We start from the raw sequence: 144,179 nt of genomic DNA on the forward strand, positions 1-144,179 counted from the left end.
GGGCGCACACATCTACCCCCTCTCTCTCTCTCTCTCTCTCTCTCTCTCTCTCTCTCTCTCTCTCTGCGGGGGGGGATTTACATGGAGCCAGTCCCCCCTCCAAAAGGCTTTGTATTATAGGTTTCCCCCATGAAGGGAGACATTTTAAAATACAATACTTTGTGTTTCTTCAATAACTTGCTGGTGCAATGAAGATGGAAGTTTCAAGCACCAAGCTTGCACTTGAAAACACAACATCAATTCCCTCACAGTCTTAGACCCAAGACCTCACACACCTTCGAAGATGGTGAGAGCTAGCGAGGTATGAGAGTAGATCGAGAGGAAGAAGAAATATTCTTACGAGAAAGAAGTATTTCTCCTCACATAATCACTCTTAGTAGCTTAGCATAGCTTAGTAATTAGCATGGTAGAGGAGATGAGCATGCATTGGAGCTTGGCTCTTGGTTGGATTTGCATCACAAAGGCAAGAGTTGTTGGTGTAGGCCTCCCTTCTCACAAGCTTGGAGTAGATGATGAGCTTTCCATTAAAGCTTGAGAAGGAGATAGTCTTCTTACATGAGCTTGTGTGAGTGTGTGATAATGCCTTGCAAAAATCAGCCCCCTCTCTCTCTTGGTTGACCCCTCTTGCTATTTCCTCTTGCTGGCCCCTCATTGGCTCATGCCAATTAGCCAATAGGAAATTAGAAGCATAATTGCTAGCCTTGTGACATGTGTCCCCCTTTCCCCTTTTGTGAGAGCTTTAGGTGTTTAAATAATTCAATTAAACTCTCATTGGACCTCTTAGTCTTCTGGCCAATAGGGATCAGACAAGCCATTGGGCTGCTGAATGCTCACTAGACCCCTTGGTAGACTGTCCAATAGTCTTCTAGAGAGCTTAATTTGTATTGGTTCTTTTATGAAGTGTTTTTAAATAAATTAAACTAAATGTACTCTAGCCTAATTCTCATTGGTCCACCTCTATGGCCATCCAATAGGATTTGAATGCACCTTGGGGGCAACTGGGCTAGGAACCTGACATGTGTCCACTATGCCCTTTGTGTAAAGGGAAGCCTGGAGTGTGTGTGTGTGTGTGTGTGTTTCTCTCTCATCCCCTACAAAAATGGCTCGCCCCCTCCTTGATAGGGATGTGGGAAGGCTTTTGAGTCTTCCCACAAGCATCCAAATTTTCCTAAGGCTTGACCATTGAGCATTTCATTAAATTTTGGAACCTAAGCTTTTTGGAAGTCTTAATGGGCTAAACCCTAAAGTCTTTGAAACACCATTCATGCACATTGCTCTTTTGCAGATGGTCCCACTTTGGATACCTATTTTTCCTCCTTTGGATCCCTACTGAGATCGATCTACCAGCCTTACCAATATTTTAGCTTTTTCTCCCCTGGCACTTCTCCATATTAAATGATCAGTTTAACATGAGAAAATCATTTAGGAGAATTAGATATTAGTTATTATGACATTACCTCTCTCTTGAAATCATAGTTGTCCTCGATTATGAAGTAGAGAGGATAAAGCCTAGTCATTAGTCCGTTTGCTAGCAGGTAGAGGACCCCTATTTTACCCTACGACATCGTCCCAGAATAGATTGACTAGTCCATTATGTGCTTGAGAGCGTTAGCTATCGCAAGCATGTCTGCACATTAGTCTGTATCAATCTTCCATAGTAGAGTAACAAGCTCTACTTGGTGTTTGGGAGACGGTCTCCACAAACATGATCCTAAGCATGCATACTTCTTAACATTTGTGCACAATAAAGAAAATGAGAGTCTTATAAGACAAAAACTTTGTTCATTTTAACATTTTTACATTTGCTTACTCTAGGGAAGCATTGTAAGCATTGACAAGATTTCGGTTATCCTTTAATTGTATGCCTTGCATCCATCTAGCATCTTCAAAAGGATAGTTCTTAAACTTAATAAGATATCGTCGGATAATCTTACCGCCTCTACCTTGTCTTCATGGACTCGGGCGCTGCAGCACCTCTTCTTGGTCCTCGATCTCCAATGGGTCTTCAATAGTTGGTTCTTGAGGTGGCTCTCCTTTGTAAGGCTTTAGTAGGCTCACATGGAACGCATTGTGTATGAGCGAATGATTGGGCAACTTGAGTTGATAGGTCATCTCATTGATTGGTCAAAGAATCTGGAAGGGACCATAGTACCTTTTTGCTAACTTAGCATAGTACTTTTGGTGTCCCGTAGGATTCTTGCCCGTTGTGTGCCTTAATCGAGCCTTGGGAAATTTAAGCAAGACCCAATCATTTTGTTTAAAGGCTTGAGCTCTTATGTGCTTATTAGCAGCAGCCTTTTGCCTTTGCTGTGAGATAGAGATAGCATCCTTAATCTTTTACTGAGGTCTCGGCTACACTCATGTGCAGCGAAGATCTTCCCATGTACCTTAAGTGCTAGGGGACTTTTGGATCTTCCCTCAATTACCTGAAAAGGTGCTTTTCTGGTGGAGGTATGTAAGTGTTATTGTAGGCATACTCCACTAATGGTAAGTACTTCTCCCATTGGGACCTTTGATCTACTTCCGCTACATAGGCTTTTAGTAGATCAAGAATTGTTAGGTTAGCTATTTTACTTTGGCCATCCGTTTGCGGGTGATAGGCCGAAGAGAAGTCTAGCCTTGTCCCCAAAATTCTCAAAGAGACCCTTCCATAAATTAGTTGACATTTTAGGATCTCTATCCGACACTATGGACATTGGCAAGCCATGGTATTTGAATATTTGTGATATAAAGAGGGTTGCCATTTGATGGGCTTTGATAGTCTTTTTGACAGGTATGAAATGTGCTTGTTTGCTAAACCTGTCTACTATCGTCCATATTCCTGTATTCCCATGGATAGACTTGGGCAATCCAAAGATAAAATCCATGGATATGCTCTCCCATGGTGAATTAGGGATTGGCAAAGGTTGAAGCAATCGAGGTTGTTTCCCTCTATCAAACTTCGTCTTTTGGCATACCACACATTTTGAAACATACTCTTGTATGTTTGCTTTCATGCTAGGCCAATAGAAATATGTTTCTTTCCCTTTTAGGGTAGACTAAATCCCTCTATGCCCCGCATAAGGAGGAGCATGAGATTCATACATTACTTTCTCACGTAGTGAGTTAGTAACGCATAGTCTATTGCCATAGAGAAGATCTTGTAGGGTAAATGGTTCTTCTTTCTTCCCTAGTGCAAGGGCTGAAATCACATCTCTAAAATCGGGATCAATAGCGTACTCTATCATAGAAGATAAATAATTGTGAGTTGCTATGGAAATCGCATTTACTCTCAATCGTCTTGAGAGTGCATCGGTTACTTGATTATGCATGCCAGCAATGTGAGCAATATGAAAATGAAATTGCGAAAAGAAATTTTTCCACCTCATTTGTTTGTCGGAGAGCTTGGTTTGCGTCATGAAGTACTTAAGGCTTTGGTGATCTGTCCGCAGAATGAAAGGAATCCCCAATAAATAGTGCTTCCATGAGTCTAAGGCATGTAGAACTGTGAGGAGTTCCTTTTCATATATGCCTAGAGATTGCTCAATAGGGTCGAGCCTTCGACTTTCATAGGCTATGGCGTGCCCTTCTTGGAGCAAAATAGCTCCAAGAAAATCACCACAAGCGTCGCATTGGACCTCAAATGGCTTTAAGAGATCCGACAGCGTAAGCACAGGTTGAGAGATAAGCTTTTTGAAAGCATTGTTCTCCTTGGTGGACCATATATACCTAATGTTTTCTTTGTTAGGTCATGTAATGGTCCCACGATTTGTGAGAACTTTTCTATGAAGCATCTATAGTATGCACACATACCTATAAAGCTTCTTAGTTCATGTAGATTTCTTGGATTAAGCCATCCTTTTATTACCTCTAGCTTTGATGGATCCATTTGGATGCCATCTTGAGAGATAATGTGACCTAAATGTTGAATCTCTTGTAAGAAAAACTCACTTTTCTTTCAATTAATATAAAGTTTATTCTCTCGTAAAACTTGAAATATTACCTGGAGGTGTTGCTTGTGTTCGTCTACTGAATTAGAGTAGATGATTATATCATCAAAGAACACTCCAGTAAAGGTTCGGTAAGGCCTAAATAACATCTTTATCAAGCGGTTAAATGTGGCTGGTGCATTAGTCAAGCCAAAAGGCATGACAATGTACTCGTAAAGACCAAACGTAGTACGAAATGCGGTCTTTACAATGTCTTGATCAACTATCCTTATTTGATGGTAGCCACTTTTTAGGTCAATCCTACTAAAGTAGGTTGACCCTTGTAGCTTATCAAATAGGTCTCTACCCGTGAAACGGGAAATCTATTTTTGATAGTGATCCTATTTAGTGCTCTATAGTATTCACACATACAATATGTGCCGTCTTTCTTTTGCACTAATAACAGTGGTGAACAAAATGGAGATGAGCTAGGCCTAACCATACCCTTCTCAACTAACTCATGCACTTGCCGCATAATCTCCTCTTGTTGGGCTTGAAAAACTCTATAAGGAGGTTTATTAGGCGGTGAACTTCCTGGAAGAAGTTCATTCGCATGGTCATCATTGCCTCGTTTAGGAGGTAGTTCACAAGGGATGACGTCAATAAAAACATCTTGAAAACCCTTGAGAAATTTGGATAACTCTAACTCCTTGTGATTGTTTATATTTTCCTTTGCTAAAGCATTGGGTTCATTTTGAGAATCTTTAACAAAAATCATGTACACGGAAATAGAGCTCTTTATCGACTTATTAAAAGCTTGCTTATGTACAATGGGTATGGTGTTACCCAACTCCTTAGCGTCTATGTACATATCTTTTTTCCTGAACCTAAAGTAGATTTATCTTTCAGGGAATTTAACATTGACAGCCATGCGATCTAACCATGGTGCGCACCCCTAGGATTACATCCTCGTGCTTGAGAGGAGAGATAAAGAAGTCCTCCTTGTCCACATAGCTTTGGACATGGAGCCTCAATTTCCCAATTAAGGGAGTGACTGAGGCTTCTTGCCCCTTGAAGGCACCATCGGCAGGTAGGACATCTCTCATCTCATAGGCTTGGATGCCTAACTTGGTGGCCAACTTTGTGGATATAAAATTGTGAGTAGAACCAGGGTCAATGAGAATGAAAGCATCATGGTCTCTTACCTTTCCCCAAGCATGGCATAGAGGAGATCCTTTGTGGTGAGCATCCTCTTCTTGGATTTCAACCAAGGTAGCTCGAGGAGGCTCATTTCGTGTATTCTTGTGGGGACAAGCACAATAGGCATGCCCTTGCTCCCTGCACTTGAAATAGTGGTTATCTTTACGATAATGCTCTAGCTCTTCAGGAGAGAGTTTGTTTTTACCGTCACGGTCCTTGTTTTTTTGTGGGCTTAGGATTTCTCTTAGCCCCTTTTTGAAAATTGATTTGCGAAGCCACCATGGTATGGTGTATGACCTCAGTTATGGTGCATGGCCTTCGGAGTTGACATACTCCGAAATATCTTCAGTTAAACCCGCACAAAATTGTTATTTTTGCTCTCCAAAATCCATCTTTTTGAAGATAGTGTCTTTGAGATGTAAATCGCAAAACTTGTCTATATATTTGCAAATAGATTCGTAGGGAGAGAGCTTCAAGCTTTGCCATTCAGTGAGTACTTTGTCTTTGGCATCGGTAGGCAAAACCTGCTTCATGATGGAAGCTCTTAAAGCTTTCCATGTTCGTGGAGATTCACCATTTGCTCGTAGGCTAGACTACCATTGCCTGGTGGACTTTTGAAAATGCATAGTGTCATAATAACTAATATCTAATTCTCCTAAATGATTTTCTCATGTTAAACTGATCATTTAATATGGGGAAGTACTAGGGGAGAAAAAGCTAGATTATTAGTAAAGCTAGCAGACTGGTCACAGTAGGGGGCCCACAGTAGGGATCCAAAGGGGTACCATCTGCACAAGAGCAATGTGCAATGTGCAATGAATGGGCTCCAAAGACCTTAGGGTTCAGCCCATTAAGACTTCCAAAAGGTTAAGTTCCAAAATTTCAAAGTGTAAAGTCCAATGGTCAATTGTAAATGGAATTGGATGCTTTGTGTTTGTGCAAAAGGCCAATAAGCTAGAGGACAAAAGCAAAAATGTTTTGGGAAGATGACAAAGCTTAATAAGGACTAGACACACACACACACACACACACACACTATACACCTAAGCTTACCCTTTCCACAAAGTAAAGAGGACACATGTCAGGCATGCAAAGAAACCCCCAATTCTTGCCTGAATCCTATTGGATGGGCACAGAGGTGGACCAATGAGAAGTTAGCTAGTGTAAACTAAAATTTTATTTTTATAAATGCTCAAAAAATAACCAATAAGAAATAGTCTCCCTAAAAGACTATTGGACAGTCAAAAGGTCCAATGATAATTAAGCAATTCCTAAAATTGCTTAATTCCTATTGGCCAAAGGACTAAAAGGTCCAATAGCAAAGCAGATAATTAAATTAATTATTTGGCATTTACAAAATGGAAAAAAGGATGGATACTTGTCACAAGGCTCTTGACTGGGCCTCTCAAAGGCTATTGGCCAAATTATTTACGGGCCAATAGGAAGCCAGCAAGAGTAAAACTCATACTCAAATACTATTGGCTAGGCTTTTCAAGGGCCAATAGGAATGCAGCATGAGTAATTGGCAAGGGGGGTCAACCAAGAGAAGAGAGGGGGCTGTTTTGGAAGGGCATTATTCCACACACACTCACACAACTCATGTCTAGAGCAAGAAAATCATCTCCTTCTCCAAGCTTTAATGGAAAGCTCATCTTCTTCTCCAAGTTTGAGAATGGAGGCCTACACCAACAACTCTTGGATATGGAATGCAAATCCAACCAAGAGCTAAGCTTCAATGCCATGCTTCTCTCCTCTATTATCTAATTACTAAGCTAAGCAAAGCTACAAGAGTAATTAAGTGAGGAAATACTTCTTTCTCGTAAGAATACTCCTTCTTCCTCTAGATCTACTCTCATACCCCGCTAGCTCTCACCATCTTCGAAGGTGTGTGAGGTCTTGGGTCTCAGACCAACGAGTAACTGATGTTATGTGTTATCACATGTAAGTTTGGTGCATGAAGCTTCCATCTTCGTAGCACCGACGAGTTTTTACCAAGGAACACAAAGAGTTGTATTGTACAAAGTCTCTCTTAATGGGAGAAGTTATAATACAAATGCCTAATGGAGGGGGGACCGGTCCATGTAAATCCGGTCCTCAATAGTTGTCAATTGTTCTATTTCTCTCTCTCTCTTTCAAGTATTGTTATGCCAAACTAATTAGGTGTTATGCTAATGTTGTTATCTCCAACCAAGCACTCTTGTATGCTCATTAGGAATTTGCTCTTAATGAAATGCTCACTATGTTAAGTTATTTTCCGCTATTTACAAGCTTTATAGACCAGTAATTGTTACACATAGCTACATGGTGTAGCTTAGAGGACTCCGTGAAGCCCTCATCTCCAAACACCGCATCCAATTGTTGGATGAAGGCCAAGACTTTGTCTGTAGCACCAAAGGTGCCATCGTAGGTAACGAAAGAGATGTTCTTTCCTTACCTCTTTGAAATTTTTGAGCTTGGATGACCTCTCCCACGCGGCATAGGATTTCCTATGGCCTCTTCTTTTAGGTGGTTCAAGAGTTGCATTGTCACTTTCTTCAGAAGAGGAAGAGTATGAGGGTGACCTCTTTCTCACCTTTTTCTTCCCTTGTTCTTCCTTGTCTGTACCATCACTTTCTTCAGAAGAGGAAGAGGATGAAGAAGATGGAGAAGAGGGTGACCTCTTTCTTGTCTTTTTCTTCTCCTGTTTTCTCTCGTCCCTCTTTAAATTAAGGTGTGGAGAAGTGTGTGATGGTCTTCTCCATTTAGGGGCGTTGGAGAGCCACGGAGCCATCTTCGTCGAGGTGGCAAGAGACTCACTTCTTTCTCGTTCTTTTGGTGGGGGCTCTACCGTTGAAATTTGAGTTCTCCTTTGGGAAGGAGATGCGTTGTCAAGCAGTACAATTTTAAGCCCTTCGTACGACTCCTCTTCTTCTTCCCTTATCGGAGAGAGGCCTCTTTTGGAGTCTCACAAGGAGGCTTCCTAGGTACTCTGTCTTCTTGGTGGGGAGTTTGGAGAATCCCATAAGTACGTAGCTGCCGTTGCACTTCAACTTGGAGGGATGGATTGCCCATGGCTTGTTGAAGCCTGGTAACAAGGTAATTAACAAGCATAGGGGCTCATTAGTAGCCTGTTCATTAGCAAAATCAAAGTTATCAACATTAATTTCACTCTCTTTACAATTGTCAGCCATTCTAACAAATTTTTAGGTGTAAAATTTCTAAGTTTAATTTGGCACTTCAAGCCCTAGATTCTACTCCTCTTAACCCTTTCGAAAAGCACTCAAGCTCCTATACCCGTGGCTCAAATATCATTAATTGCAAAAAATACAAGAGAGGGTCTTTCACCACCAAAACAACACCGGCTCTTGTTAAGCTTTTAATAGCTCAATAGTGGTTAAGTCGTAGGCAAAAGCCCCGTAGGACTCCACTATTAAGACCATAGCTCTCGACGGTGACAGGCGCACTGCAAGGCTGAACAATCCCTATTCTACTTACTCAATTACAATTAATAATACCAACCATTTATAGTTAGCTTGAGCACCTCTCTTCTTGAGCAAGAAAAGAGAAACCAATAGCTCTCATACCAATGTAACATTTAATGGTCTAGTAACTTGTGTATAGCGGAAAATAAGTTAGACATAGTGAGCATTTCATTAAGAATAGATTCCTAATGAGCATAGCAAGAGTGCTTGGATGGAGAGAGCAACAAAAGCATAACACCTAGTTAGATAGGCATGAACAATACTTCAAAAAGAGAGAGAAATTAAGCTATTGTTGAGGACCAGATTTACATGGAGCCGGTCCGCCTCCAAACGGCTTTGTATTATAGGTTTCCCCCATGAAGGGAGACATTTTACAATACAATACTTTGTGTTCCTTCAATAACTTGTTGGTGCAATGAAGATGGAAGCTTCAAGCACCAAGCTTACACTTGAAAACACAACATCAATTCCCTCACTGTCTCAGACCCAAGACCTCACACACCTTTGAAGATGGTGAGAGCTAGCGGGGTATGAGAGTAGATCGAGAGGAAGAAGAAGTATTCTTACGAGAAAGAAGTATTTCTCCTCACATAATCACTCTTAATAGCTTAGTAATTAGCATGGTAGAGGAGATGAGCATGCATTGGAGCTTGGCTCTTGGTTGGATTTGCATCACAAAGCCAAGAGTTATTGGTGTAGGCCTCCCTTCTCACAAGCTTGGAGTAGATGATGAGCTTTCCATTAAAGCTTGAGAAGGAGATAGTCTTCTTTACTTCACACATGAGCTTGTGTGAGTGTGTGATAATGCCTTGCAAAAATCAGCCCCCTCTCTCTCTTGGTCGACCCCTCTTGCTATTTCCTCTTGCTGGTCCCTCATTGGCTCATGCCAAGCTTAGCCAGTAGGAAATTAGAAGCATAATTGCTAGCCTTGTGACATGTGTCCCCTTTGCCCTTTTGTGAGAGCTTTAGGTATTTAATTAATTCAATTAAACTCTCATTGGACCTCTTAGTTTGCTGGCCAATAGGAATCAGACAAGCCATTGGGGTGTTGAATGCTCATTGGACCCCTTAGTAGACTGTCCAATAGTCTTCTAGAGAGCTTAATTTCTATTGGTTCTTTTATCAAGTGTTTTTAAATGAATTAAACTAAATGTGCTCTAGCCTAATTCTCATCGGTCTACCTCTATGGCCATCCAATAGGATTTGAATGCACCTTGGGGGCAACTGGGCTAGGAACCTGACATGTGTCCACTATGCCCTTTGTGTAAAGGGAAGCCTTGAGTGTGTGTGTGTGTGTGTGTGTGTGTGTGTGTGTGTCTTTCTCTCTCATCCGCTACAAAAATGGCTCGCCCCCTCCTTGATAGGGATGTGGGAAGACTTTTGAGTCTTCCCACAAGCATCCACATTTCCCTAAGACTTGACCATTGAGCATTTCATTAAATTTTTGAACCTAAGCTTTTTGGAAGTCTTAATGGGCTAAACCCTAAGGTTTTTGAAGCACCATTCATGCACATTGCTCGTTTGCGTATGGTACCACTTTGGATCCCTATTTTCCCTGCTTTGGATCCCTACTGAGACCAGTCTACCAGTCTACCAGCCTTACCAATATTCTAGTTTTTTCTCCCCTGGTACTTTCCCATATTAAATGATCAGTTTAACACGAGAAAATCATTTAGGAGAATTAGATATTAGTTATTATGACATCATAAGAAGATTGGTACTCCATCATCAAACATAATAGAAGTAGGATTATTGCCAACGTTGTGGGGCCTTAGTATGTAGTAATTCATTATTTGTAGACACAAATGCCGCTATATATGAGCTGCTATGTATGAGTCTACTGGTTTGTTTAAAGCACTTAAAAGACAGATCTCTAGTAGAAAAAGGATAAAGTACAGGAAAACTGAAGCAATCCATCCAAATTGATACAAGGGTATTTTGGAACTCTTTAAGATTTCGGGGTATTTTGGGAATTTCCACAAAGTATTGGAGTATCTTGGTTGCACGTGATGTTGTATCGCAAATACACATAAGCATTTGTACATGTATATATAATGTGTCTGTGTGTGCCTCACACGTCCCTCTGAAGGAGAGGAGTCGGGAGCACAACGAAAGAGGAAGAGGAATACGCACACACACTCACACACACACCACCATAGCCACACACACAGGCTGGAGGGGGAGAGCCAACACACACTGTGTACCACCTTTCTTTCTTCTCTATCTTATGCACTAAGGCACAATACACATTATACTTAGTGTTAGTGGCTCACAAAAGTGTATAGCTATACACTTAGAGTTAGTAGCAGTTAGTGATGGGTGGTCGGCCACATGGCCATTAAACGTAACAATCTTCCGCTTGATGGCCAATGTGGGAGACCATAAAAATGTAAGAGAACCACTCTTCACCCAATACCCACCAACTCACGACAGTGCTGAATTTTATGGCTGGAGAGACTTTTAGTTAGTGCATCCGCTGTGTTCTCTGATGTAGGAATCTTCACTAAATCAAGGCTCTTGTTTGCCAGGCATTCACGACTGAAGTGATAACGCACATCAATGTGTTTCGTTCTGAAATGAAACACTAGATTGTTAGCCAAGGCAATAGCACTCTATTAGCAGCAAGCTAACACGGATACCATTTTTCGAAGTTGTCATTGCAAAACACTTATTATTTTGATAAATCCAAAATATTATAACTCCTATTTTCTCAAATAAACTCTGTAATTAATGAGCCGGGGCTACAAGCTTTCAAATTGTATCAACTAGTCATTACCCATCTTTGGTAGAACTCCCAAATTACTAGTTTTGACCACCAAAAACCTTGGCTAAGGTATAAAAGCCAATTTTTGTAAGTTATTATTAAGTTTTGGATCATGAAATACACAGCGTGAGCTAATGGCGCTCACTCCTCTCCTTCTTGTGCTTCCTACTCCCTCCCCGGTTGTCACATTGCTGTCGCGTTTGGTGCATTGCAACCGCAGGTAAGAGCTCTACGCATTGACGCAAGCAGTTTATGATATTTCGTAGTTTTTGGCATTGCTGATCCACGGCCTAATTTCATCATAACTAGGAATTTACACTTTCAAATAAAAAACTAAGCATATGCGGGGTATTGAGGAATCATTACTAAGCATTTAGATGCATTCTGGGTCGAAAACGACTACGTCAAAAATCCATTGTTGTAAATAATCACGATTTTGAAACTTGACCTAAATTGAGGTTTGAGACCATAAGCATGTTTGCTTAGGTCTTATAAACATGTCCTAAAAATTTCATTACGTTTGGATGTATTTTGATGCTGTAACGGATGTGAATTGTTTGCCGATGAGCGATTGGCTTTTGGTGATTTCAATCACTTGAGTGTAGCTTGAGTTAGATGTGAGTTGTTAGTTGTTTTCCAAGAGATTGACAACCTCTTGTAGCCTCTATGCACTAGTCAAGTCAACTTCTCAGTTTCTTGGCGCCGCTGTCGGGGATGGAAGAGACCTAAACTAGGGAAAAACGCGAGCGTCTTGTGAAGTTATCCTTTAACTTCCTCTAGGATCGCTTCGAATTCAAAACTTTCTTTTACAAACTGCATAGCCTAAGATTGTCGTCTTTTGCTGTGTAGAGGTAGCTTGGAAGTAATCGTACTTGCTGAGTGCCTTTAGGATTGTAGGATTGTAGAAATAGATTAGGATGTTGAGGATGATTGCTAGACAAAACAAGTCTTAAGATCAATGCTCAGAAAACCATAAAAGACAAGAAAATGAGTGTTTGTGGACACTTTCCACAACTCCATTGCATGAGAATCTAGGAGTAGGGTAAGTAGGATCCAAGGTGGATTTTAGAACAATGCTCTCTCTCAAAGAATCAAGTGTAAGTTGTTATTGAAAGTTACAGAATTTCAGGTCTACGGCTAGAAATAGCATGAAAAGACTTGAAACCACTCAATCTGACTGGAGAGTAAGCTTAAAAGTTGTCTGAACCAGTTGGTAAGCTAAAGGAAACTTCGAGGTAAAAATTTCAAGAGGTGGCCAAAACTCAGATTATTTACTTTTTCTTTACATTTTAGGCCAAATTAAGTTTTGACTTGATTCATAGGCTTCAAATAGCTCATGTAAAGACTGTTTTTGAAAAAATTGCAAAAAAGTGTTCATTTCAAGCCTGAAGTTAATAATCACGATTATTAACTTTCAGCTGAGATTTGACCAAGGTTCATACCCTTGAATCATTGCATGTGTACAAACAACTTTTGTAAAGGCACAAAAGATTTGGATCATCAAACTGGCCAAAAACTTGGTAAAAACTAAAGTTTGTAATGACTTTTTGAATCTTGGATGTAAATTAGGAAAAAATTTGTCCAAACTTGATAAAATTTGATTCGTAGGCTTATATTGATGTGATAAACACGTGTACATGCTCAGTTGACCAAAAAGATGCAAAAAGTCGTTAGTTGTAAATAACCGTGATTATTTACATCTACCCAATTTTTCAGCTTTTTTGACCAAGTCAGCATACCACTAGTTTTACCATGTTGTAATAAGCCCACAAACCAAATTTGGTAAGATTTGGATCAATGGATTGGAAGTTTTGACCAAATTTGCAAAGTTAGTCTGCGAACAGAAAATTGATGACGATTTGACCAAAAATTGTCCAAACTTGATGAAACTTGGCTAGTGACCTTAACTTAAGGTTCTTAACAAATCTGTGTCAAGCAAAAATATAGTTGGAGTAAATAATCACGATTATTTACATCTACTCCAAAACTTGGAAATTTTGCACATTTGAGTATACCACAAGGTCAAGCATATCAAGTAGACCCCACAAATCAATTTTGGTGAAAATTGGATCACAAAAGGGATTAAGCTAGATTCTTGAAATCAGAGTCTACGGACATAAAACAGTTGATAAACTTTTGTCCAAACTTGTTGAAACTTGTCCAGGGACTTTAACAGGTTGTATACTTTTCAAACCAATCCAAAAAGTGCAAAAACTAGCAAAAATAAATAATTGCGATTATTAACTACTGCTACCCAAGGACATCAGTTTTGACTTTTGAACTTGTAAAGTGTTAGACCAACATAATAGAAAGCCACCTGGAAATTTTGGGTTCAATTGGATCGGAATTGGTGCATGTTCACTCAGTTTCTAGGTTGCAGATTAAACCTTTGATTTTTTGCTAAAGTCGAATCTGAAAGTCAATTTGACTCCCATAGCTCAATTTGAAGTGATACACATAGACCAATCACGAGAGTTAGCAAAAACTCTACTGTCTTTATAGACGAATAGCTAACTTGATCAAATTTGCACAGGAATCAGGTTGTAGACAAGGAATCGGCAATTCAACAGAGGTTGCAATCAAGTCAAGTGGAAATTGACGACAAGTCAATACAAAGGTAAGTACTCTATCCAGGGCTTCATAGACGAATAGCTAACTTGATCAAATTTGCACAGGAATCAGGTTGTAGACGAGGAATCGGCAATTCAAAAGAGGTTGCAATCAAGTCAAGTGGAAATTGACGACAAGTCAATACAAAGGTAAGTACTCTATCCAGGGCTTCATAAGTCTATATGAACCTTAGATCTGGTCGTGTACTAGGAAATCAAGGCTTACTAGGAGAAACCTCCAGTAGAATATCCACCGAAGAAAGCGTGAGTCAAGGCAATTCCTTGCACACAATTCTTGAAGAAGTCTCAGACACTTTATCAGATTCAACATCTGAAATGTCTTCTTACTCGACTCACTCGAAAACCGGAACGACCATGCGTTATAAGTATATACTCTCTTTTTATAAGACTAACCGCCATGGAGCTGAGGTTTACCTGGATCTTAACGAGAAGTATGCTATTGGCATTGATGACCATGGTATTGAGTTCGAAGAAGAGATTAGGACAAACAAACAAGGAAAAATGTACATGGACAAAAACGGAACTCAGTATGTACAGGTCGAATACCCTGATGTGATAGACAAATGGGGGTTAGAAGTAAACACCATAATCCCAGATATGTTAGCAAAAGAAGGACCACCAACCCAAACAATTCTTTCTTACTTTATAAACAAGTGTACGTTGGTTTCTTGGAAGATGCCTTCCGTTTTTCAGCCAATTTCATGTTTCTCCTTACCCACTCTTTCACGTATGTAATGCTATTACTTTAAGGAAGAACTTGAATTATTCAACCTAAACTATAATGAAGGTCCACATGAGATTGGTCGGGTATCTGTTGCAGTATTGGGACTTGAATGCTTTCATCTGTAGGCCTACTACTAGGCCCGGCCTCATGGTCGTGTGACACTCTAGCCTTCTTGGGAACTTTGTCCTCCTCATGAGATTGAGATTTTGCTCGGGTCCTCTTTACAGCCATGACTTCTATCCTAGAAAAAAGGATGTCTATTTATTAGGTAAATCATCAAAACTGTGATTCTTACCATTTTATAATGTATTTCCATTTCTTAGCATAGTTGCTTAGACCCTGGAGTATTTTTTAGTTGTATATAGAAAATTCCTATTTTTCTTTTTTAATTTCATTTTTTAAACTCCTTATACCTTAGTTTAGCCTAAGGAACTTTCTGATTAACTTCTAAGAAATTTTTTACTTTACTTTTTTCTTTGAATTGTAGTAAAAAAAAAAGGTAAATTCTTAGTATTATATATTTTTGATCAATCATGTAGCTAAGATATTTTTATCTTAGATTCATGTTAGATTTTTGAGGTTTCCTTATTTATCTTATAAATTTATGAACTCTTTTTAGTAATTTTCTCCTCTTTATTAAGCCTAAAAAATGGCTTATTCTTGGCTCAATATCTTTACATATATAATTATCTCAACTTTCTATCAGTGATTTATATCTCCACTAATTTTCTTTAAAAAAAAGTTGACTACACTTACTATTTATCCCAATTAAATTTATGCCTGAAACAATGTTTTTGAACTATTATAATTACTTAAACTAGTCAAGTAATTTGTGATATAATTATATTGGCTTTCTAATTATATTTTTTAACTCCTATAATTACAATGTAATTATCTATGCTAATTAATGTTCATGGGCTAATTATCCTAGATTTCTAGTAATGTTTTCTACTCTGATAATCACCATGTAATTATTTAAGTTAATTAATTAATTTTTCCCTTTTATTTATAGAAGAATTCAGATAAATTAAGTTAATCAAATAGTTAAATTAATTTTCTATTCATGAGTTAATTATCTCAACTTTTTAATGATTTTTTTAACTCTAATAATTACCATGTAATTATCTAAGCGAATTAACTATTGTTTCTTATTTATTTATAGCTAAAATCAAACAATTTTAACTTAACTATATTTCTAAACTATTTTTCTATTCATGAACTAAGTTTTCCCAACTTGCTAATGATGTTTTCTAACTTTGATAATTAACATGTAATTATATAAGATAATTAACTAATTTATCCTTTTTATTTTTAGATTAAATCAGATATTTTTTACTTTATTAAATAGATAAATTACTTTTTTGTTCATGATCTAATTGTCCCAGCTTGGTAACGATGTTTTCTAACTTTGATAATCACCATATAGTTATTTAAGCTAAACTTATTTTTTGTTTTTATTTATAGATAAAATCAAAGAATTTAATCTTAATAAAATATATAAACTAATTTTCTATTCATGAGATAATTACCTTGTGTTTTAACATTTTTTTTGAGTTATGATTATTATCTTTTTATCTATTTAGCTAGTTTGATAAGTTTTCCATTAATTTTAAGATTAAAATAGCTAATTTTTAAATGATAAATTACAAAAATTAAATAAAAATTTATGACATCATGTTTCTAGCTTTTTACTAGTATAGTCAAGCTTTGACAATTACCTTGTGATTATCTAAGTTTAAATGATAGAGTTTCTCTTAATTAAGGTTGAAATTGATTAATTTTAGTCCTAATATGGTTTACTTATTAATTAGATTAATAATCCTAATCTTAATTTCAATAATTAGCAGTGCAGTAGTATTAAGAGAGTAATTTATAATGGAGAGAGGATTAATCTTCTTAATTAATTAGATAAATTAAGAAATTAAGTATAAATTAGTATACTTCTACTAATCAACAGGAGTTAATGCTAATTACCTTCGTTATAACATCAACTAGAGTTTTTGCTCTCTAGTGATTTTTGGGTAGAGTCTTTCTATGCAAGAGAGATGTGGATAAGTCTCTGAGTTTGTCAGTTTGAAGCATTAGGTTCTATTTATAGAATTTTATGGCACTCACAGACTCTCACACAGTGAAATTGGTAGTTACTTGCAACTCAAGCGGCCCCTCAGCCTCTAGAAGGGCCATCACTAACCCGCCAGAGATAGATTTAGCAACAATTTTTTTTAGCCTATTTACTGCTTAAACAATAAATATCTGAGAAATTATCTGGGAGGTTATAAAAAGTCTTCTGCTTCAATGATTACTAAAACCTTTCAATTATTTTATCAAATTAAAGTAGCTATGATGGTTTACAAAAAAAAGATCAATAAAAAAGAATAGTGTGTTGTTTTTTCGTTGTTGTACCGAGTCTCTCTCTCTCTCTCTCTCTCTCTCTCTCTCTCTCTCTCTCTCTCTCTCTCTCTCTCTCGTTCTCTGCATAACCAGCTCCTCGCCATGTCTGCAAGGCATCATCCACCCTAGCTCTGGCCCCCCAACACCTGGTATCAGAGCGAGGTGGGGATTCGAGAGTAAGTTCGAGAGGTTTGTTGAGGTCTTGGTTTATAGAGCCAAGGAGATTGAAGAAAAAGCTATAGCAGCTCAGTGTGTGGCAAAGAAGCCTCAAAGGGAGGCTCAATTGAAGACGACCCACAGCTTTAGAAGAGCAAGCTTTGATCAACGTCAAGAAGACGAGGCTCCATTGTGCTTTTCTAGAGCGAGTAAGCAAAAGGCTTCTGGATAGCCGGACGTCTGGAAATTCTAGTGATAAGGGCAAAAAGAAGATGCGTTGCCATTATTGTAAAGCTAATGATCACTTGATTAAGCAATGTCCTAAGTTGAAGGCCAAAGAGGCTAAGAAGAAAGAGGGTGGTTCCACTGCAAATGCTAGTTCCACTACAAATGTAGCCATTGTTGAGTCTTCTATGAAAGGAGACTATGACGTTGATGTTGATGCAGAATGGGCTTTTAGTGCAGAGTGCACTTACAATCCTGCTGTCCATGATGCATGCATGTCAGTTGCTGTAAATTCACATGTGTGGTATTTTGATAGTGGTGCTACAAAGCACATTACCTCACATCGTGAATTATTCACCTCTCTTGAGTCTGTCCCTCATGGGAATTCAGTCACTTGTGCCAACATTGCCTCTTATCCAGTTCAGGGGGTTCAAAATATTGTGCTTACTGCTTCAAATGGCAGTTCTTTCACACTTGTTGATGCACTTTATATACCTAGGATCAAGAAGAATCTTTTGTCTGTATCTACACTTGCTAGACTTGGACTTGTAGTCAAATTTGTGGATGACAAAAGTACAATTCATGATCTCAGTTTTGGTGATGAAATTGTTGCATCTAGCCTTTTGTGCCATGGGTTGTATAAGCTCACTTTGTAGGGACTTTGTATGACAAGTGTGTATTTTTTTTTGCAAATGCAGTTGCATATTCAAGGGTTGTTTCAGATGCAAAACTGTGGCATGCATGTTTTGGGCATCTGAATTTTGCCAGTTTGCTGCATTTGCAAAAATCTGATATGGTTGCTTCTTTGCCGCCTCTTGAAGCACCTGTCAATCATGTTTGTGAAGGTTGTATTTTGGGTAAGATGCAGCATTCGAAGTTTCCAAAGGATGGTTCAATTCGGGCCACATGCAGGTTGCAGCTTGTGCATAGTGATGTTTGTGGGCCCATGCAAACTCCGTCCTTGGGCAATTACCTGTACTTCATGACTTTCATTGATGATTACTCCAGGCATGCATGGGTATTTTCGCTTAAAGCGAAGTCCGAAGTTTTTAAGTGCTTCAAACAATTTCTGGCTATGGTTGAAAATGTCTCGAAATGTACTATGGGCACCCTCTGTTCCGATCGAGGGGGGGAGTATATGTCTCATGAATTTAATGCATTTCTGGCTAGTCGTGGGATAAAACACCAATGTACAGTGCCTTATACACCTCAGCAAAATGGTGTTGCTGAGAGGAAAAACAGGTCACTGACGGAAATGGCACGATGTATGGTCAAAAGTCAAGCTTTGCCGCATTATTTTTGGCTTGAGGCCATCATGTGTGCCACTTATGTACTTAACAGGTGTCCTACGAAAGCTTTGCAGTCTATTACTACATATGAAGCATGGCATGATAGAAAGCCTTCTATTGAGCACATGCGTGTTTTTGGTTGTTTGGCATATGCTTTGGTGCCGCAAGTGCAACGCAAAAAATTGGATGATAAGGTTGTCAAATGTATTTTTGTTGGTTATAGTGTTGAAAGCAAAGGTTACAGGTTGTATCATCCGCAAACAAAACGTATTCTGGTTTCTCGGGATGTAGTGTTTGTGGAAGATTCCGTTCAGCCCTTGCTGTCATGTACTAGAGACAGTAATGTAAGCTCACAAGACATTTATGACACTTTGTTGCCTCTTCTCAGTGTTGGAAGTTTGAATGTAAATTCCAATGAGGCAAATGTACATCCTATGGGGGTTTCCAAAAATGTTACAGATTAGCCTATTACTGATGCAGATGTACATGATGTACTTGATGAGGAAAGGGCTAAAAATGAGTAGGCTAGAGGTATGCCAAAATGGTTGGTGCATACATTGCGTGACAGTAAATTGGATGCACCTTTGTCTAGTCATACTCGTTGAAGCTCTAGCCATGCATCCTATGCATCAAATTGTTATGCTTTGGCCGTGTCAGCTTACATGATGTTGAGGAAAGCTCTACCTTTTGATGAAACACAGAATTTAGAAAATTGGATTGCTGCCATGCAATCAGAATATGATGCACTTATAGAAAATGACACATGGACTTTATGTGATTTGCCTCCTGGCAAAGAGGCCATTGGTACGAAGTGTGTTTACAAGTTGAAATGCAAGCCGGATGGTGAGATTGATCGCCATAAGGCACGACTTGTTGCAAAGGGTTATGCACAGCAAAAAGGCATAGATTATGAAGAGACTTTTGGCTCCCACTTTGTCGTATGACTATTGTGTGTTTTCTATGTACATTGGCAGCTCATTTTGGTTGGGATGTACATCAATTAGACCTTGTTACTGCTTTCTTGAATGGTGACATATTTGAGGAAGTTTATGTAGCGCAGCCTCACGGTTTTGTCAAGAAAGGACAAGAGGACAAAGTGTGCAGATGTAAGAAGGCCTTGTATGGGTTGAAGCAATCTCCTCGTGCTTGGTATGAGAAAGCTAACACTCTTTTGGTCAAACGAGGCTTTTGTAACAGTCCAACAGAAAGCACATTGTATGTCAAGCGTGAGGGTGATGTACTTCTCATTGTTGTTCTTTATGTGGATAATTTGCTGATCATTGGTCCCAATGAGGCACATATTGCTGAATTTAGGCTGATTTGAATGCTACTTTCAAGATGAATGATTTGGGGTTGTTGCATCATTAGTTGGGCATATAGTTTAAGCAGTGTGATGGTGGTATTTCCTTGTATCAAAAAAGTTACATAGAGACATCGCTATGTAAGTTTGGACTTGAGGATTGCAAACCTATTGCCACTCCCATGGAAACAGGTTTGAAATTGAGACTTCATGACACTGGTGATCCTGTTGATGTCACTCTTTACCAAACTATTGTTGGATGTCTCATTTATGCATGCAACACGAGGCCAGATATTCAGTTTGCAGTCTCACAGGTCAGTAGATTTATGCATAGCAGAGGGTCTAAGCATTGGCAGGCTGTCAAGAGGATTTTTCGCTACCTTAGTGGCACTTTATATCTTGGCTTGTTTTATCCCAAGGGGGGATCATTGCCACCAGACTTACATGCTTTTTCAGACTCAGACTGGGCTAGTTGTTTTGACATGCGAGTGTCCACAAGGTTTTTTTTTTCATGCTTGGCAGTTCATGTATATCATGGTTGAGCAAGAAGCAACCTACTGTGGCCACTTCTAGTTGTGAGGCTGAGTACAGGGCAGTCTTCACAGCTACGGCTGAGTGTGTATGGCTCAGACGCCTTATGGTTGATTTGGGTGTTGGAAAAACACTGCCAACACTATCTACACTGACAGTCAGAGCGCATTGGCAGTTGCGAGGAACCCAGTTTTTCATGCTCGCAGAAAGCACATTGAGGTGCATTACCACTATGTCAGGGAGAGGCTCTCAGCAAGAGAGATCAACTTGGCTTACGTGCCAACACAGGACAACCTTGCAGATCTTTTCACAAAGGCATTTTCTCGTGAGAAGCTCGAAGATTTCTGCAAAGGTTTGGGCTTACTCCCCTTTGTGGACTGATCATGTCCTCAGGGCATGGCACTTCCCTTTACTCATGTGCCAGCTCTCGTTTACCACATCATTCCAGGGGGGATTTGTTACCATATACATGTAGTAGTGATGTGTGTGAACACACTAGAACACTAAATAACAGACTCTCAGTTGTGTGCCTTGAGCGTCCTTTGTCTTCTCCAAGCTGTGTGTGTTTCTCTGCAACCCTAATTCCAACAGAAAGTGATGTCCTGTAGTTTTCAATTTTTCTTTATGTTTCCTTTATGACAGTCATTTATCAATAAAATGTACAGGTTATAGACACTGCCATGAAAATAAAGTGGTAAGACCACCCTTTTGTTGTTTGGTCGAGTTCTGGTATGTCTCACGTTGATAGTTGTTTGAGGGAAGTGCACACACACACCTATGTTATTTTCAAGGGGGGGACTTCTACTCATGGTTTCAGGTGAATGGACTCTGCCATGGTCTGTATCAAGTCCATAGTCAAAAGTTTGGGCTTGAGGGGGGGGGGGGGGGGGGGGTATGCAAGCCCGAGTTCAGTGGTGTTTGCCTGTGGGAACACCCTCATAATGCATGCAGCTAGAACACCGCTTTAGTGGAGTTTGCATTATACAAGTTTTTGCTTCATATACCTTGTAATATTTACAAAAAAAAGATCAATAAAAAAGAATAGCGTGTTGTTTTTTTTGCTGATGTATCGAGTCTCTCTCTTCTCTCTCTCTCTCTCTCTCTCTCTCTCTCTCTCTCTCTCGCTGCAAAACCAGTTCCTCGCCATGTCTGCAAGGCATTATCCACCATAGCTTTGGCCCCCCAACATTTCCCACATCAATGAAGGAATTCCACCAGATCATGACCACCTGATCCTCCAAGTGGGAGGAGAAAATCTCATGTCTAGCCATTTCATCATGCTTTTTCGCATTGAACAACGTCGGGATAGGCAAGCCCTCATGGACCTAATGTTGAAACCCATGAATTTACGATAGGACTGATAGAAATCTTTCTGCAAAGATGGGGACAATTCTCTCTCTCTCTCTCTCTCTCTCTCTCTCTCTCTCTCTCTTTTCAATTAAATACCTCTTTAATTGAATTTGTCAAAAATCACTTATTTTAACCTAAGAGCTTAAACTTTTACTTTGTTCAGGATCTCAATCAACACACGCTCTGATACCAAGTGAGAGGTTCCCCAACCCACTGACACCAAGGTCGAGATGGGGTCCTTGACAATTCTCTAGGTCTATTAAAAGTTAGAGTCTGTAAATAAGAAGGGTCCAAGGAATAGACCTTTGCCATTGACAATGGCTTGGGTCTATAGCCCTAGAAGAAGACTTAGTCCTGTCTAACAGTGAAAACGGGACAACATTCTAAAAATCTAAAACTCTTTTGGCCCTATAACTTCCACAAATGGGGCTAAGGTATCATCAACCAACGCTTTTTTCCCCCTGACAGATATGGGGGCACATCCACTGCTAGACTCAATCTTCCAATTGAAGAAGTTTTCTAAACGTTTTTAGTGCGCGCGAGGATGGATAGTTACATGACTAATCAGGTCTACACATCCATTATCAATAACCTGAGTCGATCCCCACTTACCACCCCTCACTCACACATGCTTCTTTGTTTTCTAATTACTACCACGCTCTTTTAACATTTAAAATAATAGTTCTTTTAGCTTCCCAACATAGTGATTTCTTCAAACCAGTATTGAAAATCAGCATTAAAAACAGTCTTTAGCAAACAGACATCTTTAGACTTAAGGCAAGGTACGGTCACTTATAATATTTCTTAACACCCCTAATTTGTACCCACTTATCTCAAGCATATATAAGTGTGAAAAACGGCACCCATTCCTTATCCATAATTCGGGGTGAAAATATCACCAAAGCTCGGGGTATCCATACACCAAACCAGTTGCCCATACAACCGGACGGCTCCCCCAGGATAAGAAACGATATCCAAACTTATGTAGAAACATCAAGACATGACGGGGTAGAGACTCATCATTCATGGGGATAACCGACTTATCCGTGGTGAAAAGCCATCATTTCTTATTAATATATACCAAGGAATCGGAGGTATCTTGAGACAGGCTATCTTAAGGATGATCAATCATATCTTCCCTAAATCAGCCAGCCTTAACCCAAATAATTTTTTTCTACTTTACAAACAAGTGTAAATTGGTTTCTTGTAAGATGCCTTCCGTTTTTTAGCCAATTTCATCTTTCCTAAATCCTTACCCACTCTTTTACGTACGCAATGTTATTACTTTAAAAAACAACTTGAATTATTCAACTTAAATTATAATGAAGACCCACTTGGGACTGGTCGGGTATCTGTTGCAATATTAAGGCTTGAATGCTTTCATTTGTAGGCCTACTACTACTGGGCCCGACCTCGTGGTCGAGTGAAGCTTTAGCCCTCTTGGGAACATTGTCCTCCTCATCAGATTGAGGGTTTGCTCGGGTCCTCTCTGGAACCATGACTTCTATCCTTACAAAAAGGATGTCTATTTATTAGCTAAATCGTCAAAACTCTGATTCTTACCATTCTATAACGTATTTTCATTTCTTAGCATAGTTGCTTAGATCCTCGAGTATTTTAGTTGTCTATAGAAGATTCCTGTTTTTTAATATTTTAAATATAGTTTTCATAACTTCTTATACCTTAGTTTAGCTTAAGAACTTTTTGATTAACTTCTGAGAATTTTGTCAATTTACTTTTTTCTTTAAATTGTAGTAAAAAAGGATAAATTCTTAGTATAAGATTTTTTTATCAATCATATAACGAAGATATTTTTATCTTAGAATCATTCTAGATTTTCGGAGTTCCCCTATTTATCTTATAAATTTATGAGCCCTTTTTAGTAATTTTCTCCTCTTTATTAAGCTTAAAAAGAGCTTATTCTTGGCTTGATATTTATTACATTCATTATCTCTTAAAGATAATTACCTCAACTTTTTAAGAGTGGCTTATATCTCCAATAATTTTCTTAAAATTTTTAAACTATACTTATTATTTATCCCATTTAAATTCACGTTAAAAACACACTTTTGAGCTATTATAATTACTTAAACTTGTTAAGTAATTTGTAGTATAATTATATTGGCTTAACTTTGATAATTATCATGTAATTATCTAAGATAATAATTAATTAATTTTTCTCTTTAATTTTAAACTAAAATAATAAAATTTATCTTGATTAGATAGCTTAACTAAATTTTTATTTATGAGCTAATTATCTTATCTTGCTAATGATGTTTCCTAACTCTTATAATTACCATGTAATTATATAAGATAATTAACTAATTTTTTCCTTTAATTTATAGCAAAAATCACACTTTTAGCTTAATTAAATAGGTAAGCTAATTTTCTATTCATGAGCTAACTATCTCAACTTTTTAATGATGTTTTCTAACTCTGATAATTATCATGTAATTATCTAAGGTAATTAACTAATTTTCCCTTTTAACCTTTCAAAAATCAGCCCCCGCCCCCCCTCTCTCTTGGTCGACCCCTCTTGCTATTTGCTCATGCTACAGTCTCATTGGACTTCCCTAGAGTTAGCCAATGATAATTAAGCAGTATAAGTGATAGCCTTCTGACATGTGTCCCCCTTCCCCTTTATGAGAGCTTTATGTAATTAATAAATGCAACTAAACTCTCATTGGATCCCTTTGCCTCCTGGCCAATAGGAATCAGGCAAGCCATTGGGCCGTTGAATGCTCATTGGATGCTCATTGGTCCCCTTGGGAGACTGTCCAATAGTCTTCTAGAGAGCTTAATTCTCATTGGTTCTTTTATTAAGTGTTTTTAAATTAATTAAACTAGATTTACTCTAGTCTAATTCTCATTGGTCCACCTCCAATGCCATCCAATAGGATTTGAGTACACCTTGTGGGCATCTGGGCTAGGGAGTTGACATGTGTCCCTCTTTCCCCTTGTGTACAAAGGGAGGTTGTGTGTGTGTGTGTGTGTGTGAGTTTCTCTCTCATCCCCTACTTGCAAGGCTCGCCCCCTCCTATGTAGGGATTGACGTGGACTTTTGGGACACACACTAAGCATCCGATTTTCCCAAAGTTTGACCTTTGGACACAACCTTTGAATTTTGGAACCTTAGCATTTTGGAAGTCCTAATGGGCTAAACCTTAGGGTCTTTTAAGCCCATTGTTGCACATAGCTCTTCTGCAGATGGCCCCACCTTTGGATCCCTATTTGCCCTCCTTTAGATCCCTATTGTGGCCGGTCTGCTAGCGTAACCAATATGCTAGCTTTTTCTCCCATGGCACTTCCCCATATTAAATGATCAGTTTAACATGAGAAAATCATTTAGGAGAATTAGATATTGATTATTATGACATTACCTCTCTCTTGAAATCATAGTCGTCCTCGACTATGGTGTAGAGAAGATAAAGCATATTCATGAGTCCTTTTCTTAGCGGGTAGAGGATCCCTATGTTACCCTACGACATCATTCCACAATGGATGACTAGTCCATTTGGCGATTGAGAGCCTGAGGCTGCCGCAAGCATGTCTGCACATTAGTCCTATCAATCTTCCATAGTAGAGTGACAAGCTCTACTTGGTGTTTGGGAGACATCGTCTCCGCAAACTTGATCTAAGCATGCATACTACTTCATTTTTGTGCACAATAAAGAAAAAAAGTGTCTTATAAGACAAAAAAAAATTGTTCATTTTTAACATTTTGTACATTTGCTTCCTCTTGGGAAGCATTGTAAGCATTGACAAGGTTTAGGTTATCCTTTAATTGTATGCCTTGCATACATCTAGCATCTTCAAAAGGATAATTCTTGAATTTAATAAGATATCGTCGGATAGTCTTACCGCCTCTTCATGTTGGAGAATGGACTCGGGCTGCAGCACCTCTTCTTGGTCCTCGATCTCCGATGAGTCTTCAGTAGTTGGTTCTTGAGGTGGCTCTCCTTTGTAAGGCTTTAATAGGCTCACATGGAAAGCATTGTGTATGAGTCAATGATTGGGAAACTTGAGTTGATAGGCCATCTCATTGATTGGCCTAAGAATCTGGAAGGGACCATAGTACCTTTTTGCTAGTTCAACATAGTACTTTTGGTGTCCCGTAGGATTTTTGCCCGTCATGTGCCTTAATCGAGCCTTGGGAAATTTTAATAAGCCTCAATCATTTTCTTTAAAGGCTTGGGCTCTTCTGTGCTTGTCAACAGCAGCCTTTTGCCTTTGTTGTGAGATAGAGATAGCATCCTTAATCTTTTGAAAAGATTCTTGTAGGTCTCGGTTATACTCATCTGCAGAGAAGATCTTCCCATGTACCTTAAGTAGCAAGGGACTTTTTGATCTTCCCTCAATTACCTCGAAAGGTGCTTTTCCTTTGTAAGTATGTACAGTGTTATTGTAAGCATACTCCACTAAGGGTAAGTACTTCTCCCATTGGGATCTTTGATCTACTTCCGTTACATAGGCTTTTAGTAGGTCGAGAATTGTTAGGTTAACTATTTCACTTTGGCCATCCGTTTGTGGATGATAGGCCAAAGAGAAGTTTAGCCTTGTCCCTAAATTCTCAAAGAGACCCTTCCAGAAATTATTGGTCATTCTAGGATCTCTATCCGACACTATGGACATTGGCAAGCCATGGTACTTGAAAATTTGTGAAATGAAGAGGGTTGCCATTTGATGGGCTTTGATAGTCTTTTTGACAGGTATAAAATGAGCTTGTTTACTGAACCTATCTACTATCGTCCATATCCCGTATTCCCATGGATAGACTTAGGCAATCCAAAGATAAAATCCATGGATATGCTCTCCCATGGTGAATTAGGGATTGGCAAGGGTTGAAGCATCGAGGTTGCTTCCCTCTATCAAATTTTGTCTTTTGGCATACCACACATTTAGAAACATACTCGCATGTTCACTTTCATGGTAGGCCAATAGAAATATGTTTCAATTCCTTTTAGGGTAGACTGAATCCCTCTATGCCCCGCATAAGGAGGAGAATGAGATTCATACATTACTTTCTCACGTAATGAGTTAGTAACGCATAGTCTATTGCCATAGAAAAGATAACCATATTGTAAAGTAAATGGTTCTTCTTTCTTCCCTAATGCAAGGGTTGAAATCACATCTCTAAAATCGGAATCAATAGCATACTCATCTATCATTGAAGGTAGATCATTGTGAGTTGCTATGGAAACTGCATTCACTCTCGGCCGTCTTGAGTGTGCATTAGCTACTTGATTATGCTTGCTAGCAATGTGAGCAATATGAAAATGAAATTGCGAAAGGAAATTTGCCCACCTCATTTGTTTGTCGGAGAGCTTGGTCCGCATCATGAAGTACTTAAGACTTTGGTGATCCGTTCGCAGAATGAAAGGAGTCCCCAATAAATAGTGCTTCAATGAGTCTAAGGCATGTAGAACTGCAAGGAGTTTTTTTTCGTATATGCCTAGAGCTTGCTCAGTAGGGTCAAGCCTTCGACTTTCATAGTCTATGGCGTGTGCTTGTTGAAGCAAAACAGCTCCAAGGCAATCACCACAAGCATCACATTGGACCGCAAATGGTTTTGAGAGATCCAATAATGTAAGCACAAGTTGAGAGATAAGCTTTTCGAAAGCATTGTTCTCCTTAGCAGACCATGTCTACCTAACGCTTTTCTTTGTTAGGTCATGTAATGGTCCCGCAATTTGTGAGAACTTTTCTATGAAGCGTCTATAGTATGCACACATACCTATAAAGCTTCTTAGTTCATGAAGATTCTTTGGTTTAGGCCATCCTTTTATTACCTCTAACTTTGATGGATCCATTTGGATGCCATCTTGAGAGATAATGTGACCTAAATACTGAATCTCTTGCAAGAAAAATTCACTTTTCTTTCGATTAACATAAAGTTTATTCTCTCTTAAAACTTGAAATATTACTTGGAGGTGTTGATTGTGTTCGTCTAATGAATTAGAGTAGTATGATATAGTTGCACTTCTTCAAACTGATTAAACATCCTACGAATGGCATGAACTTTTGTCCTTAAGCTTTCATTCTTGCATGCCCAAATGCCTAAAATCTGTTTAACAATGAGAAGTGCATCTCCTTTTACCATGAGACATTGTATACCTTGGCCAATGCACATCTTCAAACCATGAAGTAGTGTGTCGTATTCTGCTTCATTGTTGCTAGTTGAACCTGGTAGATTGACCTTGTCTTTCATGACCACCTCTCCACTTGGGTTGAGCAACACTAGCCCTCCCCCTGCTTTCCCTGTGGCTCGTCGAAAAGCTCCATCAAAGAACAAGGTAAAAGCATTAGGAATACTTTTAGGTGGTGGCAATGGTAGGATCTTTACTTTAGGCACCTTAATTTCCTTCTCATGTACCCTATAAGTGAGAATCTCTGCCAATTGTGCACGCACACTATCTTCTACCTTGAAAGAGTATTGGAACTCTTGCAACTCCATAATCCACTTTGAGATCCTAGTACTAAGATTCATTTGAGATGACACCCAAGGGAAAAAAAATTCTGCAGTGAGAATTACAAAAGGTTTTGGTAGCAGGTAGGATCTAAACTTTCTCATTGCAAACATGAGAAAAAGCATCATGAGTTCTGCTTCTGTGTAGCCTCTCTCCAAAGCATTCATGACCCTACTAGCAAAGTAGATGGGTCGCATCTTGGTACTGTGGGGATCTTGTTGTAATAAAACTGCACCAATTGTTTCCTTCCCAACACTAGAGCTAACAAAGAATGTGTACTCCCAACAAGGAGGCATGAGTGTTGGTAGCTCTGACAAAATGACTTTAATGTTACAAAAGTACTCTTCAAGCTCATCAGACCATGCAAATTCTACTTGTTGTGTCGACTTTTGCAAAGGATGAAGCAACTCCGAAGCTAAAAGAATAAAGCGTGACATATACTTCACCTTTTGAATGAATGAAATGACCTCTTTGAGATTCTTGGGTGATTGGAGCTCAATAAGAGCCTTTGCCTTTGAAGGATCCACCTCAATGCCTTTATAGGAAACCTTGTGACCAAGCAAGATCACTTCATCCTCACCTATGTGACACTTGTCGGGGTTGAGTTGACCTCCCATGTCGTAGAGCTTCTTTAAACCTTCTTCTACCCTTTGTAGATGCAATGATTTTGAGCTATAAATGCAAAAATCATCAATAAAAACCCTAATGGACTTTCCAAAGAATGCTTGAAACACCATGTTCATGAAGCGTTGGAAAGTTACAGGAGCATTTGTCAGGCCAAATGGCATGACTCTAAAAGCATAACAACCCCAAGGAGTGATGAAGGTTGTTTTCAATTGGTCCTCCAATGCAATCCCTATTTGAAAGTAACATGAGTAGCCTTCACACACAGTGTACTTCTCATGACCAGCTACCTCATTCAGTATCTCATCCTGAAATGGGAGGGGAAAGTGATCTCTTTTTGTTGCCTCATTGAGTGGACGGTAATCCACACACACCCTCCACTTGCCGTTTTTCTTAGGAGTGACAACAACTGGAGAGACCCACTCTAAATTCTCCACTGGATAAATGAAACCTGCTGCTAGAAGCTTTCTTACCTCCTTGAGTAAAGCCTGCTCCTTGATGACTCCTAGCCTTCGTAGCTTCTAAGCCTTAGGTGTGGCATCTGGCTTCAACTCAATTTTGTGTTGAACAGCATCTACTCCACGCACATCAGTGTAGTCTTTAGCAAAAAGCCTAGGACATTTCCTTAACACACCTTTGAGCTCCTCTCTTTCATCCTTTGTAAGTGTTGTAGATAACATACCTTCTAGCATTCTTTCATCTTCCACTTTTTGGCTCTCTCGGGAACCTACCTCTTCCAAACCTGGGCAAGAGGTCTCCTGGTTGTTTGGCTTAAACCTTACCCCCATGACTTCGATGGAAGACTCCTCTTCACTAATGCTGCCGCTACTTTCTCCTTCTGAAGTGCTATCGGTCCAACCTTCCTCCGTCTCACTTTGAGATGATTCTTCATGGAGCTCCTCTTGGCGTTGCTCCTTCATGTCAAAGACAACCTTCTTATGATTGTCATTCCTGCAAATTAGCTTTCCACTCTCCCAATCCTGCAAAGCTCGCATTTTCATTAGCCATGGTCTCCCTAGGATAAATGGGTAACCATTTCCTTTGGTAGACATGACATAGAAATCCACTGCCTTCTTAATGCCAAAGGCCTCCACAAAAACATTTTTACAAATGCCTACGCACCTAGCCTTGCTATTGTTTTCCATTTTCACTTTGATTTCAGGTGTCTCATGGATGTGCATGCCTAGTCTTTGCATGAGTCCCTGTGTCATGATGCAAATTTGTGCACCCCCATCCACTAGACCTTTCCTAACCAATCTTCCTTTGATGTAACAATCTAGCACAGGTGTAATATCCTCATTCATTTCAACATGTGCAATTTTTACAACAGGCACACTCTCTTTTACCTTTCTCCTAGTGCTAACTGCCTTTGTTAAATCCCTCCTAACTTGTGGGCATAATGCAAGAAACTGAAGCCATGAGATATCAGGACCCTTACCTCTCATGTCTTCCAACAAGATGTATGGAGCCATACCATGTCCAAGAGGGAAGTCTTGGAGGTTGATACGACATCGAGTCCTTTTGATTTCCTTGGTCTCCTTTGCCTTCTTTTCTCGTCCATGATCACTTTGTGATGTAACTCCTTCTTTCTCCTTACCTTTCCCTCGGCCACTCTTAATGCCATTTGCTTCCATGTCAACCTCTCTTGAATTTGTCACCTCTACCACATGCACATTTGGGTCTGGCAAAGGTGGAACTCCTTCCACTCCTTGTGAAGGTGGTCTTGCTCCATTTGGCCTTTGTAGAAGCCGTGGTTGCTGACTAGTTCCTTCACCTGCATTCATCACTGGGCAATTCAAGTTAGGTCTCCCTGGCTCCCCACGGGGCCAAGGATAATTATACATCCCATGTCCAGACTCACCGCAATTCCAACATTGCAAGACTCTCCTAGGTCGTGAATCTCGCTCTTCAGACTTCTTTGCTTGTCCCTTTGGACCTACAACTTGTGCAATGTGAATTGACAGGATGCTTAAAGATTCGTTTAACTTCTCAATCACTTTTGCCGTTACCTCACGAAGCTCCCTAGATGTTGATGCTTGTGACTTACCTTTGGGTCTAAGAGCTTCTATTGGAACCTCCCCCCTTAAGCACTTGAGTTTCCTATATTTCTCAGCAGCCCTAGTTTCAGCTGCATCAAAGGTAGCAGGTGCACCCGCCTCAACTTTTACCTTGAGGTCAGGAAAGAGTCCGGCTATGAACCTCTCCTTCTTTAGGAACTCTGCACCATCACCAGGGTTAGCAACATTTCTCACCCATACAGCCCAAAGACGTAGAAACTCTTGCTTGTACAAGTAGTAGTCATCTAAGTCTTTTTGCTTATGAGAAACAATGTCTTGCCATAGTTTTTGAGTGTTTTGGGGATCAAAGAAGTATTTCTTGAAACGATTCAAAACTTCTATGTAATTCCCCTTAACTTCCTCAGGCAAAGAGTCAAACCAAGTGCTAGCATCTTTCCTAAGGACCACCTCAAACATTTCTATACGTTCTTGATCAGTTACTATCCTCTTGATACGGCAAGACATCTTGAAATTCGCCAAAAATAATTATGCATCCTCTCCAGGCTCTCCAAAGAAAAGAGGATATCCAAAAATTTGGCGTTGGCTTTCCATTGAATTGATTCCAAAGTGACACACGTTTTTGTTTTTTTCAATAATATTTTCTAAATTGCAATCTATTCTACAACAAAATAAAAATATTCACATCAAATGACCTATGATAATCAATAAGAGGTAGGATGACAGGGTTTGGTGACGCGAGAATTTCTCCTACTCTTTGGGCACCAAACATGAACACCATACGTTGTTGAAAATAAATTTTTCTACTAATTGCAATGTTTACTCTAATGTGTGGAGTGAAATGGAAGGGGAAAACCTCTATTCCTTGGCCATTATCCATGGTCTATGCATGACCTAATTCTTAAAACAAAACAAAAATATAGGCGTCCAAACTAAGGTCGTACATAATAAGAGGCAAAATAAAAGGATTTACTGAAGCGTTTATCTCAGCCAACCTACGAGGGCCCAAAATTCTACGAATTACTCGTTGAAATTGTAACTTGGTACTAACAATTATGTGCACCTTTTGCCTTGCAATGGGAATAAAAGGATCATACAAATTCTCGTGATTCATGCAAGCTACTTGATTATGCTAAAGGTTGAGCCTACACAAAACATACACAAGCCGTCCTCAGTGGGGGCACCAAAATTGAGGCGGTCCGGGGCGGGCAACAAGAGAGGCGACCTCTAAACACATCAAGAGGGATGCAATGTTTTAATAGGCTACATTGAATACCCCAATGCAGCTATATGCAAAAATTAGCAAGAATGATGCTCCCAAGTCCCAATGCTAAGAAAGCGAAAATGGCAACGATGCCATATTCTTTAGCAATAGGCAGTCTTAAGTACCCCATGTTAGCCACCAGACTAAACATTGCATTTGTAGTAGAAGTGGTTAGCACATTTATGGCAAATCCTGGTAGGAAGCAGAAGCACATTATGAGATACTTTAAGGGTACAACAAGCAAGTGCTTACGCTTTGATAACAATGATGCATCCATAATGGGTTACATGGATGCGGTCTATGCAAGTTGTATGGATAGTCAAAGACCCATGTCTGGCTATGTATTCCTGTTTGCTAGAGCAATTGAGATCATGTCTCCAGGATTGCACTTCATCTTCCACCACAAAGGCATAGTATGTTGCAGTTTTTGGTGCTAGCAAGGAAGTTGTATGTTTAGCTCATCTAGTGGGAGAGCTTAGCATATATTAGACTCGAATGCTACGTTGTGATAGTCAAAGTGCTATTACGTTAGTGAAGAACCCTGTGTGTCACTCCAAGTCAAAACACAAAGAGGTCCGGTATCATGTGATATGGGACATACTGGCTAGCAAGCACATTGAGATAGTCAAGGTTCATATGGATGCCAACCCTGTAGATGCTCTCATGAAAAGCCTAGCCTAATAGTAGTTTGCACATTGCATTGAGATGATGGGTGTAGACTGAAGCCACTGGAATGCTTCACGATTGTGCAGGTTGTAGATACATAGGCCACTTGGACCATCTTGGCCTTCAAGTGGGAGATTGTTCACACCGCCATATTGGTCCACACCGCCATATCTTGGCCTTCAAGTGGGAGATTGTTCATCTTGGCCATATTGGTCCACACCGCCATCTTTTTCTAACCTTATTCTTTCAATACAAAAACATAATAAGGGGCAGTGAATGTATTATCCACAACAGCTCCACCCACACTATTGCGCTCCAATCCTGCACACACACTCTTGCACTTGCACTCACGATGCATCCACTTGCCTCACAAGTGGTACAAAGTATGGCGGTTCTCTCGGCTCCAACAACGGTGCTTGCACAAGCTTCATCTTGAACTAAGTCTTAAAGGTTTTGGCAGACATTGAGCTACAGAGTTTGGAGAGCAAATCTAAACTCTAGCTAGTGGGATTTTGATAAGGAGCTCAATTTCCAGACCCGATTACAGCTGAATGGAGTAGCGTTTTAATTTTAACGTTGAGAGTACTCTACAACAACAACAATGATACAAATTAAAGAAGTAACTATGCCAATTTTTGGTTGAGTACTGCTATAACAGGCTATAGAGTAATGCTACAATTTTTGGTTGAGTACTGATACAACAGGCTATAGAAGCAAAGCATTGAAATTTTGGAGCTATAAAGCGTTACAGAGAGAAATTTCCTAATGCTAACAGGATAGTGCAACACAAAATAAGCAGCATCGTTGGTAAATTTTTGGAGCGCTAGAGAGAGAGAGAGAGAGAGAGAGAGAGAGAGAGAGAGAGAGAGAGAGAGCAAATACATTACCACACATAGTGTGTCTGGGCTTCCCCAACATTGACTTCATCACTCCGGCTCCAGATAACCGACTTCTCCATTTTCGAGTAATGCTACAATTTTTGGTTGAGTACTGCTACAACAGGCTATAGAAGCAAAGCATTGAAATTTTGGAGCTATAAAGCGTTACAGAGAGAAATTTCCTAACGCTAACAGGATAGTGCAACACAAAATAAGCAGCATCATTGGTAAATTTTTGGAGCGCTAGAGAGAGAGAGAGAGAGAGAGAGAGAGAGAGAGAGAGAGAGAGAGAGAGAGAGAGAGAGCAAATACATTACCACACATAGTGTGTATGGGCTTCCCCAACATCGACTTCATCTCTCCGGCTCCAGATAACCGACTTCTCCATTTTCGACATCGACACACACAACGTGTGTGCACATCCAGCTTCAACATCGACTCCATCTCAGGTACTCTCGATTTTTGGCATCAACACTACTTGAGCTCGGTTTTTTGGCATCGACTCATCTGGATCTTGACTTTTGGCATCAACTTTCTTGGACATCTCTGCATCGCTTTCAGACATAGACAGAGATTGGATGTATGTTTTTTGTGGTTTATTGATGCATACACCTGTGGATTTTGCTTGAGTCGTTCTCACCACGAGCCAAAATTTTGCTCGAATAGTGGGACACAAAGAGCAGCTACTCTTTGTGCTAGCGGTCTCTCGAGAGACGCGATTACTTGAGCACATTGCTTGAAGGCGTAGATTCAAAATCGACACTACAGGTGAAGTTAGCATTGGAGATCCGACCGTAGATCACTTTTTGATCAAGGCATAGCGTTCTGCATCGACATTATAGGTGGAGTTTTACAGGTTTTACAGGCTTTCAGATACTCGTAGGTACAACGCCTTTCAGGCATACATGGCAATCATTTTGGCGACAATTTTCTTTGCAGATAGTCAACTCTACACCAAGCGATAAACCGAAGTTGAGTGATGTTACTAGTGCATTTCTCACTGAGGAGATTAGACGTCAATCTCTCGATAGTGATGGGCATGGAGACGCATATATGGTAAGTGGCCATAACCGCCATAGGCAAAGAGGTGGATGTATTTGCAGGTGCGGTCTTTCACAAGATTGTAAGGATCACCAGAATTGTAGCAAGGGTCGAGGCCATGATTTGAGAAATGTAGAATGCTATCATTGCGGTAAGAAAATCCATAGCTTTTTTCGAAAGAGGAGGAAGGTGAAGAAGAAGGAGAAGAGGGTGACCTCTTTCTTGCCCTTTTCTTCCTTCGTTTCCTCTCTTCCCTTTCGAAGTGATGAGGAGAAGGACTGTGGGTTGACCATTTCCTCTTGGAAGGAGTTGGCGACCATCTAGACTGCCATCTTTGTGGAGCCACATCTTCAGAGGAACTTAGGAACTCATTACTTTCTTGTTCTTTTGATTCCTGCTCTCGTATGGGAGAGAGTCTTCTTTTGGGGGTCTCATCAAGAGGCCTCCTAAGCTCTCTCTCCTCTTGGAGAGGAAGGGAAATCCCATAAGCACAAAGTTGTTGGGTTTTGGCTTGCAAAGCAGGGTTGCCCATAGCTTGCTGCAACCTAGTAACAAGATAATTGACAAACATGGGGGCATCATTATTAACACCTTCATGTGCAAAATCAAAGTTAGCAATGTTCATTCTACTCTCTTGGTTATTGTCTGCCATGCTAATCATACTTATGTATAGATTACTTTGTGCTTTGGTACCCTCAAAAACCTTAGTCGCTACTCTTCTTTACCTTGGAAAATCAGTTCTCAAGCGGCCATACCCGTGGTTTAGATACTGTTGATTGCAAAGACTTATGGAGAGGGTCTAACATTGCTCGGTTGATTATGGTTCCTGTGGAGCTTGCTCGTAGCTCAATAATGGTTAAACCAAAGGCAAGCCCTGAGAGGCTCCATTATTAAGACTATAGTTCCCAACTGTGTACCTCGAACTAAGTCCTTCTCAACTAAGATAATAGATCCTTGTCCCACTTACCCTATTGCAATGAAAAGGCCCAACCTTTCATGGACAGCTTAAGGAATTCTCTTCTTAAGCAAGAAAAGAGAAACCAATAGCTCTTATACCAATGTAATGGAAATGGCCTATAAACTTTGAGAATAGCGGAATTAGGAGAATTAAAGAGAGGATTTTTGTGATACTACTTTGAGAACATAGAGGGTGAACTTATTTAACAGTAGAAACTTAACCATAATACTTAATTAACTTGGCATGAACAGTACTTTTCCAAGAGAGAGAGTTTTAGAGAACATGACAACAGTTGAGGACCAGATTTATGTGGAGCCGGTCCACCCTCCAATAGGCTTTTGTATTATAGGTTCTCCCATCAAGAGAGAGACTAGGTACAATACAATCTTTGTGTTCCTTGTGACCTAGGTGATGCAATGAAAATCGAAAGCTTCATGCATCACGAGCATAACATAGACTTTGTAAAAAGCATTAACTATCCCCAACCTCAGTCTCAAGGCCTCAAACACCTTCAAAGGTGGAGAGAGCTAGCGGGGAATGAGGGTAGGGAAGAGGAAGAAGAAACATTCATAGGAGAAAGAAATAGTTCCTCACTTATCATCACTCTTCTTGCTAGCATACATAATAGCATAGTAATGAAGATGGAGAAGATGGCAAGCTTAAGCATTGAAGCATGGCTCCTAGTTGGATTTTCATTCCATAGCCAAGAGTGTTGGTGTAGGCTCTCAGCTTCTCTACTAGCTTGGAGAAGGAGATGGAGCTCTTGCACATTGCACTTCACACAATGAGTGTGGGGGGGGGGGGGGGGGGAGTATACCCCCCAAGCTAGCCCCTTTCTTGCTTTGCTCGACCCCCTCTTCTAGCACTTTTTAGCATTTGATTGGACCTCCTCAAGCTTGGCCAATCACGGGCTTAACGCATATCAAGCAACAAGGGTAGCCCTAGGGACAAGTGTCCCCATTTCCCCTTTGAGAGAGAGGACTTGATAAATGCATAGACAATTAATTAAATCGACTAAATTATCATTGGACCCCTTGGGAGGCTAACCAATAGGCTTTAGGTACACCATGAGGGCAACATGAAGAGGAGCTTGACAAGTGTCCTATTTGCCTTCTTGGTACCAAGCTTGCCTTGTGTGAGGGTGTGTGTGTTCTCTCTCTAGCCCCTAGGATGAGGGCTCGCCCCCCTTGAGTAGGGATCATGTCAAGCACCTTAGTCATGGAGCACCTTAGCGCTTTAGTCATTAAGCACCTCAAACACCTTAGTCACAGCAAGCACGACAAGCACCTCAAGCTTGGGCCGGGTTCCCACCTCAAGCACAACCTTAGCTTACCTAAGGTCAAAGGACTTTTAAAACTAACCTTTGGAGGTCTTCAATGAAGCTAACCCTAAGGTTTTTAAGCTCCATTGGCTAGCCTTGCTATTTGACAGACCATCTCTCATTTGGACCCCTTTTCTATTGGCCCCGTGTTCAGATGGATCTGTAAGCACATGTCTATATTCTAACCCTTGTTCCCGTTTATTCTCCCACATTAAATGATCAATTTAATGTGAGAAAATAATTTGGGTTGGTTAGATATTAGATTTTATGACAGTGTTTGTTACATTCCAAAAATTCTTAGCCATGGTTGAGAACCAATCTTCTAGAAAGCTCAAAGCTCTTCGAATTGACAATGGTGGAGAGTATGTTTCCACAGAGTTCAAGAATTTCTATAGCAAACGAGGGTTTCAATGATAGTTTACTACTTCGTACACACCTGCTTAGAATGGCATTGCTAAGCATATGAATCACATGATTCAAGAAAGAGTCACATCCATGTTATCTATGGCAAGTTTACCTCCTGAGTTAAGGGGAGAGGCTGTTATGATAGTTGCATACATCATAAATAGATTGCCTAGTACTCCGTTGAATTTCAAGATTTTGCAGGAGATGTAGACTGGCAAGAAGCCAACTTATGATAGATTACGTGTATTTGGGTGTGAGGAACTCTCACATGTGCCAAAAGAGCTTAGGCAAAAGCTAGATCCCAAATCACACAAGTGCATCTTCATTGATTATGGTGCAGATGGAGAGATGGGATATCTTCTTTGGCACTCAGAATCTAGAGAGGTTATTCGCAGCTCACAAGTGATATTCAATGAGTTTAAAATGCATAGACAACCTGTCAAAGAGGCCGAATATCAGAAAGTCAGATTTGAGGATGTAGCGTCCACAAATTTGGGAAAACCAACTCAATGAACTGGTGATGTTCCTACCACTAGCAGTGCGCCAGAGAGAGCAAAATCCAGTGGTCAGGCAACACTGAGGAGATTTATGCGTGCATCTTGTGCCCCTGAGTAGTTTCAAGCAGGATTGGACTATGTGTTAGTCACTGAATGCGATGAGCCCACTTGTTACAAAGAAGTCTACATAAAGCAGCCAGAAGGTTTTGAGATCAAGCCTGAGAAGCCAACAAGGATAGAACTGGTGTGTAGACTCAAGAAAGCTTTGTATGGACTAAAGCAGGGCTCAAGGTAGTGGTACATCAAGTTTGATAAGTACATTCAGTCCCAAGGTTATGTGAGGAGACAAGAGGATCACTGCTTGTACACAAAGAGGTTGAACGATGGTTCCCTCATCATTATCATCTTGTGTGTGGATGGTATGCTTATAGCCGAGAAGTCCAAAGATGAGAATGCACTTCTCAAGGATGCCTTAAGCAAGTAGTTTGCCATGAAAGATTTGGGTAATGCACATCATTTTTTTGGTATGCGTATCAAGAGACATCGTAAGCATGGAATACTTGAACTATCATAGCAAGAGTATATTCACAAGGTCTTGCAAAATTTTAACATGTAAGGGAGGAAAGCATTAAGTACCCCAATGGCTGCATATGTAAAACTTAGCAAGAATGATTGCCCTGAATCGGATGCTGAAAAGGTAGAGATGGAAAAGGTGCCATATTCTTCGGCAGTTGGCAGTCTCATGTTTGCCATGATTAGCATGCGACTAGATATATGCATTTGTAGTGGGAGTGGTCAACAAGTATATGGAAAATCCGGGCAGAAATCATTGGGAAGCAATGAAACATATCTTGAGATACATCAAGAGTTCAGCCAGCAAGTGCTTACGCTTTGGAAATAATGATGCATCCATAGTCAAATACATGATTCGGACAATGCAGGTTGTGTAGATACTAGGAGATCCACATCTGGCTACGTTTTCTTATTTGCTCGAGCAACAGTCTCTTAGAGATCATGTCTCCAAAATTTCACTTCGTCTTCCACCACTGAGGCTCAATTTGTTGTAGTTTCTAGTGCTAGCAAAAGGAATCTATATGGTTATCTCGTCTAGTGGGAGACCTTGGTATACACCAAACTCTTGTGTTACATTGTGATAGCCAAAGTGCGATTGCGTTAGCAAAGAACCCTGTGTTTCATTCCAAGTCGAAACACATCGAGGTCAAGTATCATGTGATATAGAGATATTTTGGCTAGCAAACACATTGAGTAAGTTCACACAGATGACAACCCTGCAGATGCTCTTACAAAGAGCTTAGCCACGAAGCAGGAGCGGTTAGCCACATTGCATTGAAACAATGGACATGGGGTGAAGCTTCATGATGATGCTTCACAATTGTATAGGTTTGTACTAACATAGGACACTTGGGCCACTATGGCCTTCAAGTGGGAGATTGTAAGGGTGCACGCCAAATTGGCTGGCGTCGCCCATCTTTGTCTAGCCTTATTCTTTTAATACCAAAACATAATAAGGGGTAGTAGATGGTTGATCCACATTAGCTCCACCCAAACTGAGCACTCACTCTCCTGCACTTGCACTCGCGACGCATCCGCTGGCTTCACATTACTAACCTATCACTAACTCTCTTATTCTTTGCATAATATAGAATAAGGAGCATGAGGATAACTCACTTTGAGCTCCACCCACTCTATGCTCTCCTGCTTTTTCCCCTTCCCACATGCACACTAGCATGAGCCACACCGCCTCACATAACTCGATGTTTCAATGACAGGAGAACAAGTAATATTGAGAGGATGCAGCAATAGGAGATAGGCCTATGAGGTTGAATTGAAAATTATTTTATCAAAATTCATCTCTTTTCAAGCTCTACAATTTTGTCAAAGAAACCAAAAGCTAACTCTAAGATTACAAAGGTTATTTAACGGAATTATCAGAGGTTGTCTGAAATTTCAGGAGCCTCTACTAATATTCCACATAATACTATGCTATGGAGCTTATTCTTGTCAATCTCATAACCAAATCCCTATGGATTCCACTCCTTTTCTCTACTATATACTTATATTATTATCATTCATTAATGCTTTGAAGAAGAGGAGAACAATGTAAGATGATCAAAGAAGCCTCTAAGTTGCTGGGTCATGGAGATCTAAGTGTAATGAAAATAGATAAATATGTATTTATTGGAGTTGACAGGCGGCAAAAGCTATGGACTATGCAAAAGGATTCAAGTTTATTGCCATACCACTGCAATAGCCGAAGCGCAAAGGGCCTGGAAAAAACACAAATAGCACAGATTTATTTGTTGTTGTATGTAGTTTTATGTATTTTGTAACATTTAAGGGCCTAAAATCTTTTGTGTAGCGGAATTTAGCATGAACATAGTGGGCATTTCATTAGAGTTGATTCCTAATGAGAATTACAAGAGTGCTTGGGTGGAGAGAGCAACAAAAAGCATAACACCTAGTTAGATAGCATCGACAATACTTTCAAAAGAGAGAGATATTAAGCTATTGACAACAGTTGAGGACCGGATTTGCATGGAGCCGGTCCCCCCTCCAAAAGGCTTTGTATTATGGTTTCTCCCATCAAGAGAGACATTGTACAATACAATTCTTTGTGTTCCTTCAAGACTAGCTAGTGCAATGAAGATGGAAGCTTCATACACCAAGCAAAACACTTAATCAAACACAACTTGAATTATCCCCGTTCTTAGACCCAAGACCTCACACACCTTCGAAGATGGTGAGAGCTAGCAGGGTATGAGAGTAGATTGAGAGGAAAAAGAAGTATCTTACGAGAAAGAAGTACATCTCCTCACATAATCACTCATATTAGCATAGCTTAGCTTAGTAATTAGCTTGGTAGAGAAGATGAGCATGCATTGAAGCTTGGCTCTTGGTTGGATTTGTATCCACATGCCAAGAGAGTGTTGATGTAGGCTTCTATCTCACAAGCTTGGAGTAGGTGATGAGCTCTCCATTAAAGCTTGGGAGGAGATAGAGTATTTTCCCTTCACACATGGTCAAGTGTGAGAGTGTGTGTGTCAATGCCAAGCAAAAATCAGCCCCCCCCCTCTCTTGGGCGAGCCCTAGCTGCTAAGTAAGTCTGGCTTTTGCCTCATTGGACCTCCCCAGGTCAAGCCAATAGGGATTAAGCAGCATAAGTGATAGCCTTCTGACATGTGTCCCCCTTTCCCCTTTTGTGAGAGCTTTAGGTAATTAAATAATTAAACTAAACTCTCATTGGACCCCTTTGCCTCCTGGCCAATAGGAATCAGGCAAGCCATGGGGCTCCTGAATGCTCATTGGACCCCTTGGGAGACTGCCCAATAGTCTTCTAGGACACTTAATTCTTATTGGTTTCTTTTATTAAATGTTTTTAAATTAATTAAACTAGATTTACTCTAGCTTAATTCTCATTGGTCCACTTCAAGGGTCTTCCAATAGGAATTGGGCACCCCTTGTGGGCATCTGGCCTAGGGAGCTGACATGTGTCCCTCATTCCCTTTGTGCAAAGGGAGCCTGTGTGTGTGTGTGTGGCTTGCTCTCTCATCCCCTAGCTTTGGGGCTCGCCCCCTCCCATGTAGGGATATGCAAAGACTTTTAGGGCACACACTAAGCATCCAATTTTTCCAAGGGTTGACCTTTGGACACAACCTTTGAATTTTGGAACCTTAGCATTTTGGAAGTCTTAATGGGCTGAACCTTAGGGTCTTTTTGGCCCATTGTTTCACATGGCTCTTTTGCAGATGGCCCCCCCTTTGGATCCCTATTTTCCCTCCTTTGGATCCCTACTGTGGCCGGTCTGCTAACTTAACCAATATTCTAGCTTTTTCTCCCTTGGCACTTCCCCACATTAAATGATCAGTTTAATATGAGAAAATCATTTAGGAGAATTAGATATTGATTATTATGACATTACCTCTCTCTTGAAATCATAGTCGTCCTCGACTATGGTGTAGAGAAGATAAAGCATACGCATGAGTCCTTTTCTTAGCGGGTAGAGGATCCCTATGTTACCCTATGACATCATTCCATAATGGATGACTAGTCCATTTGGCGCTTGAGAGCCTGAGGCTGCCGCAAGCATGTCTGCACATTAGTCCTATCAGTCTTCCATAGTAGAGTAACAAGCTCTACTTGGTGTTTGGGAGACGTCGTCTCCGCAAACTTGATCTAAGCATGCATACTACTTCATTTTTGTGCACAAATCAAGAAAAAGAGAGTCTTATAAGACAAAAAATTTTTGTTCATTTTTAACATTTTGTACATTTGCTTACTCTTGGGAAGCATTGTAAGCATTGACAAGGTTTAGGTTATCCTTTAATTGTATGCCTTGCATCCATCTAGCATCTTCAAAAGGATAATTCTTAAACTTAATAAGATATCTTCTGATAGTCTTACCGCCTCTTAATACCTTGTCTTCATGTCGGAGAATGGACTCGGGCTGCAGCACCTCCTCGTGGTCCTCGATCTCCGGTGGGTCTTCTATAGTTGGTTCTTGAGGTGGCTCTCCTTTGTAAGGCTTTAAGAGGCTCACATGAAAAGCATTGTGTATGAGCCAATGATTGGGCAACTTAAGTTGATAGGCCATCTCATTGATTGGCCTAAGAATCTGGAAGGGACCATAGTACCTTTTTGCTAGTTTAGCATAGTACTTTTGGTGGCCCGTAGGATTCTTGCCCGTAGTGTGCCTTAATCGAGCCTTAGGAAACTTTAACAAGACCCAATCGTTTTCTTTAAAGGCTTGGGCTCTTCTGTGCTTGTCAGCAGCAGCCTTTTGCCTTTGCTGTGAGACAGAGATAGCATCCTTAATCTTTTGGAAAGATTCTTGTAGGTCTCGGCTATACTCATCTGTAGCGAAGATCTTCCCATGTACCTTAAGTAGCAAGGGACTTTTTGACCTTCCCTCAATTACCTCGAAAGGTGCTTTTCCTGTAGAAGTATGTACAGTGTTATTGTAAGCATACTCTACTAAGGGTAAGTACTTCTCCCATTGGGATCTTTGATCTACTTCCGTTACATAGGCTTTTAGTAGATCGAGAATAGTTAGGTTAGCTATTTCACTTTGGCCATCAGTTTGTGGATGATAGGCCGAAGAGAAGTTTAGCCTTGTTCCTAAATTCTCAAAGAGACCCTTCCAGAAATTACTGGTCATTCTAGGATCTCAATCCGACACTATGGACATTGGCAAGCCATGGTACTTGAAAATTTGTGAAATGAAGAGGGTTGCCATTTGATGGGCTTTGATAGTCTTTTTGACAAGTATAAAATGAGCTTGTTTACTGAACCTGTCTACTATCGTCCATATTCCCGTATTCCCATGGATAGACTTAGGCAATCCAAAGATAAAATCCATGGATATGCTCTCCCACGGTGAATTAGGGATTGGCAAGGGTTGAAGCAATCCAAGTTGCTTCCCTCTATCAAATTTTGTCTTTTGACATACCACACATTTGGAAACATACTCATGTATGTTCACTTTCATGGTAGGCCAATAGAAATATGTTTCAATTCCCTTTAGGGTAGACTGAATCCCTCTATGCCCCGCATATGGGGGAGCATGAGATTCATACATTACTTTCTCACGTAGTGAGTTAGTAACGCATAGTCTATTGCCATAGAGAAGATAACCATCTTGTAAAGTAAATGGTTCTTCTTTCTTCCCTAATGCAAGGGCTGAAATCACATCTCTAAAATCGGGATCAATAGCATACTCATCTATCATTAAAGATAGATCATTGTGAGTTGCTATGGAAACCGCATTCACTCTCGGTCGTCTTGAGAGTGCATCGGCTACTTGATTATGCTTGCTAGCAATGTGAGCAATATGAAAATGAAATTGCAAAAGGAAATTTGCCCACCTCATTTGTTTGTCGGAGAGCTTGGTCTGCGTCATGAAGTACTTAAGACTTTGGTGATCCGTTCGCAGAATGAAAGGAGTCCCCAATAAATAGTGCTTCCATGAGTGTAAGGCATGTAGAACTGCAAGGAGTTCTTTTTCGTATATGCCCAGAGCTTGCTCAACAGGGTCGAGTCTTCGACTCTCATAGCCTATGGCGTGCCCTTCTTGGAGCAGAACAGCCCCAAGGCAATCACCACAAGCATCACATTGGACCTCAAATGGTTTTGAGAGATCCGGTAGTGTAAGCACAGGTTGAGAGATAAGCTTTTCTTTAAGCTTTTCGAAAGCATTGTTCTCCTTAGCAGACCACGTATACCTAACATTTCTTTTTGTTAGGTCATGGAATGGTCCCGTAATTTGTGAGAACTTTTCTATGAAGCGTCTATAGTATGCACACATACCTATAAAGCTTCTTAGTTCATGAAGATTCCTTGGTTTAGGCCATCCTTTTATTACCTCTAACTTGGATGGATCCATTTGGATTCCATCTTGAGAGATAATGTGACCTAAATATTGAATCTCTTGCAAGAAAAATTCACTTTTCTTTCGATTAACATAAAGTTTATTCTCTCTTAAAACTTGAAATATTACCTGGAGGTGTTGCTTGTGTTCCTCCAATGAATTAGAGTAGATGATAATATCATCAAAGAACACTCCAGTGAAGGTTCGATGAGGCCTGAACAGCTTCTCCATCAAGCGGTTAAATGTGGCTGGTGCATTAGTCAAGCCAAAAGGCATGACAATGTATTCGTAAAGACCAAATGTAGTACGAAATGCGGTCTTTACAATGTCTTGATCAACTATCCTTATTTGATGATAGCCACTTTTTAGGTCAATCCTACTGAAGTAGGTCGATCCTTGTAGCTTATCAAATAGGTCTTCTACCCGTGGAACGGGAAACCTATTCTTGATAGTGATCCTATTTAGTGCCCTATAGTCGACACACATACGATATGTGCCGTCTTTCTTTTGCACTAATAGCACAGGTGAGCAAAATGGAGATGAGCTAGGCCTAACCATGCCCTTCTCAATTAACTCATGCACTTGCCGCATAATCTCCTCTTGTTGAGCTTGAGAAACTCTATAAGGAGGTTTGTTAGGCGGTGAACTTCCTGGAAGAAGTTCAATTGCATGGTCGTCATTACCTCGTTTAGGAGGTAGCTCACAAGGGATGTCGTCAATAAAGACATCTTGAAACCCCTTGAGAAAATTGGATAACTCTAATTCCTTTTGGTTGCTTTTATTTTCTTTTGCTAAAGCATTAGGTTCATTTTGAGAATCTTTAACAAAAATCATGTACACGGAAATAGAGCTCTTTATTGACTTGTTGAAAGCTGGTGTATGTACAATGGGGATGGTGTTACCCATCTCCTTAGCATCTATATACATGTCTTTTTCCCTGAACTTAAAGGAGATTCTCCTTTCAGGAAATTTAACATGGGCAGCCAGGCGGTCAAACCATGGTGCCCCTAGGATTACATCCTCATGCTTGAGAGGAGAGATAAAGAAGTCCTCTTTGTCCACATAGCCTTGGACATGAAGCCTCAATTTCCCGATTAAGGGAGTGACTGAAGCTTCTTGCCCCTTGAAGGCACTGTCTGCGGGTAGGATATCTCCCATCTCGTAGGATTGTATGCCTAGCTTGGTGGCTAACTCCATAGATATGAAATTGTGAGTAGAACCAGGGTCAAAGAGAATAAAAGCATCATGTTCTCTTACCTTTCCCCAAGCATGGCATAGAGGAGATCCTTTGTGGTGAGTTTGGTGAATCTCCTCCTCTTGGATTTCAACCAAAGAAGCTCTAGGAGGATCTTGGCGGTTGTTCTTTTGGGGACAAGCGCGGTACGCATGCCCTTGTTCGCCGCACTTGAAACACCGGTTATCTTTACGATAACGCTCAAGCTCTTCAGGAGAGAGTTTATTCTTTCCTTTGTAAACTCCCTTCTCTTTAGCTTTGTTGGAATTGCCCTTAGGAGACTTTTGGACATTGTCCTTCCCCTTAGGCTCATTGGAACCCTTGTTTTCCGGGGGCTTATTATTTCTTTTACCCCCCGTTTGGAAATTGATTCGCGAGGCCACCATAGTATGGTGTATTACCGCCGATATGGTACGTGGCCTTTGGGAGTTGACATACTCCGCCATTTCTTTGGTTAAGCCCGCACAAAATTGTTGCTTTTGCTCTCCAAAATCCAACTTTTTGAAGACAGTGGCCTTGAGTTGTAGGTCCCAAAACTTGTCTACATATTTATGGATGGATTCATTGGGAGAGAGCTTTAAGCTTCACCATTCGGTGAGTACTTTGTCTTTGGCATCGGTGGCCAAAAACTGCTTCATAATGGAAGCTCTTAAAGTCTTCCATGTTCGTGGAGCTTCACCGTTGGCTCGTAGGCTAGACCACCATTGTCTGGCGGACTTTTGAAAGTGCATAGCTACATGGCGTAGCTTAGAGGACTCCGTGAAGCCCTCATCTCCAAACGCCGCATCGAATTGCTGGATAAAGGCCAAAACTTTGTCTGTAGCACCGAAGGTGCCATCATAGGTAAGGAAAGAGATGCTCTTCCCTCCCTCTTTGAATTTCTTCAGCTTGGACGACCTCTTCCATGCGGCATAGGATTTCCTATGGCCTCTTCTTTTTGATGATTCAAAAGTTGCACCATCACTTTCTTCAGAAGATGAAGAATTTGAAGAAGGTGGAGAAGAGGGTGACCTCTTTCTCGCCTTTTTCTTGTCTTGATCTTTGCCGTCTTCACGATAGCTTTCATAAGAGGAAGAGGATGAAGAAGATGGAGAAGAGGATGTCCTCTTTCTCGCCTTTTTCTTCTCTTGATTTTTATCATCCCTCTTTGAATTATGGCGTGGAGAAGAGTGTGATGGTCTTCTCCGCTTTGGTGGTGATGGAGAGCGTTTAGCCCGCCGTCTTCGTGGAGCCATCTCTGCCGAGGTGGCGGGAGACTCGCTTCTTTCTCGTTCCTTCGGTGGAGGCTCTTGAATTCTCCTTTGGGAAGGAGATGCATCATCCAGAAGTAAGTTCTTGAGCCCTTCATATGGATTCTCTTCTTCTTCCCGAATCGGAGAGAGACCTCTTTTGGTAGTCTCACAAGGAGGCTTCCTAGGTGTTCTCTCGTCATGGTGATGAGCTTGGAGAATCCCGTGAGCACGGAGCTGCCGTTGCACTTCACTTTGGAGAGATGGATTGCCCATGGCTTGTTGAAGCCTAGAAACAAGATAATTAACAAGCATTGAAGCATCATTAGTAGCTTGCTCATGAGCAAAATCAAAGTTATCAACATTAATTTCACTCTCTTTAATATTGTCAGCCATTCTAACAACTTTTTGGTGTAAACTTTTTAGGTGTACTTTGGCACTTCAAGCCCTAGTTGCTACTCCTCTTTACCCCTTTAGAAAAAGCACTCAAGCTACTGTACCCGCAGCTCGAATACCATTAATTGCAAGGAATAGAAGAGAGGGTCTTTCGACACCAAAAACAGCACCGGCTCCTGTCAAGATTCTAATAGCTCAATAGTGGTTAAGCCGTAGGCAAGCCCCGTAGGACTCCACTATTAAGACCATAGCTCTCGACGGTGATGCCCCGTTAACTGCACAAAGGCAGGCGCACTGCAAGGCTGAAAAATCCCTATTCTACTTACTCACAGGCAATTAATAATACCAACCATTTGTAGTTAGCTTGAGGACCTCCCTTCTTGAGCAAGAAAAGAGAAACCTTGAGCTCTGATACCAATGTAACATTTAAGGGCCTAAAATCTTTTGTGTAGCGGAATTTAGCATGAACATGGTGGGCATTTCATTAGAGTTGATTCCTAATGAGAATTACAAGAGTGCTTGGGTGGAGAGAGCAACAAAAAGCATAACACCTAGTTAGATAGCATCGACAATACTTTCAAAAGAGAGAGATATTAAGCTATTGACAACAGTTGAGGACCGGATTTGCATGGAGCCGGTCCCCCCTCCAAAAAGGCTTTGTATTATGGTTTCTCCCATCAAGAGAGACATTGTACAATACAATTCTTTGTGTTCCTTCAAGACTAGCTAGTGCAATGAAGATGGAAGCTTCATACACCAAGCAAAACACTTAATCAAACACAACTTGAATTATCCCCGTTCTTAGACCCAAGACCTCACACACCTTCGAAGATGGTGAGAGCTAGCAGGGTATGAGAGTAGATTGAGAGGAAAAAGAAGTATCTTACGAGAAAGAAGTACATCTCCTCACATAATCACTCATATTAGCATAGCTTAGCTTAGTAATTAGCTTGGTAGAGAAGATGAGCATGCATTGAAGCTTGGCTCTTGGTTGGATTTGCATCCACATGCCAAGAGAGTGTTGATGTAGGCTTCTATCTCACAAGCTTGGAGTAGGTGATGAGCTCTCCATTAAAGCTTGGGAGGAGATAGAGTATTTTCCCTTCACACATGGTCAAGTGTGAGAGTGTGTGTGTCAATGCCAAGCAAAAATCAGCCCCCCCCCTCTCTTGGGCGAGCCCTAGCTGCTAAGTAAGTCTGGCTTTTGCCTCATTGGACCTCCCCAGGTCAAGCCAATAGGGATTAAGCAGCATAAGTGATAGCCTTCTGACATGTGTCCCCCTTTCCCCTTTTGTGAGAGCTTTAGGTAATTAAATAATTAAACTAAACTCTCATTGGACCCCTTTGCCTCCTGGCCAATAGGAATCAGGCAAGCCATGGGGCTCCTGAATGCTCATTGGACCCCTTGGGAGACTGCCCAATAGTCTTCTAGGACACTTAATTCTTATTGGTTTCTTTTATTAAATGTTTTTAAATTAATTAAACTAGATTTACTCTAGCTTAATTCTCATTGGTCCACTTCAAGGGTCTTCCAATAGGAATTGGGCACCCCTTGTGGGCATCTGGCCTAGGGAGCTGACATGTGTCCCTCATTCCCTTTGTGCAAAGGGAGCCTGTGTGTGTGTGTGTGGCTTGCTCTCTCATCCCCTAGCTTTGGGGCTCGCCCCCTCCCATGTAGGGATATGCAAAGACTTTTAGGGCACACACTAAGCATCCAATTTTTCCAAGGGTTGACCTTTGGACACAACCTTTGAATTTTGGAACCTTAGCATTTTGGAAGTCTTAATGGGCTGAACCTTAGGGTCTTTTTGGCCCATTGTTTCACATGGCTCTTTTGCAGATGGCCCCCCCTTTGGATCCCTATTTTCCCTCCTTTGGATCCCTACTGTGGCCGGTCTGCTAACTTAACCAATATTCTAGCTTTTTCTCCCTTGGCACTTCCCCACATTAAATGATCAGTTTAATATGAGAAAATCATTTAGGAGAATTAGATATTGATTATTATGACATATTTTGTAGGCATGCCTCACTCTCCGTCTATTGCAATGGTAGTAGAGATGTTACACCAGCACCGCCATAGAGGAGAGAGGAGAGGAGAGAAGACGAACACACACATTGGGTGCAATCTCCCCTTGTGCAAGAGTGAGCATTTTTCTCTTGCACGTACTGATTTATAGATTTCTTGAATGCTCAAAATGAATACAAGCTGTTCGCCCAAACATAAAGTGAGCATAACTCATAACGAGCTCTTTAATAATACAATGTGAATAAACTTGAATCCTTTTGCATAGTCCACAGCTTTTGTCGCCTGTCAATTGCAGTGAATACATATTTATCTATTTCCCTCCTATTTCATTACCTTATGAAATTTGGACCTTAGTCTTGTGTCGTCTCATGTTAATAATCTTCTTCTTAATTTTGGTCAAATGCATGCTAGTTTGAATATGTATGTGGAAATGATGCTTGGTTATGCACATAAAAATGTAACCTATGTTGAGGCGACTTTGTGCTTAAAGCAAGCTAAAGCTAATTAAGGTTTCATCTCTCTGCATCCTAGTTGTTTCCATCTACCTATAGCCTCCTCATGGTCATCATCAAGCACTAATGGTTGTGGAAATTGACCAAGAGAGTCCCAACAAAGGGCTCCACTAGTACTCGAGTTGGTAGCATAAACAAAGACCATAGTAAAATCAACAAATACTATAGTAAAATCAAATGGAGGGGAGAAGGAAACATCCACCCATTGCTGCTATGGGTCCTTTTGAATGCTAGAAATGTAGCATATTAGAGCAAGACTCACAAATTCCGAAACCGCCTCCTTTTTTAGAGTGTTTAGTATAGAACAAAAGGCATTATGAGTTGACCTTCCAAGGTTAGAAAGAGGAGCCCCCGACCTTTAATTATTGTTGGCAAATGACATGGAAGGTTAGTTGAAGATCACATGACCGTTTCTTGAGTAGTGTACGCCTAATAAGATTTGAGAGGCCCTTGCACTTAAAAGACAAAACTTTGAGATTTGTTAGGTCCTTCGTTTCTGACTGTCCTTCAAGGGTTTTTTCCAAGGGTAGAAAGGCTTTACTACAATAAGAAGGCATTATGATGTCCATATATTTGGTAGGAAAGGAGAGTTTGGACTTTTGCTTCTAATCCTTCGAGTCAACTACTAAAAAGTCCTCCTTAGCTTCCTTGGGTTACTGAGACATACATCATCCTCATGTTTTTGAAGAGTCGGTAAGTGACTCCAAGTAATTTCCTTCGGAGGATGAAGTAGTAGACTCTTCAACTTTAGTTTGGTTGAGGGCCGTAGAGCGTGGAGGGGTGGGGTGGGGGGGTTGGATGGGTTCTTCTTTGTTCTCATTAGAGTACTTTGACTCCATATGTGCCTCCTAAGCTCCCATCGTAGTCAGGTCAAAAACTTCATCCAATAGGAGAACAAACTTGTTTGTTCGTCTAGGGGTATTGTTCCATCTATAGGGTTTAATTCCTACTTGAATTTCTTCTAGCAATGGAAGTCCATGCTTGAGAAGCTTGTTCTTCTTCTTGCTTCCTCCTCCTTTTGCTTTAGGGCCGAGCAGTCTCTAATTAGGTGCCCTTGTTTGAAGCAATGAAAACAAGCATTGAGAAGGTACCAATGCATGAGTTTTTTGGGAGTTACCCTTAGAGTCCTTCAAAAGTACAAACACTCTAAGATCTTTTTGCAAAGTAAACTTTTATTAACATATGAGGGTCTTATTTAGAACATGCTAAGAATTTTGCACAAATAAGAGCTGACAACTTTTATACACGGGTAATATTCTACTAGAAATATCAGCAAATCAATATGAACTAGGACCTTGGTAGGTATCTCCCCTATGGGGTCAAATCCTCTAAACCATTTACAAAAGGAAATGATTGTATCTTTCAAAAGCCACCACCCTTGATTTATTATGCAATGCACTTTGAGAATCTCCTAAAAAGAAAAGGTAATAATTACTAGGCATATACTTATGGTTTGTTTAGGGTTTCCAAAGGGGGTCTAGGGTCATGACACACACCATTGACAACTCTATCATGATGGAGCTTAAACCAACTATCTATCTAAGTTTGTCCTGTAACATTCGATCCTTCCTCAATTGCGTCAAAGTATTCATGCCGAATGTGAATTCATCCTTTAGCAAGAGAACCCTCTCGTATTGGTTTATTCACATTGATAGGGTTATCAATCATAGGTGGAACCACGGGGTGCAAGAGGTGTTGCAAGGTAGGGGTAAAGGCTTGCTAGCCCAATGCATTCTCATGATTAGGATATATGGTTCAAGCACCTTGTTTGTTTCCTAATGTTGAGATATCACGATGTTCGTGCTGTGCATGATCAAAGTTCCTCCTAATATATGACACTACCAAGTGTTGTAGATCTTCCATCGCAGTAAAGGAGAGAAGTTGCACTTGTTGTTGAACACAAGGAGTTGCTAGTTTGGGGGAAAGTCTTCTTGGACTAGTAATACAACTTGTAGCCCCCTATGATGACACTGGAAGAGGAGGTCCTTCTAGTGCCATTCCATTGGTGAGGGGATCTTGCAATGCCATGATGTCCCTATCCAAGGGTTAAAAGAGGTCCACTAGGCTAGAAGAAGAGCTCTACATGCCAACTTTCATCATTTTCCCTTTCAAAATACTCTATTTGAAAGCAATTTGAGCTATTAGCCGAGGTCTACATGTCAACTTTCATCATTTTCCCTTTTCAAACACTCGAAATTAGAGCTATTTTGCCTTTGTAAATTTCCGACTTGCATACATGCTTCCGCGTTTGTGTACAACGTCCAATGCTGGAGGATCTCGTGTTGGCGTTGGATCTCGTCTGCAGAGCAAGATCGGTGTTGCAGCCGACGTTCTTGCTTCCGCTTCTCTTGTTCCTTGCTCGGATCCATTGTTTGCTCCTGGTTTCTTCACATGACACCTTCTCAACCAACACCATCACCATCATCTTCAGCTCCGTTCCCTGCAGGTTTTCGTGCTTGATTGATTGCTGAATTTTAATTTGCAAAAACAATGAGGGGGGGTAGATTCCAACAGAAAACGAGTGAAGATGCAACCTTGCGCAATGCAGAGGCTCTCTTTGAGAGCCGCACCGTTGTGGAGATTCGTGAAGTTGAGGCAAACACACGGAAGGAGATTGAAGAGAAGAAAGAGGAGCTAAGGCAGCTTGTTGGTGCTAGCTACCGAGACCTAATTGAATCAGCTGACTCGATAGCAAACATGAAGAACTCCTGCCACAATGTAGCTCTCAATATTCAACATATGGAATCAGGGTTTGCATCCTTGAAGCACAGCTTGGCCATCCCACATCCACCTTCTACTCCTCACCAGATGGACATGGAGAAGAAGAAAAGAGAGAAGCTTTATGGGGTTGGTTGCCGAGTCAAGTATGTTGTTGATACACCAGAGAAGATATGGGGCTGCTTGGATGAGCACATGTATCTTGAAGGTGCTCAGCGATACTTTCGTGCGCGCAAGGTGCAAACGCTCCTCACTGAAAGTGAAGCCAAAGGTGAAAATTTGTCCCATTTTCCTCTCCTCTTACACCAGTGGTCACTTGTGGAGGCTCTTCGTGCACAAATTAGTCAGAGGAGCAGAGATCGCCTTTTGGACTCTGGTCTGGATGTTAAACAGTATGCTGTCGCTCTAGCAGCTGTGGCTGTTATCGATGAGCTAAACCCTACTCAGATTGTACCGTTTTTCTTTGAGACTAGAAGAGCATGGCTGAGAGGTCATCTAAGCACAGCCACGGCTGCTTGGAGCAGAATCAGGAATTTAAAGGAGGCTGTTAAAGATAGTTTTGAAGATGTTGATGAAATTGCTTCAATATTTTCCAAGGCAGCCAACACACTACAGATATCTTTGTGTCATGCTGGGCAGCTTTTTTTGGAGGTAAATGGAGACGCACCCCTTTTTTTCAGCACAGTGCTGAGCTCCCCTCCAGGCTCCCAGCTGTTTGGAGGTATTCCTAATCCTGAGGATGAGGTGAAGCTGTGGAAGCTTCACTGGGAGAAGCTTGAAAGCAGAACGAGTTCTTTGGCAGGGGAGTTCCTTTCAGCTAAATGTAGATCATGGATACATACTTGCCAGGTTGATCTTGTTGCCGAGGGTAGGTTGCTGATGGACTCTGTAGATAGTGGCAAGAATTTGGAGAGAATGGAACGCCTCATTAGAAGCGAATGCGATAGTAGAAAAGCCCTTGAAGGGAGTTTAGAATGGTTAGAAAGTGCTTTTGGTAAGCCCATTGACTCTCCTTGGGACTACGTGATTGCACTGCTGCTTAAGGAGCCGTTGAATTTGTGGAGCATTTTGTTTGAAACAATGTTTATGGAGAGGGCCAAGGGGATAGTTATTTCAAAATTGGCAGAAGTAGACGTTGACAAGAGGGTTGATGATATTTTGGCCTCCATCAATTCAGCAATGTCAAGTCAGCCACAAGCTGCTGGCAATGTGGTTTCTGGGCCCTTGGGTCTTGCATCCACAGATTTGATGTGGTACACTGGCATAGATGTGGGGAAAAGGATTGATGAGCCATCTGACTCGATGTCAGGATTGCAGGTCAGAGTGCAAGAGGAAGAAAGCCTTGGTCTCTCAAGCATCTATCTGGGTTCTGATGTATCCCAACTGAAAGAGGGAGTTAATAAGAATCTCAAACATGTACTGGAAGATTTTGTCAGCTTTTTACATACGCATCAAAACGCAAATAGATCAGAAGAACTTGGGCCATACTTGCAGGAGCACTGCTGTATATGGATGGCAAACATCATCAATAGACTACTTTCAAAAGTTTTGGGTATTTTAAGTGATAGTAGTAAAATAGTAGGAAAATTGGACAAGGCAATGGTCTTTACAAAGCACATAATAGGAAAGGACAAGTTGGGAAGCCTCAAGAGACAACTGGATGCTTTTGAGTCAGATAGCGATGGTCTTTCTCCTTTAGTGGAGAAGGCTCTTTTTTTGGGTCGCATTTTAATAGCATTCTCTAGTCGTTCATGGACACTTCCACATATCCTACACCCGTCAAAAGCATGGTGTAAGAAGGATGCAGCAGCGTCTGAAAATTCTCTTCCATGGCTTCCTTCCTCACAGCATAGAACTTTTTGGTTGGAGGTCAAGGATTTTTCGTCAGACAAGAAAAATCCAGGGCTAGGCAAGGCTGCTTCAAAAAAAGATGGCACGTCAGAATTTCTTAAGCTTGAGGTGGCTTTGAAATATGCCAGTCTAGTGGCTCACAGTATATGGGTTTCTTGGAGTGTTGATAGGCTGACCGCTGTGCTTGCAAGAGACTTGGTAAAAGATGATGATCTTGCATCATCTTCACCTCTCAAGGTATATTCACTCTGATTGTTACTCAAAAATGGACTCTGTAGTTGTTCTTGTTCACTAAAACTTTGTAAAATCATTGAAGGGCTGGGAGGAGACTGCCTTAACCCAACTTAATGAGAAAGGGGATGAAATTGAAGTGAAGCTACCACTACCTGCTATGCCATCGCCATATGTAATATCCTTTCTCTTCAAGAGCTGTCAGGAAGTTTATCGTGTGGGTGGGCATGCCCTAGACAAACATGTTCTTCATCTATTTGTCTCAAGATTGTTTGAGAAGGTGTGTACATATTCTTTTTGTTCTTGCTTTTGGAAGTGTTTTCTCTAGTCATGTGGACATGGACACTTCAAAATATGCAGGTCTTGCTTGTTTACGACAAATTTAGTAGAAGTCTCAAGGATTCTAGGAGCAGAGTTTCAGAAAAAGGCTTGTTGCAACTTCTTTTTGACCTGCGCTTTATTGGAGACGTGCTATCTGGAGGGGAACGTTCCTATCCTGACCAAGCAGTGTTTTCTGAAGAAGAGGCCCACCTCTCTTTTATACTTTCCAGCTCAAATTTTGCTGGAGTAAGAGAGATACTATTGCAGGGCAGTGGAACTGATCTACAAATAAAAAAATGGCGTGTTAGTCTGGAGGAGAGGCTTTCTAATCTTCTCGATCCAATAGACTGGGCTACGTACGTATCTCTCATTATTATGGGGTTTTCTGTTTGACGGTGAGGCTGCAACATCGTTATCCTGCTTGCAGGTACGAACCACCTCTATGGGAGAATGAGCAGCAGTCATATCAAAGATGTGCTGTCATTTTTGGTTTCTTGGTTCAGTTGAAACGTCTGTATAAGAACACTGCCCAGAGACCTCCATTGACAGCGGAGTCAAACACACTGAAAGTATCTTCTTCCATACCTCGGTTTACCTATCTCCCAATCAGGTTTGATTGTTGTTTCAGTAGTACTTAGGCTTTGTATATTATTCTCAGATCTGTATAAAATCTCATATACATGTCTATGCCATATGCATGTCAGAATATATGGAATTTACTTGGTGCATCATACTGTCAGGGAATTTGGGGTAAGATGGTAATTCAGTGAAACCCAGGTGAACTGTAAGTAAGCTCAGAATTGTCAGGACAAGTGAATCAAGAATGCTGCCTTCATCTCTATCAACCTCTTATGACAAGTTTTGCAATTCCAGTCTCAAGATCGATATCTGATCCAGGGTTGTCTTGTTGTGGAGCAGAGCATAAGGAATGGCTTGTGCTTGCTTGAAACTCTTTGAATACTATGTGGTTGATCCATGGACCACTGACTGCACATAGAGTGGTCGTAGATTTTATTGTTGTTGCCATACAAATACATTAGGTGTCTGTCATGGAATGAAAGTGTTTACTGCCGCAAATCCATCACGGGCTCTTTTTCGTTTTGACAATGAAAAAGAGGTTATTTTCGTAGAAGAGGGTGTTAAAGGTTCACCTTTCTTTTCTTTGTGGGAATTGTGAGCTATATACTGGGTATAAGAGACCTCTGGGGATGCTCAATGGGCCTGTCTCCCAGAGGAAGTACAAACTGGAGGAGTACAGTATGAGTGCTAGCTCTATATCATGGTGGCATATAGGAAGAATGCAGTATGAACCACCAAGGAGGTGCATAATACCAAGTAATATGTCCCTGATCCTGATTGAGGCTGAATAATACTGAAGACTGCGCACCGCTCTGCTGCCCTGGAGGAGCCTGCTGATGTATCCCACTGGCTGCGTAGAGTATGCAACATCTCTGGCCAGATAGCTGTCAAGGTGGTAGATGTCTGGGAAGGCTTGCACAGTGTGCCTTCCACATAATCCATAAGGTAATGTGGTTGAAACTGTGTTGTGTGGAATGTGGATGTAGATCAAACTGATGCACACTGCGTGGAAGCATATCAAGAGTGCCTGGTCTGTAACCTAAACAGCATGAAGTCCAGATCCGTTTGAGAACCCTCAAACAGTGTGTGTGACCTGGGAAATCGCAATAGCCATACAACGGCCCGTCTCAAAGTGATGACGTGGCATACCCAAGTGGAAGAGAAAATGGCCGAGTGGACGAGGGAAACTGAACCGACCAACTTAAAGAACTTTTGAGCTCCAGCCGAGGGGCCTAACCCAAAAAATCCCAAAGCTTGAAGTCTGAGGCTGATTTCCGTAAAACGCGTGGACATGTTGACGTAGTAGTTCGTACTACGGACAATGATGTGGAAGGATTATACGGATTTTTTGCGAGTTGTGCTGGCAGTTTCCAGCGCTAGATTTTGGAGCAGATGCTTTTGGGGTTTAGTGCTGTTGGGGGAAGAGCTTTTGGGGGATCCGATTTTAGGCATCTCTTGTACTGTTCATAATCGTCCCCGGGCCTCACTTTGCAGAGCATTTGGACGCAAAGCCTGAGAGCAGAGGATCCTCGGCCCTCGGGAGCTGTATTGTAGCGAGATAATAACAAAGAAATATTGGAAGGGGCGCCAGTTTTTGAAGCCAATGCGTCTGGACGCGGAATTCCGCCGTACCGTGTCGACTCTCTCTCTCTCTCTCTCTCTCTCTCTCTCTCTCCTGTAAAGTTCAGTGATTGTGCACTTTCTGTTCATTTGTCACTATTGACTTCTCACTTGGAATGTCCAAGCGTGTAACAATGGTATTAGAGCACTGAAAGATTATTCTTCTATGGAGGATCCGATCCCCTTTGCAGTGCACACGGGTTCTCGTGGAGAATCTGACATAGACAACACCTCTTGCGGGAACTGAAGAAATCAATGAAGATTTGGGTAAATTTTTGGCGGGGAAGTTTGCCAAAGCGGAGTACAAACATCATCTGCAGGTTGACACGTGTGTTAAAAGACTGATCAAGTATCTAGAGACTCGAAATTTGTGAAACACGTGAAGAATTAGCTGATTGATGAGCTCACTCGACACGGCGTGAGATCATAGACTCTCCTCTTACGTCAGGAAGAAAGCTGAAAGGACAGACAAGTGTAGAATAGCGGAAACTGTACTTGCAGAAAGAGTTGGAAAGAGCTCTTGAAAAGAAGATGAACCGGATTATGAAAGGCTTGAAGCACTCTCGGAAGAAGAGGAAATCGGCAGATTTTCCTGGTTATTTGGGCTGGAAGTCAACTTTTGAGGTGGCAAGCAGATCCAAGAAGCGAGCTCATTTTGAGGATGACCCCGATTTTCCTTCGTCTTCAGAGAGCTCTGACAATTCGCCGTCCTCTAGTGCTAGTGAGGATGAGAAAAGACAGAAGAAGCGGAGAAAAAGCAAGGAAAGCAGGCAAAACAGATTTCTGAAAAAGCCTAGAAGGCATGGGAGGCAATCTATCAATTCGGAGAAGGAGAGCTTGTCCTCTTTTGACAGTGAACAAACGAGCAAGAATGTGAGGATTCTAGGTGCTAATCCTAATTAAGTACTTAAACTCATGATTAAGACTTAAGAAACTTGAACTGTACTCGAGACAAGACTTAGAAGACTCTGTGTTTGATTGATTGAATGTGTGATACAAGGGCTTCTTATATAGGAGATGAAGAGATATAAATGAAAAGACACGTCTCTTGGTGAAGAGACACGACTTTAGACGTAAAGACACATCCTTTCGGCGAAGAGCTGCAACCATTGGGCGAAGAGTCGCACCCGTAGAGCGAAGGGGTGTGACCAGTCGTCGAAGGAGTGTGGCTTTTGGTGAAGAGACACGTCCTTTGGGCGAAGGGGTGTGACAATCCAAGCGCAGGGGTCCTCCTTGGCATGGCACTTCGCGTATCTGCAACTAGGAGTAGATGTATTGCTGTTAACATAGTCACAATCGTGACATTTCCTCCCACTTAAAATGAGAGCCTGTGTCAAAGAAATGAATTTTGATGTTGATAGAACTCTGGAAAAGCATTGAATCTTCGAAAATCTTCAATCTTTGAGTTATCGGAAACCTTTGTCTTGAACCTTTGCTTCTTACGAAACCTTTTTGCTTTGACTGCTAAATCCCATGTCATTGCATTATTCAAAGACTTTTTAGAGGAATCTGGCATAATCAGGTTGACTGCAACAAGAGGTTGATCTTCAATATCCTTCGTGTGATGTAAAATTTTTGGTTCAAAATCTTCCAGTAACTGCAAAATATTTGGGAAAGAGGAAATCTTCTCAAGGTACTCTTCAGATGGGGTAACTTCAACTTTAGTAATCACTGGAGAGGATTTTGTCTTGAGACTGTAATCATCTTCCAATAACGAATCCCAAAATTCTTCGGAATCATCTTCTGGAACTGTAACTTCACGACTTGTAACTGGCATATCGTCATCCAGTAATTGGCATATCGTCATCCAGTAAAGAATCAAAGAAAGCATAGTCGTCTTCAGACTCGGAATCTGCAACTATATCTTTATCTTCGTCTTCATCAATTGATTCAGGAGAAATTAATGAATTCAAAAATTCATTAATAATAATATCTGCATCTGCATCGGGGATCATATTCGTTTCATAATCCACTGTATCATGATGTTTGACTTGTACACGTGAGGCTTGAATCACTCTTTCCGCATGAGAAAGCCCGTGTAAAGTCAATTCACGTCCATCTTTGAACAAATTGATAGTATGTCCTCGAAAGCTAATTGCTGGATCATATTGGAATAACCAATGCTAACCAAGAATCATGTCGTAATAAGATAAAGGCATGACTTCAAAATCTAGTTGATCTGCATAAGTTTGAATCTCGAATTGCAACTGTTGAACTGTCTGATCACAAGTCAAAATTGATCCATCTACTATTTCCACATCATATAAGTGAGATGTCTTCTGAGTTGGTAAGCCAAGCTGTTGAACTATCTGAGTGTTGACGAAATTATATGAGCATCTGCTGTCCACCAAAATATTAATGGAGCGACCATTGAGTGTTCTAAGAAGGCTCAAAACTTGCTTTGAGAGAGGCTCCAAAACTGAAGAATTGCACTGAGCATGCTTCATAAGAATACTTGTATCTTCTGAAACACGAATCGTATTGACCACAAATTTTCCTTTATCCTTAGCAGAGTCTGGTTGTTCAAAAGTCGATGATGTTTCCGCATTGGAATTTCTTTTTGAATTAGACAGATTTGGTCTCTTTGGACATTGATACCCTCTATGGTCAGCACTGCAAATTGTACATAATCCTTCCTTCTTTGAAGTCGAAGATCCATTTGACGAAGAGCCTTGCTGAGTATTGGAATGACGATCTTGAGAAAAATCACGTCCTTTACCACGATCAAGTGAAGGAACATGTATAGAAGATTTGCTTTCAGATTGTCGATCTTGAGAATAGAACCTTGAAGTTGAACAAGGTTGCGTTGCTTGCTGTCTGAACTGAGACTGATGTTGCTGACTTTGGCTATAGCTGTTTCTGCGATCGCTCTGTGAAAAGCGAGCGCTGTTTGAAGATCCGTCACCAGGGAGAAAATTCCGTGTAGGGCGGCGATTATCACCAAGACGCTCCACGTAGGCAATTGTAGCATCCAAAGTGGTAGGGTTGTATTTGTGCACATCGTCCTTCAGGTTGGGTTCGAGTCCGTCGATAAAACTCTGAAATTTATCAGAGGGACTAAGGGTCTCTATCTCCAGAGTTAGCCTTTGGAACTCTGTGATGTACGCGGCCAAGGAACCTGTCTGGCTCAGGCGGCGAAGAGAGGACCGGGTATGAAAATCCGCATTGGCAGGTTCGAGTGCCTTGCGAATAGCACGCCGGAATTTATCCCAAGAAGGTGTGTGTTTACCATCAGCAACCCATCGTTGCTACCAAAGAAATGCTGTGTCTTTGAGCATAGAACTAGCAAGTGCAACTTTTTTACTTTCGACAAGGTCTGTGTTTGATAAGTAAACCTCCATTTTGAACAGCCAATGGTCCAGCACGCGCTTGTCGTGGCGACCATTGTACGGTTCCGGCAGTTTAACATCAAGCTTCTTCTTTTGTGCAGCATTAAAATTTTTATAAAGTAATTGAAGTTTGCGATTGTCTACCTCTTCAGTTGGATCTGGTTCGTTTGGTTCATCCACTGAAGCTTCGCAAGAAGGTGTCGAATGAGCATGTGTGGTCCGAGAAGCAACAAGTCGTCTTCGAGAAGTGTTTTCCGTGTGCATCTCATCCAAATGAGTGTGAAGTGATGCGAGGCTTATGGAAAGTGTGGCCATCTTCTCCTTAATAAGAGTAAGGGCATCGTCATATTGACTACCTCCGTCCTGAGAATTTGGCATGGTTACGTCTCAAAAGGAACTCAAACTGGTGCAAGAGCTGGGTCGGGAACAAATTCAGGGACGGAAGCACTTGCGGAAGCTCCGTTATAGGGAGAGGATTCGCCGGTACGGCTTCTTCGGGAACTTCGTCTATATATGAAAGATAAGGGACGGGCACCCCGAATGCATCGTCTACCATGGGTGCGATTCCCATGGCGTCCAAAGGACATGCAGGGAGCCAGCGTTGGTGAGAGAAATTTGCAGAATAACATGCGCCCATTTGTAATGCTGCTTGCTGGTCGTCATTATTTCTCGTAAGTGAATTTGGGGAAGGGTTAATGTATAAGGTAAGTTCACATGAGGGCTTTTAAAAATTTGGGGCTGGGCGGCCAAATTAAAATGAAGGTAGATGCTAAGATTAATACGCTTATGCTGCCTGCAAATGACGTAAAAGAGTCCAGCGAAAGTCTATTTGCAACGTAAAACAGCCAGCGCTTGCAAAGAGGTAACTCCAATGTGCGGAACTCTTGGGGAAGGGGTGCACCTTTTCAGCCCAGCGTTTTCAGCATGATCAACCCAACGTTCGAGAGTCTCAAGCATTTCAGATTTCAGCCTGACACTACCTGGGGAAAGGGTGCGCAAGGGGCATGTCGGGTGAAGGAAGGGGTGCAATCGCACATAAGGTGGTGGCCTTTCGCATGAAGGGTGCCGAAGGTGAAGAGGTGCCGTCCTTTCATACAAAGAGGTGTGATTGCAATCCCGAAGGGACACCACCCAATGAAGAGGTTGGGTACGTGGCACCTCCCCCACACCCACACCTCTGTCCTTTATGTATATAATTGGATCATAATAAATTTCAAATTACCTCATTCTTGTATGCACGTGTACCACCTTTCTTCAGCTCCCATACAACTCCGGGAAAGGGGGGGGGGGAAGAGGGTAGCGGTGAGGGTGAGAGGCTCACAACCTTCGGGTCCGGGGAAAAAATTTGCTTTGATACCACTGTGAGGGTTCTAGGTGCTAATCCTTAATTAAGTACTTAAAACTCATGATTAAGACTTAAGAAACTTGAATTGTACTCGAGACAAGACTTAGAAGACTCTGTGTTTGATTGATTGAATGTGTGATACAAGGGCTCCTTATATAGGAGACGAAGAGAGACAAATGAAAAGACACGTCTCTTGGTGAAGAGACACGACTTTAGACGTAAAGACACATTCTTTCAGCGAAGAGCTGCAACCATTGGGCGAAGAGTCGCACCCGTAGAGCGAAGGGGTGTGACCAGTCGTCGAAGGAGTATGGATTTTGGCGAAGAGACACGTCCTTTTGGCGAAGGGGTGTGACCATTCAAGCGCAGGGGTCCTCCTTGGCATGGCACTTCGCGTATCTGCAACTAGGAGTAGATGTATTGCTGTTAACATAGTCACAATCGTGACAAAGAAGACCAAGGAATTCAAGGAAATGGGTCAAGCCGTCAAGTTTGACACTTTTTCAGGCCACCAAGATACCCATCGAGCTCTTGAGTTTATACAACAATTTGACGTTGCCTTCTCAAGAGGTCAGTTCTCGAAACGCTCCAAGGTGCAAAGGGCGGCATCTTACTTGAAAGGCAATGCACAGACATGGTGGTCTATTTTGTTGTTAAGCAGAGAAGCACCTACGACGTGGGTAAAATTCAAGAGAATTTTCACGTCAACTTGGATTTGAGACAAATATGAAGAAGTTGTTATGACGGCTTGGCATCATGTGACGAACTGAAAAAGACATGTTGGATGACTACTGCCATAGGTTTTGGGATACTTATTTGCTAGTGTCCTTGTTTTGAAAGATTATTCAGGGACCATATTGAGCCGTTTTGCTATGGTTTGCCAAAAGAGATTCGATAGTATTGTCTGAAACAAGTCCAAGGGAGCTGGCATGAGAGGATAATGTCGCCTGTGGAAGAGGTTTAGAGTCATCCTTGGTCTTCTCACAATCAAAATGGTATTGTATCTCTATATGCTTGGTCCGGGCATGGAACACCGAGTTCCTCGCAATGGCTATACAGCTCTAGTTGTCAGAGTACATGATGGTCGTCTGCCGGGGAAATCCCATCTTCAAAAGTAGCCGTCGAAAACACATTGACTCACATGTAGCATTGCAAACAGCTCGGTACTTTCTCTCTATGGAAGGTAAGGCAAGTGTAGGTTGTTTCTTGCTACTCCATGAAATTGATCCTGAGTCAAAAGAAAAGGGGTAACTTGTAGTCGACCGTCATCTAATTGGATCTCCACCTCGATCGGAATCACTCCATCCTCGTAGAATGGTCTGTACCTCCAGCCGCATAGTCAATACCTGATGACTTGGTCGCCTTTAAATACTGCAGAGTTCGAAGAGCCTGCTCCAAATGTGACTTGGCAGGTTTTTGCATGAAAGGACTGAGAAGTCCCACCGGGAATTTGACATCAAAGCGGGTGTTGAGAACCCAAATAAGAGAACCAACTAGTTTCCAATACTTCTTAGCATCTGCCACATCTGGGAGGTCATACTGTGACAACTTCTGATTGGGTTCCATCGGTCCAGAATCAAGTTCTTGTTGGAATCAAGTTCTTTCTGCATGGCCAACTTTCACTTTGGTTATGAAAATGCCTCCTCAACTGTCTGAGGATCTTTGTCCTTATCATTGTAGACATCAAAGTATAGTTCACCTGTAACAAAGTCCCATCTACCTCAATAAATCGAAGTCGCCGAGATCATTGTGTAGTACCGGCTTCACGCCAATTAGGTGGAAAATCTGAAGTTGTTGAATTTTGCAAAGCCTCCAGTAGCCACTTTGGCAACTTGTCTGACTTGCTCCCCAGGGGAGGAGCTACGGACCACGGGTATATCCGGCTCCAACTTTGCACTTGTTGGAATCAAGTTCTTTCTGCATGGCCAACTTTCACTTTGGTTATGAAAATGCCTCCTCAACTGTCTGAGGATCTTTGTCCTTATCATTGTAGACATCAAAGTATAGTTCACCTGTAACAAAGTCCCATCTACCTCAATAAATCGAAGTCGCTGAGATCATTGTGTAGTACCGGCTTCACGCCAATCAGGTGGAAAATCTGAAGTTGTTGAATTTTGCAAAGCCTCCAGTAGCCACTTTGGCAACTTGTCTGACTTGCTCCCCAGGGGAGGAGCTACGGACCACGGGTATATCCGGCTCCAACTTTGCACTATGATGAGAACCACTGTCATCTGCATCATCTGGAATGGATGCATTCTCCTCCGAAGCCGTAGGGACAAGAGTAGGAGAAGAGGGTTCATCAAGAGGCAAAACAAAATCTGGGTCTCCAAGTATCGGCAAATCAGGGGTCGTTGTGGAAGACTTGGGAGCGGAATGCCCCCTCTGAAGGTAAAAAATCGTCGAAGACAACATCATGGCTGAGTACAACATCCTTCTTCTCTGGATCATAAAGTCGATAGCCCTCGGAAAGAGAGTTGTAGCCGACAAAAATCATTCTTCTGGACTTGGGGTCAAACTTCCCCCTTTGCTACTTTGATACATGGACATATGCATCGCTCCCAAAAATCCTAAAGGGGAGACATAGGGCTTCTTAAGAAGATAGGCTTCAAACAAGGTCTTCCAAGGAATTGAAGAGATTGGAGATCGAAGTGTCGTCGCAATTGCCTCTGTCCATAAAGACTTTGGCAAGTCTCGATGCTCAAGCATGGTCCATGCCATTTCTACCATTGTCCTATTCTTCTGCTCCACAACTCCATTCTCTGAAGGTGATTGTTACAGACTTTGGCAGCACGACACACGAGAGAATCACTTAAAATACTTCGTAACTTTAAAATTTGAGTCGACATGGCCCGGCGTAGTGCCGTGCCCAGAGGTATTGGCCCCGAAAATCTGGCACCCCTTTCGGTATTTATTTTTATATTAAAGCTTGAGCAAAGTACAACACGCGGGGGACCTCTGCTCTCAGACCCCAAGGGTCTATTTATTCTTACAAGGGATGCTCCAAAAGTAGAGACCCAAAAGCAATTCAACTCAAAAACAGTCAATCCCAAAAGCATCTGGCCTAAAAACTGCCAAAAAGCAGCCAGCGCAATTGGCAGAAATCCATATAGCAGCCACATCAGCATGTCAATGCATGATGTGAAAATCCGTACTGCTGCCACGTGGTGTCACGTGACACATCCAACCCTATGTGTCCGTGGACAAGCTACAACATGATCAGGGTTCAGTCCGTCCAGTCAGTCTAGATTAGAAGTGATCTGGCACTATTGTGAGTCTATTCGTAGACCGTGCATGCCCAATCACTTAGTGTAGATGCATATCCTCTGGTTGCACACAACATGATCATAAGCATTCCCATTAGAATCCATCAGATTCCATCAGGGGAATTTTCTAGTGCATTTAACATATTTTACCTATTTTTGGCATTTTTCACTTATTAATTTAAGTGACTTTCCAACAAAAGTAGGTAGGGCAATTTTGCTAAGTTTGTATATAAGCAAACCAAAGTTAGCACTAATGGCAGAAGAGGCAACAGGAGCCAAGCTCAGCAGGCAACTTCTCACAAGAACCTTGGTGGACTTTCTCCTACAAGCAGTAGATTCCCTTACCTAGCGTTTTTACACAGCATTCCTAACCTTGCGTTTTTGCATCAGATCTGCATCGCCAACAATACCCAACACCTAGCGTTTTTGCAAGGACCACAACTGCTAGCGTTTTTGATCATCAGATTCCCTGGTGTTTTTGGTTTTCAGCAGCAGATAAAGACCGGCAATTTTCACCTAAAGTGTGGTAGATTCAGCCCGGTAAAGACCTCAGTTTTCAGCCATGAAGAACCTCAGTTTTCAGCCCTAAACCTGCAGATTTTCAGCGTCAAAGACCATCAGAAAACAGTCCCAAATTCAGCGTTTTACGACTAGCTGCAGATTTCAGCCCATAGCGTTTTTGGACAGCAATAGAAAGATTGCAGATTTCAGCCCTTAGGACGTCGTCGTCATCACCGTCGTCATCGTCGACATAGCCTAGACTTGCACCAGTCTCATGCATACCATTTATACCAGATTGTGCAATCATAAGTAGACCACTCTCGCCGACGAGAGTGGGGCCTTCGGAGGAGGGTTTTACAACGCCTCTGGTGTCGTATCTCTCTTCTCTCTCTATCTCTCAGTCTCATACACTTGCACGTACAGTGTCCATTCGCTTTGTTTATGATTATAGCATTCTCTCATTAAGAACAGAAGGCTCTACCTGAAACCGGCGTGTACTTCCAAAAAGGGCGGTAGACCTTAGACCTAAACCTTATTTGCTTTCACCCATGTAATTTGTTGCCCACTTTACTTGTACTTTCAAGACACAACAAAGGGGAAAGGGATACAGGCTGCTAGAATGCACCTGTATGAGAAGACCGACACCAGATTGGCCCTTAACTTAGGCGCCCCTTTCGGTATTTCTTTATTGTTTAAAAGAGGGAATAAACGTTGTGGTTCCCTACAAGCTGCCCCCCACAAGCTTGGCTGAATTTCAACTATCCCGGCCCGATTTCGGGAGCATAACTGTACTAGGACCCTTCACAGTCAGTATTCCCACGCATTGAATGACTTTCCCGACGCATACGGGCACTTTGCAAAACCTGGTGAGAATCTGCAGCACGCTGAATTCTCTATTTTCAGCCCCGAAAATGCGCCAGATCACCTGCACAACGGTCTTGTGCCCCCTCGCGTCCCTGAACCTATTGGGGGTATTAGGGACCGTTTAGGGCCAAAACCCTAAACCTGCAAAAATACACAGCAGGCTGTAATTTACTGTTTCGGGCTCCGTTTCACGTGCCGGTCGCATCCGTAGCAAGTCCTCGAGCTCCCGCACCTGTAGGGCTACTTGCCCTTTGAATCGGACGAGATTTCTCGCGTGAAACCTCTCCGAATTCACCTGTACCTGCGGGGGATTAGTCGCTAGCTAATCCAGTACCTGTGCAAGAGGCTCTTGCCTCGGCAATCGCGCATGAACCCACACAACTGTACATTGGTCAATTGAAAAGCCCACTAGAGGGGCATAACATACTGCCATAGGGAAGAGAGAGGGCAATGCGTAGCGTTCAGGGCATCACTCCTGGCACCGCACTGTACGTAGGAGGGAAAGGAAGCACTCCATAGCTCTTAACCTGTGATGACAGGAATTTGCAAAATGAGCCTCCCCGCTATAAATTCAGCGCCACTTCTTGTTGCACGAGGAAAGTGCACAGAAATGTGCCACTTGGCACATTTATAAGCTATTTCCCGTTTCGGGGTTGCCGCCTAAAATTCTCCCGACCGGTTGCCCGATTGACTTCACTGCAGAGTAATAAAATGTTCCCCTTGTCATTCTGGAGGTCATGACGCGAACACATTTTCAGGTCCCAAAATAGCAGTTCCCTAAATTTTAGGAGATGCTGCCATTGTATCTTTCGAGGTCATCTGACCCCCTTTGTACACTGCAGCCACACCCAGAATTGAAATGTAGCCTCTGTAGCAAAGGATTCAACTTTGGTAGTCAATGACCTCACTTTGGTTAACCATAGTCCTTGTCCAACCTTACTGCTCTCTTGCCCTCAGGCCTGGACTCCCTCTGGACAATTCCACAAAAAGTGAAATTAAATAAATAATAAGAAAGAAATCAACAAAAAGGATAGATAGTAGTCACACGCTGGTGACATACCCCCCTCTTGAAATCTCAAACGTCCTCGTTTGCATCTATGTCGTACATGCTCACAGTCAACACTGATGTATTCAACACCTGTCGACATATGTACGACACATACATGCTCATTGTCAACCGTGGTGTATTCAACACCTCGTCGACACATGTATTGCCTGCGTGTGAACCCTGTCCCAATGTCATAGTGGTAGCTTCTCACTCTGCCATTGCTTTGAGTCACTAACTTTCCAATGACAAAATGGTAGGCACACATTTTGCCACTGTCTTACAGTACACGTTGGGCCCAGTAACACTTTCGAGCATACCCAAACCGATAGTTTAAGAATGCTGTTACATGTACCCTTTAATAGAAGCAATTACTGTATCCTTGACAAACTGACAAGAAATACTCACTTCTATAACACTAACCAAACTTTTGGACATTCCATAAGAGCAATTGCCAAACTGACAATCTGTACAACTCTAACATTCATGTAACAGGTATTTCGTTTGAGCTCACTTTAAATACCATGTACATCATTTTTATGTACATTGTCACACTGACAATCTATGTAGCTTTGAGACTCAAGGGATCAAGGTAGGTTGCAAATTGAAGGCTTCAAGGTAAAGTGATAACACAGTTGGTGACTCTGCAAGTTCACCTTTCTGGCCCTTGCAAGATTCTACTCTCATAGGCTACTACCCTGCCGTCTTGCATTAGCACTGCACCAATGCTACTACCACAGGCGTCACATTGGACCACAAATGACTTCCTAAGATCTGGCAACACAATGACTGGATCTGAAGTCATGTTTTCCATTAAGAGATTAAAAGCTGAAATCTCTTTGTGTGTCCATCTGACGGTGACTGCCTTCTTTTGAGGAGCATGCAAAGGTGAAGCAATCTCATCGAAATTTCGGATAAACCTTCTGTAATAGGAGCATAGTCCCAAGAAACTTCGGACATCGTGCACCGTCTTCAAATCTGGCCATGACTTGATCGCTTCAACTTTTGCAGGATCCATTCTGACACCATCCTTTGAGACAATGTGTCCCAGAAAGTGAATCTCTTCCAGAAAAAATTCACTTTTCTTTGCATTGGTGAGCAACCTATGACTGCGTAGCTCTTTGAACACAATGGCCAAGTGATGCCTATGCTCCTCTTCATTCTTTGAGTAGACTATCATGTCATCAAAGAATGTACCAACAAACTGCTGGTGTGGATGGAAAATTCTGTCCATCATCCTATTGAACGTAGCAGGAGCATTTGTGAGACCAAAGGGCATCATTAAAAATTCGTAAAGGCCAAACGTCGTTCTAAAAGCAGTCTTGTGCACATCCTCTGATCTAATGCGGATCTGATGGTACCCACTCTTTAGATCTATCTTGCTAAACATAGCTGCTCCTAATTTGTCCAGAATATCATCAATTCTAGGTATAGGGAACCTATTCTTGTTCAGTGCACGGTAGTAGATGCACTTACGCCATGAGCCATCCTTTTTCTGCACCAACAACACTGGAGAACAGAATGGAGATGAACTGGGCTAATTCAGCCCCTTTTCTAACAGCTCCTGTACTTGGCCCATTATCTCTTTCTGCTAAGCCGCACTAGCCCTGTACGGAGGCTTATTTGGTGGGCTACTGCCTGGCACCAAATCTATCGCATGGTCCTCGGGTCTCTCTGGCGGTAATTGAGACGGTAATGAATCGGAAAAACAGTCACTATACTGTTGTAAAAACATTGACCTTTCTTTATCTAGCACAGATAAATTTGATTCATCACAATCTGACACTTCACGTACAAAAACCAAGTACTCAGAAAGATGCTTTTTCATTACAGAAGTAATAGCAGAAGCTGATACAGTGGGAATAGACTCCCCTTCAAGCTTTACATCCAGAATGTGAGTCTTTTCCTTGCTCTGTACAGTGATCTTTTTGTTGTAGGCATCCATGATTGTACACGAAACAACCAAGGAATACCTAACAACACATCACATCCGTCCAGTGGCATGATGTAAAATTCTTCAGCATCTACATAGGACTGGATATGTAGACGCAACTTTCCAATGATGGGAGTCACAGCCTCTGTATGGCCAGGACATGCCAAACCTGCCTCTGCTGTATACCCCATCTCTTCAGGTCTGATTCCCAACTTTGAAGCCAATTCTGGGGAAATAAAGTTGGCTTTGGCACCTGGATCAAAGAAGATAAGCACTGTTTGATCCCTGACCTTTCCCCATGCTCTGCAAAGCTCACTTGCATCTGAATTTGGCTTGTCGCCCACCATATGTGGCACTAGACCAGCCATGGGCTTCTTTCCTTTCTTGTCCTCCTTGTCTTCAAAATGAGTTGGCCTTTTCTTTGTAGGACAATTGTAAGCAATGTTGCCAGGCTGCTCACAGATGAAGCATTTGTTCTCTGACCTCAGGACCTTCTTTTGCTCTTCCGACTTGTGAGGAAAACGTCTTTTCCATTTCTTCGCTGGTCCCTTTTCTGATTCAGACGTAGTTTTGTCTTTCCCTGCGTTGGCTGGCTCCTTAGTCACTTAGGAACCTCCTTGGGAACATACTTCTTTGCTAAATTTTTCTTGGCTGATCCTTCCTTGACGCCAGTATTGAATTCACAATCTTCTCCCTTGAGCAAACCATTGCCAGTGTTTGCTACCTCGATGAGCTACGTCAAAGTAGTGACTTTGGTCTTCGTGCAGTACTCTCTCAATCCTTTGGGTAGGCCACAACAGTATTTTTCAATCTGTTCTGTCAATGGCACAAACCTATAGGAAGTTACTGGAAGTAGAGCTTTCCAAAACTTCCGATTGAAGTCATCGAGATTCTTGCAAGTGGCAGCATTAAGCTGGTGCCATTTTGTCATGACATCTGCTTCAAAGTCATCAGATAACCATGCTGCTGCAAAAATCTGCTTGAAGTAAATCCATGTGGACGGAGCTTGCCCTTGCAACAATAAAGTTGTCCACCATTGTCCCGCATTCCTTGTCAAGAAAGTGGCTGCCTTGCGGACCTTTGAAGCCTCTGTAAAGTTTCCCCCTGCATAGGCCTTGTCAAACTGCTGGAGGAATGAGAGAGCCTTCTTCCTGTCATCAAATCCTGTAAAGGTCGTGAATGTCACACCTTTGCCACCTTCTTTCTACGGAGTTGGCCTCTCCAGCGGCGTTAAGTTGTCATATGGAAGTGACTGAAACATGGGAACACTGTTAGGGTTCATTTGTGTTCCCTGACCGCAATTAAGTTGAACTGGAAATGCCATATTTGGCTGCTGATTTGTAATTCCAGCCATACCAAAATTTGCCTATGGCATCCCAAATTGGCCCTGAGTGCTTTGAAACCCTAGTAGCATGCCCGTGACACCATACATGGGGTTGGGCATCATTGTTTGAGTACCCCCGAACACTGTTCCTGGCGTGTAAAACTGATTTCAAGGTGCATGACCAGCCATGCTCTGGAATACCGATCCACCTCCAAAATAGCCAGGGTGTACTGAAGGTGGTGGGAAGACTTGTTGCATAGCCTGTAGGTTGCTTCCCTGCCCATTAGAACCAGCTATAGGCTGCTGAAAAGTGGCTGGCTGAACTGGTACAGCTTGAAAGATTGGCATCTCAGCCACCTGTTCTTGCGCCTTAGGCGCAGGTTGTGGAGACTGCATGTTCTCCGTCAAGTGTATAGGTGTTTCCATTGACTCTGCAGTATGAATCACCTGTGCTCGAGCCTTAACAGGCTTTTGAATATGATCCAGTGACCCAACTTGCTGAGAGGGAAGAGAAGGTTGCAGAAAGGTTAAAAATCTCGGGTTTTGCATTACTTGTGTGAACATAGCCACAATAGTAGCCAACTGGGTCTTGAATATATCATCATCCGTCTGTGGTGGTCTTGAAGACTCACCCACTTCATGTGTCTGTTGACCCTGTGAAGAGGAAACCTCTTCAGTCACATCATCTGGTCTATTAGCCATAATTGTAATTTTCTATGTCTGGTCTATGATCCCCTGTGTCTTCAAGCCCAAACTGACCAAGGCTCACTTCTATGGGAAAAAGTGATTTAATCCCGGGGATGGAACCATGAAACCAGCCTGTACTTTCAAAAAGGGCGGTAGACCTTAGACTTAAACCTTATTTGCTTTCACCCATTTAATTTGTCGCCCACTTTACCTATACTTTCAAGACACAACAAAGGGGAAAGGGATACAAGCTGCTAGAATGCACCTGTATGAGAAGACCGACACCAGATTGGCCCCTAACTTAGGCGCCCCTTTCGGTATTTCTTTATTGTTTAAAAGAGGGAATAAACGCTGTGGTTCCCTACAAGCTACCCCGCACAAGCTTGGCTGAATTTCAACTATTCCGGCCCGATTTCGGGAGCATAACTGTACTAGGACCCTTCACAGTCAGTATTCCCACGCATTGAATGACTTTCCCGACGCATATGGGCACTTTGCAAAACCTGGCAAGAATCTGCAGCACGCTGAATTCTCTGTTTTCAGCCCCGAAAATGCGCCAGATCACCTGCATAGCGGTCCCCTCGCGTCCCTGAACTTCCTGGGGGTATTAGGGACCGTTTAGGGCCAAAACCCTAAACCTGCAAAAATACACAGCAGGCTGTAATTTACTGTTTCGGGCTCCGTTTCGCGTGCCGATCGCATCCGTAGCAAGTCCTCGAGCTCCCGCACCTGTAGGGCTACTTGCCCTTTGAAACGGATGAGATTTCTGGCGTGAAACCTCTCTGAATTCACCTGTACTTGCGGGGGATTAGCCGTTAGCTAATCCAGTACCTGTGCAAGAGGCTCTTGCCTCGGCAATCGCGCATGAATCCACACAACTGTACATTGGTCAATTGAAAAGCCCACTAGAGGGGCATAACATACTGCCATAGGGAAGAGAGAGGGCAATGCGTAGCGTGCAGGGCATCACTCCTGGCACCGCATTGTACATAGGAGGGAAAGGAAGCACTCCATAGCTCTTAACCTGTGACAGGAACTTGCAAAATGAGCCTCCCAGCTATAAATTCAACGCCACTTCTTGTTGCATGAGGAAAGTGCACAGAAATGTGCCACTTGGCACATTTATAAGCTATTTCCCGTTTCGGGGTTGCCGCCTAAAATTCTCCCGACCGGTTGCCCGGTTGACTTCACTGCAGAGTAATAAAATGTTCCTCTTGTCATTCCGGAGATAATGACGCGAACACATTTTCAGGTCCCAAAATAGTAGTTCCCTAAATTTTAGGAGATGCTGCCATTGTATCTTTCTAGGTCATCTGACCCCCTTTGTACACTGCAGCCACACCCAGAATTGAAATGTAGCCTCTGTAGCAAAGGATTCCACTATGGCTAGTTAATGACCCCACTTTGGCTAACCATAGTTCTTGTCAAACCTTAGTGCTCTCTTGCCCTCAGGCCTGGACTCCCTCTGGACAATTCCACACTAGCTATGCAATGCAGGGTAGTTAGATTTCCCGAGGGGTGTTTCCAAAAAGTGAAAGTAAATAAATAATAAGAAAGAAATCAACAAAAAGGATAGATAGTAGTCACACGCTGGTGACACTACCTTCCATAAGAACAAAAGGAGTCTTCAGCACAGTTCAGAGCACTTATCTTGAGCAAAGCGCAAACATTCATCCCGCTGCACCTAACATTGGTATCAGAGCTTTGGCAGTGTTCTGTATCACGCAAAGAAAGAACCACAAGAACGACATAATTTTTTTTTGCTTGTTGAGGTCGCACGAACCCAAGTTCACTTGGGCGTGTTGATTCCTAATCATGTTTTTGAAGAGTGACAGGAAACCCAAGAAAGAAGGGCTTGTCCAGCCTCTCCTTGTGCCTCTTTTCACTCATTGAGAGCGGACTGTGTACTTAGCGACCGGCCAATTGATGTGAGGTGGGAAAAAGCAACCTTGGTGTGAGCGCAAGGCCGCCAAGGGGTGCGCCCGCAGAAAGGAGTAGAACTCGGGTGAAGAGAAGATCCTTTTCAAACACAGTTTGCAAGCGAAAGGAAACCTCAAGACCCTCAAGAACCCAAGTTCCTCGTGAACTTAAGAACCCAAGACCCCAAGAACCACAAGAACCCACGACTTCGGTGGATGGTCATCACTCGAAGCGGAATGGATACTTCGCTTGGAGGTGATGAGCATGAGAGAGGCGAAGAAGAATTTTCCCCACCAGGAGGTTTTTCCGACCCTCCCCCTTTCCCATCTATGACAAGGATTGCACTAACTCCTATGAAGGAGTTACCGCAGTTGTTTATGGACAGGAAGTTCGACTACGAAGAAAGAAGGGCAGCCATAGATCGTGACTACGAAGAAAGAAGGGCAGCCATAGATCGTGAATTCAATGCAAGAATGGAAGCCATAGAGGGTCAGTATGACTTGGAAGAAAAAGAAAGTGAAGCCAAATTTAATTGAGAGAACAAAGCATGACAAGCAGAATTTGATCGCGAGAACAAAGCCCTCAAAGAAAAGAGCGACCAACACATGCAAGAGTTCTTGCGACTCTATTCTCAAGTTCAGGCACAGATGCAATAGATTTGGGGAAAAGGAGACTCTCTCAGTCTCTTCTTCTCCCAAGCATGATACACAGGATTTGCATGATGATAAGCATGATGATTTGAATGACAATGATAAGCATGATGATTTGAATGATAATGATTTGCATGATCAAGATGTGATTTCTCACGAGCATGATGATTTACATGATCAAGATGTGATTTCTCACAAGCATGATGAGTTGCATGAAGATGAAGTGATTGTTCACAAGGATGATGTGTTAGTTGATGCTTTTTCTAGCGAAGCTAACATCGTTACAGATTCGATCAATCACGAAGAATCGAATCACGAAGAATCGATCTTGGCTTTCGAGTCAAGGTCCAGAGATCCCCCACAAGAAGATTCGATAGATCCCGAAGAACCGATCTTGGCTCTCGAGCCTAGGTCCAAAGAACCCTCATAGGAAGTATTATGTGTTCGCATGATTGATACGCACGCATTGTACAAGTGTTTCATTCGTGATCGTTTCTTGTATTTTAGTCAGCGTCTTTATTATTAGGCATGACATATTGTACGGTGAGCACGTTTCACTCATGAATGATCACCGCTGTATGAGGATTTTTCATGAAAAGCTGAAAAGTATGCATTCAAGGAAGTCATATTCCATGTCTCTTCCTTGGCATGACACATTTGTAGAAAGAGCACATGAAAGTATGAGCACCAAGCATGGGCATTTCCGTTGTGAATTGCCACAGTCGATTGCTTTAGATCAAAAGAGAAAGATTCGATCTCATTGTTTGCGTGTGTGTGGTGAACGGTTTAGCACTCCGTATCTTTGTTCATCTACATTGCATGCACAGTCTTTGAGGAAGACAAGTTTTTTTCCACTCACTTGACATGGAATGGGTATGTTCATGTTTTTGTGTTGGAAGTGGTTTCAGGAATTTTCAGCCGTGGAGATTCTTGAAGAAGAAAGAAGCAGGACTCTAGACGAAGTTGACGCATCGAAGGAGCCACATAAGACTTTGTGTCGTTTTCGGCGCGGCCCAAAGAAGCAAGCATTGCAGACCTTTATGAAGTTCAAGTACCGCACGACCCACACATCAGAGTGGGCCGGCGAAGAGTCCCTTCCAAGATTCCGGATGCTATTGGCGATCTCCCTTGACGCCATACAGTTCTGTACCAGTACCTCACTTTAAAAAGGAGGGGATGCCACGTGACACATCCAACCCTATGTGTCCGTGGACAAGCTACAACATGATCAGGGTTCAGTCAATCCAGTCAGTCTAGATTAGAAGTGATCTGGCACTTTTGTGAGTCTATTCGTAGACTGTGCATGCCCAATCACTTAGTGTAGATGCATATCCTCTGGTTGCACACAACATGATCATAAATTTTTCGGTGCATTTAGCCTATTTTATCTATTTTTGGCATTTTTCACTTATTAATTTGAGTGACTTTCCAACAAAAGTAGGTAGGGCAATTTTGCTAAGTTTGTATATAAGCAAACCAAAGTTAGCACTAAATGGCAGAAGAGGCAACAGGAGCCAAGCTCAGCAGGCAACTTCTCACAAGAACCTTGGTTGACTTTCCCCTCCAAGCAGTAGATTCCCTCACCTAGCGTTTTTACACAGCATCCCCAGCCTGGCGTCTTTGCATCAGATCTGCATCGCCAACAGTACCCAACACCTAGCGTTTTCGCAAGGACCACAACTGCTGGCGTTTTTTATCATCAGATTCCCTGGCGCTTTTGGTTTTCAGCAGCAGATAAAGACCGGCAATTTTCACCTAAAGTGTGGCAGATTCAGCCCGGTAAAGACCTCAGTTTTCTCAGCCCTAAACCTGCAGATTTTCAGCCCCAAAATCAGCGTTTTACGACTAGCCGCAGATTTCAGCCCATAACGTTTTTGTACAGCAGTAGAAAGATTGCAGATTTCAGCCCTTAGGACGTCGTCGTCATCACCGTCGTCATCGTCGACATAGCCTAGACTTGCATCAGTCTCATGCATACCATTTGTACCAAATAATCATAAGTAGACGACTCTCACCGACGAGAGTGGGGCCTTCGGAGGAGGGTTTTACAACGTCTCTGGTGTCGTATCTCTCTTCTCTCTCTATCTCTCAGTCTCATACACTTGCACGCATAGTGTCCATTCACTTTGTTTATGATCATAGCATTCTCTCATTAAGAACGGAAGGCTCTACCTTTCATAAGAACAAAAGGAGCCTTGAGCACAGTTCGGAGCACTCATCTTGAGCAAAGCGCAAACATTCATTCCGCTGCACCTAACACATGGCACATGCTAGCACGAATCGCGGGTTTGCCGTTCAGCCTGTCACGTCATCTGTCCGTACATCTGTTCGTACAACTGTCCACATAGTCCTGCTATGTCATCAATTTGTGACATACCCCCCTCTTGAAAGAATTGTAATCGCCCTCGATTACGCTTGCAAAATCAAACATAAGCCATAAACCAGTTCAATAGACAGTGACTCTAAGTACCGACGCACTAGACGACACAAATCCAACACTTGTACAAAGACGACAGTCACATCACATTCACATCACATTCACATCATACACATAGAATCCATTCTGATCTAGAACCACGATTCTTGGCAATGTATTTAGCAATCGCATCTAGATCCGCACTGGACCTCACTGATGTCCGATTAACTAATTCTATATTGTGATTATGTCCATAGATTTCTCGAGACCGAAATGCTGCACTCATTTCGTCAATCATTCCATTTGCACTCAAATACGGTAATGTGCGAGTAATCATTTCCAGGAATTTCAATCCATCAATTAGACACTGAGTTTATACTGAACAGAGTGTTTCAATCATTCAATTCTAGTCATCTTTTCAATGTGTGGCCATCTCATTCCTCGGGAACTCTTGATGCGCTCACACAGTTCCATTCAATTATTCATCATGATTTAAAATTCATGATTCTTATTGTTATCAGGTTCATTCTGGAGTTGTCATTGCTTCGAATTTGTCATCATTTCAATCTCGATTTTCACCTGTTATCTGTTTACAAATAGCAGGATCTTTCATAAAATATTATTTTCATATATAAATCAGAATCATCTTTTGAAATTCCTATTTCAAAGTTCGTCATTCACACACTTAGTTTATACTGAACACAGGGTTTCAATCATTCAGTCTAGTCATCTCATCCATCCAGAAGTCTTGATGCACCGAGATCCCTATGTAGCCATCTCATCCCGAAGGAATGCTTGATGCGCTCACCACAGTATCTAGTCATCTCATTCATATGGGAATCTTGATGTACCAAAATCTTATTTCATCATTCATCATTCTTGATGCATCAACATTCAAATTTTAAAACAAAATTCATCATTTTTATCTTGAATTGACGGATTCATTCCTGAGCTGTCGTTGCTTCCGATTGCTTTTAGATGCAAATTCCTTGCCATGTCATTTTTGATTTCACTTGCAAAACAGGCAAAATTTCAAGCAAATGGTGCACCTCGTTGCAAAAGAGTCGATGTCCGGTTCCATGCTCTCAAATGCTTTCATATGCATGTTCCCTGCTCCTAGTAGTTATCTACACACAAATAACGAGAGCTTCCAAAAACATTAATTCCACGCATACTAAAATTTTCTGCAAAAACCCTAATTTTCTAAAGTTGTTGGATATGTTTGTGTCAATGCGTAGAGCTTGTTGAGGAGATCAACACAAGAGTTGTGGCTATGTTCTCCTCCTCCATCCACTTTGCATCGAGGGTCAAAAAGTACTCTAAATTATCCAGTGGACCTAGCTTACTTTCCTTTTCTTTTCTTATGCCCTGTGACCTGTTGGTAGCCCTACTAGCCTCCTTGTCCTTGGCACCTCCATATGAATCTCTGGAATTCTCTAATCTATCAGCTGATTCCCTTTACTTTCTTTCCTTGTGCCCTGGGTCCTGTGGGTAGCCTCGTTGGCCTCCCTTGTCCGTTGGCACGTCAACCTCAATCGTTGGAAAGCTGAGACACACTATCATCTAATCCCCTTTCTTTTTCAGAATCCTCTGATGAACTTGCATCCGGTTCCCTTAGTTCGTCGGAACCCTCGGATGCGCTACCATCTGATTCCATTACTGCCCCGAAACCATGTGATGAGCTATCATCCAGTTCTCCTTATTTATTCTCTGCATTGGAAGACTCTTGCCCTATTGAGGTGGATATTGGTCTGTCCGTAGGATAAGTCAATGAGCCGGCATGCATTCCAAATCCTTGCTTAGCATGTCCCATTAGTCTTTGAATAGAGTTAAATTTCTGTCTCTATTATTCTACTTTTAGCGCGGTTAAAATCAAAGGTCACGTAGGACGACTATTTCATCTCGCTCGCTCTGTGATTGTCACAAGACGGTACCACGTGCCAATAGAAAAGAACATATTGAACAGACTTTTAGCACTTCAATAACAACTGAACTGAGAGAGAGAGAGAGAGAGAGAGAGAGAGAGAGAGAGAGAGAGAGAGAGAGAGAGAGAGAGAGACGACACGCGACACAGAGTGGCGGAATTCCACGCCAGAGAGTATTGGCCCCAAACCTTGGCGCCCCTTTCGGTATTTCTTTATATTGCATCAACACAGTACAAGCCTGTACTTCAGACTCTGCACCTTCTTCAGGAAGCATGCCAAAGAAAGAGCCCTAACCTCATATTTAAAGGCCCTTGGCCTGAAAAGCAGTTACATTGAAAAGCTTCTTACTCAAAAGCAACTGGTCCAAAAAGCGCCAAAATCTGCCTGCGCGATTTGCGGAAATCCGTATAACTGCCACGTCAGCAGTGTCAGCGCGTTTTGCGGAAATCTGCCACGTTAGCACTGTCAGTATGAAACGCAAAAATCTGTATAGTTTTGCCACGTCAACCATCGGCGGAAAATCCGGCCTGTGTATTGGTGGTCTTGCTTTATTTTAATTCCTTTGTCACTGGGGCCCCATCAGACGGGGTCCCCATAAGTTGGTAGGACTTCTTCTTGTGTTACTTGTTCTTCTTAGGGTTTAGGCTCCGCGGCCGTGATCTGAAGGTTGGCTCTGCTCTTTATTGACTTGAGACGTCAGCAGTTTGTGACATCCCCCCTTCTTGAAAGAGAGTAATTGTACGCGATTACAACATATCTGGAAACAACTAAAGTTAGCTTAAAAAAATTTCCGAGGAACAATCAGTTTGCTTTTTTTTTTTTTGTTAAGGAATTGGCTTCTCCTATCGACTCTTTTGATCAAGGAGTTGGCTTCTCCTTTCGGCTCTTTTGATCAAGTAGTTGGCTTCTCCTTTCGTCCAGTTGGAAACTCTTGATATGGTGGCGTAGTAAAATTACCCATCACACCTAGATCGCATTGATCTTCCACGGGTGTCTTGATGCATTAAAATTACATAACCTGTTGCTAAATTGGCTTTATCTGACAGAAAAAGAATTCTAAATGAATTATTGGATTTATAAGTGAGAGGGTTTTCTCGCTTGGAACATCAAGGAAAAATAATTCTAAATGATTTATTGAAGTGAGAGGGCTTTTCTCACTGGAGACATCCGAGTACAGAGTATTCCTAGTGCGTCATTCAAAGTAATGACGGGAGCACTGAGAACGGGAATATCTGTAAGGCCACCAGGAACGGGTACTTCTGATGCGTCACATCGGATGGGTGAAAGGGAGCATCGGAAAGAAGTATCCGACCATCCGGGAACGGACATCTCTGATGCGTCATAGGATGGGTGACATAGAGCATCGTGAAGGAGATTGTACCGTAAGTTCGGTAGGAAAGGACTAGGTGATGGGTATTCCTGATGCGTCACAAGGTGGGTGACGGGTGCATCGGAAAGCGAATATCCATAGTCGGGAGGAAATTCCGAACTGTGTTACAATTGTGGACAAGGAAAACGCAAGCACTTGAATGAAGATGGGTTCAAAGGAAACTTTGAGGAAAAACAGATGCTTTTTGAGAAAGCGGGATTGCCTTTCGGGAAAGCAAATGCTTTCTCGCGAGGAAGTCTATGTCATCATTGGAACTGTGCATGTGATTGCATCCAAGGACGCCTGGGAAGTGCTGTGAAAGCATTGTTTTTAACTTATAAGGTTTTATTGAGTTTTTGGGCAGGTTCAGACTATTTTTAAAATACGCCGGTCGTCCACTTAATAAGTGGGCAGCCATCTGATAAATAAGGCAACAGATCAGCCAGCGTTTTCTCTCTCTCTTTTTTTGGCAGACCGGAATTTTTTTTTAAAAAAAATTGAAAAAAAAAAAAAACCGGCCGCGATCTCTACGCGAGCAGCTATACATGCCCGTGGCTAGGAACTATAAAAGCATCACATGCCCTCACTCATAGAGAGGATCAGTTTTTACAAGAAAGAGATGCTGCTGCAAAGTTCACCCGCAAAGAAGACGTTTGCCAGTGATGCCCATGGGTGTTCCAAGTGTACCCGATGTCGCCAAGACACAGTGCGCGAGTTCCCTCGCGAAGAAGTGCCTACGAAGCGTGTTTCCATCGCGACAAGCTGCTTTTCTCTGTTTTCAGCCCAGAAACGTCGTAGACGGGGCTGATTTACGAGAAGGAACCCAAGAACACACCTCTTTTGTGTGTAGGATTGGAAGAGAGGAATTTTCTATGGAGAGATCTCTTCCAGGGAATTGCTTTTCGAGAACGGAGTTGCGTTTCGAGCGTCGAGACTTTGAAGGTAACGATTTTCATGTTATGAACTCTGAGTATTTGTTTGCAGGTGTACTTCCTCATATGAGGGAGTAGGAGCAGAGGAAAGCATGAGCCTTTGCAAGAGAAAAGCGCTCTGAGGAACTAGAGCCAGATCAGCCCAAGGGTTTCGTACCCGAGTTTGGGAAGTAGATCCACAGATCGGAGAGAGGTAGTCTCTCAAGTTGTGATCCGGAAGTTGGGATTCCCAAGTAAGGACTTCGTGTCCGGGAAAGCAGAGTTGTTCTGCGGGAAGAGGACTCTGGAAAGAGAGTTGGAAAAGAGTTGCAGGGATGCCATGCCCTGAGTCTGGAAGGTGAGATCCAGAGGCGAGAACCTTGATTCTCGAGGAATTGGAATAAGGAACGAAAGTTCCTTGGAATAGGGTTTTGCCCTAGGAATCGGAAGCTGAGGCTTTCGGGAACCATCAAGTCTTATTCTAGAACGAACGTGGTAATACGTTCGGTTCAAGTGCTTGTATAGACTTCTCCCCAGTAATAAAGATACTATTACGGGGGGGGACTTGCCCATCTTGTGGTCCCCAGTACTGTGTCGATCTTCTCACTCTCTATCTCTCTCTCTATTTATTTCTCTCTATATCCTCTGGCTTCAGTAATAAGTGATAAATCCTATTTATCCGAATGTATTTTATATTGTTATGCGCTCCCGTTTGTGACATAACCAGGCAATCTCAACCAGTTAGGAATATTTAGTAGTTGGCACATCACAATGCAACACAATTGCTTACATATGCATGTTACAAGACACAACAAACAGCGCCGTTGAGCACTCCCCCGAGACAAATGGTCTACGGTATGAAGCTACTCAACGACTACCTCGTCACACCCCCCCCCCCCCCACGCAAATAACCTAAAAAGGTCCCGGCCATGAGCTCAGAGGATTGTACAACCAAACGCTCCCCAGACCGCAGTCTGCGTCGCTTGGAGGTTCAAGCATACAACCAAACGCCCCCCAGGCATCGACCTACGTCGTTCGGAGGTTTTCTAGCATACAACGGAACGCTCCCCAGACATTGGCCTACGTCGTTTCGAGGTTTTCAAACATACAACGAAACGTTTCCCAGGCATTGGCCTGCATCGTTCCGAGGTTCAAACAATACCAAAACAATATTTCTCACTTCTCCACCTGGGAGTAAAATCACCAATCATTGAAACCAGTATTTAAAACCAAAGTCAAACAATTCAAATCGGCACCAAGACGGGCTTAAAACAGATAGCATCCATTTCAATTTCAATTTTAAACAATACTTTCTCAAATAACAAAAGTATTTAACTAGAAAACAACTAGAGAGGTCATTTAGGGCTTTGTTCGGGCAACCGAACTTGGAGGACAACTGGCTTGCCTTTTTGCATCACGGTGATGGTTCGGTTCCGAACCTAGAGAGTTACATCAATCTTGTCGTGCCAGGGTATGCCCAAGAGAACGTCGCAATTGCCCAACTTCATAATGTGGAAATCGGCTTTTCCATGATAATCTTGTATAGTCACACTGGAAGAGCACCAATGAGCGGTACCACTTTTTGAGTTTGCCCCGTGGCTAGCTCAGCTTCAATTTCTCCACCCTCTGCATCATAATCAAAGTGCATGTGCTTCAAGAATTCTGGATGGATGAAGTTCTCCATAGCTCCGGGGTCAAAGAAAATAAGGGCTTTAAAGCCTTGACTTTTCCATAAGCTCTGCATAATTCATTAAAACTCTCGAGGTGTATACCATAAATATCGGGTACTAGTCCAATAGCAGGTCTAGCCCTCTTGACCGGAGATGGCCCCGTGGATCTGTTTGACGTGGCAGCAAAAGGTTGCATTAAGGATGTTGAGGCTCGCTCAGGACATGTATTGAATGTATGCCCTGTTTGGAAACATTCGAAGCATCGGTTTTCTTGTAACAAGGCGTCTCGTTGACGATGTGTCAGACGAGGCCGTTGAGGTTGGTTTTCACGGGATTCTCGAGAATTTGTTTGTTATTGCCGTGAGTTCTGGTTATGGCCGGAGGTTCTTCTGTGGTAAACTCCAACTTTCCCTTCATGAGCTTGTAGCCGACGCATGGTCCATAAGCTCTTGCATGTTAGAGACTTGCTTGGAGAGAGAATATTCTTGCAATGGTGGTGGTAGTCCAACGGTGTAGCGCTCGCATTGGTCCTCCAAGGAAATGAACTTAAAGAAGGACACCAGAAGGTACACGTTGAGTTATAGTCATCCATGGTTTTGGTGGCAAGCATTTTCAAGTTGCCCCACTCTGCCAAAATCCGGACTTCAAACATCGAAGTCATGTAACTACGTGCAAAAACTGTCTTGAAAGCTTGCCAGGTCCCTAGAACATGCGGTTGTGTCGCGATTGAACTCCACCATTGCATAGCATTATCTTTAAGAAATCCCGCTGCTCCAGAAATCTTGGATTCTTCTATATAGTTCCCCAAAGCATAGATGTTGTCGAATTGCTGTAGGAACTGCAATGCTTTCTTGCGATCTTTCACCCCGGAAAAAGTGAAAAATTTGACTATCGTGCTGCCATCTTTGAAATCTTTGGGTTGGTTAGGCGTATATCCAGGGTATGGATAATAAGGGTATCCATATGGGCTCCAACCATTGTAGCCTGGTGGCGGTGGTGGTGGTGGAGGTGGGGGCAAAGGCGGTTGCACTGGATCAAGGTCAGATGGCTGCACCATATTCCTGAAAACTCCCCCGATCGGAACAAATGGTTGTGAAGGTTGCCGGTTGGAAGCTCTCGTACTCTCTGATGCCAGAGGAGGAGGTACCACCTGGGGCATCAGAGAGGGTAATATGTAGTTCAAAAATTGTTGAAAACTTTGCAACATTGGAAGATTCTATTGAGGATACCGCGAAAGAATGTCGTGAAGCTCGTTGAGCAGAAACTACAAATATTCTGCTGAATTCTTTATGGCTTATGCCCTGTAAGACAGAGCGAGAAGACGGGAGCGCGCCTGATGCGATATCAGGTAAGGGTGGCAGTGGCTAATAAGTCCGGGGTCGGGTCCCAAAGATACTTCAAGTAAAATTCCAATAGCTCTGTCTCCTCTTTTGTAGGACCGGTATGCTTTCAGAAAAGCACACGCTTGATGCTCTTGCTTGACTCTACACCCTAGATTTATGACCCGGTTGCGACGCTTAGTGCGGGTGGCTCAAATGGCGCCAAAGACACGGGACCTAGAGTTCACTGGCACACAATTATTATGCCTTGAGAGCAGGGAGGTTTGGGCATTATTGATCGAGAAATGCACATTGGCGCATCCCTTGTCAAGCTCATAGTCCAAGGTTTGTTTCCTGGTGCTGCGCCTTGAAAGCAATTTCAGTACCATGCCTTATCTCGTGTCGTTCCTCATTTTGTGTCTCTGGATAGTGATGGCTCTTGGCGCACAACAATCCGTTTTATTTTTATAGATGCTCCCTGAATGTTTCGTATGTCACCTTTCATGCCTTGCTTGTCTAGGATCTGCGTCCTGCAACAATTCAATAGAGACCGCGATGCTTGGAGGAGCTAGAGAGGAAGCCCTTGATTTTAACACTTACGTTACGGTCTAGAAGGGTCGACAACTTGGCCAAAGAATTCACATTGATTGGGCTAGTTGGAGCGTGGTCCAAAAGCATCTCTAAATAGTTGGTCTAAGCCTCCTTGCTAGTTTCGGATTTCATTCGCAGTATGTATGCGATTTGGAGTGGGGTTGTTACACGTATGATAGAGATTGATACTGCTTTACTTGTCGACTAGTCTGCCAACACACTACCTTGCCTTCCCCTGAGGGATGGTAGGTATTCTTTGCTCCCTCCAGCCGGCCGATTGTCGCTTGTTATGGGACTCTTTTTTTCAACATTGTGGAGACTGGTCATCATGGACATTAATTGTGGCCGGTCTTTCATGGTGTGGTACCACCTGATCACCGTCTAAACGTTCACTAGCGGCCTATTCTATTAGTGGCTTCTCTTGGCAAAGCACCCTTGTGTTGATCCGGTTTTCCTCACAAAGGAGGCAGCTCTCTTGAGATTATGTTTCGGATGGAGTCCCCTTGGCAGAGTTGGTCTGGGATCCTAGTGAGTGGTAGTGGCTTTGGGTATGCGACAAGGGTTCCACTGTGAAGGAAAGGCCATCCTTTGCAAAGTCCCCCTCTCCCATGACACTGTTTAACTGATGTGGCCCGTGGGAGCAAAAACAGAAGACTTTGGACTCAACTTGCTATTTGATCAATAAGACTTTGCTAAGCATCTGGTCTGACAGTAAGGTCATCAGTAGTAGGTAGTTGCTTATGCCATCAAAAAAGAATGTTGAGGGAGGCTTTGAAATCATTCTGGTAGATGTGGTGCTGGGCATCTTGGGAACAATCAAACAAAAGCATGGTTGCACATAAAGAAAGGTAGTGCAGAAGTAATCAACTGCTTATGCCATGCCCTTGACTCTGTAAAGTTCAGGAAAGTGCCAAAACTTCCTCGTACAGCTTAGTCAGGGATGCTGCACCTCTAAAGAGAGATCTTTCTGATTGTTTGTATGTATACGGAGCTCAAGCATTAAGGATGATTTTGTGATGATGATTAATCTGATCATGGAAGTAGTTACTTTATTTTTTGATTCTGTCTGTGTAGCTTTATATTGTAGATTCTTAAGGTGCTTGTTTTTCTTTGAATGCAGTACTCCATCTTTAACGAAGAAAATGGCTTTTGATGAAGGCGGGTCAAAACTGAGGAGCATGATTTCTAGTGATCATGCTTCCAAATTAGCATTAGAAGATGACTCGGGCGGATCAATGATTGGTGCTAGGCCATTACTGAAATCTCTCTTTAATCAGGTAGTTGAACTGTTCATGTGGTTAGTATTGGCTGTGAAAGGGTCTGCGCTTAATTTTGCTTTAACTGGTGTAATGCAGGTCGGCAGCAGGTTTGGAGAAGGAACCCTCAAATTGGGCTCCATGCTGACTGAGAGCCAAGTAAGCCGTCTCAAAGACCGGTCAGCTGCTGCAATCTCGACGTTTGGAGACATTTTACCTTCACAAGCGGCAGGTTTATTCTCATCATTCACTGCTGGAACGTCGAAATCAGAAGCTTATTATTAGACACTTCAGCTATGCTTATGGAGCATAAGCAGAACCTCGGGACATATTTCAATGATCCAGTGAGATTTTGTGTGCCCGCCTTGCAATGGCTGCAATGCCAAATCTAGACTGGCCATTGCCAAGGTCCATGAATGTGTCATGCGAAGAAGAGTACGTATGGTTGTTGTGAGTAAAGCACATGAAGGCAAGAGGGTTTCTTAGGAGTGCAGAGTTTCGCTCAGGGGAAGGTGTTTACTGGGGAGGGGCAATCGCCATGACGTATTGGTGTGAGAGCTTGAGGGACCACCATATACTTTTTCTGAAGGGAACAACTCTTGGTCTAGTGCGGATATGTGTACATATGCTGAATAAGTTGAGGTAAGCCTTGATAAGAAACACATCCATAGCAGTGATCCTCCCATTCACATCTCAGCTTCATATTCAAAGAATGTTGTAAATTTCTACTCGGCACATTGTAGCTACTTTTATGAGCTGTGTGGACAATCTTATCACAAAGGAGGCATTCAACCTTTGTAGAATATGATTTTGGAATGTCCATTCTATTTATGGAGACGAAGACACAGCGTGTCTTTTTATATCTATATACAGATGTATTTTTTGCTAACATGTACATCACATTACTGAGTACTTTCATTCAATTTTTTTCTGTCTACATCATCCGTCCATCCCTTCGACGCGGAGCTAGGAATGTTGTCCATTAATTAGGTCTGCCACTTGTGCTTGCTACACTTGTGTGCTTTGATTTTCTCCACTCTCAAACAATTTTCTTCAGTTTTTTGGGCCCATCTAAGGAAGGATTTTGTGTTTGGTTAAAATGTTTTACCTGATCCAAAGTGATGATAAGTTTTTGTGAGTTCTTTCTCAGCTCAAAATAATGATTAATGTTACAATGTCTCTCTAAAAGAAAGCATGATGGGATTTTCTTTTTGGGAACTCCCTCCGCTTCATTCACCATCTCATTTGCATAATTTGCTCGGTTGATTTTATTTCATATGCACTTTAGGACAAGTTCTCTTAAAATCCTACAAATAAGTTGTCATTTCTCACGAGATCCCCTCGTGTGTGCGTGCGCGTGCCAGAGAGAGAGAGAGAGAGAGAGAGAGAGAGAGAGAGATCATGTGACCAAAAAGGAGTGTACAAAGGTGTCTCCTCTCACAGAAAGGAATGGAAGAATGGTTGATACAATTAGGGCGAGGGGACTAGAAGGTTAGCAGGGTTGGAGGATACATGAGGTTTGACTGAGCAACTTAAGGAAGGGACGAAGGAGGGGAGCTAAGGGGGGTGGGTGGTGTTGGGTGCGGCGCTCGTGGGCCTAGGAGTCCAAAACTCCTAGATGATGGCCCGTCCACCACTGTAGACCACCCACGTACTCTTTGCATGAGCCTTGGCCACCTTCTTGAGCTCTTCTCCTTTGTTTTTGAGCTATGAGAGGGTAAGCTCTTCCGCAATCCATACCTTGGTATTGTTGAGGAGGCAAATGCGACCTTTTCAGGAGGGAGAGAGATTTTATTACTTCGTTAGCATAACATCACCATTAAAAACGTAATGCCGTGTAACCGCCTCTGCTAAATCTGCCAGCGTCGCGTCTCTTGGAATGCACTAGTCATGGGATATGCACAATCGGAGCATGCCAGAAAGCTCTAGGGGTCCGAGTGTGGACTCTTGGAATGCAATGATTGCAAGATTTGTCCTACAGGAGAGAGCTCTAGTATGTTTTCAGCAGATGCGAAGCGAGGGCCTCTCTCCAGATGCAATCACCTACACATGCATCTTGAAGGCATGTGGCTCTACGCAAGATGCTGATACGGGTACAATGAACAATTATATTATTAGTTAGATGCTCTTGAAAAAAGATGTCATGCTTAGCACAGTCTTGGTCGAAATGCATGCGAAGCAAGCCCCTCTCTCTAGATGCAATCACCTACGCATGCATCTTGAAGGCATTGGCTAACTTAAGAAACTGATATGGGCACAAAAATTCACAATTATAATGTTAGTCAGAGGCTGTTGAAAAAAGATGCGTGCTTGGCACTGTCTTGGTCGATATTTATGCCAAATGTGGTGCGCTTGAGAAAGCACAAAAAGTGCTTAAAGAGATTCCTGTCCGGAATGTTGCCTCTTGGAATGCACTTGCGCACAACAAGAGCAGGGCAAGAAAGCTCTCGGCTGTTTTCAACAGATGCAAAGCAAGTGTATCTCTCCAAATTCAACCACCTATACTTTCGTCTTGAAGGCTATGCTTACATCTTGAAGGCATGTGGCTCTACGCAAGTGTTTGTGGACTCTTGGAATGCATTGCTTGGAAGATTTGCCCCACAGGGGCAAGGCGAGAAAGCTCTAGTTTTCAGCAGATGCGAATCGAGGACATGCAATAACCTATGCATGCATCTTGAAGGCATGTGGCTCTACGCAAGATGCTGATATGGGCACAATTATATTGTTAGTCAAAGGCTGTCAGCGTCGCGTAAACAGCCTCTGCTAAAGTCGTAGCTGCAATCCTAGTCCACGCAGAACTTTCACAATTCTAGCAGGACACCAACATCTGCCTCAGCAGCTCTCTCTATATCCTCATGTCAGGATCACTTGGAACCACGTCTCTTGGAATGCTCTGGTCGCAAGATACACACAACAGGAGCATGGCCAGAAAGCTCTAGGCTGTTTTCAGCTGCCTATCCGGAGTGTGGACTCTTGGAATGCGATGGTTGTAGGATTTTCCCCAGAGGAGAAAACGCTAGTCTGTTTGTCAGCAGATGAGAAACGAGGGCCTCTCTCCAGATGCAATCACCAATGCATGCATCTTGAAGGCATGTGGCTCTACGTAAGATGCTGATATGGGCACAAAAATTCACAATTATATTGTTAGTTAAATGCTGTTAAAAAAAGATGTCCTGGTTGACACTGTCTTCGTCAAAATGTATGTGAAGCGAGGGTCTCTCTCGAGTATGCATGCATCTTGAAGGCATGTGGCTCTTTGCAAGAGGTTGATATCGACACAAAAATTCACAATTATATTGTTAGTCAGAGGTTGTTGAAAAAAGATGTCGTGCTTGGCACTGTCTTGGTCGATATGTATGTCAAATGTGGTGCGCTTGAGAAAGCACAAAAAGTGCTTTTGAGGAGCTTCGTGCTCGGAATGTCGCCTCTTGGAATGCACTAATTGCAAGATGTTGATAAGATCTCTATTTGTGATTGTGGATGGTACGGAGCAAATTCAGGGCCAACTTTGGGGGCCTCGGGGACGGAAGCCCTCGAGACTTTTTTTTCGCCGGAATATATTGGTCGGACGGCAACCGGAGGACAATCAAAAAACATCCGTCCGATGGCAGGTGGCCGGTGGTCCCCAGTCTTTGGCAGGTAGGCCGGTGGTCGGATTTCAACGGTCAGTAGTCGAGAGTCCTACTTGGACTTGGCTATCTAAGGGTGGCTACATATGGGCCTTTAGAGGCGCCCTTACATCTATATAAGGAGGTCTTATTTTCAGCACTACACACTAGAGGTGTGTACACTTGATGCACACACGTACATCCTTGTTGAAGGATTGTTAGCCCCTTATATTTTCTACTTACTCTAGTTGTCTAAATTGTCATCTAAGCTCTACCTTGATATTGGGGTATAAAGCCCAATGTGGTCGCTCAGGTAAGTGGGCGGGCCGCTAGGTATGTACACATATTCTTTTGTAAAAACCTAATAAAAACTCACTATGCTCTACACATTACAGTAGAGCGAGTTCACCATATCGTCATGCTCTTCTTCTCGCAGTCTCTCTCGCGTCGCACTTCCGCTCGTACTCCTTCAACTGGTATCAGAGCTCAGATCGAGGCTCGGGGCAGCACTGCAGGAGGCTAGAGTCACCAGCTCAGATTGGAGTGAAATTCGACAGGCGAAGACACGGCCCCAAATCTCGTGGGAGAGCGTCAAAGGGCTTGGTGTTGTCAGAATTTCATTCTGAGATCATCTCGGCCACCGTTCGGCTTCGACAAAGGTCTGCGCAGGCCATTTTCGACTACGTGGTCTCAACGGGTGCAGATCCGACTCTGCAAATTTGGGGTTTTCGGCCTACGACTGCAGGTGCTGAGGATATCGACACTCCCAGAGTGTTGATTTGTGGCTGTCTACACATCGAAGGACGGCTCACAGTTCTTGGAGGCGTGTCACATACGACACGGACGCATCTACACATAGACTGTAGGCGACATCCACTAGTTCATCAGGTAGCTTGTGTTTGCTGCTTGATATTCCAGATTTCATACTGACATTGCAGGTACTTCCACATGGGATGTATTGTAAGAGATGATGTATGTCTGTTGAGGGTTTGCTGGCTGTGAGTCACGCAGCAAACAACCGCCGCAGCGGTTACAGCATATAGTGGGAAATTTGTGGATGTATGACTTTGTGGGAAGTCTATGTACTGTCAGATTTACTGCAGCCTTTGTTGAGGGTCGAGTGAGGTTTTATTGAGCTGGGGGATTCTTGAATGTTGAGATCCTTTCGGTGATACAAGTCTTGGAGCGATCCCTCGAGCACCCTTAGATAGGCAGCTAGGATGTATTGACTGTGAGTTAGACAATTGGGATTGCATCTTTGCTTTACTGCCGTTGAGGCATCGTCGCAGTCTATGCTTACAGGACAATGACAGGACAGTCATAGACAGTACAGGTGCAGGACAGGTTTACCCACAACTTACAGTGTTAGAGAGACAGTCTCCAAACAAGGAGTGGTTTACCTCTTATGTGACCACTAAAGATCATGTTCGGCTAGGCAATGGGCAGACATGTGAGATCTTAGGTGTTGGAGATGTTCAATTGAAGTTTCAGAATGGCTCTTCTTTCACGCTGAAGAATGTGAGACATGTTCCTGCAATTACAAAGAGCTTGATCAGCACAGGTTTACTTGATGATGCTGGCTACGTCACCACTTTTGGACAGAACATGTGGAAGATATCCAAGGGTTCTATGACAGTAGCACATGGAGTAAAGTCTGGAGGACTTTACATGATTTATGTATCAAATGTCTCTAAAAATGTAATCAATGTAACCGAGCAGCCGAACATTTCTTTGTGGCATAGCCGGTTAGGACATATGTCCAAGAAGGGAATGGAAATCTTGTCTCGTTCTGGTTATTTGCCTGGCTTTTCATTTAATGATTTTGAATTCTGTGAACATTGTCTGTATGGTAAGCAAACACAACAGCCACATAAGCATAGAAGCAGTAGAAGAGATACACAGTTGGCACTTGTTCATAGTGATTTGTGTGGACCTATGCCTAACCTATCTCTAGGGGGAGCTTCTTACTTTATGACATTTATAGATGATTACTCGAGGAAAGTATGGGTTTACTTTCTCAAGCACAAGGATGAAGCGTTTAGTGTTTTCAAAACGTTTGTGACACTTGTGGAGAATCAGAGAGGCAAGAAGCTTAAATGCTTACGCACTGACAATGGTGGAGAGTATGTTTCAAAGGCCTTTCAGGTTGTTTTGTGAGTCAAAAGGTATAAAACGTGAACTTACTGCTCCTTACAATCCTCCTCAAAATGGTGTTGCTGAGAGGATGAATAGGACCATACAAGAGAAGGTCAGAAGTATGTTGTCTAATGCACAACTGCCAAATGGGTTTTGGGCTGAAGCTGTATCAACAGCTGTTCATCTTGTAAATAGATCTCCTAGCAAGGTTTTGCAGAAGGATTCAGTGCCAGAGATGGTATGGTCAGGCAAAATGCCCTCATACAGGCATCTCAGAGTCTTTGGCTGTGAGGCATATACTCACGTTCCAAAGGAATTTAGGAACAAACTTGAACCAAAGAGTAGAAAGTGCATCTTTCTAGGCTATGGTAATTCTGGTGAGATGGGGTACAGACTTTGGGATCCCGAATCCAGAAAGGTTGTCCGCAGCAATGATGTTCACTTTAATGAATCCAAATATCATTCTAAACCAGAGAGGGCTCCTGATAGGTTTGTTCCATCTATGAACTATGTTATGTTGACTGATTGCAATGAGCCTTCATGTTACAAGGAAGCAGTGCAAATGAAGGACTCCGGGAATTGGCAATTGGCCATGCAGTCAGAGATGACAGCTCTGCATAAAAACAAGACATGGAAGCTAGTTAAATTACCACAGGGCAAAAAGGCTCTACCTTGTAAATGGGTTTACAGGTATAAAATCACCGCTCATGATAGTCAGCCAAAGTACAAAGCAAGACTTGTTGCCAAGGGCTTTAAGCAAGAACAAGGCATTGACTTTGATGAAGTCTTCTCTCCGGTGGTCAAGATGACTACATTGAGATGCTTTCTTGCATTGGTTGCTATATTAGATTTGGTGTTGCACCAAATGGATATCAAGACAGCGTTCTTGCATGGTGATTTAGATGTGGAAATTTACATGCAGCAGCCAGAAGGGTTTGTTGAGAAAGGCAAGGAATATTGGGTATGCCAGTTGTTAAAGAGTCTTTATGGCTTAAAACAATCACCGAGGGCATGGTACCATAAATTCCACAAGTTTATGCTTTCTCAAGGCTACAAACGTAGTGAGTTCAATCACTATCTATATACAAAGAAGGCTAAGGATGGTAGTTGGCTGATCCTTATTTTGTATGTGGATGACATGTTGATTGCTGGCAAGCACTTGGAAGAAATTTCAGCTTTGAAGTCAAAGATGGCAAAATCGTTTGACATGAAAGACATGGGTGAGGTAAGTCATATCCTTGGTATGCGCATTGAGAGAGACAGATCAAAGAAGTTGATTTGGTTATCTCAAACAGAGTATATTGACAAGGTTTTGCAACGTTTCAATATGGAGAAGGGATGGCACTGAGTGTTCCATTGCCACCATATGTGAAACTTAGCAAACAAGATTGTCCTGTGTCTGAGGAAGAACAGGCTGAAATGGATAAGATTCCATATGCGTGTGCAGTGGGTAGTTTGATGTATGCAATGATTGCTACTTGCCCAGACATTGCATTGCAGTGGGAGTAGTAAGTCGATACATGTCAAACCCAGGCAAGAAACATTGGGAGGCAGTGAAAGGAATATTGAGATACCTGAAAGCTACAAAGAGTATGCGTATATGCTATGGGTGTCAGGAGCTAAGTGTAAAGGGTTTTACAGACTCAGATTATGCAGGTGACTTAGACAACCGAAGGTCTACGTCAGGGTATGTCTTTACATTGGCTGGTAAGCAGTATCATGGCGTTCTAGATTACAAGATTGTGTTACTCAGTCTACTACAGAGGCTGAATATGTTGCAGCATCAGAGGCATGCAAAGAATCAATTTGGCTTAATCGACTAGTAACAGATTTGGGAATCAAAGAAGAGATGCCTGTGTTATGTTGTGATAGTCAAAGTGCTATACAATTGGCTCGCAATCCAGTTTATCACTCAAAGACAAAGCATGTGGATGTGAAGTATCATTTCATCAGGGAAATGCTCGAGGATAAGCAACTTCAGCTTGTCAAAGTTCACACCACAGAAAATCCTGCTGATCTACTTACAAAAGGACTTCCCTCAGAGAGCTTTGCGCATTTTCGCAAGAAGTTAGGTGTAGGGTAGTACATCACTTCTCTACATCTCTTGTATATTAGCTTGTATAGTAGCTTCTCTCACACTTAAAGTACCACATTGGACTTTAAGTGGGAGGTTGTTGGGGTATAAAGCCCAATGCGGTCGCCCAGGTAAGTGGGCGGGCCGCCAGGTATGTACACATATTCTTTTGTAAAAACCTAATAAGAACTCACTATGCTCTACACATTATAGTAGAGCGAGTTCACCATATCGTCGTGCTCTTCTTCTCGCACTCTCTCTCGCGTCGCACTTCCGCTCGTACTCCTTCACTTGAAAGCACTTGGGTGGATGACTCCATCACTTTGTATAGTGTGCTAATCTAAAGTTTTTGATTTGCCACTAATCTACTTTGTATTGTATCTTTCTGTACTCTCCTTGCTACTAGATCCTTATTGTACTTCACATTTCCTACATTATGCAAGCCGTTGATATGGGTGAGAGCAAATACCTGGTCCGACGCTCTTGGTGAAGGATGTCATGTTTGGCAGTGCTTTGCTTGATAGGTCATCCTTGATAGTGCTTTGGTTGATATGTATTAATGAGTGATTCTTATGCAGCTGTTGCTGACATGTCAAAGACGACACAAAAATTTGAATGCAAGAGGATCAAGAATGGTGCTTGAAAGCAGCTAGGACATAGTTGCTTCATAGCTGCTTGGTTGATGCAAGTGGAAGGCCTGAATGATTTGTTAATGAAGATATCAAGTATCTGCAAGGCAAACATATCTAGCTCTGCAGGATATCATATGCGCCTACTGTGCTCATATATGTCTCCTACCACTGCACAACAACCTCCCAACTCTTCCATAATACGAGAGCTTTGGTGATGCAACTTCAGCCTTCGCCCTCGCCACCCCGTCTCTAGTATGTACTGACCACGCTCAAAATGGTCCTCTACCACTGTAAAAGAGCCGTCTCGGCTCTTCCATACCAAAGCTTGGTAACACAGCTTCAACCTTTGCAATGTCCACTATGCCTCCACTATCATGTTTTTTTCAAGCAGTGCGGCCATACTGAAGATTGAATGTGACCTGCGTGCATCGGCGATAGACATTCAATCACGCGATGAGTAAGCAGTTAATGAATGCGCTGAAAATTGCATGCTCCCGTGGAATGGCATATTATGATAATTTGGGGAGGACTATGCATACTCTCCCATGCAAGGAAACTTGCATGTTTGATCATGAACATTGAGCTTGACAAAACTCTAACCCTCTTTGTGGTTTTTTGCGAGGTACATCTCTGAAACATGATGATCGATTTTCGAAACACACTATCAAGTAGAAAAATTTAGCACGCTTTGATGAAACTCTCTCTCTCTCTCTCTCTCTCTCTCTCTCTCTCTCTCTATTCTCCTTCATTTTCTCTTGACAAACAATGGAACAACAAACAATTAATAACGTTGACATCTTGTATGATCACGAACATTGAGCTTGACAAAACTCTAACCCTCGTCGCTTTTTGCGAGGTACATCTCTGAAACATGACGATTGGTATCCCAAACACACTCTTAAGGTAATAAAATCTTGCACGCTTTGATGAAAACCGTCTCTCTGTCTCTCTCTCTCTCTCTCTCTCTCTCTCTCTCTCTCTCTCTCTCCCCTTCATTTTGATGTCTCTCCTCCCACTTAATAAATATCTTAGAGATAATTAATAGCATCAAATAATACAACTTGTCGATTTTCTCATTTGAGAAGTGTTGAAATGACATAACAATTTCCAATACTTTGCTCAATCTCAATTCTATGTGAATACGGCTAATGAATCACTCTAGTTAAAGTCTTCTAGAGGCTAAGCTTGGCTTAGGAGACAAATCAAAATGAGGTATCTCCTTGTCATACCAAAAAGGAAAAATGTAAATGGAATGTAAAATGGTTGGGATCAATAGTATGGTATAATGTAGAAGAGAGATAGAGCTCTATAACTAGTGGCATTTAGAAATGTAGACTATAGGCATCCGGTATACAAGTATGATATGAATAACCTAACTAGATCCATTCGGTGCCATCATGAGGGTGTAGAATGGTGTGGGTCATTCATGATCATGTTCAGTTGTATTAAAAATTTACTGTTAAACACCTACTATCCAAATCCTTTTTCTATCTACTTTAGCTTTATGAGTTTGTAAGGATCATTATATTAGTAATACATGAAAAAATTTACAACACACCAGAGGGCCCACAAGGGGAGGTGCTTATCCCTTCCAAAATATTAGCCATGTAACATCATCTGGCAAGGGCCACGTACCATTGGGCAAGAGGCTCGCGTAAGCATTACCATGGCCACCTAATTGATGCACCACATGTATTGGGAACAACGGAGCTATTAGACATAGACCTATTAGGGTATGGAAAAGGAACCTTCTATCCTACACACATGTTGCAATGAGTATTGTAAGTTTAACTGCATATATCAAGGATATTAATAGATCCAAAACTTGAAAAAAAGACCATCCACTAGAGTGAAGGCCCAGCCAAATGTCATCCCTTGCTCTTTGTGAGATCCTTGTAAAAGGTCATGCACGAGTGAATCTTTCTTTACATATTATCAACCTTCTTCCAACAAATATGAGGTTCAACTTTTTCCTAGCAAAGCCTTATAAAACAACATTCATTTTACTCCATAGCCCAGACTCTTCCTGAGCAATAACTTTGCAAGGGCTAGGCTCAGAGGGTGCCGCACCGTTTTCGACTTGGAGAGGTGCGTTCGAAAGCTCTACATGTAACAAAAATTTTAACGTGGCGGACACAGAATGGCAACAAAACGTGAACTGCTTGTATCAAAAATTGGGGTGGAAAGCGAACCACAGAGGGGCGAGAAGATGGCCGTTGTGTCACATAGGTTTGAACTCTTCATCTGCCAACGGCCAAGATGCAATTAGCGCACTAATGAACTTATCCAGGATTCCAGGGGCTAGTTGAGTCCCCCTTCTGGGCCCTTTACCCTAAGCATTTGTCACTTTTTTCTTCTCGCAAATTCATCGAATGCCAAGAATCTACTAACATAATATGGTGGAGGGAGTCTACCTTTACACGTGTCACGTTCTGCAAGATGAAGGCTATAAGCCAAAAGTGGGGGAGGGAAAAAGAGAGAGAGAGAGCTCAGAGGGGAAGCGAAGAAGAGAGAGAGAGGCCGCCTTCGGCGGCTGGCCGTACTCGTTTTGCTTAAAGGATGCCCCAAAAGCTTAAGTAGCAAAAATACCATCTAGGTGTGTGTGTGTGTGTGTGTGTGTGTGTGTGTGTGTGTGTGCATGTGCGTGTGCGTGTGTGTGAGTGTGTGTGTGTGAGAGAGAGAGAGAGAGAAGAATGTTGTAGAAGATAAAGATGCCAACCCTCTCTTTTACACCACTTCTCTTTGTGGATTGGATGCACCTATACTCTTGGATTTGAAGGGATAAAGGCACCAAACTTCTCTTTAACACCCCTCTCTTGTGATTACTTGGTGAGCGAAAGCCTCTTTTGCAGTATCTCAACGCAAAAGCCACCACATGGCATTAGATGTAAATATAAAAAAGTAAAGCATCGCTGCCATGAAAAGCTCTAAAAAAAACTCAACCATGAAAAGCTACCAAGTGAATAAAATCAAAAAGCACTCTGCGTGATCTTCTGTTTCGTAGATCATCAAGCTAGAGGGTACTTCGGATGCTTGCCAACGTGATGAGCACTCTCAAAGATCAGTTATTTTGTGTGATCAACCCATGGTAGAGGTCTGTTCTAGTGCTATTGAAACAGAAGATATCAGATTTCAATCGATGATCAGTTGGCCTGATCTGGAGTCGAATCACGAAACTCATTGCCTTCACATGCCCGTTCATCACATTTTTCTACTGATGCTATTAGTTTGTTCGATGTAGATGGTAGGAGGGCGAAGAAATGGAACGAGTAAACGTCAAAGTGGACATGAGGGCATAAAAGCTTAGGATCGATCGCACCGAAGCTTATGATGGTTATCCTCAAGTAATTAAGCCAGCGGCTTTAGTGCAACTAGCTGCTTCCGCTTTTAACAGAGTGTGTGAGGGGATTAGTGGCAGACAACTCAATGTCGAGGGAAAGGCATTGGGGAATATTGCCACTAGTGCAAGTCATGGTCTATTGAGCCGTCGGCTTCAGTCGCACTCCTCGTCCAGCTCTATTGATAGCCTATCTGAAAATTTGATGAGGCAAGCAATTCAAAACGATTTGCAGACAAACTGAAACATCTCTCATGACCAATTCAACGCAGAATATGATGTCCGCGGTAGTTGGTTAATGTGTAGCTCCAAGGAGATGCAGTAGCATTGCAGTGGTAGAGCATGGCGTCAAGACGAGGGTGACCAAGAGGTGTTGCGCGACCACCAAAGACCCAGCAACATGAGCAGGAGTCACGTGAGTAACTGCTGCAGAAGTTGACAAGGGCAGTTGATTGAGTTGTAGAAGGGGAGCATTGACTTTTAGAGGTAACAAAGAATTGATTGGAGGATCCCCGATGAGCACTTCATCAATTGTTGATAAGGGAGAAGCGAGAAAAATAAATGGCAAGCATTGGCAGGGAAAATTAGTGTGCAGCTGCAGAGGTTGACGAACTGCACAACCATATTGGGGATGGTGAGCAAAGAAGGGGGTTTGAAAGAGTGCCATCTTTAGAGGATCCACGATGTGCAGGTAATAGAGGAGGGTAGCGTAAAAGCAGTATCCGGCACATGAACGGTATGGCAAAGGCATAGATAACGAAGGAGATCGATGATTGAGGTGCTTAGTCATCCAAGAGAGAGGGGTCCATCAAGAGCAAAAATCCCATTTTGACAAAGGGGCAGGGACCTCACAACTTCCTATGCATAAAAATCTCAAAGTTATGGGAATTCTAAAAGAGCACATGAGACAAATGTCAGACTCTCACTAAGCTTAACCACATGGTGTGCTTGAATGCTATTGGTTGGGCTAAAGAGGGGTCCAATGAGATTCTACTTCCATCTAACAAATATCTAGATATTTTCAAGCTCTTTCTCTCTAAGGGGTAAGGAGGACACTTGTCAAAAGACTACCCATATACTGCATGTGATTGGCTAAGGGGAGAGGGGTCCAATGAGCTTGTAGCAAGTAGAATTTTCACCCAAAGCAAGGAAGGGGGGTGCTAGGGGGATATACTCCACACACACACTCATTTGCAAGGCTATTCTCACTTGGTAAAAGTTGAGGAACACCACCTCCTTCTCCAAGCTTGTGAGAGTGAAAGCCTACACCTACACTCTTGGCTATGGAATGCAAATCCAACCAAGAGCTATGCTTCAATGTTTAAGCTTGCCATCTTCTTCATCTTCATTACTATGCAATAGCCTATTATATATGCTAGCAAGAAGAGTAATGATAAGTGAGGAACTATTTATTTCTCCTATGGAATGTTTCTTCTTCCTCTTCCCTATCCTCATTCCCCGCTAGCTCTCTCCACCTTCGAAGGTGTTTGAGGCCTTGGGACTGAGGCTTGGGATAGTTAATGCTTTCTTCAAGTTTATGTTATGCTTGTGATGCATGAAGCTTTCCATCTTCATTGCATCACCTAGGTTACAAGGAACACAAAGATTGTATTGTACCAAGTCTCTCTTGATGGGAGAAACTATAATACAAATGCCTATTGGAGGGGGGACCGGCTCCATATGAATCCAGTCCTCAACTATTGTCATGTTCTCTAAACTCTCTCTCTTGCAAAAGTAATGTTCATGCCAAGTTAACTAGGTACCATGTTTATGTTGCTACCATCAATTAAGTTCACCCACTATGCTCACAAAGTAATCTCTCAAAAGTGCTTCACCTAATTTCCTAATTCCGCTATTCTTAAAGTTCATAGGCCATTTCCATTACATTGGTATCAGAGCATTAGGTTTCTCTTTTCTTGCTTAAGAAGAGAGGTCCTTAAGTAGCCTATTAATGGTTGATTTTGTTAATGATATTAGGGTAAGTGGGACTGGGATATATTATCAGTTTTGTTGAGCCCACTATGTGGGATATGGTGCACACCTCAAGAGCTTTGGTCTTAATAATGGAGTCTTTTTAGACTTGCCTACGGCTTTACCATTATTGAGCCATAAGAAGTCTGAAAGGAGCTATCCCTCGGCAACTCCGCTATGTTAGACTCACTCCACTACTCTCTATAATTAACCAATTCGAGCCGTGGGTGTAGATACTTAAGTGCCTATTCTCAAAGGCTAAGAGGAGTAGCAACTAAGGTTTTGAATTGCCAAAGCATATACTAAGTAAACACATAAGATCAATTAACATGGCTGACAATAACTAAGAGAGTAGAATGAACATTGATAACTTTGATTTTGCACATGAAGGTGCTAATGATGATGCCCCCATGTTTGTTAATTATCTTGTAATGAGGGCTTCACGGAGTCCTCCAAGCTACACCATGTAGCTATGCACTTCCAAAAATCGGCTCATCAATGGTGGGCTAGCCTTTGTGGCAACGGCAAAGCCCCAAAGACATGGAAAACTCTACGAGTTTCCATCATGAAGCAATTCCTTGCAAGTGATGCAAAGGACAAAGTGCTTACCAAATGGTGAAGTTTAAAGCTTCTCTCGCATGAGTCTATCCACAAATATGTGGACAAGTTTGGGATTTACATCTCAAGACTACTATCTTTCAAAGATATACTTTGCCGTGCAAAAGAAACAATTTTGTGTGAGACTACCCAAAGAGATGGCCGAGTATGTCAACTCTCAATGGCCTAGTTCTATCACCAAAGACCAAACCATGGTTGCTCCGCTATTCTCAAAGTTCATAGGCCATTTCCATTACAAAGTGTGACTGGCAGGGCCGGGCATCCAAGTTTTCAGTCGGTGTGCAGCAAGTGCTTAGCTATAATAAGCTAGGCTCACATGTCCATTAACACACGCATGTAGGTGGAGTGGTAGCGCATTGGCCTCGTGAGGTTGAGGTGCAGGGTTTAAAGCTCTGCGTCCATTCAACGTTCAACCTTTTAGTCAACCCTTGCTGGCCGGTTGCAGTTGACGGGCAACCGGCTTGGACGGCCTTGCCACGAAGGCATGCAAGCCGATATGTAACCAACGCCCTACTCCGACCTGCTATTGATGCCCTTCTACAATTCAACTTGACAACCATCTTTTGGTTGCCACACAACCCTGTTCTCAAGCCTTGCAACAACAGTCCCCCTAAAAGTATAAATCTTAGAGTGACCAACCTTTGCGCTTTTTTCCCCATGTTTCAGAAGCACAGCCGCCAAGGTTTATCTCTTTTAAGATATATGACTAATAAAAAAAATCCTAGCGTTGGAAAGTTACCCGAATCATCGGGTCCACCCGTCCATAGAATGATACCGTCGGGGTATCATTCTCCCACTTTCCACACCACACTCACCCTTCTTTTCTTATTTAATTACTACCACACTGTTTAAACATACATGTTCCTTTACTTTATTTATGATACTGGTTCGTTAAAAACAGCCCTTCAAACAGTATTACAAACAATAGTCAAACAAGAAGTCGTCCAATTTTAAACCAACAACCCTTGGATTAAGTTCACTCAAGAGTCTCTACTGGCACTATTATGTTTGATCGGTGTATACATTATTCATAAAAACCCTTGTCCTCATGAGCGTCCCATACCGCTCGACAAGTACTCGTTGTGCTAATCTGGACGTACTCCCGTCACAGCAACAACGGTGCCAATCTGGGCGTCATCCTCACGCCACGGCAAAACAAAACTGCAGTATCCATCTGGGCTAATCTGGGTGTACTCCCACCACAGCATCAGCGGTGCCATCCTGAGCGTCATCTCACGCCTCGGCAACTGCCACATAATACCAGCACTAATAAGTAGAGAGACTTGAGAGAAACCATACCGAAGGTTTTGGACAAACATTCTTTCCTATAGCAACCAGTTTAACCAGACAATCTTTCCTACTTGTCAACATATGAAGAGTTTCTTGGGGTTAAGCCCCGTGGTTTCGGTCCGTGTTTTCTTTTAATAAGGTAAATAATATATTCCTATGGTCTCGCATATGCAATGATGCATAACTTGAAACTGCAATACTAACCTGTACCATAGCTCCGATTGGTCCAATTGGTGGAGACATAGCATTTTCCGCAGGGATTCCATCGTTACTTGTACCAGCTTCATGATCATTAGCGCCTTGGGTTCGAGCACGCTTATTAGTCCACTAGATTTTTTGCTCTCTTAGTGGTTTGTGGACGCCTTCTCTCTAAGAGAAGTGGCACCACTTCGTGAGCACTATAGAGGCAATCTCTATATCTAAAGTGTGAGCATGGATGCTCTATTTATAGCAGAAAAGAAAACGTCCAACTTTTTTTTTCAAAAAATTTTTTTAAATTTTTTTTTCATATATATATATATATATATCCCAAAAATCATATCCGCGTTTTTGGTACCCTTGTGGTACCCATGTGCTTGACCACTTTGTCATTATCATCAAAAGATAAGGCCACACAAGCCCCCCCTCATTAAGATTAGTCAAGAGTAGCCTCTCCTTTTTCATGTGACAGTGTGTCCCACTTTGTCCCCTCCTATGTGATCCATGTGCCTTCATTTGTCATCCCTGTGTATTCTTTTGTCTTTATAATTATTTTATTTATTTCTTTAATGATAATTTACTTTACATTTTTAAGTTAAATTTTACAGTCTTATATTAACTTTACAGTAGTAAAAAAAAATTCTACAATCAATAAATAAGTCTTGTAATAAGTTAGTTAGTGATTCATATAGCTAAACATGTCAGTATTTTGTAGCGTAAATTTTAATTTCTAGGTTTTCTCAACCTACGATTCATAATTTGAACTCGAATATCTTAAATAAGGAGTGATGGTTCAAAAAAATACAAATACGTAATAGAACTTGTGTGCAATTTGAAAGTAGAGACCTTACAGAAGTTTCTCAAGCAACTTCCTCGTTAAGTGATTAGGTTCTCTTTTTGACTCAAGCATCTTACCCCCCATGCATAGGAAGCTTCTCAAGCAACTTCCTCATTAAATGTGACAAGTACCTTAAGTACCTTAGTCATCAAGCATGACAAGCACCTTAGTTGGGGTTCCCACCTCAAGCACAACCTTAGCTTGCTTAAGTTTAGGTCAGGTTCCCACATCAAGCACAGCCCTAGCTTGCTTAAGTTTAGGTTGAGCTCCCACCTCAAGCACAACCCTAGCTTGCTTAAGGTTCCCACCTCAAGCACAGCCCTAGCTTGCTTAAGTTTAGGTCGGGTTCCCACCTCAAGCTCAGCCCTAGCTTGCTTAAGGTCAAAGGACTTTTAACACTAACCATTGGAGGTCTTTAATGAAGCTAACCCTAAGGTCTTTTGAGCTTCATTAGTTGCACATTTCTCTTTGATAGACCATCTCCTTTTGGACCTCTATTGAGATGCAACCATCTCTCCTATTGGTCCCGTGTTGAGACGGGTCTAGAAGCACATGTCTCTATTCTAACTCTTGTTCCCGTTTATTCTCCCACATTAAATGATCAGTTTAATATGCGAAAATCATTTTGTAAAGTTAGATATTATATTTTATGACACACTCACCTACAGCACGGCTAGCAGGCCGATATTTATCTAGAGCCTTGGAGCAGCATGTTAAAGGGCGCATAGAACTGACGAGAGGCAGTAGAGAGAAGGCAGCGTTATTTTCTTAGGAAGATTATTACTTAGCGAGCCAAAGGCTCTTTTTGCCTCTATTTGGCTGTAGAATCCACCACATGGCATATCAGAGCTTCAAATATAAATTAAATTTAATAAAAAAGGCCACGAAAAGCGACACTGGTTGGCAAGCAAACAAAAGCAATGTCACAGGTTCGTAGAGGTGCCAGTTCGAAGGTTCACAAAGGCAAAAATTTGCAAGTTTGTAAATGTGCATCAATTCGGAGATGAAGATTTGCAAAGTTAGTAGGTCAATATTCTTCAGGTAAGTCTCTGGCCATTCTTTAAGAGAGAGATGGAAACCGTTTTTGTCGATCAGCAGAGAGCAGGGGCACATGTAATGAAAGGGCACGAGGCCTACTCAGAAAAGGCCATTGCCATGCTAACTCGCCTTTCCCTTTTTTTTTGAATCCGGCTATGGCAACACTGTGCGTGGGGAGGAGAGCATATCGCGAGCCCTCGTTTGCTGCCTTGTCTCTCATGCGTGCCTTGCTCTCGACATTTTTGGATGGATGTGTGTGTGTGTGTGTGTGTGTGTGTGTATGTGTGTGTGTGTGTGTGTGTGTGTGTGTGTGTGTGTGTTTGTGTTTAGTATCGGCTATCCACTTGCGAGGTTCTCTATTGCAGTAGGCTCTGAGGATGTCTTCAATTATTTGATTAACTCTTTCAGTTTGGCCATCAGTTTGAGGATGATAAGCAGTACTAAAACATAACTGGGTTCCAATAGCTTGAAACAATGATACCCAAAACTTTGAAGTAAACTTGGCATCACGATCACTAACAATCCTCTTGGGTAAACCATGAATTCTGAAAACCTCCTTCACAAGCAGACGAGCAATATCTGAAGCTGTAAAGGTTGTCTTGACTGGGATTAAGTGAGCCACTTTAGTAAGCAAGTCGACTATGACCATGATTGAATCATATCCAGCTTGGACAGAAGGAAACCCGGTGATAAAGTCCATGCTGATACATTCCCATCATTTGGGGAATATCTAAAGGATGTAATTTACCTGGCATCTTTAGTCTCTCTGCCATAATCCTTTGACAAGACAAACACTGCTTGACATAGTGAAGGACATCACCCTTCATATCTTGCCAATAGTAACTTCTGCGAATTGCATTGATGGTTTTGGCATAACCTGGATGTCCTGAAGTTGGGCCATCATGTGCTTCATATAGGATAGCATTCCTTAGGGTAGAATCCTTAGGTATGCATAGTCGATTCCTGTAGTAAATTTTCCCATCTTCTAAGGAATAATGTAGAGGTTTAGGCTGATTTGATGATACCCTCTCTTCACGTAGATACTAGCAAGCATCTAGTAATCTGTATCTCTGACAGCAGCATCCAAGACCTTGTCTAGAATAGGGTTGTTAGCCATGGAAATTGCCCCCAGAAAAGCTTTATGGCTTAGGGAATCTGCCACAACATTATCCTTACCCGGTCTAAATTTAATATCAAAATCATATTCGTGCATGAGCTCTATGCATCTCCTCTGTCTCATATTAAGGTTAGGTTGGGTAAAAATCCACTTAAGACTCTTGTGATCTGTTACCAATTGGAATTTGCGTCCCAATAGATAATGTCTCTATAGCTTGAGAGCATGAATAACTACTAGCAATTCTAAATCATGTGTAGCGTAATTCACTTCATGAATCCTAAGCTTCCAAGAAGTATAAGCTACAGGCCTTCCTTCTTGAGTAAGGACTCCTCCTAATGCAAGGTTACTAGCATCTGTGATCACCTCAAATTCTTGGGTGAAATCTGGAAGTTTTAAGAGAGGTTCTGAAGCAAGATACTCCTTCAGCTGTTTGAAGCAAGATTCATGTTTTTCTTCCCAAAGTATCGTAGCTCCTTTCTTTAGCAAGTCAGTTAGTGGTGCAGCTTTAAGAGCATAGTCCTTTACAAAGATCCTGTACCAGCCTGTGATACCTAAGAACCCTCTGACTTTGGTTTGTGAAGTGGGTTGAGGCCATTCCACAATATCTTTGACTTTGTCAGGGTCAACAGAGACTCCTTCAGGTGAAATGATAAACCCTAAGTAACAGACCTTAGGGGTAAAGAAGGTACATTTGCTTTTCTTTGCATACAGCTTATTTCGGCATAAAAGCTCTAACAATTTCCTAACATGTCCTTCATGCTCTTCCTCTGATTTGGAATAAATTAAGATATCGTCAAAGAATACTAGGACAAAATCATCCAAGAATTCTCTAACGATATCGTGCATCAGACGATTGAAAGTTGCAGGAGCATTCGTAAGTCCGAAAGCCATCACTGTAAATTCGTAATGACCATAACGAGTGTTGAAAGCTGTTTTGGAGATATCAGCCTCTTGGATTCGAATTTGATGATAGCCAGATCGAAGATCGATCTTTGTGAATATTTTGGCTCCATGTAATTTGTCCAACCTCTCATCAATACGAGGAATTGGATATTTATTCTTGATGGTAACCTGATTTAAGCCCCTATAATCTATGCAAAGTCGAAGAGAGCCATCCTTTTTCTTTTGGAAGAGAACAGGTGCGGTGCACCCCATGGAGATGTACTAGGTCGGATAAAACCTTGCTCAATCAACTGTTTGAGCTGCTCCTTGAGTTCTATAGCCACTGGAAGTGACATCTTGTACGGCGCTCTTGAGACTGGTTCACTACCTGGAAAAATTTTGATTTCATGGTCTACCTCCCTAGGTGGTGGTAGTTCACAAAATTCAAGAGGGAAAACATCCGAAAATTCTTCTAGCCACATTGGTTCAAGGTTGGAAGAAGATTTTTCTACTTTGTTTAGCTTAACTACAAAAATTTGTTGACCCTTGCATAACCCTTTCAAAAGACGATTAGCTTTGACCAAGTAAGCTTTTGGTCGTCCATTCTGGCCTTGAATAGTGACTTCTTGACCTAGGTTGTCCACAAAAGTAACACTTCCTTGGGCACAATGGATATTGGCATTATGACTGGCTAACCAATCCATTCCAAGAATTTCGTCATAGATTCCTATGGGTAAGGTTCGAAAAGTAGCAGAAGTAGAGTATTCTCCCAACTTGAAATCTATTTTGCCCACAGTGTACTGAGATAACACCTCCTTTTCATTGGCTAATTCAACTCTCATCTTTCTTGTAGGATGTTGATTAAGTCCTAACCTCCTTAAACATTTAGGTGACAAGAAAGAATGAGTACTACCACAATCAATAAGAAGCTCAAATTTTTCACCTTGGTGATTTGCAGGTGTTTGAATGACAGCATATTGTTGTCTTGCTCTTGGATTATCAATTGCAACATGTAGAGTTGCTCTTTCCTCTTGTTCTTCTCCCAATGTTGGTTCTCCTATGATAGCATTGACTCTGGCAGCCATTCCGCGCCCTCGACCTCGTCCTCCATTTCTTCCTCCACGATTTATTATTTGTCCTCGTCCTCTAGCTCGATTAGGTGTATTTGTTGCGGAGACTCGCCTAGGACGTACATTCTTGAAATGTCCTAGCTCATTGCATTCATAGCATCTAAGATCTGCATTTTGAGCTCCATTTGCTGAAGCTGCAACTATTGGATGAGTTTGGTGAACTGGGTAAACTTGCCTTTGGTTCCACATCATAGGCCGTCCTCTCCTTCCAACATTCCTTAAATTTCCATTTCCAACCCTTTGAGAGTTTGACATCTCTTTAGCTAAGGGTTTAGCTCTTAAAAGAGCATCTTGCAAATTTACAGGCCTCATGGCTTCTAGACGAGTATTTAAAGGAGAATTTAGCCCTTGGCAGAAATGGGCTACTTGTTGATCTGCGGTCATTGGCGGAGCATAGCGCCTAAGAGTTACAAATTTGGAGTAGTATTCTTCCACTGTAAGATGAAACTGACGTAAGTTAAAGAATTCATTCATCTTAAGGGATTCGTGTGCATGTGGAAGATAACGTCCTTTGACAGCATACTTAATGTCTTCCCAAGTTTGAGTGTTTTGAGCTACTTGATTATCTTTGCAGTGTTGTTTCCACCAAAGCTTGGCATCCCCCGTGAGACGAAACATAGCCAACATAGCCTGGTTATCGGGAGTAGTACCAGCAGCAGCAAAATAATCCTCCATCTCTTCGAGCCACACTTCAGCATCGCGCTCAACTAGGGCTCCTTCCCCTTTGAAAGAGGGAAGTTTAGCTTGCTTGAGAAGTAGCTTTTTCTCTTGAAGAGATGTGTACACCGCACTCTGTGCAATATAGATTAAGTGAAACTTTATTGGATACTCTAACTTTAATCCACTTTAAGGCAAGACTTGATCAGACAATAATACAAACGAAAGATAATATTAATCCAAACTTTATTTATATACACATTATTTACTACCAAGGTTGGTAGTCTTTAGATACAAGGATTGTAATGTCTCTATATTTTGAGTTTACTGACTACAAAAGGATAGGCTAAAGGATCAAAATAATAAGTTTCTTTTGACCCTTGAAAGCTACGAGATACACATATGGGTCGAATCCTACCACCATGGATAACTTTTGTAACTTGGTTATAGACCCATTGAGTCTGAGATATCTTTTCTCCTCCCAAGGTAATGGTAGCATCCGGATTCTTAGTACCAATGAAAAGATAAACTTCGATGACTTTTAACTCCTCTGCCCATTGAAGTTTCTTGAGATTGGTATCCATGCACCATATCTTGTCAGCATCGATGGTATAGATTCCTCCAGATGGACTCCAGTTGATGCCCCATTCTCTATGCACCCTTGGAATAGGTGGTGCAAACACCCTATCCAAAATCATCATCACCCTTTTTCGAAACTGATAATTTGGTGATTGGCATGCATTTTCAAACATGATGGTGAACACCTGGAATTTCTGGTAGGCTGAATGAACATTTTTCTGTACCAGGAAAGTTCAGTCTTCAATACCATATAAAAACTTAAAACAATTTTTCTAGGTTCTTCTATTATTTCAAACATTCGCATCCTTCAATATCCAAACATCAATCTAAAAATCTCCCCAAGCTTTAACCTAGGCTCTGATACCAGTGTGAGGTCCCTGCCCCTTGTCGAGAGGAGCGGAGTACCTTTGATAGGTCTCCAATCCTGAGAAGGGAAAACCAACGGACATTGCCTTAGCTACTACGTAGCCACGAGTATGAACTGTTAGTGAAGGATTGGTCCTATTTCGCTATGGCGGAGCGTGACCACCACAACCCTATCTAAAAACTATCTATAATCAATTATACCTAAAAGTATAAATCTTAGAGTGACCAACCTTTGCGCTTTTTTCCCCATGTTTCAGAAGCACAGCCGCCAAGGTTTATCTCTTTTAAGATTTATGACTAATAAAAAAAATCCTAACGTTGGAAAGTTACCCGAATCATCAGGTCCACCCGTCCATAGAATGATACCATCGGGGTATTATTCTCCCAATTTCCACACCACACTCACCCTTCTTTTGTTATTTAATTACTACCACACTGTTTAAACATACATGTTCCTTTACTTTATTTATGATACTGGTTCGTTAAAAACAGCCCTTCAAACAGTATTACAAACAATAGTCAAACAAGAAGTCGTCCAATTTTAAACCAACAACCCTTGGATTAAGTTCACTCAAGAATCTCTACTGGCACTATTACGTCCGATCGGTGTATACATTATTCATAAAAACCCTTGTCCTCATGAGCATCCCATACCGCTCGACAAGTACTCGTTGTGCTAATCTGGACGTACTCCCGTCACAGCAACAACGGTGCCAATCTGGGCGTCATCCTCACGCCACGGCAGAGCAAAACTGCAGTATCCAACTGGGCTAATCTGGGTGTACTCCCACCACAGCATCAGCGGTGCCATCCTGGGCGTCATCTCACGCCTCGGCAACTGCCACATAATACCAGCGCTAATAAGTAGAGAGACTTGAGAGAAACCATACCGAAGGTTTTGGACAAACATTCTTTCCTATAGCAACCAGTTTAACCAGACAATCTTTCCTACTTGTCAACATATGACGAGTTTCTTGGGGTTAAGCCCCATGGTTTCGGTCCGTGTTTTCTTTTCATATGGTCTCGCATATGCAATGATGCATAACTTGAAACTGCAATACTAACCTGTACCATAGCTTTGATTGGTCCGATTGGTGGAGACATAGCATTTTCTGCAGGGATTCCATCGTTACTTGTACCAGCTTCATGATCATTAGCACCTTGGGTTCGAGCACGCTTATTAGTCCACTAGAGTTTTTGCTCTCTTAGTGGTTTGTGGACGCCTTCTCTCTAAGAGAAGTGGCACCACTTCGTGAGCACTATAGAGGCAATCTCTATATCTAAGGTGTGAGCATGGATGCTCTATTTATAGCAGAAAAGAAAACGTCCAACTTTTTTTACCAAAATTTTTTTTTAATTTTTTTTTCAAAAAAAATATATATATATATATATATATATTCCCCAAAAATCATACCCGCGTTTTTGGTACCCTTGTGGTACCCATGAGCTTGACCACTTTGTCATTATCATCAAAAGATAAGGCCACACAAGCCCCCCCTCATTAAGATTAGTCAAGAGTAGCCTCTCCTTTTTCATGTGACAGTGTGTCCCACTTTGTCCCCTCCTATGTGATCCATGTACCTTCATTTGTCATCCCTGTGTATTCTTTTGTCTTTATAATTATTTTATTTATTTCCTTAATGATAATTTACTTTACATTTTTAAGTTAAACTTTACAGTCTTATATTAACTTTACAGTAGTAAAAGAAAATTCTACAATCAGTAAATAAGTTTTGTAATAAGTTAGTTAGTGATTCATATAGCTAAACATGTCAGAATTTTGTAGCGTAAATTTTAATTTCTAGGTTTTCTCAACCTACGATTCATAATTTGAACTCGAATATCTTAAATAAGGAGTGATGGTTCAAAAAAATACAAATGCGTAATAGAACTTGTGTGCAATTTGAAAGTAGAGACCGAACTCAACACGTGCGCGACCTTACATAGGGAAAGCAGCAGGAAAATGTATTGTTTGGCCAATGCAAGTTGACAACATGGAGTTCTCTTTCCAAGGTCAGATTTAAGCATCAGCCGGTCCCACAAATAGATTGGAAAGGCTCCTAGACTTCTTGAGGACAGACCTACGTATGATAGCATGCTACTGCACGGCTGATGAGTTGCATGACTGAGGAGAAGCCCTGCTTGGTCTACAAGGAGAGGACACACTGCAAATAGGAAACTAGCTACAACATAAGGTAGGAGAAAGAGTTGACGGCCGAGCAGAGAGTTATAGTGCAATTTTAATGAGGAAAAATGTTTCGAAAAGCACCCATAACTCTTTATGTAGTGAATCTTCGATATAGAATATAAAATTAGATCTACTTCTCTTTAAGTTTAATCAATATGCCACATCTCTTGTATTTGTCTTAATGTGTGTTTTGTGTCTGGCAGGGAGGACATATATTCACAACACTAAATGTTTCAATTGCACAAGTGCAACTCCAGCTCGACAACACTACAAGGTTTTCTATCTGTATCCGACACCCCATGATATGCGTTTGCTTGGCGCAACACATAAACGCTACGGGGCAAGGCACGGCTTCCATTTCTTATAATTTTTGGAGAGACCACATTGCTAGCTCTCCACCATACTTTTGTATGGCACCTTTGCATGACGTGCACTGTATACTTTATAGTTTCAGTCTGTGACGTTTCATTGTAAGATGATATGTTTAACTATTCACATTGCTTTTTTGTAGCTTTACTCAAACATTGTCCTCTGGATTGCACAATTGGATGACATTTGTACACTATTACCAAGTCGGTAGTGTAGTTTAATTTTTATAGTCTGTTTATGCTTTCTATATCTTTGAGTAAACCTTCCTTAAGTTTAGTTTAGCCATATGTTTTCCTCACTTATGTTGCATGCTCAATTTCGATCATCGTATCTATATATCAAATAGACATGCATTTTTCTCACAATTTGGTAATTCAACCTATAATTGAAATAAAGAAAAACTGAGTACGCTTGATTGAGAATAAGATGGGTGTCTCAAAGATGGTTCCACGGTTTAGAGACTAAATGGTCGATATTACTAGGTTGAATGGTACAATCTGCAAAAAACTACCGAAGTAGGTTAAGTTGCAACCCTTTGCTCGATTCAATTACCCTCTTTAGTAGCCCTTTGTCATACATGGAGCACTATGGGACACAACTTGCTTCTTCCCAATGCTCATCAAGTCCCAAGTTGAGCTATTATTGGTGCCTATCAATTGGTTCTACTCATTTTCTCGAGTTACCACAACAAAACCCAAGCCGATAGCAATCACAACAGCTAACCAAGTAACCAGCTGTGCTCCAAAATCTATTAGATTATGTACGGCAAAGGCCCACCAAGCAAGACTAGTTGTGGTATACCCACACTTGCATTTGAAGGTGGTACTTGGATCTTTCTCCTCCTCCCTTCTCAAAGTTAAAGGAGTGGAGATATGCTCTAAATTTTCATGATTTCATAACCAATTCATGCATACATACACATGTTGTATCCATACAAGTGTTTCACCTGCATAGTCTTGCAAGGGTTGCATGCAGAAATATATAATATTATAAAAGGGGGAGGGATCCCCCCCCCCCCCACACACACACACACGTGGCTAAAGCTCCTTGATCCGACAGGTGTTCCTTGCACCTCCGACTGCACAGTGATGCAGTGAAAGAGAGAGAGAGAGAGAGAGAGAGAGAGAGAGAGAGAGAGAGAGAGAGAGAGAGAAGCCTTCGATCGCTTCTCCTACTAGTAGGGTATAAGAGTGCTCGTTGAAGCTAGTTCATTCTCAATGTTTTCATCCATGCATTCAAGTCTTGTATTGAATAATTATTTTTATATAGTGATTTCTTGCATGCATGCACATGTCATGGACATACACATGTTTCATGTGCACACTTATCCATCCAAAGATCTAAAATTAATATACTCATCAAAAAGATTACAGAGGGTGATTCTAGCTCAGGCTTTAAAATGTGCAAATTCCTTACATTGTTTTACTTTGGTGGTAGCTATAAATATGTAACTTTTCTTTAGGAGACATAGTGGGGTCATCTTAAAAGCAGCTTCAACCCTGGAATGGGGGGAGAATTTCATATACTTTAGGGATTCCTCTCTCAGTTGGTCCCCCTAGCTCTCCAAACTTGGAAAGGGTTCCTTAGACCCCTTTTGGAGGGAAGTGGCACGCTTGGTGAACAACAAAGGTATCTCTAAACTATCTCATCTTTGGGATGACAAAAGCTTCTGCTGGAAGGATATAGAGCTCGTAGTGTTGCAACATAACTTGGGTATGTATGAAAGGCTTCTGGTTGGTAGACTTTTGAAAGTGCTTACAGCCTCACCTCTGCCTGTCAATGGATCAGAAATCGATTGGAGAGCCTGGCATTGGCAAAAAAAAAAGAGTGTTTTCACTTCCCAAGGCCTAGAGTATCTATAATGTGCTAATATACAAAGCGGATTGGTTCGTCCCACTCATCAAAATCTAGAAGAAAAACTTAACAGAGGAGCATTGGAAACAAAGTACTAAGGCCATTTGGGAGACTAAATGTCTGCAGTACATGAAGGTATTCATCTGGAAGGTGCTCTAGGGAGCATTGCCTACTGGGATCAAGGTGCACGCAAGAGGACTTGGTTCTGACACCTGCTCTGGTTGTATGTCAACCTTTGAAGACCTCCTTCATTTATTCTTTAGGTGCCCTACTTCACGAGGGCTGGCCGACAAGGTTTGCAAATGGGTACGGAAGACTTGGAAGATCATCTTCTTTACTGATGACCTAATCTTGGGAGGTCGGAGATCCCAAAGCCATGCCATCTTCGGGTGCATCCAGATTACTAGATTTTGCTAACTGAACTAGGTCTGGAAGTCTAGAAACCTTCAAGTTTTTACCATACCATCTTGGGGTGCATCCAGATTACTAGATTTTGCTAACTGAACCAGGTCTGGAAGTCTAGAGACCTTCGAGTTTTTACCTTGATTATCTAAGATCGATTTGGAGAAAGGAGGAAGGAGAGAAGTGCCACTTGGCACAAAATGATTGGTTTGGAAAATGGAACGGAAGCTTAAAGCCAAAAAAAACCAGATGGTTGCGTCGTAGCGCCAGGTGCAGATTGTCCAACATAGGAGGAGCCACGATGAGAAGCTTACCTCGTGTAGACACCACAGGGACAGAAACATGGACAAGGAGAGGCTTCCCTAGAGCAGGCAAAGGCATGAGCACAGAAAGAGCAGGGTAAGAGGGATGAAAGCTGTTGTCGCTGGCTGGCCAAGAAGAGAAGATGGGCGCCTCAATTGGATCTTCTCATGCCCAGCTTTCCACCACCTTTGGATGTGGCAGTCGAGCATGTTTTCTCATGGTTGTCTGTGCATGAGGTTTGCCAGATCCATTGCTTGTGCAAGGCCTTGGGGGGGGGGGGGGGGGGGTTTGTTTTGGTGGCAGGAGAGTTGCTGCCATCTTCAGACAAGGCTAAGGAGTCATGGTTCTTGATGCGCTCTCAAAAGACCAACAAGCAGGTAGGTGTTCTCTCCCTTACTGGGTGGAGCAGCTATAGCCAGCGTTACTGCTCCCCTTTTTGCATCCCTTTAGCTGATGCCAAATTGTCATGCTACCTTGGTGGTTCAGATTGGACTAGCCTTCATAGATCTTCTCACCACCCATTGCATGGCCTCTATCCGTGGTCTCATTTGCACCTTTGTCAAAGCTATGTACTTGCGAGAGTGTGATCGTCTTCTTCATAGGCTCCATGAAGTTTCTCCCTAGCCTCCCCTCTGATCACGGATCAAAACTGGGCATTAAGATGAGCATGGCCATTGACAATCAGGACCCTTTCCGGTATTATGTGATGGTGATCGAGTATTGTATGGTATCCTACATGAATCTTGAGGTACTCTTTGATGTCTTTGATTCCATAAGTGGAGGGATAGAAGGTGGCATCACCCCCCATGATCAAGTCTTCTTTGACCTGCGAGCACAAGTGATCTTTTTAAGTGCCTCTATCATCCTTATGATAGCACAATGGATGTGTTGGCATACCATATGGCAGAAGATGCATGGAGGAATATGCAGGTACATGTTGTTGTTAGGAAATAACACGTAGCTAAAAAGATATTTGAGTAGATTACTTAATGGAGAAAGATAGATTTCACACACAAAAGATTATAGAGTAGAGGGAGAGACAGAGAGTACACACGATATACGTGGTTCACCCAATGTGGGCTACGTCCACGGGAAAGTAGCCACTCAATGGCTTTAGTACTTCAAAACAAGAAGTAGTTTACAAAGGGATTATACCCTTAATGGAGCTCCCGCCTTGCTTCACTCTCACCACCTCACACTCACCTTGTTGCATCAACTTCACACTATGAAATGTGTGTAGAAATGGCCTCCTTTTATAGGCCAAAAGGGCTGCCCTCTCTCATGAGAGGCAACCATGTGTAGCCGCCCTTGTGTAGATAAGTCCAAATCGGACCCTCCAATCCGCCCATGTGTGGCCGCCCTTGATAAGACAAGTCCGCTTTTGAATTCGGCCACCGGCCATTGACTTCCGACCACTGGCCAACCGACGGTTGTTTTCCGACCACTTTCCGATCGCCCTCCGGCCATAATATTCCGGCGAAAAGGAATATTCCGGAGAGGAAAAAAAAGTCTCCGGTACTTCCGCCCCCGAGGCCCCTAAAGTTGCCCCTGATTTTTTGGCCGTGCAAATTTTGGTTTCCGGTGAGTGATTTTCCTTCACGCGCGATGGCTTCTCCTCATAATGGGGGCCTTACAAATGTGCGCTTTTACCAAAGAAAATTACAAGGGTAAATCAGGCTCTACTTAACAGTTGTTTCTAATGGAGACTTTGAACAAGACCAATTCAAGAGACCACTGTTTAGAGCTGCAGAAATGTAAATGCTTGTACTTGATCACTCTAGTTAGACCAATTTATGATCAATAAAATTATGGTTTCAGTGTTTGTATGCCGCACGGGCATCGTAGGAGGAGCCTTTTCTTCTTCCATCAGGTGTATAATATGACCTTTGTATGTGAGACAACAACATATTCGTCCCTATTATAATCGAGGGTAGCTCTCTCATGAGAGAATTCAAGAATCTGATGACGCGTTGCTGCCTTCACAAGTAGCACAATCCAAGCTAGCTACTTCATATGCAGATTTCCATGTGGATGAATAAAAAACAACTTGACTTTGATAGGCTCTATCATCCCTACATGTTCTCTACCTTTAGTGAGGTGGCAAAGAAAGGGTAACAAGCGCAAAATAAAGGCACCGGCATTGTGGCGATTAGGGTAGGTGAGCCTTGATGAAGGAGGGGCTCAGGATAAGAAGTGCTTTTGTGGTGCTTAATGAGGGAGTTTTGATGGCACATCTAGGGATGAATGGTGTGAATTAATGAAAGTACAACAGGTACAAGCATTGCAATGGTGGTACTATGGTAGTGCCATGCGATATGTAAACAACAATTCTATGTCGCAGCAGATAGCAGGTATGAGACATCGTCATGTCTTGAATGGGCTTGCTACCATTGTTGACTCTGATTAGATAGAGGACACAGAAAGGGATGAACCATGGTGGTGGGAAATGGGAGCAACAAGCTGGATAGGACTACTGTTGTGGAGATGGACATGCGGACCATATTGATGTTTTCCAAGAGGAGCCAAACATTGATCGATATTCGTGCTTCTGAGTAGATGGCTTATAAGCTCCGATCTTTTCGACAAAAATTATAGATTTGTGGTTCTCAATTACATAACTTACCCAAAAATTGGTTGGACATGCATAAATTTCTTGACAACTACTGAGTGCCTATGTGGAAAGCTTTCTAGATGCTCCTCGTGTTTAACAGGTTGGTTCATCATAACAACAAAATCTCATGGGTGAGTTTGACAAGTTCAAAGCTAGAGGAGCTTTCTGTCTCGATTGTGGACTCTTGGAATACAGTGATTGCAGGATTTGCCCCATAGGGGCAAGGCCCGAAAGTTTTCAGCAGATGTGAAGCAAGGGGCTCCCTCCAGATGCAACCACTTATGCATGCATCTTGAAGGCATGTGATATGAGCATAAAAATTCACAATTATATTGTTAGTCAGGAACTGTTGAAAAAACATGCCGTGCTTAGCATTGCCTTGGTTGATATGTATGCCAAATGTGGTGCGCTTTAGAAGGACAAAAAGTGCTTAGAAAGGATCATTTAGCAGTCGATACACATCAGATTTATTGAAAAGAATATTGTAGATGAAGGTGACAAAGACTCTAGAACTTTTGTGACGTTCAACAAAGGGACATTTCGAAAGTACACCGCGGCATGGCAATTTAAAATTTCACAAGCTGACATATGTCAACGGTAATGAGTTCTTCCTCGTGCAGCTGCAAGATTTTTGAAATAAGAAAGTCCCTCCAACACTGGAGGAGAAGCATAAGTCCCCCTTTAACACTGGAGGGGATAAAAGTGACGGGGGAAGGGCACATTCTCTACGGTATTATTATAAATGTGGAGAACGGTGCCAACTCCACACCTTACATATGTATGGGTTTTCTTTTATATGGACATAAGCATCCGTATGCACGAAATGCATCTTCTTTCGTCTTTAAAATTTACTATTTGCAAGTTTTCTTCTCCTCACATCTGTTTATGCGTATTTCATTTGTCTTGCGAGGTTGTGGAGCTTCTAGTAACAGCTTCGAGGTGAAATGCTACGAAGCCTCCATAATAAGAGATGATATGAGGTGAAAGGTACAACACTGCTCCTCTTCTTTAATTCACACCATTTTCACAATAATGCAGGTAATGGTAGGCATGATAGAAAAATTGAATCTGACAATCGACATGTTGGCAGAAGTTGCGGAAGGGATGATGATGACACAACACATACTGGTGGGAAGGTGATGCAACAATGCAAGGGAGGTCTAGCAATCGATCCATCCAATATTGTGCTTCAATGCAGACGACCAATAGCAAAGGTACACTTATATTTTGTGCTTTGATTTCCTCTATGTGATCTCAAAAGTTCTTAGATTACATATTGTATACAATAAAGCAATGAATTTATATCATTTTTATTGAAAAGATTTCAGATGAAGGTGGAAAAGACTTGTTATGTCCAACAAAGGGACATACGGACAATACACCAACACATGGAACCGTGGAATGTATCTGGCAACGTGGAATGATACATGTCTTTATAAAACATCGATAATGAGTTCTTCCTTGTATAATTAAACTATTTTTACAATAAAAAGGTCCCTACGACACCGGAGGAGAAGCATAAGTCCCCCTTCAACACTAGAGGGGATAAAAGTGGCGGGGGAAGGGTACGTTCCCTATCGTATCTTTATAAATGTGGAGAACGGTACCAACTCCACACCATACGTACGTATGGTCTTTTCCTTCTTTTTACGCGCACAAGCATCACAAATGCACGAAATGCATCTCGTTTCATTTTTATTATAGTATGGAAATGTTTACATCCATAATCTTTTCATGCAAAATCTCATTTGTGATGCGAGGTCATAGAGTTTTTGGTGAAAGCTTTGAGAGAGATGTTATGGAGCCATCGTCACGAGCTATGCCATGCGGTAAAATCCACACCACTATCACTTTTTTACTTCTTACCATTTACCATAAATATAGTGAAGCAATCAAGGCAAACTAGTTGAGGCTAAACTAGACGTGGCCCATTTTTATGATATCAAGCCCATGAGCACTGAACTCATCCATGTTGTTGGAGCAAGAAGAAGATCCGCGGACAAGGATGAAGAATGAACTCATGCAATGAGTTGCTTGGAACAGTTGAGGGAGTAGGATCTTCACCGCGTCCGCGGACAAGGATGAAGAATGGACTCATGCAATGAGTTGCTTGGAACACTTGAGGGAGTAGGACCTTCACCGATGGTTGTGTTTCCTCTATGGTTATGTACTGTTAAGTATGGAGCCTGATTTACCCTTGTAAGGTCACAAAATTGCATTCGGAAACAAACGGTGGAAGATCTCAAAGGGATCTTTGGTGGTTGCCAAGGGAGAAAAAGTCGGTACACTTTACTTGTGTACTGTTAGCACACAACCTTCAGCTTGTGCAGCAACTACAGAAGTTGACAGTGCGGTGTGGCACTACCGACTTGGGCATATGAGTGCCAAAGGAATGCAAATCCTTCAAACAAAGAAGCTTCTACCAGGTTTGAAAGAAGTGGACTTAGAGTTCTGTGAAGATTGTGTTTATGGTAAACAAAAGAGGGTAAAATTTCAAAAATCAGGAAATGAAAGAAAAAATAAAAAACTTGAGTTGGTTCATTCTGATGTTTGGGGTCCTGCAAGTACACCATCACTTGGTGGCTCATTGTACTATGTAACATTCATAGACGATGCGACTAGAAAAACATGGGTTTATGTCATGAAGAATAAATCCGATGTAGTTTCCATATTTCAAAGGTGGAAAGCCTTTGTGGAGAATGAAACAGGTACCAAGGTTAAATGCCTCAGATCCGACAATGGAGGTGAATATTGCAGCCAAGCTTTTGAAAGCTTTTGTGCTAGCAATGGCATTCGGAGGCAAAGGACAACCCCAAAGACACCTCAACAAAATGGGATTTTGGAAAGGATGAACAGGACAATCATGGAGCGAGCACGAAGCATACGGCTACATGCAGGCCTACCGCTTGAGCTTTAGGCGGAAGCTGTAAGTATGTCTGTGTACTTAATCAATCGGTCACCCTCAACGGCATTGGATGGGGGAGTTCCAAAAGAGGCATGGATAGGCAAACCGGTGAATTATGCATTTCTCAAAGTGTTTGGGTGTGAGGCTTTCATGCACATAGATAGAAGCCTAAGATCAAAGTTAGATGCAAAGTCCAAAAAGTGTTTCTTCATTGGCTATGGAGAAGGAGACTTTGGGTATCGCCTATGGAATCCTTAAGATGGTAAAATCTTAAGGAGTAGGGATGTAATTTTTATCAAACAAAATATGTACAAAGATTACTTGGAAAGAAAACAAACAAAAGAAACAGGTGATGAGTACATGGAGCTTGAGGACGGTGAAGACTCAAGGACTGCAAACGGTGACAATGTGCAACAACGTCAACCAAATGAGGAGCCTCAACCTATTCCCCGAAGATCTACAAGAGCAAGTAGACCTCCAGAAAGGTTTGTTCCTTCCTTCAACCATCTCTTGATTTCAGATTCTGGAGAGCCGGAATCATACGAAGAAGCTATGCAACATGAATCCAAAGAAGAATGGACGAAGAGCATGCAAGTGGAGATGGACTCACTACATCGCAACCAAACATGGGAGTTGGTTGAGTTGCCTAAAGGTAAGCGGGCACTTCAAAACAAATGGGTGTACAAGCTGAAGGAAGAAGAAGGTGGGAAGAAAAGGTACAAGTCTAGGCTTGTGGTAAAAGGTTTTTCTCAAAAGAAAGGTATTGACTTCAATGAAATATTTTCTCCTGTTGTAAAAATGAACTCAATTAAGCTTGTCTTAAGCCTTGTGGCTGCTCATGATCTAAATCTCGAGCAAATGGATGTAAATACGGCATTCCCTCACGTGACTTAGAGGAGGAAATCTACATGCTTCAACCAAAGGGGTATGAAGTAAAAGGTAAGGAGAAAATGGTTTGCAGATTAAAGAAGAGCTTGTATGGTTTAAAGCAAGCATCAAGACAATGGTACTTGAAGTTTGATCGATGGATGTTGGATCATGGATTCACAAGATGCAACTCGGATCACTGTGTCTACACGGAGAATTTGGGAGATGGGAAATTCATCATCCTAATGTTGTATGTTGATGACATGTTGATTGCAAGTGCTAACATGTAGGACATCAAAGACCTAAAAGAGGAGCTGTCCAAATCTTTTTCAATGAAAGATTTAGGTGCTGCAAAGAGGATACTTGGTATGAAAATATCAAGGGACAGGACGAAGAAGACAATAAAGCTATCTCAAGAAGATTACATCAAGAAGGTACTAGAAAGGTTTGCAATGCAAAATGCAAAACCAGTTTCTACACCTTTGGCTGGTCATTTTAAACTAACGAAGGATATGTGTCCAAAGACACAAGAGGAGATAGCCTATATGTCTAAAGTTCCATATGCTGCAGCGGTAGGTTCTCTAATGTATGCTATGCTCTGGACAAGGCCAGACATTGCACATGCAGTGGGAGTTGTGAGTAGGTTCATGGACAACCCAAGTAAAGAGCATTGGCAAGCTGTGAAGTGGATGCTTAGGTATCTAAAAGGGACAACAACAAATGCTTTGTATTTTGGAGGAACCGATATTTTTCTAGAAGGGTATGCTGATGCAGATATGGCAGGTGACAAAGATACTCGAAGGAGCACTACTAGCTATGTGTTCACGGTTGGAGGCACAGCAGTAAGCTGGGCTTCAAAGCTGCAGAAAGTGGCTTCACTTTCTACCACGGAAGCAGAGTATGTAGCAATGACGGAGGCAAGCAAAGAAATTCTGTGGCTTCACAGATTCTTAGAAGAGCTTGGATTCAAACAAGACAATTATGTCTTGTACAGTGATAGCCAAAGCGCTATCCATCTTGCGAAGAACTCAGCCTTTCATTCAAGGACAAAGCACATTGAGGTGAGATATCACTTCATACGCACTCTTTTGGAAGAGGGACAACTAAAGCTAGGAAAGGTGCATACAAGTGAAAATCCTGCAGACATGTTTACAAAGGTGGTCAACAAGGAGAAGTTGAGCTTTTGCTCATCTTCAATCGGCATTCAAGGATAAGAAGCCAGAATGGAAAGCAGTCACAGGTTTGGTTTGGAGATCAGTCTCCAAGTGGGAGATTGTTAAGTATGGAGCCTGATTTACCCTTGTAATTTTCTGTGGTAAAAGCGCACATTTGTAAGGCCCCCATTATGAGGAGAAGCCATCGTGCGTGAAGGAAAATCACTCACCGAAAACCAAAATTTTCACGGACAAGAATCAGGGGCAACTTTAAAGGCCTCGGGGGCGGAGGCCCCCGAGACTTTTTTTTCGCCGGAATATTATGGCCGGACGGCGGCCGGAAAGTGGTCGGAAAACAACCGGTCGGTTGGCCGGTGGCCGGTAGTCAATGGCCGATGGCCGGTGGTCGGAAGTCAATGGCCGGTGGCCGGTGGCAGAATTCAAAAGCGGACTTGTCTTCTCAAGGGCGGCCACACATGGGCGGATTGGAGGGTCCGATTTGGACTTATTCGCACAAGGGCGGCTACACATGGTTGTCTCTCATAAGAGAGGGCAGCCCTTTTGGCCTATAAAAGGAGGCCATTTCTACACACATTTCATAGTGTGAAGTTGATGCAACAAGGTGAGTGTGAGGTGGTGAGAGTGAAGCAAGGCGAGAGCTCCATTAAGGGTATAATCCCTTTGTAAACTACTTCTTGTTTTGAAGTACTAAAGCCATTGAGTGGCTGCTTTCCCGTGGACGTAGCCCACATTGGGTGAACCACATATATCGTGTGTACTCTCTCTCTCTCTCTCTCTCTCTCTCTCTCTCTCTCTCTCTCTCTCTCTCTCTCTCTCTCTCTCTACTCTATAATCTCGTGTATATAAATCTGTTTCTCTCCATTAAGTAATCTACTCAATTATCTATTTAGCTACGTCTTATTTCCTAACATGTACAAGCCTCTGTTGGAACCCTAGTCCCCCCCCAAGGCACATGTAGTGCTTGAGGGAAATTGTATTCTTTTTTAGTTAATATAATTTCTCTCAACTCACAATTGTGAGTATGGCAATATATATGTGTGTGTGTGTGTATGTGTGTGTGTGTGTATGTGTGTGTGTGTGTGTGTGTGTGTGTGTGTGTGTGTGTGTGTGTATTCATAATAACTAATATCTAATTCTCCTAAATGATTTTCTCATGTTAAACTGATCATTTAATATGGGGAAGTATCAGGGGAGAAAAAGCTAGAATATTCGTTAAGCTGGCAGATCGGCCAGAGAAGGGATCCAAAGGAGGCAAAATAGGGATCCAAAGGGGGGGGGGGCATCTACAAAAGAGCAATGTGCAACAATGGGCTTCAAAGACCCTAAGGTTCAGCCCATTAAGACTTCCAAAATGCTTAGGTTCCAAAATTCAAAGGGTATGTCCAATAGTCAAACTCTAGGTAAAATTGGATGCTTTGTAATTATACACAAAGTCTTCCTAGATCCCTACATGGGAGGGGGGGAGCCCTAAAGGTAGGGGATGAGAGAGAAACACACACACACAGTCAGGCTCTCTTTACACAAAGGGAATAGGGGACACATGTCAGCTCCCTAGCCCAGTTGCCCCCAAGGTGCATTTAAATCCTATTGGATGGCCATAGAGGTGGACCAATGAGAATTAGGCTACATTACATTTAGTTTAATTCATTTTTAAAAACTTGATAAAAGAACCAATAGAAATTAAGCCTCTAGAAGACTATTGGACAGTCTTCCAAGGAGTCCAATGAGCATTCAGCAGCCCAATGGCTTGCCTGATTCCTATTGGCCAGAAGACAAAGGGGTCCAATGAGAGTTTAATTGCATTAACTAATTACCTAAAGCTCTCACAATAGGGGAAAGGGGGACACATGTCAAAAGGCTATCACTTATGATTCTCAATTATCATTGGCTAAGCTTTGCAGGTTCCAATGGGGTGCAAGCATGAGTAAAATCCAAGAGGGGTCGACCAAGAGAGAGGGGGGGCTGATTTTGGCAAGGCATTATCACACACACACTCACACAATCTCATCTATAAAGCAAGAAGACTCTCTCTCTCTCCTTCTCAATCTTTAATGGAAAGCTCATCATCTACTCCAAGCTTGTGAGAAGGGAGGCCTACACCAACAACTCTTGGCTTTGTGATGCAAATCCAACCAAGAGCCAAGCTTCAATGCATGCTCATCTCCTCTACCATGCTAATTACTAAGCTATGCTAAGCTTTTATGAGTGATTATGTGAGAAGATATACTTCTTCCTCTCAACCTACTCTCATACCCCGCTAGCTCTCACCATCTTCAAAGGTGTGTGAGGTCTTGGGTCTGAGACCGTGAGGGGATTGATGTTGTATTTTATAAGTGTGTGCATGGTGCTTGAAGCTTCCATCTTCATTGCACCAGCAAGTTATTGAAAGAACACAAAGTATTGTATCGTAAAATGTCTTCTTTGATGGGGGAAACCTATAATACAAAGCCTTTTGGAGGGGGGACCAGCTCCATGTAAATCGGGCCCTCAACTGTTGTCAATAGCTTAATTTCTCTCTCTTTTGAAGTATTGTTCATGCCTATCTAACTAGGTGTTATGCTTTTTACTGCTCTCTCTCCATCCAAGCACTCTTGTTGTGATCATTAGGAATCTATTCTAATGAAATGCCCACTATGTTTATGCTATTTTTTGCTACACAAAAGTTACTAGGCCAATAAATGTTACATTGGTATCATAGCCCAAGGTTTCTCTTTTCTTGCTCAAGAAGGGAGGTCCTCAAGCTAGCTATAAATGGTTGGTATTATTAATTGCAATTGAGTAAGGATTTTTTCATCCTTACAGTGCGCCTACTTCGTGCAGATAACGGGGCATCACCGTCGAGAGCTATGGTCTTAATAGTGAATTCCCACGGGGCTTGCCTACAGCTTAACCACTATTGACCTATTAGAAGCTTGACAGGAGCCGGTACTGTTTTGGTGTTAAAAGACCCTCTCTTCTTTTCCTTGTAATTAATGATATTCGAGCCACGGGTACACGAGCTTGAGTGATTTTCTAAAGGGGTAAAGAGGAGTAGAAAACTAGGGCTTGAAGTGCCAAAGTACGCCTAAAAATGTTTACATCTAAAAGTTTTTAGAATGGCTAACAATTGTAAAGAGAGTGAAATTAATGTTGATAGCTTTGATTTTGCTAATGAGCAGGCTACTAATGATAACCCCATGCTTGTTAACTACCTTGTTTCTAGGCTTCAACAAGCCATGGGCAATCCATCCATCCAAAGTGAAGTGCAACGGCTGCTTCGTGCTCATGGGATTCTCCAAACTCCCCACCATGAAGAGAGAGTACCTAGGAAGCCTCCTTGTGAGACTTCCAAAAGAGGCCTCTCTCTGATGTGGGAAGAAGAAGAGGATACATACGAAGGTAATGTATACAACTAGTTGGTTGCAAAAAGGTTGATTGCTAGGGATAAAATTTGTCTTAGGATGGATTTTAAGACTACCTTCTTGCAGGGTTGTGGGGAGTGCCTTCGAGATGCGTGCGAGCTAGGGGCTCCTTGGGAGTCTGCGGGCAGGGCAGTGGGTGGGCACTTCGTGTTGGGCAAGTCAGCGTGGAGGGGCAATGGTTTTGTCCTGAGGGCTTGGGCTTTCGTTGGGTGGATGGGTCTTGCAGCTCCGCCCTCTGGTCCTACCCCCCCCCCCCCCTATTTGTTGCTTCTCGGGAGAGGTTTCCCTCCTGCCCCCCCATCGGGAGGATGATCGACAACCAGAACAGCTTGGTATCTCACCTGTGTTGTACGTTAGGTGAAGGACGGGTGACAGGAAGTCTGTATTTGGTGGCAATGCCCGATGCATGTCTTCATGTGGATGGTGCATGGCTCCCCCAACAATAGCCTGGTTGATTTGGTGACGTGTTGGGCTCATGAGTTGGTGTGGCTCAGTTGGCTCTTCTTGGCATGGTCCTATGGCTTTCGATGTCGAGGTGATGGAGGAAGACTCCACCCTTATGCGAATGTGCTTGGTAGGTTTTTCCTCTTGTAAGATGGTCGCTTAACAACTTGTTACTGTATGTATCAAACTGCTCCGTTTTGTGGTATTGTTTTAAGGACATCTTGGGGGGACTTCCTCTGGGGTTGGCAACCCTATAGGTTTTTGTGGCAGCATCAAGATGTTTATTAGATTGGTTGTGTATGGGTTGGGTTTGGGGGCTCCCTATAAAAGCCTTGGGAGGATGCTTTGTTAGTTGGTTGCTTTGGTAGTTGGCTATAGTCTGATGTAAATTTTTTAGGGCTCCATGGCTCATCTTGAGCGTGGAGGTGTATGGTTTTGTTTAATTTATTTGAACTCACACTCACTTGAGTGAGTATTGACAAAAAAAAGGGGGACCGCCTTCTTGCATGATGATGTTCATGAGTTATTTTGTCTTTTGGTCAAAATGACTTCTCTTTAGACAACCCTTGCATTGGGTGCTAGAGAAAGATCTTGTTTAGATAGATGTTATGAGTGCTTTCTTGCATGATGGTAACGTTCATGAGGAAAATTATATCTAGCTCCAAGAGGGTTTTGCTATGGAAGGAAAATAAATCTTCGGTATGGAAGCTCAAGACAGACTTATATAGTTTGATAGGGACAACATGTGAGGTCCGCACACTAATTGCATGCTCTTCTCCACCCAACCACCTCCTCTTAGAGACCATCTAGCCTATCTTTAGGAGCCCTTGAGCTGTGCATGCTTAATAGGCCTTGCCTAGGGCCATGCCTCCCTTGGTCCTACCCTTGTCTTGATATTTACTCCCCCTTAAAGAAGAGTTTTCATCCTCAAAAACGTCAACTTAACGAAAAACTCTTTGTAAGAATATCAATGTTTTCCTCTCTGAATCGGTATGAGGTCAACTGAACCACTGGTAATTACCAAATCTGGTATTGCGGAACTATTTTCTTGTAAAAAAAACTAAATTGAATGATTGAATTTAATATCCTCTTAAGAGACTATTGATTTTGCCCAAAGGAACCTTTAGTTGGAGCTCAGATTAATGGTAGAACGACACCTCAAGCAAGATGCTCTAACTGAGCAAAACTTATTGCTCCTACTTCTGAAGCAATTTCTTTTAGAAATTGAAATGCCTACATACTAATGCAGCTCAATCAAGCGAGCATTTGAACTTGCCTATAACACATAACAAAAGGTTAGCACCCTGTTTTAAGTCCACTCTCCACATGCGGAGTAAATCACAAAATGGAACAACTCTTCGTAAAAGAAGAAGATCCTTCTGTGGAGTATCTTTGGTCAACTGAAAGGGATCAAAATTCTTAACTCCACAATCTGATGGATGTTGTTGTGTGCCAAATCATGGTTGCACAAGATCTGCATGTACATCTCTTTGCTTCAAATTGTGTGCCCTTCCAACTGACCCTTGCTTCTAACTTGAGTAGCCAAACATGATCTTAGATATGATCAAGGCTAGCATAAACTTTCACGATTATAAAGCTCTGAAATAGTGATGCTAATAAGATAAATTCAAAATAGCGTCATGTTTTCTACTTCTTTGTAGCCACATATGCTCAAAATATACACAAAAAGAAATACTAATTTAAAAAATGAACTGGGAACACATTTACTATAGACACGTAGCGTCTTGATGTAGTGGAATGGATTTTGGTTTGTACTTTCTCAAAGTGTTACACTCAAGATACACCATATCTCTTGTAGATATAGTGCAATAGCATTGCCAAAAAGCAAAACTAAATGCATGCATTGTACTTGCTCTTAGCCGTAGTTGTCGGCTAACATTCTTAGACTACTTTAGTCATAAATTGGTAATAAACCATAAAACTAATATCCATCAAGAGGGCCTAAAAATCTTGCAAAATCTTCGATGAGCACTTTGTTGTAATAAACAATAATCAGAGCCAATAATCTTGTGGAAATTTTGTCCTTATAGAAAAAATAAAAAATCCATGGCATTTGTGCAAAAATAAAACATATTAAAGAACAAGCCTCTGGCTTCATGATTGTAAGTCATACTCACCCTAATCTTGCTGTAAATTGATTAAGAATCAGCAAAGTAAATGTGACCTAAAATGGGGAGCTATGGTTCATAACCATACTTACCGATACAAAGGACACATGTTACTTGCATATCATAATGAAAGAACTCACTCGTAAATGAGCCATTCTTTGTCCATCAAGGCAAAATAAATACTTAGGAAAAGATATCCTAATCCATAGGGAAAAAAAAATACAAATCTGTTGGCTTGTTGTGCATGCCTTGCATACCTTAATTATAATTGACCTTGTCAATCATCAACTATCGTGCGTTGTAGCAAAAGCGTACATAAAAATCTTCTTGTGTGGAGTTCAATCCACCAAATTGGTATGCCTAGCTCACCTTGCCAAGGGACTATGCCCCCCTGTCCTTCCCTTGTCGTTACACATCAATGTAATTAAAAATCACCTCAAAATTGCTTAAGAGAAAAGTTGATAATTCCCCCCACACAAAGAAATCTACATGTGGTAGTCTTGTATTCCTGATCCTTTATGTCGATGACATAAATATAGCTAGAAAGAACAACTTTGAGATAGATGCATTCAAGTTGCATGAGAACTTTGACTTCAAAGGTTTGTGGAAAAAAATGTATCAAAACTCTGGCTTGAAAGGGTTTAATTGAACCAAAACATATTCTTGGCATGTGTGGTATGCAAGACAAGTCCAAGAAGACAAAGTGCATGCCAAGTAATGAATACGGGAAAGTCAATAGGTCCTCCATTGCCTCCATTGTGAAATTTTCCAAACATGATTGTACCATAGTGGATGAGATGGTCATGGCTCCTTTGAGTACGAAATGATTCTTAATGTATGTCATTATTGCGACTCAACAAGCGTTGTTAGCAGATTTGTAGTAGCAAAACCCAACATGAAGCATTAGGAGGTAGCGGAGGGCTTGATGATTCTTAATGTATGTCATTATTGCGACTCAAGCAGACATTGCATTTACAACGCGCCACAGATTTATAGTAGCAAAACCCAAAAAGAAGCTTTAGGAGGTAGCGAAGGGCTTGATGAGATACTAGAATGGTGTGCATAGTTCACATTATGAATTCTTTAGGGGGCCTTTGGGATTAAGATTAATTAGAGGACAATCAATAGGATGAGGTTCGTGGACACACTCTTTACCCTTAAAAAAGTAGGAAAAAAGGTAGTTTTACACCTCCTAATGGAATCTTATTTAGTGAGAAGGTGTGTGTGGGGGGGGGGGGGCTTTCTCCTTCCCCCCCTTTGTGGGTAAGAATCAAAAAACCCTAAAAATGAAAAAAACGTGCACTTAAAAGCCCAAAACATTGAATTTTTTTTTCAAAACACCAATTTTTACTCTCTAAGGTCCCCTCCAAACCTATCCTTTATCTAAAAGCAATTTTCTCTCTTTGAAACCCTTTTCCAAGATCTTTATTGCTGCAACAATAACACTCACCCTTCACTCCAACATTCTCCCTCTACTAACCTTCTCCAACGTGCATTTCAACACCAAGCAAGTTCCTCCTTCTTATCTTCCCCCTCTCCCTCCTTTATTGCATCACCAAGCAAGCTCTGTCTCTTTCTACTTTCCTTCACTCTCACTACATGGGAGCCTCTACTCCCCAAGGTGGTGAAAGGATGAGCTCACGGGACTTGTATGCCACAACAACAAGAGGTGTAAATAGTGAATGGATGTTGCAAGGGTTCACCTCCAACATAAAGATAGTATTATAAGAAAACTATCTTTCTAGCCTATATTCAAAGTTTGATACCATCTCCATGTATAAGCTTATTGTGTTGGACAAAATCAATCTCTCTATGGCTTCTAACACATAGGGCTCCACACCGTCATCATCAAAAGAAAGCGAAGCTCCTCATGAGGGAGTGATAAGTGAGCCACTATGGAAAGTTGTTAGAACCTCCTTCTACTTTATCACTAGACTATTAGAATGATATCAATTTTATCTTTATCCCTTTGTATTCATGAAATTTGGTGTTTACTTGTAGAGTCAAGTTATTTTGAGGGGACATGAGCAAGCAACCATGTGCAGAGCTGGAAAATAGTTTATTCTTGGTCCTTGGAGGAGCCTTCGTACTAATTTTCCTATGATTTTTTGTTGTGAACGAGTGTACTTACTCTAAAATAGTCTCGATCTATACAGGTATGCTAATAGAATGTTATTTATTGCCTTTTAGATTTTAATATTTCAACTATTGATCAATCCAACATGAAAAAATTGATACTTTTTCTCCTATATTTTTTGCAAAGCACAACCATTTACTTGCAACTTAGAGACTATTGGTTATTCATAATAATGTGAATCATAATCTTTGTCAGGATATAGTACTAGTATGTGACCCGAGCGCATTGGTGCGGCCAAAGAACCATAATCTCTATTCTCATAGGTCCATCTTCTCTTCCAAGTGGAACACCATCAATACTCTCTTCCTACATGTATAGTCTATTGCATTTCTAAAAGTGATGCATGCCACAACCTCTTGATAGATTCTAACAAACATGAATATATGCAAGATGCTGCAAAGCATTCTTTGATACCAAGCTTGGGAGCTTCTTGTAGAAATTATTTTTCATGAGATGCTAGCCCTTGTTCAACAAACCTAGGAGTTCTCTACTACTCTTGGGGTAGAGAGAGAGAGAGAGAGAGAGAGAGAGAGAGAGAGAGAGAGAGACTTCCATTTGATATATTTTGGTCTAACAATGCTACTAAGCTTGATTATATATATCATATAAGTTAGCATGGCTTGATTATACATATCAAATAAGTTAGCATTGTGTGAAGAGATGAAAGCTGAGAGAAGTCAATGTAATCGTAAAACTTTGGTTTTCAATGAACTGGATTCTAAAAATAATTTCAACAATAGGAACACAATTGGATTCAATGTTTTTGCTCCACTCTCTTACTTGCTTCTATCCTTGTGTCTTTCTTGTGAGCAAGACATGGTAGTAGTGCACATTATAACCTCCTATATACACTTGGTCTACCTAAGGTTGGCAAAAGTGCTATCAAGTCTAGAAGTACAAATCAGCAAGTTTTTAAGATGAAGGTCCATAATTGTTACACTGAGTAATTATAAAACTTTTTGTGTCTAAGGGTGGAGCTATGAAGCGCTCATAGGTTCCGCCAATGTACCAAGAGAGCTTCAAGTTTCAAAGAGCTTTCTTTTAATATCAAGAATGTGATTGACCCTTCCATCTATGTTGCTCTTTAGAAACCTCACTTGCTTGCATCTCTATCTATGTTTTGTGCATAGGGATTGTAATTGTGTATATCATCACCTAATTACAACAATGCATAAGCAACTTAGATAAGATGCACACTACTTGTTCATGCATACTTTCATGCCATTTGCACAATGAAAGAAAAATAAGATTGCTCAATTATTTATTTTTGCAAGAGTTTTGGACTAAAGGATGTGGTGTAAAATTGAGGCTGTAACCTAGAATAATGCATTGATCTCTCTCTCTCTCTCTCTCTCTCTCTCTCTCTCTCCAAATTACAAAATCATGTTTCTCTTTGAAAAAGTAGATTGTATTCAACCACTTACATGCTTGAGCCCATTCCCATATGCACAATCTATACTATAGCAACCAATTTAGCTTAGCTGCTACTCCCTTAAAAGTGAAAATGGACATTGAGGCAGTGTAGGAGAGCCTCTTTTTACCTACACATTATGTCCCTTGAAAATTTTAGAGCATGAGCATCATACCCTACTTGAGTGCTCAACTTTTGATCACATCAAACTTACTTTTCTTACATTTTAGCCGGGAGCATGGCCTACATTTCTTTGTCTCCCAAAAACTCCATGGATTCAATTTGTTAGTTGCAACCATTATATCCATAGTCTTCAAGCATGCTACATGTTATATTTGGTCACATAGGTCAACCTAACCTTTAAGGATGACATGTGATCATGAAGAGCTCATTCAACAAACTTGAAAGAGTTGGAGCTCCGAGTTTGAAATGACAGACTTGGGAATTCTACATTATTGATTGGGGGATTAAAATTTGGCAATCCACAAAGGGCATCTATATCTCTCAGCAAAAGTATGCAACAAAAATCCTAAAAGCATTTGGGATGGGATTGTAAAACTCTGAGCACTCCAATGGAAGTCAATGTGAAACTCTCCTTGGAGGATTTTTCTCCCTTAGTCGACATTAAGAAGTACAAGAAGCTTGTGGGAAGTTTAATGTTATTGTGATACTAGACCAACCACTTGTTTTATAGTTGGTCTTTTGAGCAGCTTTTCCAACCATCCTAGGGAATCTCATTGGAAGGTGGTCATATGTGCTCTAAAGTATATTAAATGTAATTTGGGCCACAACATTTTCTATGGCATTGGCACAAATACTCTAAGTAGGTATTGTGACTCCAATTGGGTAGGAGATTGTGATTATAGAAGTCAATTTTTGGATAATGTTTCTCACTTGGTTCTAGAGTGTTTTCTTGGATTAGCAAGAAGCATCTAACCGTCACTTTTTCTTCAACAAAAGCAGAGTATAAAGCTGCTTGTTTTGCAGCTTGGGAAGCAGTTTGGCTCAAAAGAGTTCTCATGGACGTAGGTATTCTTATTGATTCAGCAACAATACTTCAATGTGACAACCAGAGTTTCATAGCGATTTCCAAGAACCCTATCTTCCATGCACTCACAAAGCATATTTAGGTTCAATATCATTATATTTGAGAGCTTATTAAGGATGTGATTGTAGAGCTAGAGTATTTTCCTACTCAAGCTAGAGCATCAACTCGCAGTTGGCACATGGCCATCATAAAACATCTTCGGGTGTTCATTGAAGGGGGTGTTAATATACTGCAATGCCACCTATCAATTTTGCCCACCATAATGTATATTGCACAGTTTGTAATGCCCCCATATGAAGAGAAGCCAATAGTGCACATATATTTGGTGGATTCCAGCTTGTACGAGTGAGTAGGTCTTTATTTGTGATCATGGGTGGTATATAAAAAATTTAGGAGCCCAACCTTGGGGCCGGAATATTCTTTTTTGCTAGAATACCTTGGCTCGACAATGGCTGAAAAGTGATCGAGAAACAACCAGCCCGTGGGGTGGGCAATTCAACGGCCAATAGCCGACTTCTAGGTGGACATGTTGGTGGACTTGTCTACACATGTACGAATACACATGGGTGCATGGATGGCTATCTCTCATGAAAGAGACTACTGTGCTTGGCCGGTGGCCGTTGGCCGGTGGCCGATGGGTGGCATTCGACATCCGATAGCCGTCTTCTAGGTGGAATTGGCTATACATGGACGGCAACACATGGGTGCATGGATGGTTGTCTCTCATGAGAGATGGAAACCCATAATGGCTCCTTCATGTTTATATAAGGAGGCCTTCTCCATAAACCATTATACATCCATATTGAAGAATAACTAGCCCCTTATATTTTTTCCTTCTTGCTCTAGTTGTCTATATCACCATCTCTACCTTGAGAGCACATGGGTGGATTAAGTAAATGCTCCACATGGATAGATATACACCTCAGGTACCTTTTCCAAATGCTAGCACATGATTCCTACCACCTAGGCATATCTAGTAGAGTAGGGATGGTACATACCTAGAAACAAGCTAAAACCCACAAATACCAACAACCCTCCCCTTGGGGTTTAATTTATGACAAGTGACATAATGAAAGAAAACACTCCAATCCAAGAGCAAAAGAACATCCCCAATCTAGAAGACAAGAAAAACATATGTAATTCAAAAGACACTTCACATCTCTTATCCAAGAGATAATCTGTAAGGCACCTCCCCTCAAACAGATGTTGCAAGATCAAAACCATGCTACTCCAAGCAATTCTCAATGAGATACATTGAAAGAGGTAAGGATAAAAAGGTAAGAGACCGGATTCTCGGGGAAGAGTTGATCAAGGTGGTTGAGGATATACCAGATAGCATGGTCGAACCACATGATGCTGGGGTCAAGAAAATTGCAGGCACATTTTAGATAGGGCCGGAATACATTCCAGATAGATTCAATGTAGAAGTCATGATTGCTTTTAGCAAACTCCATGTTAGCTTTTGTACAAATGTATAACCCTACATTAGAGCAGCACTTAGAATGTTCAATAAAGTTAAGGGGCTTTGATGAGTTCTCCTTTGTCTAAAAATATCCTCCTTTCAATATTCTTAGTTTGAAATCTTCAACAGTGGATGCTGGTAGATTAGCCAAATAAATCCAAGTTTCACTAAGGATCGGTGACAAAAAGGCTTTGTTGGGGAGGATCCATAGCTAATGGTCCACACCAAAGGACTCAACTTCAATTTGTCTAACTGGTAAAAAAGGAAAAACTTTAAAAACTTTGGGCACCATTTTTAAAAGGTTAGAGTCACTGAGGGAGAATAGGTTGTTTTGAACTTACTTGACGGCTTCCAAAGCAGCACTATCTCTACAAAAGATGCCCCCCGTTTGAGGGACAACTGGAGTAGTGGGGGCATTGATGAAAGTGGGGTTGAAACCACATAACTTCTTGAGAAAGGTGGATAGCTTAGCCCTCGATGAAGAGAATTGAACTAACTCTTGTTGGTAATTTTAAGAAAGTATGGGTAGTTGGGCAATGTACTAGGCAATCATAGCTACCCCATCTTTGGTGTCCTTGTCTAAAGTTGCCACGATTTTGACCCAATCATTAAAAGAATGTGCAAGATAGAAGGCTTTTTATTCGTAGCTAAGGTCGATTCATAAATAACTTGAGAAGCATCCAAGCTGCTTATACATCTGAGGACAAGGGAGGTTGCTACAAAGAGAGGTTCAGAAGTTAATTCCAGTTCTTGCAAAAGAGCAAGGGTCTTCAAAAGACAAAACGATCAATTATCAAGAGATTACTTAGGGTAAGAGTTAACAATGCTCTTGGCCTTTCAAGCAAGAAAAGCTCTAGTTCTAATGGCCATGGCTTTTTTTGGAGGATGCTCCTTTGAGTAAAATTACATTTGCTCTAAAATTCTTGTATGCTTCTTCGGGTCGTGGATTACTCTCATGCGAGCAATCAATTTATAGTGTGTGTGATCCTGAAAGTTTATACAAAGTTTAGTTTAGTATTGTAGGATGGACCTGCAACCCTGGCAAAGTAAAAAAGACTATGATAGCAGTGAGCAGGTATCCAAAATTATAGTCTAAGAGGGACCGCCTAACACCAACCAACCTAAAGAGGAACTATAGATAGTGGGTCCAACTTAGCACTATAATTCAAGCAAACTCCTAAAGCTAGCGTCCTTGTTTCCTAGAGAACTAGGAAAGCCTTATGTATAGGACGTGTGTGTATAATACAATATAAATGAACATTTTAGTTCAAAAGGCAGATGGCTTTAGACAAGTGACAATGATTAGTACAAAAACAAATTAGAATTTTTTTTGTACATTGCTATAAGAATGAGGTCTCATCCTAGTGTAGAAGTATAGTGGTCGATCTAAAATGTATGTTCCATGAAATGGCAAGAGCCTGGTATGTCAAGGACAGAGATTTTCTTTAAGCAAACAAAAATCAAAAAAAGAAAAGAGTCCTCACCTGCATCCATCCAAACAAGACAACAAATATGTTAGCCTTGAATGTGTTTTACAGGTGTCAACGGACTATATCAATTGTTATCCATGTCCTAACTTAAAATAATCGTCCAAAGTGTACGTGTATTCCACTTTTGTAGTACAACGTGTGTGTGTTTTTTTAAGTTCATATTAATGCTTGTAAAAAAGGTCATTATCCCTTTGAATTATGGTAGTAATTATATGTAAGGTTTTTATATATCCCTATTTTTATTCGACCTTAAATAGATAGTAACATACATATCATTCTGATCGGAAGGTCACCACCCCTTCTGATCCAAGTGTCCTAATACCATTATCAGCCCAAAGTTATTTTGCACCTATACCTCACCCATATAACACCACAAATTATTTTGCAAGGTATTCTTGCACTTACATAATGTAGCAAAATCAGTTAAACAACTCATCTAAATCAATCAAGTGTATACGGTATCGCTCTTTCCGCCTCCATCCAAAAAGCCATCAGGCAAACCATAGTAGCCTAATCTTCAGCATTAGATACGACCCTCTCAAGAAAAACCACGAATGTCTCTTGTTTGGTTTAGTCATCAAACTCAGCTAAGCATATCAAGCCAAGACTAGATTGAATAAGAGGTACCAAAACCCCAAAAAAACAGAGATTGTATCAACAAGTGTAAAGACACCATGCCTAATGTGAAAAAAACCTTAATATGTAGTCTGCTCAGCCTTTATATCGTTATTGAAACCTGCAATTGGACTCGAGCCTCAATGAGCAGTACAATATTCCAAAATTTACATCATCGTTACGGTAGCAGCCTAACCGGTATGAGATGCAACAAAAGCCACCCATAGTATGCAAACAAGAGAATGACGCCTATAGTATGCAGACACCCCCAATCCAAAAACCCAAATTATATGTAACTAGCACCTTTTGGACAGGGAGAATCTAATGATGCCTACACAATAGTTTAGCTTGCAAACATCCAGGGTATATCATACCGACTCTCCCCCTTTTTTTTAACCAACTTCGGCAGCATGGTACTAAACCAAGCCAAAACCCTTGTCATAACTAGTTATCAATCATAACTAGTATGCCTTGATTGCCAAGTTTTGTAGAGGTAAAGCATGCTAGCGAAGGCCGTGAATGGCGCAAAGTAGGCGAATGCTAGAGGTACACGTTGTTGCCATCCAGAGGTACCGAAACACATCAAAAGTAAACTTTAGTTTTTAGCTTAATACCCTTAACTGATATGCATACAACATACCACTAATCTTGCAATGAAAAATTCACAATACTGAAAAATAGACAAGCAATCAATTGAGCCATGAATTTGCAACAACAACGTCACAATACTGCACAATAGATGAGCACTCTGGACCACTAAATAATGGTGAAATTTCAAGGAAATATGTCATGTTCAAAAAACAAAAACCAAATGTTATGAGTTCATCGAGAATAGGGAATTATTTGTTGCCATATTTGTGCCCAAGGGATTCACCATGGAAAACTTATCGCACCACGTAAGTGCAGGGGAGGGGGGTTTTTCTACAATTTACATAAGCGTATAAGTTAGGGGCAGGCCCCCAATATACCTCCAAGCTTAAAAATAAGGGAGGAGGGTATCATATTTATGGGGAAGGGGGGGGCCTAACCCGGGTTGATTACTTGTAACAATTAGTCACATGTGTGCACTAGAACTTGGATGAATTTTGGGAAAGTTTTTTATCAGGTCACACATCAAATTTTGCATCAAACCGGTCATAGATAAGGGTTGATTTGGAGCAGGTCAAGGGTTGATTTACACCAGCTTTGGATGGGTCAAAATTGGGGGACGAGTAGCTAGAGTGCATGTTGATCGGGCACATAGTTCTAAAGTCAAACTAAGACACATTGAGGGTACATGTAGTTATCAACACAAGTGGTTCCTTAGTAGGTTGTTAGTCATTATGCTACACATTCTTTAACTAGTTTTACCTAGCTAGATCATGTGAGACCTAAATTTTATATGTAAGATATGGGTATGATAGTTTTCTTCATTGATTGTCGTATAAGTGTAGAAAGGGGGGTCATATTCCCTATTATGAGTCATATAAAGGGGTTTTATCAAAGTTGTCTGCTCGTAGGTGGCGTCTTGTTTTGTATATAGAGTGAATCCCCCGGGATATTGTGCAACAAGGCACAATGCACATGCAAAATGCTAGTGTTTTCTGCAGGAACATTGTTCATAGAATGCTTGTATTGTGGAAAAAACAAACCATACATACGTATGGTGTGGAGTTGGCACAGTTCTCCACATTGTTTATATAATTCCGTAGGAAATGTGCCCTTCCCACGTCACATTTATCCTCTTTAGTGTTGAAGGGGGCCTTATGCTTTTCCTCTAGTGTTAGAGGGACTAGTTTTTTTTGTAAAATCAAGATAATGACGACAATTTGTTACCTTTTTTTGTTGCATCTGATTCAAGGAATCAGGAAGGAATCAGGAAGTTGACATGAGTCCAACATTTAGATTCTTTATGCACAGAATAGGTACGTGTGCATTACTGTCGATATATTCAGCATAGCACGATTCAAGGTAGGGTTTCTATTCCACAAATTTCAATCGAAAAGGCAAGCAATTGGTTAGCTTTGTGGGCATCGGGGTTTTGAGATAAGGCGATGACCACAGATATGGCCAATGTTATGACTGATGTCAAATTGTCTATGACACTTTCTCTGTAAGAATCTTACAACTCGACTACTTTGATTGTTTCCTTACAACATTCATAGTGTTTCCTTTCAATATTATTCATAGTTATGCATAATTTTTCTCATTAACCAAGCATATATTGAAACATGAATTAATATGCATGAAGACTGGCCATCAATCATTAAATTGATGTTGGAGCAGACAGAGTCATCCTATTTACAAGGTAAAAATTTGAGATCTCTTGTAATACCTCTCTCTCTCTCTCTCTCTCTCTCTCTACGAGGGCAACCACAACATCGATGGAGCCTCCATTGGAGGATGAGGATTAATCTAGCACGATATGGGAGACAACCAATACAACTATTTACAGAGGTGGGCCAATGTGTATGCAAATGGGAGACCTCGGCATTTCCAATCAAAAAGACGATTGATGTTGACACAATCAAGTTTTGGAGAGTTAGACACGTCTCTACATCTACTCTACAACAAAAATAAATTCAATTTTACAATTTAGGCTCAGGGCGTTTACAAATGAGATGATGCCCACAATGTATGTGAATGGGGGACAACGACATTTCCAATTGAAAAGACGATTGATGTCGAAGTAATCACGTTTCTAGAGAGTCATACATGCCTTCCCATCTACTCAACAATAAAAGTAAACTTTAGTTTTTACCTTAATACCCTTAACTGATATGCATATAGCAGAGACCACTGGTCTTGCAATGACAAATTTACAGTGCTGAAAAATAGATGAGCAATCAATTGAGCCCTGAATTTGCAACAACAACATCGCAATACTGCACAATAGACGAGCACTCTAGACCACAGAATAATGATAGAGTTTCAAGGAAATAAGTCTTGTTCAAAAAAGAATAACCAAATTTTTTATGAGTTCATCGAGAATAGGGAATTATTTGTTACCATTTTATACCGTGCAAAATGCTAGTGTTTTTTGCCGGACCATCACGGAATGCTTGTGTATTGTGGGGGGCAATAACAGAAAAACCATACGTACGTATGGTGTGGAGTTGGCACAGTTCTCCACATTGTTTATAATAATATAGGGAATGTGCCCTTCCCCCGACGCATTTATCAAATGAAGGGGGACTTATGCTTTTCCTCTAGTGTTAGAGGGACTAGTTTTTTTTTGTAAAATCAAGATAATGACAACAATTTTCTACCTTGGCTTTGTTGCATCTAATTCAAGGAACCCTCGAAGTTGACATCAGTCCAACGTTTAGATTCTTTGCGAACGGAGCAGGTACGCGTACATTACTGTCGATATGCAGCATAGCAGGATTCGAGGTAGGTTTATATTACACAACTTTCAATTGAAATGGCAAGCGATTGGTTAGCTTTGTCAGCATTGGGGTTTTGACATAAGGCGATAACGACACATATGGCCAATGTTATGACCAATGTCAAATTGTCTATGACGCTCTTGGCTACTTTGGCCGTTTCCTTCCAAAATTCACAGTGTTTCCTTACAACATTCATAGTTATGTATATTTTTTCTCATTAACCAAGCATATATTGAAACACGAATTAATATGCATGAAGGCTTTTTTAGCCGCCATTAAATTGATGTTGGAGCAAAGATAGAGTCATCCTATTTACAAGGTAAAAACTTGAGATCTCTTGTAATTAGTGCACCTTTCTCTATCTCTCTCTCTCTCTCTCTCTCTCTCTCTCTCTCTCTCTCTCTCTCTCTCTCTCTCTCTCTCTCTCACACACACACACACACACACACACACACACACACACACACACACAAAAACGCGCGCACACGCATACACAATGTTTGCACATTCGACCATTGACAAACCTACATGCTTCACTTGGCTAATTCAAGCCCGTAATTTTTTTGAGTGCTAATTACCCAGCCGCTTTATTTTCAAAAAAATAGCTTCCATACCTTTTCTCACTCTATTTCTGCACCATCCCTCTTCCAAATTCTATGTCCAATGAAAACAAGCCAGGTGGACTGACTCTCCTTGCAAGGTTTCCAAAACTGCTCTGAGATAATCAAGGTAACAAGCCATTAGCTTCCAGCAAAGCGGCATATTTCAAAGTTAGGACAATAATCTTGCAGGAGTCTCGAGAGCCAACCCCAGGTGCTTTTAGCCCTTCTACAATTACTCAAGCCCATTGCTTGGAGTACAACACAACATATGCAATATGAAAAATTTGCCTAATATAGTAAGAAGCCAGAGATAACCAGTCAATGAATATTAACGTTTTGTACGGGCTGGTCATCTACACATGGCCAATAAAACACCATACCAAACATCCCAAACCCAATCACAATCTCTCTGTTACACACAGGTTATAAATGGGTTCTGCAAACCATGATGTATTAACATCCAACCTATAAAACCAGATAGTGCTGTGTAATGAGAAAAAAACAAAGCCTATTTCCGATAAGGTACCGACCTGAGAAGTATCCCCATCTTCTACCAATTCCATAGCTACACAGCACATAGTCAAGAAGAGGATGCCCTCAAAAAAACTCTCTTTCACATACACACATTATACGCAAAGGACAAGGCTAGGTGAGGGGCATAGAGCAACCCTCGCCTCAATTTAAATAGTACCTCAATTTAAATAGTGTAGCACATTTGATTGATGAACATAATAGCACCAGCAGGGAGGATCCACTCCACCCTTGGTCATTAGTAGGTTATAATCCTGAGGTTTATGAGTTTCCAAGAAAGCTCCAGTAGGAGAGGGCTATGGAGCCCGATGCTCGCATGTATAGCAGATAGAGGCTCATAGGCTTGAGGTAGGGAGTGTATTATAAACTGCATAGTCCCCAACAAACATTTAAAAATGTAATATGAATACGCCATGCGCCCCATTTGGGGGTCGATAACAAATTACATGTAGTTTTTACCAGAGAAGGTCGAGCTCCTAGTGAAGGGTCTTATCCCATGGAGATTAAGTGGATGCCTTAAGGGGATAATTTTTTATACATTTATTTTTGTCAAAAAGGGTCCTAAATATTGTGAATTGCTATGAATACAAATGTTTAAACAGAGTATTTACTAAATTTATATTGTGCACCCATTCAAGGGTCCACTCCTATGAGGAGAACCCTATGGTGCAAAGATTAAAGTTTACATGGACTATCACAACTTGAAGTACTTTTGTGATTAGCCAGATTTGAGAGGTTGTTAAGCTAGATGGGCGTACTCTGTTTCAAGAAATAAAAGAAGCACGGTAAGAAGACCCTTCTTTGCAATCAATAAGGTCTAGGATTGATCCACAATTTATTGCTCTTAATGAGACAACTATGTCTACTTCATCAAGTAGCTCTCAACCAAGTCCATTTTCAAATTTCTCAATGGAGAATGGATTTCTTAAATGGAAAGGGAAGATTTACGATCTTTGTGCACTGGAAGGAAGAGCAAAAGTTTTGCAAGATCGCCATGATAGAACTTGTGCAAGCCATCCTGGCATAAACAAGACTTTTAGTAAAGCGAACATTTTGGTGGCCTAATCTCAATCAAGACGTCCACATGAATGTCACAGAATGTTTTCAACATCAAGTTAATAGAGCGGGAAGAGTTAAGGTGCTTGAGTTGTTACAACCATTATACATTTTGGAATCTAATTGGCAAAGTATTTCTATGGATTGCATAGTGGCACTACCAATAACTCGAAGAGCATGGTTGATCGTTTGAGCAAGATGGCTCATTTTATTCCTATAGTAGCAATTGTGGACGCTCCACACGTCGCATATTTGTTTATTCAAAATATTTTCAGGCTTCATGGGTTGCCTCAATCCATAATTTGTGATGAAATCAAAAGTTTACAGGATATTTTTGGCGATAAGTGTTCACTAAATCGAATGTCACTTTAAATATGAGTAGTGATGATCACCCTGAGTCAGATGGTCAGACCGAGAGAGTGAACCAAATTTTAAGATATGTTAAGAGCCTATGTATATGATATATTGAGAGATTGGGATAGTTATCTTCCTTTGATGGAATTTTCTTATAAGAGTCGTCCACATTGAGCTACAAAATTCACACCATTTGAAATGAATTATGGTATGACCCCTCTAGCTCTAGGAATTTTAGGTTTTTAGGCTTTGCTTTGTTGCGGCAAGTTTTCTTACCAAGGTGCAAAACATGCTACCTTTAGCCAAGGAAAGGGTTCAGCAAGTAGCTCATAGGGTTAAACGTTAGGACATTCGAAGAAGAAGAACGAGTGTTTCTCCAAGTTCCTTCAAAGTCTACTTCTTTGTCGGCATGTAGATGTCACAAGCTTTCACCAAGATATTGTGGTCCATGGAAGATCATTCAAAAGCTTAGTGATATAGCCTAATGACCAAAGTTACCTCCACAGTGTTGAGTGCATCCAGTGTTTCATGTTAGTAAATTGAAAAGATTTATTTCAAAAGATGATAACGTAATTGATGGAATTGTTTTATATATGAATCAAAAGAGTATGACCATAGTCGAGACAAGCTACTAGAAAAACAATTGAGAAATCATATCCTTTGAAAATTTCAGTTGCTTGGAAAGGTCTTCCACTTATATGAATCAAAAGAGTATGACCATAGTGGAGACAAGCTACTAGAAAACAATTGAGAAATCATATCCTTCAAAAATTTCTAGTTGCTTGGGAAGGTCTTCCACTTACTAATGCTACTTGGGAGCGTGCGGACTTATTTCGTCAACACTTCCCTACATTGCTTATCGAGGACAATGACCTTGTTGCAGAGGGAGAGAATGCTAGACGATGGTGGCATTTGTAGTTTATGATGGCCGGTCGAATTGGTCGAGAAGTCTGCAGATCACGCATGCCGGCTCGAGGGTTAATCCAAGTGAGGACCGGCCAAGTGTGAATAGGGCTCTCGAAGGTTCACAAAGGGGATAAATGGTTGGGTGAAAAAGTGGAGGGTATGCCATTGAATGTGGTCTTTTGGACAAGTAGAGGAAGAGAGGAGAATATTCAAGAGCATGAGGGAGAGAGAGCACACGACCAGACTATGGCCAAGCTTTGAAGCCTCTCACAACAATTCAGGGAGTCATACATGTCTCAAGATTAATAGAACATCTTACACTTTAACAAAAAGTATACAGATAATGACAAGCTGTATACATTAATGCTACAAGGAAAGACTTGTAATCAGTGATTTCAAACCTTGAAGGAAAGAGGAAGCATCTACATGAGCTCTTACTCGGATGTGTTGTATTTTTATAGATATAGGAGTCATTCTGCTATTGGAGCCTCCATTTATGCATTGCCAAGTTGCCCAAAGGGAGGAAGTCCTTGGGAAGAAGCTTTGGAGGAGGGTTTGGTTTGCTAGGGTTAAGAACCTTGCGGGACAAAACTTTGCGGCCAGAGCTGCCACGTGTAAACTACACACGATGGTTTAAAGATCTTGCAAAGCATGCCTGGACCACCAAGAAAAACAATGTCCTGTGCAAAGCATATATACTTTATTGCCGTTGGTCATGGTGACCCAGTAACCAATTGGCATAACACCTTTCATGATTGCTTGGAAAGTGGCCAGTGTTACCATATACATGTGGTAGTGATGTGTGTGAACACACTAGGACCGCCGGGGCATTTTTTCCCTCTTTAGGAGGTTTTTTTCCCCCGAGCATTGTATATACGTCCATCACTCTAGGTCTATCTATCTTTCCATTGCATACTAAGAAACACACTCTCTATTGTGTGCCTTGAGCTTCCTTCGTCTTCTCCAAGCTGTGTGCATTTCTCTGCAACCCTAATTCCAACAATTGGTATTAAAGCAGGTCACGTCCTCCCGGGCTTAGTCGCCAGCTGCTCCAGCACACGCCTGCTCACTTTCTCCGATTTCAGTGAGCTTTGGCGAGCGTTCGGCCTCCGTTTCCACTACAGGCAGTACTGCACAAGCTATTTCGTCATTTTGTGCAGAATTTATGTCAGTGCCATTTTCTGCATAACAGGTGCCTTATAGTCTTCTACGGTTTGTGCTATATAGCACGTGTTGTTCCCACTCCGTTTCTCCTATTTTTGGGCAGTTTTCACATCAGGTGCAACATTTACCATGGCTGACAACAACAACACAGATGTGTTCAAGATGTTTGTTGCCGAGGACACGTTGGATGGGGACAACTACCCTATGTGAGCTTATATGATGCAACATGTTCTTGTGTCAAAGGGCGTCTCGAACATTGTGCAGGGCATTGATGTACGTCCTGGTTCTGAGGATATAGGCGATGTTGAGGATGTTGCAGGTTTGGCTGCAAGGATTGCTGCTGTTAGAGTTGTTTTGCCTACGGAAGAACAAGCTCGTTGGGTTGTTAAGGATGCGCAGGCTCATGCATTGATTGCGTTATCTATGAAGCGCACCATTGTTCCTCACATCCGTTCAGCGAAATCTGCAAAACAGGCTTGGGATATTTTGACTGGTCTTTATGCAAGTCGCAATGAGGCTAAAATTGCTTTGCTGCGTAAAGAGCTGGAGTCGAAGATTATGCATGAGGAAGATGATATGGACACTTTCCTTGCTAGTGTCAAGGATATCAATGAGCAACTTATTTCTGCAGGAGAAGTCATTTCAGACAGTTCCCTTGTGCAGACTATTCTTGATGCCTTACTAGATTCTTACCAGACTTTTGCTAGTACTTGGAGACTTATGACCCAAGGAAATCCAGAAGTTGTCAAGTTTGATGCATTATGCACATTGCTGTTGCAAGGGTCACTTTCCAGAAAAAATAGGACTAGATAGCGTATCGTTGAACAGGCTTTTATTGCTTCTCAAAGAAAGGGTGGTAACAGCAATGCAACCACTTCTTATGGTTCTGCTGTGAGTGGCAAAAATTCTGTTCCTAATGCTTCTGTTGGCAGCAATTCGTCTGGAAATTCTGGTGATAAGAGCAAAAAGAAGATGCATTGCCATTATTGTAAAGCCAATGATCACTTGATCAAGTCGTGTCCTAAGTTGAAGGCCAAAGAGGCTAAGAAGAAAGAGGGTGGTTCCATTGCAAATGCTGGTTCCACTACAAATGCAACCATTGTTGAGTCTTCTATGAAAGGAGACTGTGTTGCTGATGTTGATGCAGAATGGGCTTTTAGCGCAGAGTGCACTTACAATCCTGCTGTCCATGATGCATGCTTGTCAGTTGCTGCATATTCACATGTCTGGTATTTCGACAGTGGTGCTACAAAGCACATTACCTCACATCGTAAATTGTTTACCTCTCTTGAGTCAGTCCCTCATGGGAATTCAGTCACTTGTGCCAACAACGCCTCTTATCCAGTTCAGGGAGTTGGAAAGATTGTGCTCACTGCTGCTAATGGCAGTTCCTTCACACTTGTTGATGCACTTTATGTACCTGGGATCAAG

At 41.8% G+C, this 144,179-nt stretch overlaps 1 protein-coding gene and 1 pseudogene across 1 annotated transcript; one reads left to right on the forward strand and one right to left on the reverse strand.

Annotated features, from left to right (window-relative positions):
* The first annotated feature begins 52,038 nt into the window (after nt 1-52,038).
* LOC147463347 (Vps51/Vps67 family (components of vesicular transport) protein) lies at nt 52,039-86,394 on the forward strand. The gene is made up of 6 exons (XM_086488227.1): nt 52,039-54,653; nt 54,733-54,927; nt 55,008-55,324; nt 55,396-55,578; nt 85,350-85,506; nt 85,585-86,394. The coding sequence occupies exons 1-6, from the start codon at nt 52,338-52,340 to the stop codon at nt 85,768-85,770; spliced, it is 3,354 nt and encodes a 1,117-aa protein (XP_086344353.1). The 5' UTR covers nt 52,039-52,337; the 3' UTR covers nt 85,771-86,394.
* A 55,668-nt stretch (nt 86,395-142,062) lies between these two features.
* LOC147463348 (uncharacterized) overlaps nt 142,063-144,179 on the reverse strand; it is a 5,650-nt pseudogene continuing 3,533 nt past the window's right edge.

Source organism: Adiantum capillus-veneris, chromosome 2 (genome assembly GCF_014529385.1).
Source record: "Adiantum capillus-veneris isolate H3 chromosome 2, ASM1452938v2, whole genome shotgun sequence".
Lineage (NCBI taxonomy): Eukaryota > Viridiplantae > Streptophyta > Polypodiopsida > Polypodiales > Pteridaceae > Adiantum > Adiantum capillus-veneris.

What these genes read in the sequence shown, in the direction of transcription:
- LOC147463347 (XM_086488227.1), top strand. Translation starts at nt 52,338, where the DNA reads ATGAGGGGGGGTAGATTCCAACAGAAAACGAGTGAAGATGCAACCTTG. An exon ending in CATCATCTTCACCTCTCAAG is followed by an intron (nt 54,654 to 54,732) that starts GTATATTCACTC and finishes AAATCATTGAAG; the next exon opens with GGCTGGGAGGAGACTGCCTT. An exon ending in TGAAATCTCTCTTTAATCAG is followed by an intron (nt 85,507 to 85,584) that starts GTAGTTGAACTG and finishes GGTGTAATGCAG; the next exon opens with GTCGGCAGCAGGTTTGGAGA.